A 141,636-nucleotide genomic window follows, 5' to 3' on the forward strand; every position below is an offset into this window, starting at 1 on the left:
TCCCTCGGCACACTTTTGTTTCTGCTGTGTTATTATCCCCGACAAGGAGGAAGTGTTTTCACCCGTGTCTGTTTGTTGGTTGGATGGTCTGTCAGCAGGATTACAAAAAAGAAAAAAATCCTGAACAGATTTCCACAAAACTTGGATGGTGGATTGGTCTCATCCAGGATTAGATCCTGTGAAACTTTAGGCGCTGATTTGAGATTCTGTGTAAGATGTGGCCATTTTGTTGACATTTACGATGATTTCTCAGGGAGTAATGCATGGATCCTATTTGTCTGCAGTGTTTCATGACTTTGTTTCTCTTTATGCTTCTGCAACACAATGGCGAGTGTGATTGCGTCTGCATTCTGTTGCCTTGTTGGGTTTAGAATTTGGGCGGCTGTGGCTCTCGGGTAGAGCCATCATCTTGTTATCAGAAGGTCTCTGGATCAATTCCCCTGATCTGCATGTCGAAGTGACCTTGGGCAAGATACTGAACCCCAAACTGCTCCTGATGAGCTGGTCAGCACCTTGCATGGCAGCCACCACCATCAGTGTATGAATGTACATATGATTTGCTGTAAGCTGCTTTGGATGAAAGCATCTGGTTAAATGACCTGAGTGTAAATGTAGAGTGATACGTGGCTATCAAGTTTGATACGAGACTAGTTTCAACTAAATGAGAGGGGACTGTCGGGACTTGTATGCGCTCTGGGTGCCATAGTTTGTTTTCTGTTAGAAATCTAAATTTCCCAACAAGATCCGATGTGCAATTTGATTCGAACTCCTAATTCTTTGGAATACACTGTTGAACATGAAGGACAGAGAAACACATCCTGAAACGACTCGCTCTCTCGTGATCCTAGTTTGAATCTGGAACTAGTGTCTGGAGGATGCAAAGGTCCACATAAATCACTGAACCTGAAGTGGCAAATAACGTTTTAAACATCTCTTTTGGAAGCACAGCAAATTCCAAGAGAATGGATCTGATCAGCTGGTTCGTGTAGGGGGTGTGCTCCTTTTGTCTTTGTCTGCTGAGATGAACGTGAAGTTTTGCTCTCATGGAGGAGAGCTCTTTAACTCTCTGACTGTGAGCCCCTCTGGGTCCGGTCCAGCCTGAGAGCCCACTCTGCTCTTTCACACAGTGACAGTTCACGCATTCACACCGGGGACCTAAAGACTGCATGAGCCGCCCACGCCTGCCCCCTCTGCCACACCCGCGACAACCCACTCCTCAGCCTACAATTAGCTCATTATATCGAGCATCAGCTGTTAGCCCTACAGCTCCACGTAGAGAAAAGCGCAGCCCTTATGCACGCTGGCATGTCCGAGAATACCACTGAACGATCGCAGAGAGGGTCCGGAGGAGCTGATCGGGCCGTGTCGCTCAGTAAAGCCGATGAGAAAGGTGCACCTGCTGACTCCCTCTGCCTGCAGGGCCTCGATATGCGTGAAATCAACGATGCCCTGATTCTGTGCGGCTCATTACAGCAGCCCCGCCGACCATATTGGTCGCATTAAAGATCTGTGGCAACACCCTCTCCCATCCGTCCATGACACTTGAAGCACAAAGCGCCGTCTTTTGCAGAGCATGCACAGAGAAAGCGGTGGGGTTTTGGTGTGTGTGTGTGTGTGTGTGTGTGTGTCGCCGGTGTGAAGATGCTCCCCGATCCCTTCCCACAATGTCATCCCACAACAACCGGCGAATGCAGCATGCACCTGTTCCGCTGTCACCGACGAACAAATACAACAAACAAACAAACAAACAAACAAAAAACACGCATACCTGTCCTGTCAGGTTCCGGGTGTCAAGCTCCGGTCCAGATCTTGACCATTGAGATCGCAGGGGGGAAGCTGGAAGACGGACACCGCCACCGCCCCAAAGAAGCGCCTCTTCGCCGCGGGGAGATGCAGCCCTGCAGGCTGGGAGGATAGGATAGGATACGGGGGGGGTGGGGGAGGCGCGGGGGGCGCACAGCAGACGGGCTACAAGCCGGCAGGGATGGCTCACGGTCGGGGAAGGGCTAGCAGGAGAGTAGAGGGGCGTTTTCACGGTGGAGGCGAGGGAACTCCTCGACGTCGCGCGTGATCTGCTGAGGACCGCTCCGCTCAGCGCGTGGCACGCAGCGTCTGTCTCCTCAGGGTCATCGTTTCCCACCGCCGAGCTCTCAGCCCAGCGCTGGAAAGTAACATGCCGCAGAGTCTGTGGGCTCAGCACATTCACTCATTAATTTAAGAGAATGTATTCAAATATTTTATATATATATATATATATATATATATATATATATATATATATATATATATATATATATATATATATATATATATATATATATATATATATAAAACACCATATTCTGCACACACGTTCCATAGTACTGGGAGAGATTTCACATCAAATCACACATCCCGCTCATTTGCATTGTTCATTTTAGTGACTCGTTCCTTTATTTGTTTGTTTAACTGAGGCAGAGCACATTGATCACCATCTGTGGCCGCTGAGGAGATGTAATCTGTGTTCAGATGAAGAGGGCAGCCTCCAGCAACCAGCCCGCTGCACCGCAGCCCTACCTGTGTCACAGCGCCCTCAGATGTCACTCACGCTCTTGTCAGCTGCTGAAAATGAGTGCATTTGGCATCATTCACTGGAGATCAATACTCTGGGCTTTGCATAAAACTAATGGAAAGTGTTATTGACGGTTGTTGACGTGGATTTATGCCCACAGAGGAGCCGGGTGGATCAGAGTGGATTCAAATACATGTTGTTTAAACTAAATAAACAAACTAAATAAACATTCCTTTTCATGACTGAATAAACAAACTTAAAGGGCAACACAATTGTTAACCTTTGGCGGACCCTGCCACTTTTCTAACTTCAAACAGTGTTTTGTTTTTTCCTTATTAAGAACAAATGAATATTTCTGAGTTTGTATTCCTACCTCACTGATATGGTAAATATTCAAATTCTGAGTTTGAATTTTTCTCTCCAAAACTACACAGTGCCCCTTTAAAGGGGCATGCCAGATCAGCTGTGGTGTTTTATAATGAATGTCCACTTTATGTTATATTGTGCTCGAAAAGAGTTCATTTGGCAGGCCTTTCCTTGGACTCCTGACATCATTTCTATTCAGACGCTTGCAGGAAAAAAAAAGGCTCATCTTTAACTTGCAGCATTAGTAGAAAAGAATTGTCATACACTTCCCCGCACAGCGAGCAGTGTGTTAAATGGATGAAGGCTAAGTGGGTGATGAATTGCATCGGTGACTCATAGGAACCTTCTGTGCTGAACGCCCTCTTTGGCTTTCATGCACAAGTGTTCTGTTCAGATGCAAATGTGCATGCAGGAAAATCGATTCCTGTCACGCTCCAGTGGGTCTCCTTCAGCTGCTTACAGGATATGCAAAGGAAAAAAAAAAGAGCAGCAGGATGACTTCATGGCCATATGGGGGAGATTTCTGGAGCATAGGCTAAAGCTATATCTCCTCATGTTCATCCATGTATTGAATGAGGTTAAAGGGGCACTACGTAGTTTTGGAGAGGACAACTCAGAATTTTAATATTTATGATTTTAATGAGGTAATACTACAAACTCAGATATATTATAATTTTCCACCACTGAATGAACAAGCTGTGCTCAGGAGAAAATAAGATCCCCAGAACATTTTGAGGCTAGAAAGGTGGCGGGGTCCGCCAAATATAAACACATGCAAAGTGTATGAAATTCTGTTGTGTTTAATGTCAGTTTGTTTATTCAGTCAATCCAGTCCTAACCCTTTGTTTACATTTCTTCCCCAAAACTACATATCCCCCAGTTAACCCTCGTTTTAACTGGATTACATTTGACCGTCGTTAAAAGTATTTAGGATATCAAATTTACATTTTACCTGAGGATGTCAGAAGCCTATTGTTTCAAAAAAAAAAGCTGTGAAGAGGTTTCTCCACATGGTGGCGCTCACATACCATCAGCACACATACCAAACCATGAGGACCAGGTGCTGTAATGTTTAATGTATGTGATGCCTGAACAGTTTTCAGATGGCTACCTTTGTTTTGCTCTTTAACTATGTAATTACACATGCCTGCAGGAAGTTAAAGTGCATGATTAAGAATCATGACCGGACTTCCCTACATGACTTACGATCCTCCGAGCTGTAAAGATGTATGATATTTGCAGTTATTACCCAACATACCCGACACTAAGCAGGGCCATAAATCTCCTTTACTTCTGTATGAAGTATGAAGCGACCATATGGTTGTATTTCTTTAGGGCAGATCTTAAATTAAATATTTCTCTGGGAGGGATGAGAATAGGACTAAGTGTGAGATTGTATCATCACCATGTCCTCTTAAACATTGTACATTGTAGTACATTGTAGTTATATTTGATGCACCTGCTTTGTTGCCACAAGGCACACATGGACTCTTATATATGCATTCATAGCTATTAATCTTCCTGACAAGATGACAGAAGATGTGTATCCAGCTATCAGTTGCAGCAAAATGTAAAATGAGCTGTAAAGCAGTCACAGGTGTTCTTCTGCATTGAAGTCTTTGGGCTTTAGATTACGATTTGAATCAGTGGAATTCTGAACCATTTTACTGAGCCTATTAAGTTCTTCTCCCAGAGACAGACTTGATGGAAAACATGTTGGTTGTTATCTCTGCCAGGCCTGGAGGGGATCATGTGTTTGGTCGTGTGTGTCCACGGCATGTGTGCGCGTCTGTCCACAGTTAATCTACTGGCCCCATCAGCCTCATATTTTATGTGCACATTTATGGGTGTGTGTTCTCAAGGACCTATAACCACAAGTTTTTTTGTTTGTTTGTTTTTTTTACAAAACTATTTTATTGACTGCTTTGTGTAGTGCCTCAGCTGATGGCTGACTCCTCTCTCCTCTGGTCGGCAGGAGCCGCAAGTGATGCAGCTGCTTCACTCTGGGAACTTGTTACTTTGTGCTGCTGACAACGCAGGTGCTGGAAACATTTTGTCGGTGGTTTCTTTTGTTGGTATTTTACAACGCTGATGTTTTGGAACCTGCATATGATCTCCCCTATTTATTTTGCTACTCTGATGTAGACATGCCCCACAGTCCCTGTTCTCCACCCACATGCTCCTAGACACACCTGGCGGAGATCTGCTCTCTTTAGTATTCGAGCCGAGTATTTTCAGGGAAAAGTCCTAATAACAAGAAAAGAAGAAGAAGATTTTAACAAAACGTTATGTATCAGATGACTGATCATAATTTGAAGTTATAGGTTCCTCTTTTTTCTTTCTTTTATCAGAGAAAAAAAGAAAGCAGGCACAAGATACGAGTCAATAACCAGATGTGTTTGAAGCAGCAGCTGGAGTCCAGCAGGGACCTGGTTTTCACCAATTCCCAGCTGAGACGAGAGTTCAGTCATCGTACCATGAGAATATGATGAAAGCTCAGTGAGCATTATTTCAATGATGTCAAAAGCAGCCGGAATCCACCTGTCCATTAGTCTGCTGTGCATTACCCACAAATCCAAACTATTTGGGATGGTCTCTGGATGACAGAAGGTGCAGAGAAAACTCAAAGTGATGTGGGAAAACAAAAACCTTTAAACTTCACTTAATGCTCAAACATGCATGAATAATCTGATCAGCTTTTAAAGCTTAATATTTCACATTTCACACTCAAAGTGACCTTTTCTTTTATGACTCATGATTATGATTGTGCCTTTTACTGTTAAAAGTGGGACCTTATTCTGATAATGTTCTGACTTAATTCTCAAAATCTCTAACTTGTTTTTCATTAACAGTGGCTCTAATACTATGTTGTAAAGATTCAGTCCCCCAAAGCAGCCCTCTCTTTATACATATTCAAATACAGTACTAGCTTAAAGCTGAGAAATTAAACTGGAAATCAGATCTGTCTGTAACATGTAGTTTATATTGTAAATCTAAGCTGTTGAGTTTATCAGGCTTTAGTCTTAAAATGAGTAAACTAAACTTAGATGGTACTCACAACTCATGACAGACATGAGCCCATGCTGAATTAATTAGTCAAGTTAAGTTGAATTAACTCCTAACTAACTGCCTCTAAAACTGCACCGTAACATGTTTTACAGAGAGAAATGCTTGGATAAGATAAAATAAGATACGCCTTCAGTGACCTCCACAGGGGAAGTTTGGTAGTTGGTACAAGAGCAGTTAAAGACAGAATTACAAGGAGAAAGTGACATAGTTGAGATGTGATAAGTAGCAGCAAAGTCTACTGTATGTATACAATGTACCTGATAGTATTATATAATAGGATATGAAATAATGACACTTAGTGTTTGTCTGTATTAATGCAGAAATACACTAGAAATATTGTAAAGTATTAATATGTAAAATAAAAAACAAACAAAACAGTACATTGATATATCATAGTGTGATACAGTGTTGATATAAGATATTGCATAAGGTGAAATGTAGTGCTATAACATCACAGAAGATATATTACAACAATATAAGAATATACATATATAGAATATCAAATCTAGCCGCTTTATTGAATGATTGATCAAATTACTTCTTCATTGTATGAAGTATCACAGAATCAAAATAAATGACATTACAGTGTAGGTTTTGTTCCCGTTCTTCTCACGCTACAGAGCTTACCAACTGTGAACTTGTTTAAAGTGAAGTTCAAATGAAGTCTCAAGCCTTCATCAGAAAATTGCAAGTCAAAACCAAAGTCTGTTTACCTATAACATGCCAGTAACTCTAGAACAGCGGTCCAAGGGGCGTGCAAGGGGTGAAGCGAAGTGTCACGGAGAATATAAGGAGTGAAAGTTAGAAATGCAATAAACTCCAGTCTGCTCGGATCACAACTGTGCTCCTGCCTCATGCCGTCTACTCTTCAACTATAAGATGATCAAGAAGATGCAGACAGAGTTCCCTGAAGGTTTTTGACATTGCTTTCATCAGCCTGTTTTTGTTTTTGTTTTTTTACCCAGTAAACCAGATTTACTGAACATTCAGACAAGACAGGGGACCTGAACTGCATGTCTGTCTTCATGATTAACAGCACGTGGACACGCAGATATCTAACCAGGCTTAACACGCGAAGGGTCAAGGATCAGAAACAAATGTGATGGTTCACAGTCTTTTTTCAAGGTCTTTTTGTGACTCGTTCACAATGTGATATCAGGACAGCATGTGAATTCTCGTTAAGTTCTAGGCTGGTAAAATATAGTTGTGTTGTGTATGTACAGTGCATGTATATTTATTGGTGAGTGTCATCATATGTCTTGTCCAGCTAAATAAACGTGCACACAACCTGTACAAACACACTTTGTCATGGCCCCCCTGACAGGCTATTTATCATGTGACACTCTGGTATGTCCTCATTTCAAGATCATCAGCCAGCCACCTTCATCTGACTGCTTCCAAGCCAGTTTCAGGTCAGGAAATTGCTGCCATCTCAACCCAACTGAGGCTTTGCATCCCGGCTGCTTCCCATGGCCATAGATTTCAAATGCATTCCAAATGCATTCAACATCTGGATCTCGATCTAGTGTTGTGCTGCTTATAGAGATATGTGTGCCAGAGTGCATTTTACTCACATTTTAAGGCCGCCGAGAACTTGTGGTTTGGAAAAAGACTTTAAGCCATGCACTACAAAACTGAGCTGGACTCACATCTGTATTTTTTTTTTTTTAAAGATTAAATCAAATTACAAATCTGGTGTAATGTTATTTAAGAGGGTTCTATAACAAGATTAAATTTGTGTCCATATCGATGGTAGAAAACAGAAATATAACCACTTTTCAAATCTTAATATAGAGGGTAAACTAAGGGGCCACACTGCCGGAGTGAGAAGCTGCTCTGTAGTCTGGTGTTACAGCTGTGGATGTCTCTGTACCTTTTGCCATGGCAGCAGGGTCAGCAGACTGCGGCTGGGATGGGTGCTTTTCCCTCTGGCTCTGTGATGGTACCTCACTGTAAGCCAGTATCATTGATGCTGAGTAGGTGGGTTCCAACGATGTTTCTGGACTTTTAATCTGACGAGCCCTTCCTGTCCAGGGCCATGCGCCGTCCATGCCGGTTGTGTTGCTTCCAGTCAAAGTGCTTTCCATCTCTGTCTCAAGCTGACAAGATTGTGGCAGGGGTTTTTAGCCTTCTGAAGTTTCCATAATAAATACAGCTGCTTCCATGCCTTATCTTATTGTTGATGAGATGTGTGACGTCCATGGTTCTCTGTGATGCCGCCCAAATCTGTTCGCCTGCTTCACCTCCGCTCTCCTGATGTGTAGAGAGAGGTGCGCGGTGTGTCTCTGCCTGCTGTTTGACTAACATCACCAGTCATCACCTTTGTCACTGAGCAGTAGGTTGTTCCCAGTGCACCTCTCTGCAAGATTGTTGACTTGCTGGTCCAATGATGTTGCTGTCATCCGCAAACTCTCTGGAGTTTGTATGTGTGAGCCCAGAGTGCTAAGTTTGCGGTCCCGTGAGAGTGGCTGTATTGAATGCTGAGCCGAAATTAACAAACTATTCTCACGTAACTCTGGTTATTTTCAAGGTGTGTGAAGACTGACTAGAGGGCAGTGGAGATGGTCTCCCCTGTGGATCTGTTGGTTGTCAGTGCATACTGTCGAGGCTCTGTTGTGTCTCTACTAAGAGCGAAAATGTTTTACATGTCCATGAAGCTGCTTGAATTCCAAAGAGCTGTTAATGGAATAGAGTGGCTGGCTGAACAGACTGTGAACTGAGGGAGCTGTGACACATGTCATTATCATGTTTGTTGGCATTTGGTACTTAAGAAACAGATTAGATCAGACCATATGGTCGATTCAAGCAGCTCCTCTTTTTCTTCACCTGTTTGAGATTGCTTTCCCAAGTCCCAAGTTTCCCCCCAAAACAAGGGTTCTGGTTCGGTTCAGTTTCCAAGCTATACATCCATGTGTACTCTCTGCTCTCATCTGTGACCAGGACATTGACAGGCTTTTTTTCATTTGCCCCTCAAAGGAGACAGGGGGTGAGAGTTGAGAGTTTTCCAGAGAAGCTAGTTTCACAGTAATAATAAAAAGTAATGGTGGCGTTCAGGAAGTTCAAAAGCCACAATAAAGGAGCTCAAAATTGGTTCTGATTTATGGAGTTTCCCACAGAGACGTTCTGCAAAGGCTGGAATTTAGTTAAAACCATAAGAAAGAGTACAACAATATACTTCACAGAAACACAGCATTCAAAACTGCAATAACTCAGACTGTCACAGTCTCTAACAGTCTAGTACAGGGGTACCCGATATGTCGATCACGTACAGGACAGCCAGTCTGAGATCTTTTCTTGTAGGGGTCACGTGTCACGCGTCGCCATGCGCAAACGCGCAAGCTACTGCAAAACACAAGCGAGCTAAGTGACCTGGCTGGCGGCTTCAATTGATATCAGCAAAAGACGGGAGACAAAAAAATGAGTGAGGCAGCTGGGCCAAGTAAAAAATCACAAAACATACCATTTCCATGCAGAATGCAGTCTTTTTCAAAGTGCATGTGTCTGATTTGTCAATCTACTATCACTACTCTGAGGAGGGGGAATGCTGAGAGGCACTTTCAAACTGCTCATAAAAAGTGCAACACTGACTTCCCTCCAAAAGCGCGCTGAGCAGGAGAAAGGTGAGGGAACTAAGATCACAGTTAATTGGTTGTTTTTCACACAGGAATTCACAAGCAAAGGCCGACACCAAAGCATGGTTACGGGTGAGTCACTCTATCTTAAGCATAAGAAGTGCTTCCAAGATGGAGAGATGATGAAAGCGGCCTTCGCTGAGGCAGCTGACTCCTTGTTTTGGGATTTTAAAATCAAACCAGAAATATTATCATCAATCAAAGCTCTTCAGCTGTCAAGAAGAACAGTTACACGGCGCTGTGAAGTAATGGCCGAGGATTTGACACAGCAGCTTCGGAGAGACTTTGCAGACTGCGAGTGTTAACCATAACCCTCTTACTGCAATTGGACGAGTCTACAGACACCAGCGATGGTGTTTACAGGTGTGACTAAAACAGAGGATCTATCAACATTACTGCCCACAAGCAACATCCTGGCATTGTCTTCCTGTTAAGTGGCACAGTCTGGAAGTCATAAGCAGACAGAAAATTATAAGAAAAAGTTAAGACAGGCAAACGTGTTTTTTTTTTTTCTTCCCTGAATTTAATTACCTTTTGAGCGGTAAGCATCTACAGTCCTCTTTGAGGTACGTCCTCATGCTCAAGCTGGGCCTCCAGATGAGTTCCTTGTGTGAAGTCATGCCAGATATCCCAACTAGTAACAGCCTTGAAGAAAAAAAGAACTTATACAGTGATATGTTTGTTCTTAACACAGGTGTCCAGACACTACCAGAGTATCTTCTTCTTTTGCAGTTGTCTTCCTGACTAGAATTAGTTTGTATCACAGGATAAACCAATTAGTAACAGTCCAGTGCAGGTGCAGAGGGGATTTACAGTAACGAGGTCGGCTTCTGTGACTGTGAGGATGCACGACGGGGAGTGCACTGTGTTCAGTTTTACAGTCTTGTTCATATTAGATTTCACATGTCCAGGAAAATAAAAGTTACACTCCCACAATTTTGTGAGCATTCCCCGCAAGTGGACCTCAGTCTTGCCCTCAGGAGTTGCACACTGGGAACACTTGACAGCTGATGCTGAGTGTATTTTCACCCGGTGCACGATGATCAAAGTGACCGTTTCTCAACATGAACGTAGCAGAGTGTTGTTACGCTCCGTAAGTGCATTGTGCTGAAAGACATAATGTATCCAAGGTGATTTTTGCACACCCAAGATGCAAACTGTGTAGTATTACTGCAATTATGTGAAAAGAACTGATTATGACAGGTTAGTGCAGAAAGTGAAAGCTGTCATGAATGTTTTATAGTTTAATATTTTCCTTTCCTTACACATGGGGATAGTTTGAAAGGTACATGTTCAAATCTGTCATTGATCCTGACGTCAAGACGTGTGAACTGATTTATCATCTTATGCCCGCCCGCACTTAATTAATTAATCAATCTGTCAGTTAAACGTATTCTTAAGGCTTGTTGAAGGGCGCCAATATAAATTCCTAGAAATGACACTTGTGCAAAACTGCTTTGCAACAGCAAAGACATTTCAAAGGAATGTCGATTGTAGTGGTAAGATAATGCTTGATTAAGGTTTAACAAAGTATTCAATGATAAGCAATCTTCCAATACACTAACCACTGGCAGTGACTACAGTTTTATTCATGATTACTAAAATGTATTGATTGTATGGTTATGTGGGCGCTAGCAGCAATTGGTTGAGACTAGGGAAAGGTCATGGTCTATTTTACTACAGAAAGAGTCAGCATTGACTGGAGACGTGAGATATTTTTTGTTAACATTTAAGCAAAACAACACAACCTTTCCCAAAATTAACCAAAGTGTTTTTGGTACATAAACCTAAAAAACAGATAGGCGTCATAACACAAGCGCTGGCTCTGTGACCAGACTCGCTTGATGAGTCTGACACTGTAGCCATGAGTGTGCAGTGTGAAGAGGATGGGGCTGAGCATGGGACCCTGGGTGGCTCACAGAGTGGAGGAGGTGTCACTCTGTGGGGTCTGCATGTGAGTCTGCCAGCCCAGAGTAAAGATACGTCTCACGCGGTTTGATCGTTTCAAATGCTGAGCTGAAATAAGCAAACACCATTCTGATGTGGCGTAATTCATCTAAAGGTGTGGGAAGCCTGGACATGGCATCCTCTCTGGAGCTGGCAGTTCTCGGTGCAAACTTGTGATATCTTATTGTTTCACGACGATGGGGGAAAATGTTTTGACAGAACTAAATGCAGTGTTTCATTCAGTAAAGCCAGACTGCGGTTACATTTCTTTCAGTCTATGCGTATTTGCTTTTGCAAATTAGCTAGATATAAACACAGTTTCTAGGAGATAGTCAGACAAATAACCCAGACACTGAGCGTATAAACACATCATACCAATATAACATGTATTACTCTGTTTTATAAAAACCATATGACTTCATATTACAGAATGACGCTCCAGCTATGCTCTTTATTAGAAACAGTTTAAATTAACACATCCCTAATCTGAGCCGTGCTGAAAAGTAACAAACCCATTGTATGCTGCTGCCACAGTGTATTTGCAGATAACCACACAGTCGGTATTTCACGTCACCGTTACTCTCAACACTAAAACCTCTGGCCTACAACCATCTCACCACTTTTGGCTTCTACTCCGGGGAATAATCGCTGTAAACGTTCTCCCACAAAACTCTGAAATCTTTTGAGAAACTTGACCACAGTGGAATGAAAATGGGGATCATGTACTGCAGCATACTCACATTCGTGAATAGTTGTCCTGAGGAGAGATGGAACGAAACACACATAGGTGCACAATGCGCTGTATTGCCGGGATAGAGCTGTCAGAGGGAGACATTAATTAAGCCCAAAGGCCAACAAATCCTTAATTCAGGCTATTAAATTCCTCACACATAATTACATGTATTTGCAAAAGACGTGGTGTTGCAACACGTACTGATACACTATACTTCTCAGTTCCCCTGCGGGCAAGACATCGAAATATGGCTCTGACAGACAAGCCTATTCAGGTAAATGAGAATGTAATCATCATCCAAAGTAATCTGACATGTTCACGAATTTAACCTTTTTACTGTGGCTAATAAAATCTTCAAACCTTGTGCCTTCATTTGGTGCCTCTAATGATGCTCTTACCTATATTACATGTTGAATTTGCTACATTTGATTTCCCGCTGTTGTGTAACTGGCTATTTTGTGAAGGATTTGCTGGACTATATAGACAGGATGATGTTTTGATGGATCCATGAGTTACTCTGCTATGCTCATAAGCCATACATCACATGGGAAAGTGGAAAAAAGCATGCACTGAAAGAGAACGAAGATGTTAAAAGGGATTGTGCTTCTGTCAAAGTCATTACTGATGGACCTCGGAGGAGACCCCACTGGGGGTTTTAGTTCATCTCCACTGTTTTTTGGCTGTGACATGGTAGTACTCTCTAAACTGGTGCAGTTTGTCCAAAGCCCAGTGAAATAACAGAAACATTTTACTTCTCTGTGTCAGGTTTTTAAAATCTGTTGAAAAGCGGCCTTGCCTTGGCATGGTTAAATAAACGAATAAACCTGGAATGAGACTGATTATGACCCCTGCCGCTTTCGTCAGGGCTCATTTCTTTCTTTCCCTCAGCAATAATTCTCCATCCAGCGTCCTCCACCTAACAGGCAAAAACAACATACACGTTTCTTTTAAAGCCCTTGGAAACTTGGCTTACAGAGAAGTGGTGTTTAAGGGTGTTTAACTATAAATCAAATATTCATGACTAAATAAGCCAACAATAAAAACAAAAAATGAAACGTCACATATCATTTAGAGGATTGCTAAATTGTGGCTTCCAGTACACAATATACATACAGCAATTTTGATATTTTATTAAATGTCCCCTTGGCCATTTTCACCTCAATTAGGGGCTTTTGATAGACATCCATCTGGCTGGCCCCTGGCTCAATTTGTAGCCACTCATCTTGACAGAATCTGTGAATTCAACTACATTTGTTTGGCTTCCTGGCGCTGACTTGGTTCCCCAGCACAGTCCACATGCTCTCGATGGGGTTCAAGTGAGGACTTTGGGGAAGGCCATTCCAAAATCTAGCCTGATTTATCCATTCCTTTACAATTTTTGACGTGTGCTTGCGTTCATTGTCCTGTTGGAACAGCCAACTGCACCTAAGACGCAATCTTCGAGCTGATGATTTTAGGTTTTCCTGAAGAATTTGGAGATAATCCTCCTTCTTCATTATTCCATTCACTTTCTTTGGAGCATCAGATCTACTGGCGGCAAAACAGCCCCACAGCATAACACTACCACCACCATGCTTAAGAGCAGGTGTGGTGTTCTTGGGGTTGAAGGCCTCACCTCCTCTCCTCAAAACATATCGCTGCGCATTGTGGTCAAGCAACTTATTGTTAAAGTTCGAGGTGTTCCAAACTTCGAGGTGCCGCAGCTGGAGCGAGGGCTTCTTTCTTGCAGGGCAGCCTCTCAGCTCATACTAATGCAAACCACTTCTTCCAGCAGCTTCTTATTCATGCAGAAAGGTTTTTGGTTGACTCTTGACCATCCTGACCAATTTTTCTCTCTGCAGCAGATGTTGACCTTGGGACCTTTAACTGCTTTCAAATGGCTCCAAGTGACTTTGCTGACTCATTTAAATCAATACTGGGCACTTCCAGATCAATGCTGAGCTCTTCAGACTGTCCCATTGTGGTCTTTTGTGTCAAAAGGGTGTGCTGTATTAAACATGCCCAATAAAAATGAGCCAAGAAAAATCAACAGCTGTCATCAAGCAGAATCACACAGAGGGTGTTAAGAGGCCATGCCACAAAGACAGATTGATTTACACAACTTTCTATAATCACTTGTATCGTTCATGTTACTGAATGTATGTTTTATAGCCAGCAGATTTGGTCACTTTTTCAGAAGACGCGTAATGAATTCAGATTTGAGGCAAACTTTTGCTTTTTGGGACAAAGTAGTTTACTCATTCCATCACAGAAAATCAGAGCTGTAGAAATCCTTGGAACTGTAACCTGCCATGATATACATTTTTTTTAGAAGTGTATTTCTATACATAATTCTTCACACCCCAGCAATAATCAATGAATCTAATGCTCTGACGGAAAATGAAGTCTGTCATTGGAGTTGGTGTCTGCTGCTGTAGCAGGCCTCTGATAAGACCATTCAATCATTTCATTCAGCCCAAGTAAGGTTGTAACACATTCATAATTTATTACCGCAATAATTCTAATTCTTTAATAAGTGTGATAATATTATAGTTGCTATATTAAGTATTGAGTGCTACTGCGTTCCTAGAACGCAATCTGTTTTTCGTCCTCTGACGTGTACGTGCGTCAGGTCAGGGCACGTTACATCGGCTACTAGCCAAAATGCCGAAGGATGGCAGATAAGGGTGTTAGGTATGTCTCTTGTGCGAGGAAAATACAACTTGTAATTTCCTGAGGTATCTGTCACCCAGCACAGCAAGAACACCCATGCTGGAAATAAGCCGCCTGCAGCCAGAGGAGCAGCCTGTGCTCCAGCTAAACAACAGCAACTAGATTTCAGAGCAGTGAGTAAATAACAATTTACAACATATCCAGAGTAACTTGCCCAGCACTTCTTATCGCGCACGACTGGAGACTTCAACAAGACTAGGCAGATATATCGCAAAAGCTATCAGCGAGGTAGTGGTACAAGAACACCTTCAAAAGTGCAGCAAACTACTTACTACTATGCTAGCTTGCGAGTGGTGAGTACTAAAAAAAGGTATGTATGTTTATTATGATGTAAACTGTTCTTTTACATGTGAGTAGGACATGAGATTGCTAGATCTGATTGGTGACAAGTCAACAATGATGTGCTGCGCTAGCTAGCTAGTATACAGTCCCTGAGTCACTGCCGCGGTTCAGCAGCTAAACCAGTAACCTTAGTACAAAGTACACATTCGCTGTGGTGAGCAGTGACTGCCAGCCCAGGTAATACATTGTTTACTGCATTTATTAAGTAAGTATTTATTGGACAACAAAAAGCTAAGAGAAGGTGTTGAACGTAGTGAACTAGCCACTCATGCATATCTGTACTAGCTAGGGAGAGCTACGTGGTGGGTTGGTGTAGTCAGGCAGGGCTCGTTTGTGTGTTTGGATGGAGGTCCGAAGGGAGGTTACTGGATTTTTATGGTTCATTAAATTCAAATTTCAAATTAAAAAGCATAGCTAATCTGTTTTGTAATGGTCATTTGTTTGTGTTGACAGCAGTCCTCCAACTGTCATCATATGTTTTATTCGAATTCTGCTAAATCCTGAATGGTGAATGACAGCAAGTGGCATCACCATTTAGTAACAGACTGCCGGACTTATTCCAATGATAAAAGCCCTAAAAAAGAAAACACAGAGATCTAAAACAAGCAAACTGTTCAAACCTCTCTAAAAGAATGTGTACTCAAATAGCTGATGAGGGACTTTAGAGGTGCTATTTGTAAGAAAAGTTTATTTTCCCAACTCATTCCCAACTCATCAAAAACTGGTGCCCCAAGCTTCAGTTTTTGGCGAGTTGGGACTGGGATTTTCTGATTCAGTTGGCTCCGAGAGCTGGAGAGGTGAATGCGCAGCACAACATTTTGAATCTCAAAACTATACAGTGCTTAATTAACTGTTTATCAAAGTTACGATGAAGCAACACTTACTCCTGGGGTCAGAGAGTGTTATCGACAGTTCAAATGGGAACAGCCCTCACATTCCACACCTGATTGAACCAGTGTTTGCATGTTACTTCCTTGAGGTGAGATTCATTCGGCTGCTTAGGTGCTCCAACGTTATGAAAGACGTGTTTGATTTACCTTTGTGTTGAAGAATCCTACAGATTTGTGCCTCAGGGCAGCAAGACATTTATCTTGAGTCCTCTGAAACAAACCAACGATCACTGAAGCAAGGTAATTTGTGCTTGAGCACGTGCCCTGTAGGTGCCATGATCTCTCTGAGTATATAGTGTATAGTCGCAAACGCCAGGTGCAGTAAATTTACTTACAACCACAGGCATTTAAAAACATTTCCTCAATCATGCCTAGCTCTGCACTAAACCCTGAGCCATTACGTCATGTTGCAAATTAGTAGGGGCAGTTGGTACTCCAGCGTCAGGAAGAGACACAGTAGCGCGAGGAGTAAAGACCATCTGTGCCGCAGAACTTGAGCCACAAAGGCCAGAACTGAAGTTTTCAAGACCTGTGTAGTTGTCAAGTCATGTCTGTGGGTAAAACTCTTAAGCAGCTCTGAGGGAGTATGGTGGGGTCAGGTTCTTCAAATGTCAGAGCAAAGGTGAAGACCATCTTTTACTCAGTGGTCATCATTAGTCAGGTTCAGGAAGACACAACATGGCACTTGTTCACTCAGAGACATCATGGAGATTTATTCCATGTCTTCCATGTTCTCACCCTCAGATATGTGGAACAGAAAAAAACAAGTTCATGTTGCATTCATTTACACAGCAGACTTACTAGTGGCAATAAGTGACAGACAGTAACTGAAATATAATCACCTCCTGCATTGATACTTTTCAACAAGTCAAGTTCCTGTAACTGCTCCTAGTTTATTTATCTTTTTAATTCCTCCCCTTTGATGTCTTTTTTTCTTACCGTCCTACACTGCTTTTGTTTTTTTATTTACTAACCCTTACCCCAGATTAACTTTTTGTGTCCTTACAATTTCTGGTATACCATCTTGTTAAGTTATTTGTTTTTAAGGGTGCTATATAAATGAAAAAAAATAATAATAATAATAATAATAATAATAATAATTATTATTATTATTATTATTATTATTATTATTATTATTATTATTATTATTATTATTATTATTATTAAAAAGATGCAGAGCAACATCAGCATTCATTTGGAGTTGTGTCTCCGGCCACTAAAGGAATAAAAATCTTGCTTTTAGCTTTGTATTTGGTCTCCACCAACTACTGAGGGAAGAATATTTAGTGACATGATCCACTGCGTTCACCAGCTAGTCCCTAAGTTTGTCTATCAGAAGTTAAGTCAGTGGCAAAACATTTGCTTTTAAAATGATTTGGGTATGGTGACTCTCGACATTTAACATTTTTTAAAAATCTAACATTCTCAACAGAATGTGAAGAAACACAGTAACATTATGTCAAAGATTACTGCCCTCTGCTTCATGCCTCTCCAGTGCCCGTCTGCTTTCTCTTCTCGTCACTGCAGAGCCGCTCAAAACCACCTTGGCACTGTACTTCCTGACGTCAAACTGGCCTCCATCAGTCTCAGAAGCTGTGTTCGGTCCTGATTGTTAAGCCCGGTTCTGTTGCTTGCTCCCTGTAGGATCAAACCAGTCAGCTGAAAGTGCTGCTGGCTGCAATTTTAAGCAAGCTAACTAACTAGCAGCAGCCAGCTACAACCATAGACAGCACAGTGAGCACAGGTTGGCTAATAATCAGGTGATATGCTGCCCACTACTTGTTTGGATTGAGCGACCTTCAACAGGAGGCCAGTTCTTAAGCTACACTGTCAAATGTTTAAGGTCACTGTGTGTACATTTTTAATGTGATAGGTATGTAGGTCTCCTTTATTTTTTTTTGCAGAGGAATGTGATAGCCCTGATAATTGTCTTCAGTGTGTTAAGTTTTAATTGTGAAGGCCATAAGACATCAACGTGTTTTAAAGATTTTACTGCCTTAAACTGGCCAAAAATAATAGAGCCTCAAGTACATTTAATTATACTGTCTGTCTGCAGCAGTGAAGTGTTAGAGACAGATCCCAACTAATTTGTTTATCTATGCATGATTTCAAGTTTAAACAAAAAACTTTGTTGAAGAGGCTGTCCATGTGACTGAAGTGTAACTATGGCTCCCACTGTTTTTTGTTGTTTTTGCAAGACTCAACCTAATCCACCTCTGGCTGATGCCTTAGTTACTAAGGTTTAGACATGACAGTGACTTACGGCTTGAATCAATGATTGAAAATGAATGTAAGTCCCTGTGACTTACATTCATTTTCAAGCGGATGGATAGGACCACCAAACTGTCGAGACTACAGATTTCATCTTGAAAAAACAATAAACACAAGTAAATCAGAGGCAGAATAGTGCAGGTTTTGAAAGAAAACTGACTATAAGCCTAGATCAAGGGCACTATGTTAACATGGCTGTTTGATGTTTCCCTATAGTGAACACTGCATATAATATACAGTGGAGAATGGCAGCTACACCTGCAGGTCATATGTCTGTTTCAATATACAATTATACAGTCAGAATAAATAGGCTCCAGAAAATGAATCAAAAACATTCTACATTGAACAACTTCACCTAAAGCAGCAATGTTGAGAAATGCCATCTGGGAAGACAGAGAAGTCTTCACTAAGTCTGGCTGATGGTGGAAAAAACAAGTGGGCCTTCATGTTAAATATGAACATATGCCAGACACATGTGAGCTTTGGACCCTTTCTAAACAGTAACAAGCCTGCAAATGTAGCACTGAAGTATGATGTTAGTGTCTCTGTTAGACTGTTATACTGTAAGTGAGACTTTGTTTCCCTTTGTCCATGTGTCAAAAAGTTGTGTCCCTCGTGTCCGTTCTACCTATACTTATACTACATTTCTTGATACGCCACACAGAGAAAGTCCAATTTGTTCAATTGCTCATGAACTTCTATTGGTATATATCATTCTTATTACTATATCTTTGAATGTCACCACCGGAAATTGTCCTTTCTCCATATAATAACTACATAGTTGGAATATCATGAATGAAAGGAAATGAAAAGCTAATCCACCTTTCGCATTTTATGCAAGTTTAATTCCTGAGAGATATAATCACTCTCACTGGCATCAGGAAGTAGAGGACTATGGTTCACAGGACTATGAAAATGAATGTACACACTTCATGAAATAAGATTTAAACACTGCAAACAGTAGCTACAGACAGGGAGGGGTCATATTACCTACAATGCTCATCAGCTTCTAGCTGTTCCTTTCTCTGTGCACATAGAGAGAGACGAACCACTGAAAAGCTACAACATGCAAACATTTCCTTTAGAATTTCGACTTCAGTTAAGAAGAATAGGATTGTGCATTCATTTTCAGCTATATTACTTTAATGTGAACTACTGTAAACTTACATCAATTATTAGTGAGTCATTTCTTGTAAAATGACAATATTTTTTATAGTGAGTTGTGTTCTGATTGTTGATATAGATAGATGTGTTGTATGTTAAATGCCTCTGCTTGACAGTAGTTTACAGCAGTGACAAATGAACAGTTTAAGTTGGTGTATTCGGTCTACTACCTGTTGAGATACATAAAGAGTTTTAAAATTCAAACCACATTTTTTAAATGTTTGACTCAAAAGAAAAACAAAACTGCAGCTGTTTCAAATCGTCCATATAAGCCATGATACAGTAGCGTCATAAATTACAGGGTTGCTATGATATATTACCAAAGCTTGGCTGTGGTCTGTTTCAGGTTGGCTTGAACAACTGGTTTTATATTTTAATGCAGTATGTATTGAGTGTACAACTCAGTAAGTAATCATAAAATGATATAAAGAAAAATATTAAAAGAAAACTGCACATAGGAAAAGGTGAGGTTCGACACTTCTGGAAAAGCAAATAAGCTGTATTCCAAGATGGGTCTGACACTACAGTGGGCTACAATATGGTTGCTTTTTATATGCACATAAAAGAAATTAAAATCTCAGATGCTAATTCTAACCAAAAGAAAAAAAAGACTTGAATGTATTTTTTTACAACACAAGAGTTTCACTTTTTTTTTCCTTTGTGTACATTGTTATGGAAAACATTACTGCAAAGTTATTACATATTTTATGATGGAAGATCAATCCTAGTCAGTCAGGTCAGATGTTCAAGCAACATAAACTTATATTTAATGCACACAAACAAAAGTATAAAACAGTGCTTTTGGAATGGATTACAGCAAATGCTCCATGATTTATACTCTTTAGACTCGGTTTCAGCTGTCAGTAAACGGTAGTATGGGACAGAAAGTCCATTCATTTAATGAACCACATCCCAAACAACAAACTGTAAGCCACAGTAGGGGCCCTGAACCTGCGGTAGCATGGTCAAGATGTCTGCACAGAAATATTTCTCAGGGTATACTGTGGGAAAAAGGTGATATTATTGGTGCTTACTGCAGGTTTACACTATGGCTCCAGGGTAGGCTTACTGAGGGTGGACTTAGCGCGACATTCCAGGATGATAGAGGTTATTATGGTTTCAAGGGTTCCAGTTGGTCTCATTCTCTGTGTTATGATGGGAAAGGTGTATTTGTTTTTTGTCACGGTTATTGTCTGATTTACAACAAAATAATTAATGTGTCATTTAGACAAGCGCAAAGACAAAAAATTAAAAAGTAAGGTACGGTTGAAATTCTTTTCATTAATCCTGTTACTTCTAGTTGAATTATCTTGCAATCGTGAGGTAACAAAGTCTTTTTCTTGTAATAACCGGATCATTTTTGCTTGTTTTGAGACTTCTCCAAGCAAATGACTGCATTATCAGCCGAAAATGATATTTTGTTTTCACCAGATAACAAGAAAATGAGGCTCTTAGCATTAAAAAAAACTGTGTTATCTCGAGACAACAAGATAAATCTAAATCATGTCAACCACGACTGCTCTTGGGCTCATAAATATCTGCTGCACATCTTTGTACAGAGTCAAGACAGTTTCCAGCAACTATTCAAGTGGAAAAAAGGTAAAAACCAAAATAAAGAAACATTTCATCATCATCATTATATAGCCACAGCACAGTATAAAGGATAAGTTGTCATTTTATTTCATCATACAGTTTAAAGAAGAACATTAAAAATTTATGAGCTGCTGTCCAGTGGACTGGCCCACTTGGAGAGATCAAAGACAGAAAAACACCAGAGGTAGCCTTGACAATATAAGGCAAGGTTATGATTGGATATGGCGCAAGTTCATTGCTCAGTAGGGGGACGTATGTCTGAAATGTGTTGATAGTCATAAATCCAACTCAGCACACATGAATGCCATGAGCCAACAATCAAGGCAAAATGAGGGTTTAAATACGGCAGTTGACCTTGTACACACCCGACAGACCAGGCTACCCAGCCTCCCAACATTAAACTGCTTTTCTTCCCACGAGACCAGAGACGCTCAGTTCCCATGAAAGAATTGCACTCCACTGGGTTTGGGTTTTGGCTGTCTATAGTGTGGCTTTTATCACACCAGAGGGCTGGAAACTGTAGAATATATGCTCAAACAAAAGCAAAGAATAAATAAAGATTGTCATGTTATATGTAAGGAGCATACTGCATATGACGTGTGACATTTCTCATACAATGTGTGATTTACTTTAAAAGCTGGTGGTGACATCAGTAAAGCAGCAACAATCAGGAATTACATTTGTAACTATTTTCATTTAAAACCACAGTGGCCTCGATGCACAGGACTGAAATGATCTGTATTTACATGTCGACAATGAAAACCGGTTGATGCTTTCTAGAGCAGGTAAATATAGCCACAACATTTTTGGACAAAAGAAGAAGAATGAAGGTAGTCACTGATAATAACATAAAAGGTTCTAGTAACACACATTGAATTAAATTGAACAAGGTAGCGGAAGAAAATCCATTGATTTCACAAATAAACCAATATCACGTACTATCGAGTAACTGGCAAAAAAGTAAGAAAATACATAAATACTAGTGGTTAATTCTGAGCAGTGTTTCTGCCAAGATGTTTTTCAATATAGTTTTAAAAAAATGATCCTCCAACTATATATCTATTCCCTTTATATCATCCCTTTTTATTTGTTGATTTATTAAGTTGAGATACATAAATGTACAAACAGTTAAACATACATACTGTACATAGTATACATTTTGTACAAAGTGAGGAGGCAAGTATTTATTGTAAGGGTAAATTGCAGCCATGATCATAAAACCAGCCTGTGACTAACCCTGACCCTGTGGAATGACACAGCATTAGCAATATGGCTGCCACTAGCAGCCCGGTTATAGTCCAAAGCAAAAAACAACCAGAAAAATCCCAATCCGTGTTCTATGAAAAGGTTGTATTAATATGCAGGTGGCTTTTTTAACTTACTGAATTAGATGAAGGAATGCCAGTTTTGAGCTGGCTTTAGTCCTGCTGGTAAGCGGGAACACTCATTGGTGAGGGAAGAGACTTTGACACAACACTGGAGCTCTCTCCATCGAGTGAATGTCCTCATGCTCACTCTGGTTTTACCTCAGTTTCTATCACTCTCCCTCTTCGCCTTCTTTGCATCCTCTATCAGCTGGTTTCTTTTTCCTTTGCAGTGTGGAGCTTCCCTGGTTATTCCAGTGGTTCCACTGTTACCTGGGGAGAGTGACCGGGTAGAACAATTCCTGTTTTGGTTGCCCAGTGGCTGGTAGGTTTGTGCGTTAATGCTGCCCCGATTTTTATGGGAAACATCCATCCCAGTGAAAGTGGAGTTATTAGGTAATCAATCAATCAAAGCAATGGTGTCCTTTTTCTACAGGCGACTGTGCAGTCAGAATGCTAATTTAAAGCAAAAACATCTACCTCCAGTTTACCTACATTTATCAAAGTATATCATTAATACTGATGACCAATGCACAAGCAGCATGTTGCTACATTAGTCACGGCCCCATTCCATGGAAAATCAGAACTTTCCCTTTAGTATTTCCTAGCACTCCTATTTGCTACTTCTACTTAAACTAGAACACAAGGACAACTTTTCATTTAACTTATCTTGACATAAATACTAATTGCATAGTATAATGACTGTATAGAAGTGACACCATCGAAGCATAAATCAATCACCTTTAAACCTTCCTTTCACTTTGCTAACAGACTGGAGTACTACGGATTACGGCTGCTCATCGGCCTTCGCACAACTAGTAGAAGAAGAGACATTGTTTATCCTGGTCAGTACCCCAGATATCCACAGAACAACTGGAATGGCTTTGAAATTCTACAATGTAAAAGAAAAAGAACCCCCACTGATGGCGAAGGCTGAGAAAGCTGAGAAGGCAGAGAGGGAGAGTGATAGAAATCGGATGTAAAAACAAAAGTGAAATGATGGACATACACTCAGTGGACAGCACCAGTGTTGTGTCACGTAAAATAAAAACATGTACAAGGCAAAATTAACCAAAAAACAGTTGAATTTCTACTTTTTACTTTTGTGTTTTTTTGCTTAAATTTCAGTACTTCTACCAACAGGTCATGGAGTGTGATGGGTCACCAAATGTGGTGTAACACTGGTTTGAGCGACATGGCAGATCATGGATATGATCATTGTCAAGTATGAACAGTGTTGATATTCAACAAATGGGAAACTCTGCTGTGTTTGTCATATAAAATATTCTGTATGACGTATAAAATATTATTGTGCAGTGTAATAATACATTCATGTTCAACTTACAATGTAATATTACACATTCTCTATCTTTCTCACTCTCTCTCTCTCTCACACACACACACACACACACACACACAAACACACACACACACACACACACACACACACACACACACACAGAGAACTACACCATTACTGTACTGGCATCCTTTTGTAATACATTTTTTATGTAATATAATCCTCTTCATGTTATGTAAAGTAATAGTAAATTAATAATTCCTATAAACAAAAATAATCACACTTATACATATATTGTGTTCAACATGACCCACCAAACAGTTCTTGAAAAGTCACTGTTGATTTTTAATTTGCATGGATCCCCATCCACTGACCAGCACAGGAAATTTTTTATTTGCTTGGACCAGAATGAGATGTAACCACTTCATGAACTTCTGAACTGTCGAACTGGAAACTTGTATTGGATGTCAACGTGCTGATTCAAGCATGCACCAGAAGGCAACCAAAGCCAGTGCGAATTCTCCTTACGGTACTTTTACGGTACTGCTCGGCATGATTCAATGGCTTTTTATGAATCAAGTAGTGATTCATTCTTGGAAAGACTCTGAGCAGATTATTGTAATTGTACAAAGAAAGAAACCTGTATTCCATTTTTCAGGACAGACTAGCGAAGTTGTGCCAAACTCAAGAGCGTATTGTCCTGTGATGCCTCCTCACATAAAACTCCATTTTCACGGAAATGCTCTCAGTGCACTTTTCAGCACGGACCGCAAACCAGCAGGCACAAACAAAAAGCATCCACCTACTTCTGGTTATTTTTGCTGTGTGGAGTATACCACATAATTTGGGTAAATTGGTCTGGTTTGTCGTGACACAATGCTGCCTGACAAACAGATAGAAAACACAAAATTTGTACAAGATGTTAACCTGGCTGAGCTCCTCACAGGAGAACTATTTCTGCTGTTGATGGAAAATTATAAAAGGTGGACACATTTTTGTAAGTATATATTGTCAGCTTAAGTATTTGGCAGACTGGACAGGAATACAAAGTATTAGAGCACGGGAGAATGAAAACCAGATAAACTAAATAGCTGGTGAGTGAGTGAGCACATGTGCCCCAAAAACAAAGAACACAATCACTCAACTATGGTGGGTTTTTAACTCTGTTTGTAGAAGCTGTTAGTGAAGCTTGATCGAATTTGACACGCTTGAACCACCGTCTGTTTAGGCTTTAGACATGGCGCTTTCAGCTTCTTTCATTACATCACAGATTCATGGAGTTATATATCAACACTAGTCCATATTGACCAGGAGCTTTGCTTCACTAATTTGGCTATAGCTACAGATCAGAGTCTTTTAACCCTTAAAGCATCATTCTCTATGTTTCTTACTGCAACTAAACCCCGTTACAAACCCTAAACCAAAACTGCATTCGTCTCATTACATTCTCTTTCTTTTTCTTGGCCCCACACCTATTTATTTCGTACATAAATCTAAAAAAAACGAGTCCCTGATACACAGTTTCATCTTTCACAAAAGCTGAGTGCTTTCTTGAAACAGCTGGGCACTGCAGTTTTCAGCAAATGCTATTCAATGTATGTAAAAAATATATGTAAATAGTGTGTATGTAAGGGACTATTTTCAGCTGCGGATATACATTTCGTGCACCAGGGACTGACTTAAAGGAACAATGTCCGTGTTCATTGTGATGAGGGAACATGGCACCAGTACAACGGTGATGTTGTTCATGTGTTTAAAAATATTTTAGGATGAGGTCTATGACACAAAGGAATAAGATATATCAGGCTTTGACTACACAGACAATATTAATATTTAATACTTAATAATACTTAAGATGATACTGCACACTTGAGCCCTATTCCCACAGGACTAGTATTACAGTGGACCTCATGTGATTTAGAAAGTGACCCCCCTATATCTTTCATACAGTGCATTTGCATGGGATAAGTAAAGCCTGTATTTTACTTAAATTTACTCACAATTAGCCCCCTGACATGATGTCAAAGCACCCTTGTAACATCACCGTTTCAGAAGTGGAGTCTGTTGTTTAGCAGACACATTAATAATATATTTTAGAGTTGTTTTGATCACTTTCTGCATGTGTTACAAGCATACATATTCATTTGCAGCTGATTTAGATCAAGCAACAGATGCTTTTTGTGGCTATTTGAATACGACAACCCACTTGCTGCTCCTAATCTTCCCTGTCGTCACTTTTAAACATCAGTAGAACTGATCTCAGAGCTGTTCAACATAGCTGTGATTATATTTCACAATCACTCAGAACAAGATGTTACAGAAAAAAACGCGACCCCTAATCACAGAGGTGCTCATTCACACAAGACTAATATCGTCAAACAACCACTGTGTTTGATACCATATACTGAGTATTATATGCAATATTTACCTATTTACTCTGCCATACTAATAATATATAATATGGCAGGTTTGCAAGGGATAAAGATCTTTACTTTACTACAGGTACCCAGGTAATACTCGGCCAATGAAAACAGGGCTTTGAACCTGTTTCTTTGAGCTTCAGTTGAAACAATATGACTGTACTCCAATGAAGCACGTGACTGCTTGAGTCTATATTGACAACTTCTAAACAAATTTGTAAAAACCTGCATTTTAGAGGTTGAAATAGCTTAACACACAGGTGCCGTGAACAGCAGGGCTACAGCACGGCTGCGTACTGACACGCCCACTGCCCCACAGACAGTCACACAATGGACAGCCTCCCAGTCGCTACGAGCCGCTAGCTAGGCGACATGCAAGTACCACATTTTAAAATCATATTGCCACAAATGTACTTTCACTGAATGAGTGGCGGTCAGTCTGTCACTCAGGTCACTCTGGTTTATGTCTCCCAACCCCCTTTAATAGACATAAATGTTGGTTTTGGTCTTTTCAAGGGATTTGTTGACAGTGAGAGAAATATAGAATATCGTCTTGCTTTTTAATGTATAACACAAATTACAGAATGTAAGTAATCCACAGCTCAGAGCAGCCAATGACAGCTAAATGAGCGGATGCGTCCCTGTGATGTCATTAGCTGCAATGAAACAGGAAAGTGTTGGACTTATTTGGGGCAAGACTTGACCATAGACGGTTCAATCAGTTCACTCAAGCTAAAGCTTGTCACGCAGTTTCTGCAAAGTCGTGTAAGCCAGAGATGGTAAGATCACGTATATGACGGTTTGGTGATGGATTGATACATTACAGCTGAGAGAAGTGATATGAACAAAATATGCAAACTATCAGGGTGTGAACGGTTTCCAGATTGACTGAAAAAAAAGTGTCTCATAAATCAAAGCTCAATAATAAGGCCCAAAAGCTTTCCCCCTTCTTTTTGACTCAGTGTTTTTCAACATTTTAGTCTGTGTGATTTCACAATGTCCCGCCTCGTACTTTCCTTGGCTCCTCGTGGCACTTTGTTGTCCCTGAAAGATTTATAATGGCGGATCTTGTGGTTTTGAAAGCGAGAGTCAAGCGATATCCACAGCGTTCCGTAACTAAGTGTAAACTACAAAGGGTCTGTCTGATCAAGCTTGACAGAGGTAAGGCCATTGTCTATTATATGGAAGTAATCCTCGTGCTGCTCTCAGGGGGGAACAGAAAGGGCATAGCCTCCGGGGATCTGTATTGAATTTGATGAAGAGTTCTTAAAACCACTTAGCCTGACGAAACTTGCTCCAAGAGTTATGATGCTGAGGAATTTCGGCAATGTCAGACTCCAGAGCTCTTCTCTTGAATGTGAGTGTACCTGCGGAGGCGAATAAAACAGAGAGCGGAGGGACTGAAGAGGAGGGAGGGGTCCATTACCCCGAGGCGAGGAGCAGAAGATGGAGAGGCGTCAAACTGTCACCCAGGACCGGGGACTCTGTGGAGGCTCCTGATTGGCACCGTCTGCAGGGGGCTTTAGAGAGAACATTCTACATTAAATCTGTAATATAATGAGAAGTTTTATACACATTTAGATAGAGCAAAGCAATGCAAAACAAACCGTCCATGTTTGGTGTTTACTTTTTTCAGCACTAGTCAAGACACATATCAGAGTTAATTCCGACCCAATTGCCAGAACAATTTTCAATTTTATGTTGTGACAATGCTGTGATTGTGGTCTGGTTAGATCTCAGCACAAAACCCTCTTGGTTAGAGTTTGGAAAAGATCATGTTTTTTGGCATAAAATACCTGCTTTAGTCACCACAAACACGACTGACCTTATTAAAAATGTTGGGTTTTGCTGCCAGAGGCACAGCTGGAGTTGTCTCGCCCTCTCGTTAAAAAAAAAAAAAAAAAAAAAAAGATCTGCTTTTTGTCGCCAGAAACATAGCTGGAAACTCTCTCGAGGTCTTTTTAAAAGTAGTGTTGAAACACTGTGGTCCCCAGGAAAAAAACATCCTGGAGTTTGAGATTTAGAACCGAGTATTGACCAACGGTCACTGACTTGGCGTCCTGAGCTTAACTCCTCCAAATCCTGGTATGAAAGTCAGGTCATAAACATGTAATGTAAATTCATTATGACAAGTATTGTAAAACTGTCAGTATGGTATGTGGCCTCTGACTTGTACAAATGTGAGCGAATCCGATTGCAGAAAACACACACTAGTGCCGACGTTTTATTCTGGCGACTGGGCTGGTTGGTTAAGACAGATCCAGTGGATGTTATTTTCACTGAAAAGTACCAGACTGACCTTGACAGACAGAAATCACGGCACTCTGGGTCTGTGTCGATCACAGTGCAGACGCAGCGCTGAGTCTTTGACTCCCCAGGGTCAGATGCTCGTCCACCGACAGCACGCCTGATTCGCTGAGGTCCTCTGTAGTTCGACATTCCATAGGGCACCGTGCGTCTGAGGGGTTAAACCAGACAGAGGCCATCTTTTACAGTGATAGTAAAAATGTGAGACACATCACATTCTTCTGGGAAAAGACACTAAAAACAAATATTGCTTGCCTAAAAGCACTAAAACCATGTCAGAAATACGTCAGTACTTTTTTGCTATTATGCGTTTCAAAAGATATAATATCCGCATTGTGCTGATGCTCTAAAAATCTGGAGTCTGATTCTCAACTCAAGGCAGCACAGATGACATTATCCCAAATGTGTGTGTCTGTGTGTGTGTGTGTGTGTGTGTGTGTGTGTGTGTGTGTGTGTGTGTGTGTGTGTGTGTGTGTGTGTGTGTGTTCAGTGACCTCTGTGCCAGCACTAAAAGAAGAAAGTATGTCATATCTTTTTACTTGATACTGATATGAGTACAAAGTCTAAGATGAGGGGATCTTTACACTCTTGTACTGTACTGTAAAAATTCTCTAGTGATTCTCTAGTGAAGTAAATGTCCTGCTTTAAATATGTTACCTACCTAAAACTTTGCCCAGTGTGATCAGAGCGATGTGCTGAATATTCAAAGTTAAAATACTCAGTGCATAAGAATGTTCCACCTGTTATATTATTTTGATATCATAAGGGGATTATGACCCATGCATTGAAGCAAAAGCAGGATTTTACCATCGCAGGTTGGGGTGAAGCTCATTTTGAATATTTTTTTTTTTTTTCCAGGAGGTTTATTTCTATTATGGATCCATGATCTGACTGTGCTGTCTATTCAGTGAACATTGTAAGACATGCTGCCACAATCACTCAGAGCACAATGTGACATCCTGACTGTGACTGTTGTGTTCAACCTCAAAGTGATTACGAATGAATAACACTGAAAGAATTCACGGAAAAAGGGACACATCTTCACACCTGAGAACAGACACACTTGTGCAGTAGTAGACAAAAGGTAACACTACTTTTCCACACAAAAGAGTGAGAGATCTGACTTAATAATATCATCGCTTCGATCTGGAATGAATGAATGAATATTATAGCATTCGATTCCAATGAAAATTATACTCATAAATGTGAATGCATGCTATCTGTGCAGAAAGCCTCTCTCTCCTGCTTTGCACCTTAAGTGTTTAATAAGGCTGCACATAGTCACACATGCTCAGCCATTAAAAATGATCAATGTGGGATTTATACTGAGTGGCCGCCCAGAGAATGATGACTTCTCATACCATCTGCATCAGATTTGACTCTCCTCTACAGAGTCCGTGTTTTGAGGACTAGTAATGGAAAAACAATAGATGGTAAGAAAAGCCAATAATAAATTCAACATATAATTTCCATTGATCAAGTTAACAGAGTGGCGGGAACACGCCGCCTCCAGCCCTAATCCTTCCATCTGGAGACCACTGTTTGAGCCCACGTTGTCAGTTGAGCCATTTTCCACTCATGTGCTTCTGATCATCTGTGATAGATCGATTTTGTAAAGGATCCAGGTAGACTACAGTTGTTTGCCTCGTGTCTTTGTACAGCCTGACTCTGATGAGGACAAAACGCTGGTTTGCACATTTAAAGGCTGTAAAGTTACCAGCGTGCTCTGGTCCTATTGTTTTTTTTGTTTGTTTGTTTGTTTGTTTGTTGCAGCATGTGTCTTTAAGGGCAAGAGAAAAGAAGTTGAAAGCAAATTTGAGTATCCCGCAGGTCTGAGTGGGGGCAAAACGACTACCTCAATCCATCAAGCCAGGTTTGTACACATCATTAGAAATATCTATCAATGGTATTAATAGCAGGAGTAGTTTTCTAAATGGCTTCTCCTGTCGATTGATCCAGCCTCCTGCTGCCTGTACCCGATTGAGTCCTACCTGTTGCTTCCACTGTCCTCCCCTGATCCTCCCTGTTTGTTTACGGCTGTAAAGCTGCATGAGCTCACAGCGAAAGGCCTTTCAGCACTGAACCTGTTTAATCTGAATTGGCTGCTGTGGGTCAGAGGTCGCCCTTAAAGTTTCACAAAAGGGAAAATGCTGACATCGTTATCTGACAGCAGAAGTGGGGCTCCTTGAGATATCTGCCTTTAAAGCGAAACGGTAAGCTGAGTCGGAGCACTTTCGATTAAATTGTAGCGTAGGGGGGAAAAGTCATGCAGAAACACACACACACATGTACACACACTGACACTTGGAGGCTATCTACAGTATAACCATCGTTCAGTTTTTTCCTCCCTGCGATTTTATGTAACCTGAGCTTCAAAGAGCCAACCTATTTCTTGGGAGAGTTTATCTCTGGGAGTTTACGCAGCACGCACACACACACACACACCTCTTGTATAAGAATGTTACATTACATCTGAATCTCTCGCCCAGTCTTTAAACTCAAATTTCTCAATTTGTCCCAACTTGCTAAGCGAGCTGTTTACCTGAAACAGCCCACAGCAGTCTTGGCACAACAAGACAGAGGAAGAAAGAATGCTTTCCCTACTGTCTTGCCAAGGACTTTAATATGTGGTTTGGAGGTGGCAAAACAAAGACAAAAGAAAACAGGGAAGTGTTTGAAAATATATTTCTGAGGTATCGCTGCTAATCTGCGGTATGCGTGGCGGCATGATGAACACACTTCGTGTACGCCCAAGCGGTGAAAAAGTGCCACTTCCTGTCAGCATGCCAGCTGGAAACGCTGACTGTTCAAAGCTCCTCGTCACCCGAAGAGCCCACTGAACACGGCAGGTCTCGGGGCCTTTGGTCCTAGGATCACGACTGCGTCGGTGGTCCCTGGACCATTGTCAGTAGTAAGACCTTCATTATGCTGCATTCTTGACTGTGTTTTTTGCACGAAAACCAAACGGCCACGAACGAGAACTGCGAGGTGCCACAGTCAAGTGCAGCCTCGAATCAAGTCAAAGTCAAATAAAACTAAACTGTCAACGGGCTTTAAGTAGCAGCTAATGAATTCACTGTGTTTAAAACGGGAACAGAACATACCAATGGTGACTCCTGTGGTACCATTTTGGTCACCAGTAAACTCCCTCTGAACAACAAACCCAGACTAGGGCATTTTAATTTGGCAGAATCCACCATGGAGAACATGAGCCTGTCCAGAATCAGCTCTGCAGGACATACTTCTCTCTGATCTCCCTCCATTCAGCCTCACAGCCTCCCCACTCCGGCTCGGGTTGTAGCTACAGTAGCTACATCTATTATCACATCTTCACACATCAAGGCCGCGATTAATGGGGCTTGACCAGGCATCTCTGTTCCTCTTTTGCCCCCGAGCTGAGAGCGCATGGAGAGAGGATCTGACAATTCTATGATCAAAGCCGCACATTAGTACATTTAGATGGTTGATTTTTTTATTTTTTTTTAATGATTCTGGTGCCTTTGATGTTTGCAAATCTATTTATGCAGCCTAATTTATAATCTTCTGGTGAAGGAAGTATTTTGATGGTGTCACTCATAAGATAACTAATAAAGATTTTATATGTAGTTTTGGGGTAAACTCTTTTTTTTTATCAAGAGAGAAAGATCCCCATTCACTGTTTGTTTGTTTTTTTCAATCCCTAAATAAATAACTCTTAAATAAATCTTTGTTTTCATGACTGAATAAAGAATCTGACCTCCATGACAACACAATTCAATACTTTGTTTATGTTTGGCGGACCCTCTTTAATATTGTAAATATTTAACCTCTCAGTTGGAATTTCGTCTCCGAACCTGCACAGTGGTCCCTTCAACAACATCTCTTCAACCTGACCTTGAAGCAAACTTGAGACCTGGGAGCATGGAAACGTGAAAAGGCACACGGAGTTCTGCACTGATCACCTGCAGCCCTCTGATGTCAGTGTTTGACCCTGCAGAGCGCCTTGGTGTTTGTTGGGCTTGCCACCACTTGAACCGTGACTTCGCCTGGCGCCCCGGGGAAAGCGGTAACCAGGCGTGACTTGCCACATCGCTTTTGAGCACGAATCCCTATTGAGTTGCACAAACCAACATGCCAACATTCAGACCGTTTTAATAACCCACTTTTTGTCCCCCTGCTGACAAATGATATGAGGAAATGTCCGGGAATTATTGCGCGTAATTGGTAAACAAATTGTTGAAAGATGTATTTTCTTATAGCACTAAATAAAGCGTGATCTTACTCGGGAGTGTTGATCCAGATTATATCCAAGTGGCAGTAGTAGACGCACTCTTTATCCTTGTAGGAATAACAAGTGCAGCGCTTGGCTCTGGACTTCGCCTCCGTCGCGTCGGGAAGCTGTAGGCGTCCGGAGCCAGACACCCTGCTGGAGTCTGGGAGACCTCCGGGTTGGACCTGGGATGCGGCCAGCACACCTTGTAGAGACATGTTATTGATAGACTGAGTGATGAAGGAGTAATCAAACAAGCAGGGGCGTGAAATAAACACTGAAATGTGCTGGCAAAATGGTCAAAATAAAAAAAAGTTTATTTTTACCTACCTTGAAAGACAATCAGTGCCATTATTTTGAAAAGCATAACTTTCGCGCGCGTGCACAGTATCCTTGCCATGTCAGATAATCCCAAAGTGAACCACAGCCCGATGAGGATGCAGCGCACTTGTCAAATCAGTCCCCCGCCAGCATCGAGTAGAAATCCATCAACGTCAGTGGAGATGTCCATGTGCGGCTCATTTCATGCGGACCAGACGTCAGGTTAACGACCCAGAAGATGTTTCTTCCCCTTTTTTTTCTTTTTCTTTCTTTCTTTCTTTCTTTCTTTCTTTCTTTCTTTCTTTCTTTCTTTCTTTCTTTCTTTCTTTTTTTTTTTTATATGTACGGCTTCATGTAATGAATCCCAGCAGTGACACGCGCACTGGAGTGAGCGGTGTCCCTTTAAAACAAATGTCTCTCCAGTGGTGGTGACGTTTGGAGCAGAGAGCGCAGCGATGCTCCTCAATCTCACTTCGCCGTCTGAGAGCTCCAAGTCAAAGATACAGGGCTTTGGCGAGGTTTGGGTACACGCCCACACCTCCCCGAACACGCACAGAGTGGGTGTTCGGGTGTATGTGTATGTGTGTGTGTGTGTGTGTGTGTGTGTGTGTGTGTGTGTGTTCACTGCAATCAACAATTCCAGTTGAGTTCCTGTTGATGCATGACATGTAAAATCTGTCGTGCTTAAACAAAGTGAGAGATCATTCAGCAATGCGTCACAGTGTGGGCCCCGGGGCACCCCACAGCACTCCAGCTGTACGCAGCTGTGATTTACCAAACACGAATAAAGGGCACCAGCTCGCAGAAATTCACGAGAGGCACTTTGCCATGTTTTCTCCACTTGAAGAGCATATTATATGAGGGCTCTTGTGCATATTTTCTCCACTGGAGGGGAGGTCAAGTCTTAGAGGTCAAGTCACCACGATTTTCTCCACAGGAAGGCCAGCTGCCAAACTGGAAATTGGGCCTATTGTTTTTACATGTTCAGCTTAACTGTCTTTGAGATGTCGTCTACATCGGGTGTTGGAGTTCACATGAATATATCCCAAGTCAGTGTTTTCATTTTTTCAAGCTCAGACAAATTGTAAGCAATTACAGTTAATGATTTTTTAGTTTGGCTGTAGTAATTGGGTTTATTGTTTACGTTACTAAGTGGTATGCATTATAACGTATGCCTTTACTATAAGCTGTTTTTGTTTCTGATGATCTGGCAGAATTATCTATGGTTTGTTATTGTTAAATTCATGGATGGTGGGCGTGTTGTGTTTTTGCAGTTGATGTTCTGTCTTAAGCTTTTCCCAGTGACTGATGACTGTAATTAGACTGTACTGAATTATGTCTATGTATGTATAGCTGGAGTCTCCACAAATCTCCATCTGCTTTTTGAGGCATTTAGGGTGCGGGGGCCACATAGGGGCACTGACTCAGGGGAGTACACTTCTCTCTTTCCCTTGGAGAAACACTATGCAACTGTATGATTGACTGCTTCACTGCCTCGCAACTCTGGTCTCAAACTGATTCTGGTTGGTTCATCATTGAAATGGGTTGTCTCTCTGCATGAGCACCGTGCACCAAGGCCAGTAAAGCTAACCACTGAGAGGCAAAAAATTCTAAATGAATGAATCAGCCAAAATATTACTGTTGGCGCTGCTGCTGCTGCTGCAGCAAAGACAGCGTGAGCAACATGGCCACCGCTGGCAGCCAGGCTACCATCCAAAGCAAAAAAACCAACCATCAAAATTTAAGATTTGACCCATGAACTCAGATCTAGGTGCCATGAACAGGCAGAGTAAAACATCCGGTTGTATAAATAAATAGGCGTGCTTTGTTACTGATCCAGTAGAGAGAACATTGGTTTGGAACAGTCTCTTATCCTGATTGTAAGGGGAAACACATAATGTTTGGGAAACAGACTTTGACAGAGCAGTGCTCTCCAATGAATCAATGCCTGTCCACTCAGTCTTTATCACTCTCACCTTTCCCCTGTTTGCCTCCTCTATCAGCCAGGGTCTTTTTCCTTAGCAGTGTAGACTTTCCATAGTTCCTCTGGTTTTTCCACCATTACCTGGGGATAGCAACCAAGGAAACAGTGCCTCTTCCTGTTCTGGCAGCACAATGACAGCCACACTTCTTGTGTTATAAACCAACCTTAATTTTTCTGAGAAAAATCCAGCCTGGCAGCAGATCAAATAGCATACCTGGGGATCGCAACCACTCTAGTACCTCTTCCTGTTTTGGTTGAGCAATGTCTGCTGTGTGTCCTTTATGCTGTAATTCTGCCTTCATTTTTCCAGGAAAGCAGGCCTACAGCCGTTCCCACATAGCAGTGTAAGGCACGTTCATCCACCGGACAGGCCATGTGTATGATCAGTGGTCCACTCTTGTTTTCCAGATCTGAGAGTGAACCGAATAAACCAGAACTGGCCCAAATCTGGGCCACAGTTAATTTCTATCCCGTTTGGCTGGATCTGGCTTAGACTTGGGCCAGTTCTGGTTTATTCACCTAAGCGGACCAACCAAGTGCCATAGTTCTACACGGTATGTGGGCTGGATGAATGTGTCTGGTGTGGCCCAGAACTTTGCTATCTGCAACACTGTGTGCAGTGTAGGAGGTAAGAAACGAGTAAGTTCAGGTTGCAACATGGCCTCTGCACCTCTGGAGTTTTGATCAATTTGCCACAGAGTGGCGGAAAATGGAGCGAATCACAACTGAAGGCATCGCTCTTTATCTGTCAGGCAAGGAAGAGGTGATGCAGCAGGGCGATAACTCAGACCACGCAGCCATAACAACCAAGGTGTTTTACTTGGACTCTAATACGTCCTAACAGGGGAATGTTGAAAACTGATTGAGTCAACCACCTGACTTCAGGAAAAACAAACAAAAAAAACCAAACAGTATTCTACTCTTTAACAAAGACCAGACTGAAGCTAATAATTGCAGCAGTTCAGATGTGGCACAGTATCACCAGAAGAAGTGCCTCCTGATGATTTAGAACCAAATGTAAAGTGCCAAACCAATTTCTGAGAGGTCCTCCCCGTACCCCGCTCCTGGCACTGAAGCCACTTTAATTACATTTTTCATTTTAGGGGCATAATGAAATTTAACTGAGTGGCGATAAAGTTGTGGTCAAACTAATTTAAAACCTTACTAACTAGACGATGCCGTTAAATTCAACCTCGTTTATATTTAATCAAACCACTGAATGTGTCTGTTTCTGAGGAGCTGAGCTTGCTGCATACAACATACAGGGGCTGCAGGGAGTAATCATGAAAGTTGCATGGGAACACCTTGAAGGCAATGCTGTGTGTGCATAGGGATCTGAGAAAAAAAAAAAAAAAGATCAGCAGGAGATTTTATGAGGGGTGTACTTACAGTTCTTCTTAGATCACTATTATGAAGGCAAACATACCTCCCTGAGACTCCAAGTCCAATTTCCTTTCAATTTGTGTTGCCTCCCGGGGCGATCATTACTATCAAACACCAGACTGCCAAAGCTTGAACAGAAGAAATCTGTTAATGTGTTGAGATTTTTCTGTGATGTTCTCGCCCTAACTGTGCTGTTTTCTCTTCCCTTCCAGAAAGAAAGAAATTCATTTAAATGCAAGTGCTGGATATATATTACAAGATGAGGTCATCCCTGCTGGGATGGATGTCTACACACTCAGAGATACGCAGTTGTGTTTCCATGAGACAACATAACACTAACTTTGATTAATTTCCTGTAGACTCACCTCAACCCTAACCATAACCATTAATTGCCTAACCCTAACCCTAAGGAGACCTATTATGCTCTTCGTTTTCTTCCTCTTCGTCAGTGTTTTATACAGGTTATTGTAACATATAATGAAATTATGAAAATGTAATTTAAAATTATGTCTTCTTTTAAGATAAGTCTTCACCCGTAAAATGTGGTGACTCATGACTGTGTAAACCAATACATGTCCCACTGATGTCCACAGAATTTAAACACGGAAGACACAAAGGCATGAAACAAATCCATACCTTCATGGAAAAGAATAGGAGCTTTTATCTACGCGCTCTGTGGCGCTACCTTCTCACTCTCCTGGTTAGGTGTCCTGGATTTGCACTTTGCTGTGGGGGCATCCAGCAAACCTAGATCTGTCTGACTCATGACTGCCCTCTGGTTCCTTCCCAAATTCCCCAAGGCTACGGTTTTGTGCCATACCCCAGTTCTCTGGCACATTCCCCAAGCTGGGAAACAGAGAGAAATTCCACATAAATGAAGACCATATTATGTTTTCTTTCTCCTGACCAGAGTTGTGGAAAACAGAATGCTATCAGAAAGTTGACTGCATGCGGTTTACCGGTCACGTGATGCATGCGTGCTTTTCAAGGTGTCATTTCAGGGTTTTCTTGTGAAAGGTCCTCTCACAACCTGGCCTGGTGAATGTGACGTTGATGAAGACAAATGGTTGTTTACAGCAACCAGCCAATCAAAAATTGACTGCATGCACGATACAAAATCTCTGTGAATACACTGGTTTGGCGTACGAAGGCAATAAAAGCTGAATGAAATGTGTGCAATCGAATAGTATGTGTCATTTGGATTTATTGTTATTGCGCTGCTCAAACCCTTTTTACTATTCAAATTGTTAACCTCATTCATTAGCGATGACATTGTAAAAAATAAAACCACCCTGGACCTAACAAGTCTTCTGGTATTTCCCACATCACTTTTTTCTGCTTTTTTCCCTTCTGTTTTTCTCCTTGCTGAGAGGTCACACATATGGTTTCAGACCATCACGGAGAGATTGTAAGTTCACCATCTGCCTGCCAACATCTGCTTGCGTAGTGTTGATTGTAGCTGCTCTTGATCTGGCCGCACTGGACTCTGGGCTTAACTGGGAGACAACTGGGAATGTAATACATTTCACCAGGATCCCCGGTGCCACTTTATCCTGTTTTTCTTGGCCTCCTCTTGTGTTTGAAACGAAAACATTTTGGGTGTGCAAATCCAGGGGATATGAAGACTCATTGCCCCTGGAGTGCCGAGGCGCTACCGAGGTAGGGAGTGGAGAAACAATAAACTGGTGGCATTAACATTTTGGAGGCTGCACATGTGTAAGCCTGTTGAAATGAACATGGGGAACTGTTATGTAAAATGGCTCTACATATCTAATAAGGGGTAAGAGGATTGCGTAGAAAGGAAGAAGATTTCAATATTGATGCATTAGCACATGGACACTTTTGATTTAACAAAGGTCACGCTGCTCTTTGTTCCTCTCCTACCTCTCATAAAGATCAGGTTAACCTTCCTACAGTCTGCATCAGTGGGGCAGATGTTTTTATTATGGTAACGAATAAGACGATGCCCTTGCCCACACACACACACACACACACACACACACACACACACACACACACACACACACACACACACACAAAGAAGCCTGTCATGAAAGCAATAATTTTCCAGTTTGTTATTCACATTAAAATATTTTGATATAACATTTGAGATTTTTGTATTTAAGTATACCATTGCAGTGCCCAGTAATACTGGCTGTTCAGCACAGGTTATCTGGTAATGTGAGGGGTTTACAGATCCAGTTTTAAGAGCTTCTTAAAGACTCAGCAGAGCTGCCCCATAATATTAAGAACATTTCATATGTATGATTTAAGATACGAATGCCAAAAGTGTCCTGAGCCGGACCACAACAATAAACAAGAGAGGCATCCTGGAGAGGCTGACCTTGACACCAGGCGGCAGTAAACATTCTAGCCCTCGAGGCTAACGTTAGCTAACAGACACAAACTTAAAATCTCACCTGGAGTTCTAGCTGAGGAATACAAGACATGTGGTGACATCTTGTTTACGTCTGCTTCCCCATGAGATCATGTGAGAAGGTTCACCTGTGAGCCCAGCTTCAGTTGCCAGACCAACAATGTCACAGCACTGAAGCCACACCCCCCACTGCTGGACAGAGCAGGGTTCAGTGTTTATTTAAAAAGAATAAGAATATTGAATGTGTTGCTTGTTCAAATCACATCAAATCTGACAATGCACCTCATCGGGTCCTCAGCAACAAACCTGCCAACTGTGAAGTATATTAGATGAAAGGTTCTCAAGACATGAGAATAACAGACAGGTTTATCGTTGATGATAATAGTGTAAATGTTGTCAGCTATTTTTAAACATGGTCTCGGTTTTTGTCAAATGTGCTTAGTGTTTTATTATATCAGGTGACCTAATACTGTTTTTTTTTTTCTTGACTAAAAGTCTGGCCATTTTAGTCTCATCTTTGGAAAAACAAACTCCAACTGTTGCTTCAAATGAAGTTTTAACTGTGATATGCAAACACAATCTGCCAGTGGCAGCTTGGATCTCAAATTATTTCACTTACTGGTTCATTACAGTGGACAGATGGCACATATCGAGTCACTCCCATTGCCCCTTTTACTTTGTCAATTATCTACCCTCACCTTTGCGTCCTTCCCCTGCACCAGGGACTGAGCAGAAATGTTTGGACAGAGTATCAAGGCTCTGCAGGGAGGTCTTTGTCTGAGCTGAACCCTCCACCGAACAGAACATGATTCCAAGGTGAGGATTATCATACTAAAGTCAGCGAGATGCCTCCCTTATGAGGAACAGCTGATGCTCCTGACTCCCACAGATTCCCTGCCTTGTGGTCGCTGTTGAGGAGCATACGATGTGCCAGAACTGATTACTATCAGCCACTAGAAATCGGATGACCTGCGGGATGTTTCACAGAGAGCGGTGGTTTTGAGATAAAACTGGCAATCTAAGCCAGTCAAGGAGGGGCAGTTGAAAGAGATATCTGAAAAACCTGAGATTTAAAATGACAATCCATGAAGATTAAATTTAATGTCAGAGCCATGCAAAAACACGGGCCTGCATGTTGGAATGGTCAGGTTGTCAAAAAAAAAAAAAACAATTCTCATTCCAAGAAACTGTCAATCACAGAGTTGGTTTTTCGTGTTGCATAAGAACAAAAATAAGGTTAGCTAAGTGGCTAGCCAGAATTATACGAATTATAGATAAAGCTACTACGAGAGACTGATAGAAATTCTCTGAAGGGATGACTGCCAAACCCAATGCAGGAAATTGGGATGAAAATAAATGCCTGCTGAAAGGTTGACCCTTTACTGGCTCCTATGGTTTAACCGATTATAGGGGTCAAGGAAAAGAGTTTTGTGGACGCTCGGTTTTGAAAGTGAAAAATATGCTCTAAACTGTTGTCTCCCATGAAACATGAATCACTCAAGCTGAAAATGTGAATTGTGATGCTGCGGCTGTGATGAAAATGGAAACTCAGTTTATGCAGGAATAATGTGGTAATTTGACTTCTTGACTTTTTTTCTGTGGCTGGCTAAAATGTTCTTACTGTAAAATTAGAATAAGTGTGAGCAGATGAGAAGTGAAAACGTTTGGCTGTTAAAAAAGACAGGCTTGAAGTCTCCTTGCATGATGCTCGGATTTCACCTGGGTGTCAAAACATGAGCACATTTCTGGTGAAGATATCACAGACTGATCACGGACGAGTCGGTGGAAATATTTTTTTGACACTTTTTGGAGGCAAAATTCAAATGCATCAAAATTAAAATGACACGCTTTTCCTTAGGAAAAAGGAGAGATATGCGTCTGTGTTTTTTCTTGTCTGAGGCTCCGTCAGGCCACCGATACTGATGAGGTGTGAAAACAAAAATGTGGGCATTTTAAAGACAGCTGGTTTGGATATGACAGTGCTGCTACATTTAGCTGGATTTTGTTCTGTTTTTCGTTAGAAATAAGCCCGAACATCCCTCATGACAGCACTCAGTAGTATCAGTTCTATATCATGCTTTGTAACAGTTGCAACATCCATTAAATTGCATAAAACATAAGCACTTGACTCTGCAATTTATCTGCATGCTAGGGAGGTTTTAAGACTGGATTTTGGCTCAGCAAGTAGAGTAATCCGATTACACAGTAGTGAGAGGCCTGGCCTACAGTATGCTCTTGTGGACACTTTGGTGGCAAGCCAAACCTTACGTCCAAATTCAATTTAAAGCCCTCTTAATTCTAGTTTGTTCTGATTATTCATGCCAGAGTCTAAATAATGACTGATTGTTTGATTCGTGGTGGGTGGCTGAGAAAGAAAAAAAAGGCACAGGAATCAGCATAGGAGATGGTAATCTATATCCATTTGTTTAGCTTTGCAATGGAATTTGAGGTTTGAGGTGTACAATATTGAGAACAGGTGTTTAAAACAATAAATATAAACACTTTATTGGCTGGGCATATCTTGATCTTTTATTAAATCACTCAGAAATGGGGACAAATTCCACCCTGTACTCCAAACCCACCATGATTTTATTTAATAAACAACAACCAAAGGATCATGCAGCAGCTAATTTCTGCGAGGAAAGACATGACAGGCTCCTGTGGCCAGAAACATAAACACATTAGATATGGTCTGTTAGGCATTAGCTGATGTATGAGGAGGTGAATGTGCACTTCAAGTGTGAAGCCTAAGCATGCCACAAAAGGTCTTTCTTTAACTTCCAGGCAAAAGGTCGAAGGTCAAGTGTGACGTAGCTCTCCCTGCTCCAGACTGTTTTTCTTTCACAATCCTGTCATCTTCTTTTGGTTAAGCAGAATACTGAAGCATGTACAGAATTTTAACAGACTGACATCTGGTTAGACCGATCTAGTTTTGACTTAAACAATCAGCTTTATCTAAACTAAACCATGTTATCCAAAATGCTAAAAGGTTTACATAAGTATCTGGTAAATGCGTCTTTAATCTGATGATCAGGAAATGTCTAAAAGGAAAAGTCTAAAGGAAACTGAATGAATCAACATATCGCCTTACATGCTACAAGTAGTGGAACCATTTTACTCAGTTAGCTGAGGTTTTGGCGCCACCAAGTGGTGACTTTACAGTAAAGCTTGGAATAGATGATAGGTGTGCACTTTTGCTTTACTTGAATATAAAATAAGGTTTCGATTAATGCCATTAGACACTGTAAACTCAAACCTTTGATAATGCAATGTAACACAAAGTAAGTGAGACTAAATGCTTTATCTCAAGGTAGGTTCAACTCTGTTTAAATAAAATAAACATGTGGAGGATGGAGGAAAATAAGGCCAATCATTGTCATGCAGGGTGCTGGCATGTTATCGTAAAACTGACATGCGACATTAACAGTACATGTGTGATACATCTTTCATCACTTTTTTAAAAATAATAATAATAATAATAATAATAATAATAATAAATAAGTATGATAAAAACGTGTATATTTCATCGGTCGGCCTGTTCTTGAATAATATGCTTTCTTGAATTCTTTTTTTGTAATATGAATATTAGACTAGCCTGCCAGTTTAGGTCACCTGTACCTTTGGTGATTTAATTAAGGCTCACTATTTAATGTTTTCAAGAGCTACGGAAGCCTCAGAGGGCGCACAGGGAAGTTTCCCCCTTGTCACTTGGTTACCATGGCAGCAGTGGTCACACAACGTTAGCTGACCGCTAACTGCGTGTTATTTTTTACTCACTTTACATAATCTTAATATAGTTAACTATTATAGTGTGCGCCACCATGTCGAAGTTTAAGGTAAATAGAAAGCACTGTTTGTGTAGAGAGCAATGTTGTCTTATGTATGCTTTAAACTGACAAGATAACAGATGTGAGATGTGCTAGTTAGCTGCTGCGTAGTTTACAATGAGGAGTAGCTACATAGGCTAGTTGTACTAAGGACTGTCTAAACATACCTGTTTGGGTGCTAGGTAGTGTGGTGGGGGGTCATTTAGCTGGTAGAGGAATTTCTAACTTAAATTTTAACTTGATAACTTTAACCATTTGCAGACGTCTGGACACAGAGGGTCATATGACTGTCCCAAAACTGAGGAGCGGTGAGTGTTGATGTAAATGAACAGTTCTGAACAAGTACTTGAGACAGTAACGATGTTACCATTTCTCCTCAGATGTGTGCGTTACAAATGTGGCCTTATCAACACCATACAGGACGTCCTGCGCCAAAGACCAGGATGGGTTGAAGTGAAGGAGTGAGTAGGGCTGTCTGGTCATCGTCACATCAGCTTCCCCGTCATCATATGTGTGGCTTAAATCTGGCATCTTCTCTTTTTTTCCTCCACAGTGATGGAGAATGGGACTTCAACTGGTGTGATGTGGGCTGGCTTAGGGAGAATTTCGATCACTCCTACATGGAGGAACATGTGAGGATAAACCACTTTCGCAACCATTATGAGGTGAGGCACCATCAGTCTAGCATGCCTTTAGAGTAGAGAATATAGATTTCAACTGCACAAATCACATGTAATTCAAGTCAGAAGTCAAGCAGTTTCTTTCCGTGATTCTGTTTTTTTTTTTACATTTCAGCTGACTCGCAAAAACCTCATGGTGAAAAACCTCAAGAGACACAGAAAAAACCTTGAAAGGGATGTAGGCCGCATGGAGGCATCCAAATGTGATTTCTTTCCCTGCACCTTCGCACTGCCCAGCGAGTATCATCTCTTTGTAGAGGAGTTCAAAAGAAGCCCTGGCAGCACCTGGATCATGAAGCCGGTTAGCTTAAGTACACTGCAGATGTCATCTAGTGCAGTGAAATGATCTTTAATCCAGTTTTTGGATAAATCCCGGAAATTGAAATTAGGGCAGAATTGCAAGTCATGAAAATTAACTGGTATGTTTATTTAGGTGGCAAAGTCTCAAGGGAAAGGCATTTTCCTGTTCAGGAAACTGAAAGACATCATGGATTGGAAGAAGGTAATATTCATTCCATCGAGTAATGTAATGATACACACATCCACATACTCAAATTGATCACGTTGTTCTTACTCAGGATGGCACCCGCTCAGAGGAACAGAAGGATGCAGCTCAAGTGGAGAGCTATGTGGCACAACGCTACGTAGAGAACCCCTACCTAATTAATGGTAATAAGCTGAGTGAAGAATGCACTTTTATCGTTAATCCAATTTGGAGAAAAATCATCAAATGTGCCGACTGATAAACTAGTAATGGACAGATTGTTAACAAGAGGATTGGAGAACAGATAAAAGCTTTCTTACTCATGTACTTTTTATGCTTTTTGTACCCGCAGGCAGGAAATTTGATCTGAGGGTCTATGTGCTGGTCACATCCGTATGTACTGCACCATGTAAATCACAATATTTTATATGCAATGTTAATTTTGCTGCACGTGTCAGTCAATGTGTGTACAGGTGTCTATGTGTGTGTGTTTCAGTATATCCCCTTGAAGGCCTGGCTGTACCGAGATGGCTTTGCCCGCTTCTCAAGCACCCGCTTCTCCCTCAGCACTATTGATGACAAGTGTATCCTTTCCTTGCCATCTCTATTCATTTGGATGATGACTCAATCAAGTGATAGTCTGATTTTTAATACTGATGTTGTGCCAGTTTCCTGTACCAAGTTAAGTCTTTGTCTCAAACATTCAGGCAAAGCTAGTTTTAAATAGACTGGTTTGACCCAATTTCTGGGGCGGTTGTTCCCAATTATGTCGCGTTCATGCACAACTCTGTGGAAGGCATGATTACATCACTAAAGATCCCAAATTCTACTTAGCGCCTCTTGTCAGACATGCACCTCACCAATGTGGCTGTTCAGAAAACAGCGCCAGACTATGATCCTGAAAAGGTGTGAAATTCAAGAACCTCAAACACTACTAATCAGTTGGCCAGTTTTTCTTAAATGTATTCCCTTTGACAAATTCAGTCTCCTCTTTACTCCTGCCTCGTTTTTTCATCTCCACATAGGGGTGTAAGTGGCAGATGCAGCAGCTTCGACGGTACCTGACGGCAAAACATGGCAGAGAGACGGTGGAAACCCTGTTCAAAGACATGGACAACATATTTGTCCGCAGTCTTCAGAGTGTACAAAAGTTCATTATAAATGACAAACACTGCTTTGAGCTCTATGGTTACGACATTCTACTGGATCAGAACCTCAAACCGTAAGTTATTGTACGGTCGACGCGCTCACTTTCACTTGAAATGTCCAGACAAGCACAATGGCATGGATGCTTATAAATAAAGAAGAGCTCATGCACAGACAAGCAAACATGGCACAAATTCAACTGCCCTTCCTGAATTCTTAAAAACAAAGCAGTAAATCTGCTAGTGTTCTGCTCCCTTAAATTGCCAAGTATGAACACCTCATAAATCTCCACAGGGTTCCTGAAAAAAAAGCAGGGATGCTGTAATCCCGCTGTAAATAACACAGACACACTCTAATCATGGTGCCTCAGTCAAATACGCACATTAATTCTCTTGCTCATGCCTACCAAACAGACGTTATTATTCTGTTTGCTCCCACTAGTGGTTTGGCCTAATGCCGGCTTAAAAGGTTGAATAAATGTTTGGTGAATGTCTTCATCCTCCATCTCTCTTCAGGTGGTTGATTGAGGTGAACGCCTCGCCGTCACACACACCCAGCAGTCAGGAGGATTACGAAATGAAGTGCCGGCTGCTGGAAGACACATTGAACGTGGTTGATATGGAGGGAAGGTGAAATCTTCGTTGTCATCACTTGGCTTCCCTTTTTGTCAACAGCTGTGAGGGCTCCCTGTACATCGAGTCATTACAGACAATGCATTCTTTTATATTCACACGTAATCCATCTTTTTTAGCCTGAGTTAAGGCACATTTGAAAGTTAAAAACATGGGGAGAGAAGCACCTTCGAAAAGACTAGCAACAATAAACAACTGGCTACCAATTCCTTTAGAACCCAAGGTGAATGCTGTACAACAGATGATGGGATGGGTTTCTCTTATCTCTTTCTGTCACACCAGTGCTGCATTCTAACACACTGTTTTTGTTCTCATTAGGCTGACTGGCAAGGAGAAAAGGGTGGGTGGCTATGATCTCATGTGGAACGATGGGCCTGTCAATAGAGAGGATGTAAACCTAGAAACATTTGGCAGTACATGCTTTACTGCCAATACACACTTAGGTAACCTTAACATCTTTTCCGATAAATCTGCCAAACTTATCGGGCGATTAAATCAGTGCTATTTGTTCATATGGAAAAGCCTTCATCTTTCACCTCTTAATAACTGCTGCAAATATGTACCTGTTCTTTGCTGCAGGGTGTGTGAATGACAGAGAAAACCAGCTTCGCAGGCTTCTCAAACCATTTCCAGGCCAGAGGAGGATGTAAGACACTCGTCATTTTTATGTTCCACTATGACAGTACCAGATACAAGTCTGGCACAGGATCCAAGGAACACAAATAACTGAAAGACATCAGTAATATATCATACAAATTGAGCTCTCCGTGTCGATATGATTAAATTCAAAACACCTAGTTTGAAATTTGAATATACAAATTCATGAAATCTACATCTCGTTCAAACTACAGCAGACCTTGTAATTTCAGATATCTGAGGCATATTTACTTGTCTACAAATGTTTTTCCATACAAGTGCAGTACTTTGCATAATTAATGACCACGCGTGTATGTGCTTAGGTTTGGGATTTCAGCAGTGTCTCGGTAATAAAGACAGTTATGAGCTGTGTATAATGTGATCGTGTGCTCCACAGAATGGCATCAAATGGACCAATGTCCTTTGAGTGCAAAACATTTATTTCTATGCCTTACAAATACTTGCATTCAACATTGAGAAAATACATACCACAATCTTTCTGCGTGCGTGTCAACATAATGTACACATCTGTAATAACGTCGCCCCTCCCGGCCCCTTATCTATGGCTTTGATACTTGACATGAAGATTGAGTAAAGAGGTGCAATCAGAATACATATCACATTATTTACATGAATGTAGTGCACATGGTAGATCACAACAAACAGATAAGACACTAATGTAAACACAGTGTTCTACACACTTCAAGTATGCAGTGGAAGGATGGTGATATGTATAACATTACCATGACAACTAGGATGTTGACCTTCCATTGAATCACAGGAATGACCAATAGTACAGCACAGCAGACATTAAGTTACATTCAGCTCGTTTACTAAACATTTTTTCTACTTGTGCATGATGATGTAAACATAATAATGAGATGGATGAGTACGGGTCGACCACAACACCTTTTTCATAAATATAACTATGGTATAGAAAATTTGGAAAAATATGCATTTACATTCGTAGCAAACATTACACTGTCTTCAGTGACGGAAACAGCTCAGCTCTAGGCAAAATACAATATATTATCATAGACTACAATTCAAGCTGTTCAAACATGAAAAGCCCTTGTAACCAAAAATGTAATACCATTGCACAAGTATATCCGAGACAAATTACATTACTTTGCAGCACACCACCACTTATTGCACCTCCTTCTGTCTTCAGCAAAAGATGCTTCAACTGAACATTATGTCTGATAATATGATGAGGCACCAAAGAAAAGACAGAAAGCAAACATTGGGGAAAGGAAGTGCCATGAAAACAAATACATTCCAACATCAAAAAGTCCAATAGTAATGGCTATGGTCGTGTCTGATGACTAAAATGGAATGATCTGTGTTTAACTTTACTATGGATTATTGATGGTAGAAGCTGTCCAGTAGTACAGTAGATGCTTATTTTATGCCTATTTCAACATTAGTAGAACACTGAGAGACAACTGTGCAGTGCAAGAGTTCAGTTTACATAGAAGCTGTGTTCATAATCCTACTAGGGTCATAACGAGCCTTCTGTCATTGTACATTTGGAATGAAATACACTACGTACTGTATATACTGTATAACTCTGCTCTATTAATGTGTCATACTACGTTTTGAAATCGTTGCTGTTTTGTCTCTACTCTAGCTGCTTGTTAGTTTTGACCTTTTGAAGGCTGTACACCACGGACTGATTTAGACTGCTGTACAACAGTTACAACATGTTAGTATTACACAGATTACACAGAAAGCAAGCATAGGTTCAAGCTCCTGTACCAAGTAAAGCACTATAAAGCACTGTAGGTCTATAGGGTTTACTTTGCAACAAAGTGCACATTTTTTGTTTTGCCATTCTGCTTACTGCTAAGCGGTGCTTTGGAGGGAGGCTGCGGCTCTTTTGCAGCTCTTTTCAGAGCGGTTTTAGAGGCCTGACCTGCTGCCTCTGTCCTCTGCCAGTCCTTCTCCACTCTCTTGGAGGTGACGGCCTCTCTCTTACTTGCAGCAAAGACACGCTTCTCTGCACCAGCTGCTTTGCTGCCACCAGGCTCCTTCTTCACATCTGTCTCAGAGTTAGCTCTGACGCGGCTTTTCCTCACCTGACCTCTGCCGTTCGGGTTAGTCCCAGACTCCTGGGGTTGCTTGCGGGCGTTGCCTGCAGCCTGCATGTGCCTGAGATGACTCCTTCCAGCTGAGGGGCTAACTGGGGTTTGGGCTCCTCCTCCACCGCCGCCGTTGCCGCCTTGTCCTCCCGGGCTCTGGCCTTCGGTGGAGGTTGCTCGGGTCTCGCTGCTGCTTCTCTTCGCTGGAGCCCCAGGTCTGGCTCTGCGCTCGAGCAAAGGGCTGAGGCGCGAGTGGCGCTGGTAAGCGTAGGCAGAGCAGCTTCCGTTGCACAACGGGTAGCGAATGTGACAGTGAGGGCAAACTGGGAAGCGGGAGTGCTGGTGCTGTGCTGAGGCAGGTGATGGAGGGTTGTTGACAGGTGCGAATGGGAAGGCTCGCTGGCTGTGCCGCAGCCCTTTCGGGGAGTTGAGTCGGGATGGTGGAGCTGTGTGAGGCCTCGGTGGGTGAGCAGTAGTGGCAGAAGGGAATCCCTGTGGCCTTGAGCGGCTCCCAGGCGGGCGGCTGCTCTCTGCTTGCACTGTTTGGATCTGGAGCCACTCAAGCTGCAGCAACCTCTCCAGGTACTTCTCTAGGGGCCCCACAGGCTTGGGTCGGGGAGCACCACGGCCCTCCGTATGAAGGAACACTGCCAGCTGTCTCAGGCTCCAGCTGTTGAAGGGAGGAGGCAGGAAGTCCTGGTAACTGTAGCTGGGTTTCTCAATTTCATCTTCGTCACCCACAATCCCACGGGGGCCCGGGAAGTCCGGGGGAAAATCATTACTGTTGATGACCTCGGCGCGGAGGTTGAGATGAGGAGGGGTGCAAGGGGTGCAGGGAGAGGGCAACACGGGCAGCCTCTCGGAGTCGGACAGATCGCTGGCGCTGTCGGTGTCGACATCCTTCTGGTTGTAGTGCTGCTGTAGTGCCTCCGGGGTGGGAACTGGGGAGTGTGTGAGGGGGTGTGCTGGCATGTGTCGTAGCCCTGATATTGGGGAGAGAGGCAGGGAGAGGGCTCGCCTGTTTTTCCCCATCCCGCCGCGATTCGCTTGGAGCTCATTGCCGCAAGGTGACAGCCGCTGATTGTCGCGCTTCTCCTCCTTCCTGTGCACAGACAAGTGTTTGCGAAGTTGAGGTCTCGAATCTCCTTCGTCTTCAGGGCTGTGAAGGGACAGATGAGTGTGATGAGGAGAAAAGCTGTTGGGGATTTGGGGGGGGATTTACTGTACCTGAGGCAAAACATTCAGTTAAGACTGTAAAGCCCTCTCCACACATACCTGGAAAGTTTGCTTGTGTTCCGCGCAGAGCAGGATTTGACCCTGGCTGCTTTAGACTGTGCACCCTGTGAAACACACATGGAGGAGACTGTTTTGAGTCTTGTTACGCACACAGCCCACATCACACGCAGCAACACCATCTCAAACACCAACTCTCTCTGATCTAGCAGAATGCCATTCACTCACCCTCTGCACTGCTGCCACTGTGTCCTTATCCTGACCTGGTCCCGGGAGGCCATTTTTCACCTGGCCCGGCGCTTTCTTCATCTTGTTACCTTTCTTTGAACTGTTGAAACATGATAGTGGCGCGTCAGGCTCGCCTCAAACCCACGTCTTAGACAGAACACGACAGGTCCAACTCAAACGTGTCGCTGTTTAAAACGAGGCCTACCTGGTCACCGGTCCGGTATTTTCAGTGTTCTTTACCCGAATCTTCTCTTTGGAGACGACGCGTTTCAGTGTCGTGGATGCTGTGCGTTCCTGCATGATGGGCCCCATGATGCAGGTCGCCAGGCGGGGATGTTGTTTCGAGTCCAGCACAACAACAAAACCAGAAAAATAAATAAAAATCAAGCGATGCGGTAGCTAAAGAACCCAGCCGACATCTCGGATCTGACGCTCTATTCTGAGAATGAAACTAAAAGCACCCATTTTCTCAAAAGTGCTGCAATGCATCATGCGCAGATGTCGACAGACGTCTCTCCGCTGCAGGTTGAAAAGCTCGTCCTTCCTCCGCGGCCGTCGACTCGCACTCGTCATATAACGGTGTAGCGAATATTTTTTACAGGTTTGGTGACAGAAGACGCATCTTTTTTCCGACTGTCATCTTCCTCGCCATTAAAAATGCAACACAGGGGCACACGGCGCATACGCTTTGTTTGGCTCGCCGTCCCAGGCAGATAGGTTTGTTTACCTGCCGCTGACTGGCTCCGCGCTTGTGTCGGAGAGTGAGCATGCGCGGTGCATCATGGGACTTGGAGTGAAAGCACACTAATGGCTCTTTCAAAACCACACAGTGAAACGCTCTCCGACGTGTCTACTCGCCACTCACAAATTACGCATAATTCAAGCGGGCGAGCGGTGGGCGCTGCTCGATGTAATGGTTTGGAAAGAATCGAAACGAGCACAATTGTCCATCTTAAATCACTCAGTGTCCCATGCAGCGTCAGTGACATTCTGGTTGCGTTTGCAGCTTCCTGTTAACTGCGCGCATGTTTCGCAGATCTCCACCGAGAGCCCGCCGCAGACATGCATGTTATTCGGGGAGATGGGACCGTGGATGGCGGTCGCAGATCAGGCTGTGTGATCGCGTCCGATGGCGGAGACTCCATGACGCACAGGAAAACGCGCAGCTCCGATGAGTACTGATTCACACTGAGGAGCGAGCTTAGGCTTCATCGTGCAGCTTTAGATGTAGCTCACGCGTCATATCTCTATTTGGTGAGCTGAAGTCAAAGTCTTGTCTTATTAATCCATTATATAAGCAGTATAATTCGTGCTGCAAATGTTGAGAGAGGGTGGCTTGGGCTGTATGCATTCAGGCACGTACTCCCAGAGCACACGCCCACTCGGTTCCTGCTTATGTGTTGTCAGATTTACGCCAGCAGAGCCTGATTCGCAGCAGGATATCACGCTTCAAATATAAAAGGGTGCACTAATGCTTCAGCTGTCAGTATGTCTTTAGTTGGAGCACAGTCTGTGCATGGATGTGATGTAACACCAATGCATTAAAACTCCTTTAAAATATTTACAGGTGAGGACAACAGATCTCACACAGTATGGACAGAGGGTGGTTTATAGGCCATGAGAAGATTCGGCCAACAAGATCTGAGGAGCAGATGCCCAGCAGCGTCTCAAGACCCTGCATGACTATCAACCTGACTGATATGCTTCGAGCAGACAAACCTAATGCACCAAAAAAGCCGGTTCCAATCCGTCCCCCGAGCCCTCGAGTCTCTCCGCCGAAGGCACACGAGTTCCACTGCAGTCACTCCTGTGAGCCCCCTCCCAAACCCATCATCCGGCAGCGGTCACACTCTCTGCCCTCCACCACGGAGAAGAAGGAGCGATGCAGGAATGTCGGCGTGCGGTTTGTCGACTCTTTGGGGGTGGACCTCGAAGACATTAGGCTTTTCCAATCTGGAGAGGATCCGTGTGTGCCACATCACGTCACCTTTAGATTGTTGATGGGGGCCGAGTTGGCAGATGGAAGACATCTGGAAATATCCTTGCCGTACCTGAAGCCAAGTTTTGCCCAACAACCGGGCGACCAGCCAGGATTCCTGCAGCGTGTCCAAGTGCAGAAAGTGTGTCTGGAGAGAGTCTTGTGCTTTGAGCTGGGTGTCATTGGAATCACCCAAGTCCTCAATTTGGACTTTGAGAAAGATGTCACAGCTCGGTATTCATTTACAGACTGGAAGAGCTGCACAGAAACTAAAGCCTCTTGGGTATCCACCGTCACCACGACCTTGGAAGGAGGAGGGGGCCAACTCAGCTGCGACACTTTCCGTTTTCACCTGCCCGTTCCTCCGTTCCTGCAGCCTGGAGCAGTTTTGCAGTTTGCCATCCGGTACAATGTCGGAGGGGCTGAATACTGGGACAACAATAATGGAGAGAATTATAAGTTAGTTTGCCATAACTACAAGCTCACTGTGCCAAAAGAATGTGAGGATAGCATGGTGCACTTCATTTAGGGTGCTGACTAAAGGTAGAAGAGTCCATTTAGAGCACTTTATGATGGTTATCAGCACGTATGACTAAAAATGTATAACTGCATCGTAACCTGTCATGTTCATTTTGTTCAAGATAAACTCTGGACAGCCCGAGCCAGAGCAAAGTTAACCAACACTGGTGCAATTACACCTGACGCCAACTTTAGTCCCACTGTTTCACTTTAGTATGTGATTTTTTATTATTTGATTTTCTTGCCGATTTGAAAATTGCACTTTAATACGGGAACATCTGATAGAAGTGAGAAGCATGGAGCACTATGTAAATATTCTGTGCAATTGAATTAATTGCACATTTTCTTCCAGCTGGGTATTTATATATTAAAACAATATACAATACAGGTATCTGGTCCTCTGAAACCATTTGCTTTGTATTCAGAGTTTATTTTTGCGTCAGATTTTGTCAGACAAAATGTCCAGACCATGCAATAGATACAATTGAATATCTTTGAAAGAAATCGTAAATGAATGCTTATTTTGTATTACAATAAAGTACAAATGCACACAATTGTTGCCTTGTATTATTTTAAAGTTTGTAGTTGTATAATTTATATTCTTTCTGAAAGCTGAAGCCCGACCTCCTTTCTGGGCTGTGACACCAGTCTTTGGATATTATATGTCAAATTCCAGAATAGTATTCATCTTGAAATTGTTAAAACGGCATTTTTGATTTTAATATTGTCCCTAAAAGAACGTGAGCATAACAGTGACCCACATTGTCTTGCATTTGTAAGTGTAAGTGCAAAAAACCGAGGGGGAGTATGTGTTTTGTTTAAATAAGTTGAATGTTGTCCACTGTAAATAAATGTCAGACTTCAATTTTAATGTTTAATATAGCAGCGGCTGAGGAAAGATCCCTCTCCCAGGATGGACAGACATGCAATAGATGTCGCATGTACAGAACATAACAACAAAATCACAGTTTACAGGTTGCACTGACTCAATATATGATACAAATTACAATATGTGTATGAGTGTGTGGATCCAGGAGGCGACTGAGCATCGCCAAGTGATGACCTGAGCCACCTGACCTCCTCTTCACCATGGTGACCTGGAAGAGGTCAGGCCACACAAGATGATTAGCAGTGACAAAGAAAAGACCATAGATGTAGAAGCATCGAATTCCACAGAAATACAGATATAGGGAGAGAGTTCAACAGAGGAGAGCAATGATCCAGCGCAGACCAAAAAAAAAGCAGAGTCAAAAAGAAATGTCTGAGTTTAGATTTAAGGGCATGATCAGTAGAGCCAGAGTGTCTGATGTCAGCTGGGAGGTTATTCCAGAGGAAGGGGGCACCATAGCAAAACGCCCAGCAGCTAGCGTCTTCTGAACCCTGGGAGCCACCAGGAACCTGAATTCTGATTATGTATGTATGTATGTATGTATGTATGTATGTATGTATTGAGGATGTTGCAATGTTATTATTAGTAATTATATCATTATACACTTGTGTTTTTAAGTCAGTTAACACATACACATGTGAAAAACTGTCATTCTATTCCTGAAACACATTTTCGTTTTCAGAGATATACAATAACTATAAGTAAAGGACTCTACTGTCCTGACCTAATAAAGACCATTATGGGCTTCCATATTATGTTCAGTTAAACGGGAGCAAACTACGTTGCAGATTAATGTCTCCACGCGCCTGCGCAATGAACGGAAATGCTTCGCGCGGTTTGCGCCTCACCGACTGTGAACCTGCCAAATAATAGGTATCATGTTCTGAGTTTGATATTCAGCTTCAAGGTAAGTAAACTAATGTTAAAGAAATAATAAAGTCCAATATCTCGTCCTCTACGGTTAATGTTTACGGTGCTCAGTGCCCCCTGAATGTTAACTTCGGAAATCATATCAGTTAACAATAGAGCTAGCTAGCTAACGTCACCTCTGCATTAGCAGCAGATGTATTTAAGCTAACATTACTCAGCAAAGCTATTGATTTGATTGGTCCTGAAGGTCCATAGCCTATAAACAGATGTACATTATGTTATAGCAAATCAAATGTACAGCGGCCGTTATTTAAAGTATTTAGCTAAAGGTCCTTACATTTGCCATTGACAGATCGCTATGTTAACTAAATACCTATAATGTTTAGCATCTCACCCACGGTTTTTAAAACGCTCCCACTGAACCAGACAGAGTTCACACATGGACTGCCTAACTAGCCCAACAAAGGACATCGTGTTGGCATTATGCTAGTTTCAGATTAGGTCAACTCATGTTCAAGTAATGTTGATGTTCACAATTACCTTCACAGTCACGCTGAAGACAGTAGAGTCCAGCAACCTTCAAGAATGGCACAGGTTCAGGCCTCACAGGTGGGATTACAAACCTTATCAAAACTACTATCAATTATAGTCATGTCACTTTAACAGTTGTCCTTTAAGTTATAGCCAAAAGTTAACTTTTATTTACCTTTCTCGTGTGTAGCTGGAGAAAGTGATTGAGGGGGTGTTGAAGAGCGGGGATGTCCAAGCACTGGATGTGTTCCTGCAAGGGTACATACATGAAGGATTGTCCGTAAAGTGTTCCCATCAGTTTCTCACCAAATTGGATAAGCTTGTCAGCAGGGTAAGATGAAGCCTAGCACTCCCACTAATAAACCATGGTGCTCTGTTGCATGTAGGTTCATTGATGCTGTGTTGGTATTGTTTATGCAGAGTTTAGATCAAAAGGATTCCAAATTAGCCAGTTTGGGTTTTGCTATCCTGTACAAGTTTGGGAAAAACCTGAAACTACCTGGTGATTGTGAAGGTCTGCCAGCATTAATAGCTCAAGGCCTGCTCAAAAAGATAAGTATACATGTAATGCATACAGGCACAAAGTGTATAAGTCTTCTATAAGTAGCCGTACTTGGTAATTAATTGAAACTGTTTTTTTGCACATGGTGCAGTGGTTTGAGAAATGCAGGCAGCTCTGGATCCAGCGTGGCCCGCAGTGGGATGAAAGCTTGTTCAACCTCTCTGAGGACTTCTTTGATGCCTTTATGGTGAGCTTATGTTGAACAGTAAAACAGACCCTGTTAGCTGTACAACCCATGTTATTGTAATAGTATCATCATGTAAAACAATTTTTGCTCCTCTCTTTTACAGGTGGTTCATGAGTCATGCAAAGAAGGTACATAATCCATCCTGAGTACTGTTCTGTTATCTTCAATCAGCCCTTTTTAGGGCCCAAATCAAAACTTGCATGCTATTATTCCATGTTTAAAAAATATTATTTATTTAGAAAAAGTTATAATCTTAAAATCACAGCATTTCTTGAATGTCTTCATTTCTCTTTACACAAATTTGTCATTTTGATCCAACTCTCCATCTTGCTATCCCTCTTGTACTTTTAACATAGCTTTGAGGTAACTCTGTCCCTCATAAAATAAAAGATTATATGAACAGTTTCAGGAGGAGAATACTGAGATTTATCAGACAAGGCCAGCTCCTTAGAACCAAGTCAAAATAAAAAAACATATCATGATGTATAAGAAACTGCTTTGTCTCTATAAACAGTATTGCCACATGCATATATTTTTGCAGGGACACACAAAATCACGGAGTCCTTCCTGTATCCTGTTGGTCAGTTGGCAGTAGACCCCAGAATCTACGTCCTGATCCAAAAAGAGGTTTGAAAGGCTTATTTTGAGTAGCATAAAAATCATGCGTTTGCTCACACAAAGTTACCTTTCTAATAATGTTCCAACAGGCTATTCGGAAATTTAATTTAATTCTGGACAAAATCCCTGTGGAGCTCAAGCAAAAGAGGAAGATCCTAACATCACAGGAGGCCTCAGACATTATGTAGGCCATAGTAGTTTCTTTATAAGAGTCACTGTTTTTAACAGTATACACATACTCTTGAACTTTGCTTGTCTTACACTTGTGCAGGTTCAAGCTGGCTGGTCACATAATGGAGGGTGGTGGTAAGTTTTTTTCTATGAATGTTACCTTTTCTATTCTCACAAAAATATTCAGACATAAAAAAAGGTATAACTGTCTGCTTGTGTCAGATTACGACTTGCAGACAGCCCTGATGGAGGCGTTGTGCAGAATGGCTACTCCTGAGCAGAGGAAGGAGCTGGCAGATCGATGGTTCAGCATGCAGCACGTGGCCAGTGCATTTGTCAAGATCCGTGATTCTGAGTTTGAGACGGTAAAACACTGTAATTTATCCAAGTACATCACCTTTGCCTCTCATTTGCATTAACATAACACTATAACAACTGCTCAGCTACAAAGAATTTAATGTAAATGCTTGTGGTTTCAGGATTGTCGCAAGTTTCTGAACTTGGTGAACGGCATGCAGGGTGACAGGAGAAGGTACACAGATACCATAGCACAGCTAAAATGCCTCCCCCAACAGCGTGTGGGGAACAAGATTTGTCATTAGAGTTGCCACTTGAGATAGTAATATATTAATTTTAACAATTTTCTCAGAACTTTGAGTCTAGCAAAATGAGAGTGAATAAGAGAGGCTGTTCCTACTTTATCCCCAGTGATATCACACACCTGTAGATATGTAATTATGTACTAGCTCATTTCTAACATTACCTTTTCATTAAATTCAATAAATATACAAAATATTTGTGGGGGTCCTTGATAAGTATGGAACACATGACTGCACATATGAATGCATATGTATAACAATTTCCCCTGTCTACTGTAGAGTGTATTCCTACCCTTGTTTGGAGGTGTATCTGGACAAGTATGAGGTTAGTGTCAACAGGATTGCTATGTTTTACAAATTAGTACAGTTTAGTCCATTTAAGCCTTAAGATAGCTTGTATGTATGGTGCAATGTTACATGATGTGTTCCTTAGTTTATTAGTAGATGTGTTGACAGGGTTGTTGTTGTGGTTCTAGCTGCTGATGCCCGCTGATGAGAAGCTGGAAGAATTTTGGATTGACTTCAACCTCGGGAGCCACAGCATCTCCTTTTACTTCTCTTTGGCTGGTGAAGAAGCACAGGTACCTCAAGATCATTAATGAAAGTGAAAATCTAAAAGTGCAACATTTGGATTATCAACAGGAGGTGTACAGTGTGTCTGTTCGAACCTGACTTAATGTGGTCTCCCCTTCATTAAGGAGGGCCAGTGGGAAACTATATGCATCAATGAGAATGAAGTCAAAAGCTACTCAGTCACAGGTAATCAAAACTTCATTCCATCCATCCATCCATGTACGGATAGAAACATAGCACTTGTCTGTCAAACCAGAGGCATTTTGATGCATGATTGAACTTGATAGATCTACTGTATGTGTCTGGCTTTAGTCAGGAAAGAAGCATAAGCGATTAACCAAGAGCGCTAAAGTTCATGAAGATAATATCCCCTTTTGATTTGTATGTGACTACATTTGTTCACATTTATGTGTGTGTTTGTGTGTGTAACCAAAATACAGCGTGTTCTTTATTTCCAGAGAAGGGCAAGAGGCACATCTTGCACTTAAAGCTGTCGGAGGTGGTGGTTATGGGTGCGGTGGAAGGATCAACTCTTACCATCCACTTCAGCTCCTCCCTGGACATCCTGCAGGCTGCTCGTAATGTCTATGGACACATTAAAAACAAAGTAGGCCGTGCCTTATTCACCCCATCTTGGCCATAATATCAGTAAGAATGTTTGTTAGTTTGCATTAACTAACAACTCTCCCCGTCAGGGCTTTGTGGGAAAGAAAGGCACATCTGTAGCGAAGACTACAATAAAAGTTCTAATGGAAGAGAACAGCTCCCAGGTAAACAATGGTCTGTTAACATATTGACACAGATTGTCAAATACAAGATGTAAGTTGTGTTTCAGAAATGGGATATGGCCGAAGACAAATCTCGCGGCTGGTGTTTTTGTCTATTTTAATGTGATATTATTGTATCAGAAGCGCATTTTCAAAATAGCTGCCTCTGTCCAAACCAGCATTGCAGCTGTGACGTGCGTGCGTGTGTGTTTACAGTATACTTCATGTCCCTCTCCATGCAGGTTGTTCCAGAGAGTCAGGTGTCTCATGGTGAAAGTGAGAAAAGCACTGCCCCTTACCCTTTGCCTGCCCCGTCTGCACCTATCCAGGTGACACAGCAATCAGTAGATTCTTTGAAAGACAGGATAAGGGATAGTGAAGAGGACTTTCTCAGGAATGTAATGGCTCTGGACTTCAGTTGAGATTGTGCACACATCTAATTTCTCTACTATCCTGTGTTATGACTGCATTGAAAAAAATAATAATATATAATTTAAAAAGTTTAATTGTTGGTTACACTTAGCTACAGATCACTCACTGAAACAATAGCATTTTGGCCAGGAGGGGGCGCAGATAGCAAGGGAACTAATCATATCAGGTTCAAGTGTTTCCTCAGCCAAGGAGTTATGGTCATGGTGGAAGAGATTCCTGTATATATTCACAAACACAGTCATTGTCATTCCCCCTCCAGACGGTGACCCCAGCTAAAATGAAGATGTCAGAGTCCACCACCTTCATCAGCAGCAGCGGAGGAGGAAGTGTGCACAGTGCCCATTCCCTCTCTGTTGTGATGCCATCAAGTAGGTGACTGTAGAAGCTGTTTAAATTTCTGTCACATCAGTGTCAGTGTTATTGTACTATGTTGAATGAATACAAGGTCAATAGTACAATACTCAATCATTTATTTGCATTAAATCAGTTTTACTTAACTCTTTGTTAACATGTTTGCTGTTACAGTGCCTCCTGGCCTTAGTCTCATAGTGTCTACTTAACATCTATAAAGATTATTGTCATATTCATATTCACATCCATAAGACTTGTGGTTCAAACTGTTCCAGGCAGATGTAACATCTGATGGGAAGCTCCTTTCCTTTTTTTCTTATTTTCTGAAAAGAAAGTCAAGATTAATTAAAGCAACGCATGCAGATTCAGCTCTCAACTATGACAAGGTACTTTTCTCCTGTTTAGATACATCAGCCAAGGTTAAAGCCAAGCTGTCTCTGGAGATGGTTCGTTCTTGTGATAAGAAGGGTGACTGTCACCTTGCAGAGCTAAGGACGACTGACACACCTAACACTACATTAATAGGTTGCATGATAGAGCAGGTATGAGACATACTTAATACGCTGCTTGAAAAATGTCATATTGACTTTGCTTTTGTAAATTTGCTTCAAATCATGGTGTCTGTCTTAGAGTGATACATCTCTCCAGAGCATGGTCTCCAAACAGGCCAGTAAGAATAAAGAGAGCAAATATAAAAAGGTATTATCACCAAATTATTATGTTTAGAAATAAGTTTAGCTAGTATCTGTTGTTTACTGTAATTGAACTGTTTTAAGTGTACTACTATGTGACACGATTGATATATAAGCTATATTTCTTTTCAGTCTTTTTCATGATTGCATGTATTTATTATAAAATTTAAATCTGTTACTCGAAGGCCCAGATAATGTTTGACACTAGTGGTCCTAACCTTCCCACCAAATAGCATTCCTACTTAGCTAGACAAGGAAATGTTGTTTAATTTGACCTGACAATCCTGTTTTGTATGTCAAGTGTGGAAGGAAAAGCTGTATTTACAGAAATTACATGACAGCATTTTGATAAATTTGTTGTCTCTGTCTGTCCTACAGAACATACCACTGGCTAAAGCAGCAGATATGGTTCTAGCCGGACAGGGAGAAGAGGAGCCAATAGGTATTCTATCGCTACAGCTACTTGACTTTGGCTTAGCCCAGAAATACAGTACTATATTGTTATTCTCCAGGGAGTCTTGAACTCATGACTTGTCTTTTTACTTACAGAAAATAGTTTTGTGCCTGATACCCAACCCAGAAGCAGCAGAAACACGTAAGCACTATGATCAGGAATCAGAGTTGCCAATGCTCTGATTGGTAATGTTGTGTGTATTTGTGTTACTGCATTATGACATGTATATCTAAACTTCTTTATTTGTTAAAAAATAGATCCTCTAACTGGAGCAAACTGTCAGTTTCTGAAATGCTAATGATGCCCACACAGAAAATCATTTCTCAGCCAAGACCTGGTACGTGAAGAAGTCATCAGATATCACATAAGACATCAGTAAATGTTATGCATATTAAATGTAGTACCACACACACAACCTAGCTAGATAAAAAATGTATGCCATCTAACTTCTATTTGGTTTTGAAATATTTTGTCCCTTTAGAGCCCTGTTCAAGTTTGTCACAACAGCAGGAGCACCCGTTTTCAGCAAAGAGATCATCAGTTCCACTTCATGGCCCAATCAGCCAAAAGCAATTCCACTCTGAACTCACAAAGCGTCTGAAGCCGTTCCTCAGTAAGGGGAAGCAGGATCTTGCACCTCAGGAGCCTGCTCTACCCCAAAGAAAAATGCCTGAGAACAGTGAGGGCTCTAAAGACAGAAGCTCTCTGGAGCGATGTGCTCCTAAAGAGAAGCAGGTTCAAAGAAATTGCCTGGCCAAAGGGAAGAGCAAAGGCCAGATGTCACTGGAGGCTGATGCTGCTCCAATCAAATCTCCAGCCAATGCCTCCTCGACCAAAGCTGTGCAGGAGAGAAGACCAGCCAATGTAAAGGCTGATACAAGCAAGACCTTCTCAAACAAAGAGAATGTATGAGCTCTATGGGCTTTAAGTAGCGTAATATCCATTCAAAGGTTATTAATGATATATATCAGGACTCTCACACCTTCTACTGTCTCTACTTAGAGAGATGCAGAGCTTGCAAGCAGCATGGTTAAGCTCATCTCCAGGCGGTATGATTCCACAGCGAAACATACAGCAGAAAATATCCCTCAGATCTGGAATCTTCCTTTGATCAACAGGTATACACAATGATGATTGTTGGGTCACAAGTTGTTGTAAATATACACACTGCTTGTACACATGGCACTTATTGACTGTTTATGTTTTAGTAATAGGCCGATCTTCAACATGAGCTGGTCATCTACTGTTAAAGTAAGTGATCACTACTTGATTTATGGTGAGCTTTAACTTGAAGATACTTTACTCCTGCTTGATTTACTAAAGGTGATCTTTATGTGCTAAAGAAAGAAGTATCTGGAGCTGTCAGCCTAAATAAATCAAACAACAAAACTGCAACAAGCCATACAAAGCAGAGGTAATTTAATTCAGTTGGATTATATGGATGTTTCTGTGGATTTTGGTGCATTGCGGATGTATATAATACCTTTTTTATCATACACAGAAAAGATATTTTTGCATTCGCCGTTGATTCACCATTGAGTATTCGGGTAAATATTACTTATGTCAGTATTTTGTATCAGTAATAGATTATACCTAGGTCATGGGTGTAGTAGTAGTTATTAAAGTCTTTTTTTTATTGCTTTCTAGGGAAAGGACAAAACCTTCAACAGCACTTCTGCCATATCGAGCAGGCACGTCTGACAATTGAGATTGGGTTTTATTTGTCATGAAATATAACCTGTGAAACAGGATTTTGTCTAATTTCATACGTTCCATATTATTTTACAGTAGCTTCCATGACTCCTCAGCACTCCCCACTACAACCAAGAAAGGGCAACCTGTGGCAAAAGTATACTCTCATCATAATTCATTGTTTTATTATCATCGTGTGTGAGTGTGTGTGTGTGTGGGTGGGTGGGTGTGTGTGAGGAGGAAGGACACAAACCTTTCAAAACAAGTGTTTAATTTTTCATGTTATGGACACACGTAGAGTTATGCAGTAGTCACACTAAACCGTTGAAGTGCACTAAATGCTAGCCAGATAGACATCTGACTCTCTCTTTCCATGCATCAGTCTACCTGTCTTCCACTACTTTGTGTGTTGCAGGAAAAGCGACATGTGAAGAAACATTTGTTCAGTGACACAGACACAGACTATGCCACAGAAGTCAGCTGGCTGAGGGAGTCGGGCAGGAAGCCTAAACCCAAAGTTACCAAATATTCCAGACAGGCACCTGTCAAGCCAAAAGCTGTGACACCTCATACTTCATGTAGGCCATTAAAGTCACATTTTCATGCTGTTCACTGTCTGACATCCATCACATAGACATAAACAGTCATAATAAGTCTTTATTTTCTTGCAGATGAATCTCCAGATTTACCACCATCCCCTCAGAAACCTCTAAATGGCAATACCAAACCCAATAAGGTAAGGCAGTATTGCTGTTATCCATACAAAATATGCTTTGAGCCTTTGATGCACTATCCCATTTAGCCACAGTGTGTCATTGTTGTTTAATCAGAAGAAGCCTGACATGGAGAGAATGGAGCACCTGAAGACACTGAAGCCAGCAGCAGCACCTAAGAGACCGAATGCAGCAAACAGGAGGCCTCAGAGAGCTGCAGCCACCGCTATCAAGTGCTACAAGGACCCAGACACTGATGAGAGCCATTCAGAGTCAGAGAAGCCTCCTGTTTCAAAGGCAAAAAACCTCCCTCTATTTTATGTAATTTTCTCTTTTTTCTCTTCTGAGTTACTATGTACTGTGGATCCACTCATACCAGGTACCATGTTGGTATTTTGTCAAAAAAAGAAATGATAAGACCAGTGAGATCAAAGTCAGCATTGCAATGGAGCAGTCTAACAAATAACGATACCAAATTCCACGCAGTCAGAAGTTGCAGTACAGTTAGTACTGTGCAGGGTAGTACACATGGACAAGTGAATTATATTATTTGAAAGCCAAGTAGCTGGTGTTTGGCACAGTTCAAACAAATGTCTTGAGAGATGGCAGTTAATTACAGTGCTGTTGCAAGTAGAGTCAACTCATACTGTCTTTGTTCACTAATGATAGTCCTCCTCCATCGATCATCTGGAGCATGCTGAGAAAACTCATGAGGCTGGTCAAGTGATGAAGAAAAAGACTGCCATCCATCAACCAACCAAAAGCTACGTGAAGCTGGAGAGAAAACATGGCAGCAACCAGTCAGAGTTGGTGTCAGAGCCGCCACCCACTTCCAAGGTAGAGGTGTCTGAGTTTATATCCCCTGTTATCCTTACTCTTACTTTCTGTTCTGCATGCCATGAAGCTTCTGTACACCTGAATATATCAGTATATTTCAGGAAACATACCCACATCAACACATTCTTATGCTCATCTTCATTGGTAGCTTGCTCTGTTCCGACTACTCTGGGAGTCTGTTTGCATGCATGTTTTTATGCTGCACAGGTGCAATGTTCAGAACAGGCACACCATTTATTCTATGTGACTTTGGTTTAGACATTCATAATGATAAATAGCTAGGGAGGATGTATTAGATGGCAACCAAGAACATTTTAACAAGTGTGAATAGACCAAGTCACAATGTTTGTTGACAGTAACTTGCAGGTAGAAAATCCCTGTCGCCAGTTAGCATACACAGTATTTTTTCATGATGATATTTCAAATTGTATAAATAATCTAAAATGCATGTTTAATGTTAATAACAACATTCTCTCTTTATTGAGGTTGGCTGGTAAATAAAATTACAGCTTGAAATGATCCAAAATTAATGATTAGTCTGAGATGTCGTTGTTGTGGTTCTATATCAGCAGCGCTAGCAAAGCAACAAAGAGCATGAAATAAGCATAGCAGAAACATCAGATAAGTTGGACCACCATATTAAACTATACAACTTCACAGGTTACAGATGTAATGCCTGAAATGACAACAAAAATTAAACAGGTTTGCTTATTTCACGTCTCAACGATACATATGTACCGCCCCCATTTCTACCTAGAAGTGATGTTGTTGTTAGGGTGACGTTTTGGTGATTTGGTCTATATAATTAATCAGAGCTCACAGTACTCACAACTCTACAGATGCAGTTCTTCTCCACACATCATAAATTGTTTTCAGAGGAACAAGGGTAGAAATCAGATAGTCTTGAGGCTGGCAAGTTCAGCTGCAGGAAACTTTGCTCAGCTGTAAAGTTTGTCAACAAGGCCACACATTATCTACTTTACTGAGCTCTGTGGAAATACCATTTTTGAACGTGGCCAAACTGATAATCATTTTGGAATCATAGTTTGTATTAATAGTTGAAGAAGAATTAAATTTCCTTTTTGGTCTGTCTGCCAACAGAAATGTTTTGTTGGCCAACAGGGGAGAATTGAGAAGACCTATCCTCAGGTAAAGAAGAGAAACAGCACCTCATCAAGGAGACAGGACAGTAACATGCAGTCAGATCTGAAAAAGCCATCTGATCTCAAGGTGGGAGACCATAATTGATTACATCTGGTTGTACTAGATTTATTGTATTAATTGATTGTTAATGGTCCCATTTGGAAAATTCAAGTTCTGCAGAGATTATGCAAAATTCTGCTTAAAGAAAAACCCAGTTGGTGCAAAATGTTAGAGCATTTATGAATAGCTGGTTAGATTACAGTCATTTTTTCCAAACACCTTTCTAGATGCAGCATACACTTAACAACATTTAACAAGTGTATGTTATTTTGTCTTAAGTGTAGCAAGCTGGCAATGAGCAATGGTTTTTGAAAGTGAATGGGTTGATCATATATAACAGAAACACTGTGTTTTTCAGCAGCAGAGGCCTGAGAACGTTGTTCCAGAAAGTTCAAAGTTCTATAAGAGAAATGCCTCCCCTGCCCAAGAACAGATGAACGCATTGAAGGATCCCTGGGCTGCTCGCCAGACTTCTTTTCATTCGTGCCCTCGTTCCATCGAGAGGATAAGATGTAAGACTGTGGAAAGCCACTTGCTGACATCAGAGTTAGATAACAGTCATTTGACTCCTTTGACATCAGCTAATTTCCATTAGATATTTTATGCTGTATCAAATGGTTTGTTAATTCCATCACAGTGGCCACATGCAGTAATTACTGAATAATCTCTCGACTCATTTTATAGGCTCGACTTATAGAATATTGTTCACCAAAACCCAAACTGTACTTTCTTGACTTGGCCTGCTCAGTTTCAGTAACGAGATACTTTATATTAACCGCCATAAAGTGTTTGACATGTTTTTATGTACGTCTGCACAAGATGTGTTTTCACTCTCACTTTATGAAGAACGTTTTAAGACCGTTACATAAATGGCCCTGTTGCTCTCCAACCTCTTCACTGTAAAATGATATTTAGAAAAGCATGTATATATTGACCTTCTATTCTCTGTCCGACTTCTGAGGCCAGCTGTTTGTACATCTGTGCTTATTTTGGACCCTCACAGCTGCTGAGAGGTCAGCCCCAACCTTGGGTTTGACCTGCTCCTCTCTCCTCACCCCACGGGGATCCCCACTCCCTGCCTCCCCCGAGCCTCCCTGCGAGGACACCCCTTCGCCAATCCTGCTGCTACCAAAACCTCGCTCTACAGTCAGCAGCAAAGGACACTTCAAGCCCTCCTCCTTCTACAGTGCAGAAAAGAAGCCCAGCACAACCAAGACTCAGTCCCTACAGCCTGGCCCCACTCTCCCCTCACTGACCCCCGTAGGTCAAACTCTAGCTGGACCTAGTGCAGAAGAGGTAAAACAGCACCTCTCTGACACTTTACGTAGGTCATATCATCATGTACGGATGTGTGCTAAAGGTCACAACAACATTCAGAAATTTCAAGTGTATCATAATACCACATGGATCCCTTTCACCCCAATCCATCTGGGCTGTGTACCGGAGTCTTACAGACTTGGGACTTCTTCAGTTCTAGCGACTGGTGGGGAGTTCCCTGGTATTTAACATGTTTTGGTGATTCACACACCTTTACACTTCTTGAAAGTCATTGACGTCACTCAGCAGTCATGTGAGAATGACTGGAGTGATGTGAATGGAGGTGTGAGTTATTAGGTTACTGAAGGCCTTTACAAAGAGTAACATAGAATGTAAAGACATAGGTTTGTGAGCTAAACATTGCCGGCTGAGAAAACATGGTGTAGAAGAACTGTTTTAGAGTTTTGAGTATTTTCTTGACGCTGTTATATGTCATATTGAGTCTCAAACTGCTCCACCCTCAACTTCCAACAGGCCATTCACAGGCGGGTTAATGTGTGTAACCATGAGTCTAAATTCAACTTTCCCTGATATATACATTATGTAATTATGTAGATAATGACTGAGTAAGTAGCATGACTGAAATGACCTAAATAACTCCAGACAGAGCAGATAATAGCACTCCAACACTTCATCTGTGCCTCTTCAATACATTGTAGAAAATGTCTTTATCATTTTACTGTCACTAATCCATGACAAACACGGTGATTAGATACCCACTAAATCACTTGCCATATTTCCTCTTGTCCATCATTTTCTCATCACTTTCTGTCCCTCTTCTCTCACTTATTTGTTTCCAGATGAGTCCAATCCAGCAGCCCTCACCACTTCCATCTCCACTGTCTCTGCCCACTGTGCCCCTGTTGACATCTACACTGCTTGAGCTGGACAAGGTGTCCCTGCCCTCTCCTTCTCAGTCACCATTCCCTGGGGACACTGACAACCATGGCTGCCGTTACGGTTTTAGCAAAATTTCCTCAGTATCACAGGTTTCGCTGAGCATGTCATCCACCAAGTCATCAGTAGTCAGTGTAGGAGTTAAGGATAGCCCCACTGCTGTCTCATCTATCAAAGCAGAGGTAGGTTTTAAGCACACTTGTGATGTCTTATGATCAATTGATTGTAATGGATGGATGGATACAAGCACTGAAAGAGCATTAATGAGTAACTGCGTGATCTTTAAATAGCTGTAGCCACCAAACAAACAATTAATGCATTACTGTCCATCCTGACAGAAATCACCACCTTCAGACCCACAGCATGCACAGCCTATTCATATCTCAGGTAAAAGACCTTTTGTGTTCATATAGATTTCTTACTTGCTACTTTCTAAACCCAAAGCTACCTCACCTCTTCCCATAAATAAGGTTACAATATTGTGATGAGTCCAAATTTCCCCAAATGGGTTCCAGAGTCAAATCACAGATCTGTTGTAGAGGAAATCCTTGAGTTAAGAAACAGCTTTTTACAAGAAAATCCAAACGGCTGGTTCTTGTTTCAGGACCCAGTCGCAAGCGCTGCATCTCCTCATCCAGCAATTTCGAGGAAGATGAAAACGGAGAAAGGAAGAAGAGCAAGATAAGGGGGCAGCGTTCGCCTCGGATGAAACCCAGGAAGTTGTTCAAGTCCTGTAAGACATGTTAGTGGTACTACAAACATCATTCTGAAACCAAAAGCTGGGACATTTATACTTGATTTAAAACAGTACAAGTTTTGCTCAGCATCGCATTCAGTGTCAGGTGGTCTGTCAAGGAACAGATCTTGTGATCCAAATCCTAGTCTGAACCGATGTCTTTTCAACATTAGAAATTCCAAAAGCACAAAGGTTTATTTGAATAAAAGGCATGTGAGGTACATCTTTTACATATTAGATTGTATTCTTGAAATGGAGTAAGAATGTGTGTTTTTTTTTTTATGGTTGACCCTTTTGAGATGCGCATGCAGTGAAGATATTTGTTTTCAATGCCATCTTTATAATTTTGGATGAAAATCACATTTGCAACCTATGTAATTCAAATGATATATTTGTTTTGGTAATCAAACAAATTTGATGCTCTGACATTTTTTCCCATAACGGAGCATTGGATGTGTCTGTCTTACAGTCGTTGAGGTGTCTGCTGACAGCCAGGTGAGCCAGGTGTTGTCTTCTTCCCACACCGTGAGCTCCAGTCACTGGGAGGTTGGTGTCGGGGATGAAGACATGGACATGGATGAGGATTCAGAGTTGCCAAAACCTACTGTGAACCCGAGTAACTTGTGCCAGCAGTTCAGCTCTGATCTAAAGAAGAAGTTTGAGGTTGGACGTACACATAGAACACACATTTAGATAGTCACCAAGGCAAGAGAGTGCTGACACACAACAGTATTAAAAGGGTACTCAGCAGTAATAAAACATTGTGTTTTGTATGGGGTATGTGTATTTTTAAACTTCTTGTATTCTCACAACTCCTCTTGAGCACATCACATCCCATGTGAGCTTTTTTCTCATAATCTTGCAGACCCACTGTAATGTTGAATATGATGGCCTTACTGAACCACTGTCTATTAAATGTGTTTTAGAACCGTTATAGGATGATGGAGGTTTATAACAAGCAGTCTTTGAAGGCCGTGCAGCAACATGTCTCCTTGCTCAACATGCAAGTTACCAAATACAGGTCAGTAAGTATGTAATTCATGTACACATTTGACTTTTGTTTTCCATTAATATAGCTTAATTTGATGGCTACTTACCTACAATGCCTGTGGTGAGAGAACGATTGCACAATCCACAGTCAGGAGTCAGTGTTCTAAGTTAACTCAGATTGGTGTTCTTCTGTGTCCTGTCTCTCTGCAATCTGAAAACACTCAACTTTTTGTTCATTTGAGATTTCCACTTTGCTGGTTCATTCTCTTCCCTCTTCTCTACAGAACTGAGAGACTTGAACGTGTTCGGGAGGTTCTCTCAGAAGAGATCTGTAAATTGGAGCAGGATGATACTGTGCTGAAAAACATGGAGAAAGACCTGGCTGTATGTAACTCTGTCTTAGTCTCACTCTCCCTCTATATAAATGTCTTTCTAATTCACACACCCTCTTACAGTGAAGCCTGTCGGTGGAGAATGTGAAAAGTAATATCATCAAAATCAGAATATGCAATCATAGAATATTCTGGTGAATGAGACTTATGTAAACTAAATATGATCTATTCTTCACGTTGATTTGACCTTATAAAAGTCTTGTTTCTGTCCCCCACAGATGCACTGGAAAAAGCAGAGCGTGGCGTTCCATGCCTACAAAGAGCAGAAAATCAGGAGGTGAAATTTAGGCCTGTGTGTGTGTGTGTGTGTGTGTGTGCACTGAAAGAGCCATGTTGTTAGTTTTATGCTGTTTTCCCACCACACTCTCATCAATGCTGTTGCCACAGGCTTAAACCCATATGCTTCAGAAAAGGTTGAATATAACACTTGTTTATTCATTGAAGCATGGATTAAAAGGATTAAGCAGAAAATACGTTTTTCCTCAGGCTTATCATCATAAGCTAGATATGCTATTTTTTGGAGGGATGTGGCCAGAGCTTCTTCATATGACTAAGCTGAATTCATTGATGTTGATTCAGCAGGCTTTTCCTACCAGGGCTGGCAAGGGCCATCCTATCATGACAAATATAATAAGGTTATTGTTGCTTTAAAAAAGGAATGAATGGCCATGATTTTCCAGTTTAATTTAGAGCAACCAAATTTAGAAATTAATTGATCCACCTTTTTCCAGTTCCAAACCGATATCTGATTTTGGATATCTGCTGATACCAATACAAGTTGCTGTCTGGCTTTGCTGTGTTTCAATACTAAAATTTCATGATTACAGGACGTGACGAGGCGAGGCCTTCCAAAACACAGAATTTTGTCAACATCTTTATTTCTTTGTCATCCTACTGGGTAGCTCCATCTGGACCAAAATGCACAAATCTGTAGAATTGTTATTTCAGATCCATGCTTCAATACGCAGACTTCCTTGTAGGCTTTCTTCTTTACAAGACTTTGTTAAAAATGTGTTGATTTCTGGATCACTGGCATCTTCTGAAGCAGGTTAGTGTGGACTTTCAAGTTGCTGAGACATGATGAAGTGCACTTTTTAACTTAACAATGTGCATTCATGTTTTCAGTGGTTTCCCTTGAACCCACCCTATCTTTACATTTCCATTACCTTTGTCTTGTGTGTCCTCCCACATTCTTCGGCTGCGTGACTTTCTGTCTCCTTCCCTCCAGAAACGAGACCCTGTCCACAGCCCTCCAGAGTAACGTGTGTCACAGCGTGGAGTATGAGGAGAGACTATTCACGTCCCAGGTCTGATCCTCAAGCCTAAACTTCACAGCTGACATCTAATGTGTTGTCATATTGTGTTAGACAAGTGTTAGACTTCTAATTAGCTGCGTGAATCCAGAGTTCAGGGAGATCTGAATGAAGAATATTCATTCACCGATCATCTGTTTTTAAAAACTAGAACATGTCACCTCGGCCTGTCAACCTGTCTGTCCACTCGGTTTTTCGCTGAGTGTCCTTTGCAAAATTTTGCTTATCTCATTGTCTCATATGTCAGCTCGTCCCCTTTTACCGCTTGTCCTGACTGTGTCATCTACAGTGTTTCCACCCCTCAAACCCTGCTGCTCTGCCTGTTGTTCACAGATGTGCCTGATCAGAAAAGACATGAAGTCAGTCCAGGACAGACTCCTCAGTCAGATGGTGAGTAGACATGACACACAGGTCAGCGTGGATTAGAGCAGAAAAATTAGGCTGCTTTTCATTTCTGTCTTTCATTTAGTGTCCTTCACTCTGTCAACAGAACAAAAAGCCTGTACTTTCCTTTGAAAGCTTGGACAGAACATACAGTTCAGTGTCGAGAGAAAGTGTTCGCTCTGAAAATAGTTTCTCTTCCTGAATGTTTCTTTTTGTGCTTGTGTACTTTTGTAGCAAGAGGGGGAGATTCAGAGTGTGAAAAGCAATCTGCATGCTTTGTTTTTCCCCTGATGGAGCCAGGTTTTCAGCTGAGCAAAGTCCTGCCCAAGGTCTCTGCACTATAAACAAGGTTGTGTATTTCACCATACTGTGCACACTGCACTGTGTACTTCAGCTCTGCTGATTTCATTTCAAATGTTTGCCTCAAGTGTTGGTTTTTCAGGTTCTGCTTTTATTTCGTGTTTATTCTGACCTGGATGTGTTGTTGCTATTTGTTTTTAATAGAAAGTTATTCTATTTATAATCTGATGAAATCTATAAATTCAAATATTTTTAGTGTTCTTTCAAAGTAAGTATAGATGATATTTGTTTTCCATGCCTTACATTGTCTTGACTCTGATGTTTTTATTATAAGTTTCCGATTTATTCATGTAGGTTAGTTGAGTTGAAAAACTAAATATTTGAAATGTTAAAAACATCACATGTTTTTAAATAACCTCTTTTACCTGATTGAATAAACAGTTTGAAAAATGAGAAAAAGACATTCTTAAAAAAGACCTTGTATTTTGAAGACAAGTAGTGCTTACAAAGGTTAATTCTCTTTTCAGTGAAGACATCGACGGTCTCATTCAGATTGACATACTGTATGTACAGTTAATATCAAATTCATCCCCGAACACCACCTTCCCCAGACTGCACAGTCTTTACACAGTCCAAGTGACACATTATTCATCAGTTAAGAAAAGGTGAAGCTGGTCACATGCACAACTTCCTCCCACTACACGGATTCACACCGCCTTGTCAAAGGAGTCCATGAAATAGTACAAAAAAACAACACTGACTGAATGACAAGATTGTTTTTTTTCTCCCTCCACTCTCATCCTGAGAGTCAGAGAGGCTCCACCAAAGTCCTCTCCCACCAGCCAGCTTCCGTGTGGCGACGTTCAGTAGTCTCCAGGACACACTGCCGCAAACATTACCGTCATCTTGTCTCCCACACCTGCGCCCTCACACCGCTGATGTGATAGTCGAGGGTGCTGGAAGAATGCTAAAGACTCGCTGAAGACGAAGAGGCTCCAGGCTCTTTGAAGTGTCACCGCTGAGCAGCTTGTAGCAGCGTCGGAAAAATTCTCAGCTCAGCATTTCTTCACAGAAGAAACTCCCTGCTTTCATGGTCGGTGGAACCTGCAGAGAAGGAACATGAGGATGAGACCGTGTGTGAAGGGGGAGAAGTACAAACCGTGAGAGCAGAGGGTGTCTTTGTCATCAGCTACGAATGTGGCCATTAATCAGTTCTGTGGAGCTATTTTTAGCACAGCCATTAAACGTGTCGAGGGGGCCGGAGACATACTCGCATCCAATCCCCCCTCTGGGTCACTATTACAACTCACAACAAGGACCCCCGCTTTTCCAAACAAGCTTAGCCAAGGACGCCGTTCCATTTTATCATTTCTCCAAGCATGGCAGTACGAGCTCTCCAGAGGACAGCCTCCCCCGCCTACCCCCATTTAGAAACACTCCCATCTATCTTTAGCTCCCCGGTGCTGTATGGATGAGCGAGGAGAGCTATATTTAGACCACTGCTGCCAAGAATACAGCACGAGTGCATTTTCCCAAACACACAGTACACACGCATGCCCTCAGAATACTGACCTCGTTAGGTGTTTGCTTGAGGCGTGCACTTCCATCTCGGTGCTTTTAAACTCATTCAGCTCTTTTCGGATTGCAGCCTGTTGAGAAGAGGAAAAAAAAACAGCATTAGTGTTTCCCTAAGTACATCCTAAGCCATCGTGGTGCTGTATCCTTTGAACAGCAAAGTGACAGCAGGAGAAAGAGATAATACAATCAGGCTAAAAAAAAAAAAAAAAAAAAAGAGAACCAGGGATTTGGGAGATAAGCTGATAACAGCTACATGCAATGGGAATAGTCTTGATGAGCAATAGATCACAGAATTTGGGGGAATTTTGTTACTAGACTGACCCAAATAGTGAGGTGTTAGTGATTAGTCGGGTCGTGACTGATTCGCCGGGTCACAAACAGAAAAGATTATTTTAATTTATTAATTTAGCAATTATTTTCCCATTTAATTGATTTGTTGTTTGGTCTGTGAAATGATGATGATGATGTCGATCAGATCATCAAGATATTTAGCCCACTGTCCTAGAGGAGTAAAGAAACCAGGAAATATTCACATTCAAACATCTGGAATCAGATAACGTTGTCCCGTCTTCTAAAAACGCTCAAACAGATTAATCGATTATCAAAATAGCTGACGATTAATTTAATGGTTGACGACCGACCGATTAATCATTGCAGCTCAAGTAAAAGTTCCTTCACAAACACCCACCTTGTCTGCTGCCGAGAGCCGAGTCCAGGGCTTGTCTGCTCTCCTGTCATAGTCCTGAGCTTTGGCCACCTCCACATAGTCACTGAAGCGGATCAGAATCTTCCTGTCTCGTAGCTCATCTACTGTGGGCCGCTGGTTGAGCTGGAAACACACGAGAAATGAAACATTCAGAGCTATTCAGTGGGAATGAGGCTGATATTGTCCTGGGTGTTAGTTATCATCAGACAGGAGTGCTTTTAAAATCAATAGAAAATGTGTACCTTTCTGTTTAATCGCTGCTTGATCTCCCTCCTCTCCTCCTGCTCCGTCTGGTCGTTCCTCTCTGGGAAAAGAAAACAAGACAGCATTTAGACTACAAGTCAGAAAGTCCATTTTAGAAAAAATAAATAAATGAAGATTATGAGTGTCACCATTCAGGTTATTAAACTGATGTAAAGTGTAAAGGCATGTAATCCTTGGGTCCCTGTACAGACTGAGCTCCTGCAGCTCCAGCAGGTTGTACAGTTGAACAGGAGGAATGTGCACTCATGCGCTCTCCTCTCCTGAATAATGTACCACTCTGGGCGATCTGCGCTATTATTCATGCACTATCCTGCCCTGTTTTCAGTGTTTTCCATCAGAGATGAACCCAGATATATATTTTTTAATTGAATACAGTAGTTTGGAAAATATACATCGGGAGTGGCTGAACTTACGTTTCAGGATGTTCCGACTCTCCAGCTCCTCCACGTTCGGTCTCTGGCTCAGCCTCCTGCGGAGAAACACCAGAACCACGTTTTGAACCATTTTCGTCTCCTCTCTGCGTCCCTGTCCCTGTCTCTGTTCTCTTTAAACCGGCTGTAGTTTCTTCACTGTGCGCGTTCTCGAGAGGAATCCCCTATGTCTCCATCTCGCATCCAAACCGCGGCTGTGTTGCTTCGGCAGAGGCGCTCCCCACATCTGGAATAATAGTCGGAAGAAGCGCGGATTCTCCGGTGCTGGATGAATTCTCCACCAATTTATTAGTCGATGTCAAGATGCTGCATCTCAGGTGCAGCTGCCCCCGGTGCGTTTTACTGTCCACTGGCCGATCCTCTCCGCAAACACTCTCCGTCTCAGACTACGGGCGCTTTTGAACTGGGTCGTGATCGGCTGGCGGGGCGCGACTCCCCTAGTTTCCCTGGTTACTGCATGCATAATTTGTAGTAGGCGGAGCTTCGACGGGCTCCCACTCACGGCATCCCCAACCTCCTCCTGATGTACACTGGGCTACTGGCACACTCACTTCAGTCAGGTTGCATTTTATTTTTAGTCACGTAACACACATTTTTTTTTTCAGACTAGGTGAAATGATTTATTTCGAGCAGGGAGTGAAATAATAGATTGGTAGATTCATTTTCCTTTTTAATGATCTGATGCAATTCCAACGTCTATTCTTGCTACAATCAAGTTTAAACTTTCAGATCGCATATAAAATAATTTCATCCGCCATTCAGATCACAGTATTCCAAAGGTGTCCCCTCGCCATCAAAGCATCCGAAAGGTCTCTGAAATCAAATGTTGTTGTTTTTTTTTTCCCGGAGTCCCCTGCACGTGTGAACTATTCATACTTTTTTTTTTGTATAAATAATAAATGTAAGCTGCACAACAGGGCTCGGCTCCAGACGGCACGCGGCCAACACCCAACAGCTCACCCGCCAGAGGTGGAAAGGACAGAGAGGGGCAGAATGCCACCACGCTGCGGGACTCTCTTTATCCCCTCACCCAAGATGACGCTGGACACTTTAATGTTCAAAGTTAGGTCACATGTACTGAGACCTGGACACCTACAAAGCAAGTGGCCCACTGTGTGCCACATGGGGGAAGATGGGCACCGAGTAAGCTCTTTAAATAATTTCAGTCTTCTAAACTCTGTACTATAGTATGTGTCACAAAAGATGCCGGCATTTAAACACAGAAGGCATCAGGAGCCTTACTCTGCTGCGTTATGTAATAAGTGTTTGTCTCAGGGTTGTTCTCTGCTTCAGAGGAGTGACACTGGCAGAGTAGAGACACTGAATCAGACTTGTAGATATCTTTACACAGTGAATACAGGTCAGCAGTCAGCCTGTGTTAATTACCACATGCGTGACTAGACATCCAGCAGAAAATTGAGTCCAATCGACTTCCCCGACTCCACAAGCAAAGATTTAAATCAGAAAAGGAACAGAAAAGAAAGTTATCTCAAGCACTCTCAGAGTTTTTCCACATAATCAGAATGTGATTTGATCTTTTTCTCTTTTCATTTGTGTCCTCTTCCCCTGTCTTTGATGAAAAGGGGGGAAGCCTTTATAGTTTTTGATCGAATCAGGTCCTACTCATCAGGAGAGGAGCGGAGCCATCACGAGCACTCTTCTCTGGCCACACGACTCCTCGCTAAACAAACACAGAGACAAAGTGTTCCCAGAGCTCTCAGGGCGCTATTACATTTTAAACAGATGAAACAGAAAATCACTTCCAAAGCCCCAGTGAATACGACCATCCAGCGTGTTATTGACCCAGTCGCTGAGTTGCTTAGCAACAACACTCGGTATCTTTGAGACAATGGAGTCCTCGCACAGAAATTCTCACTTCTCCCTAGCAACACACTAATGTGGATTTCACTATCACACACAGAGCAGAATGTGCTTTACACAGATTCTGTGGCTATTTTTAGAAACACGCCACCTTCGTTTTTTTTCCAATCTTTGCCAGTGAGCTGAATAAACCAGAGATCAGGGTAAATATTAGACATTATTCTAGTAAAACAGTCAGGGTTTTTCTACTTTGTGAGATAAAAATCACAAGACCTCACCTTTGCCTGCTGCTTCTCAGGTGACTCGCAAGGGTTTATTTGGGACAGCGGTGGAATGTAGCCAAGATCATTTACTCAAGTCCAAATCCAATATTAGGGTGTTTTTATGTAGCTCTGTACTTCTTCTCTACTACTCAGAGGGAAGTATAGTAGTTTCTACTCTGATACATTTGTCTGACAGCTTTACTGACTTGTTGCTTGTCATGTTATGTTTTTCCATACACTTCCTATCCAGTGAAAATGATGTACGTTCGAATGTGGGGTTTTCACCTGCAGCCATTTGTTGGGTTGTTTGTCAGCCAGATTAGACAAAAACTACTGAACGGATCTACAATCTATCAACGTGACTCAGGCAGAACTGTTCATAGATGAGGTGACGTCTTAAAAGTTTTGTCGCATTCTCATCATAAAATGCGCTTTGGGTTAACAGTTCAGGTCCAACATGGAAGACCCAACTTGGTATTTGACGAGCGTAGCCCACCACTTGATCCAATGTTAGCCTGGATTGACTCCATCCCACCGCACACCCTGCAGAGGGTGAGCGTTACAGGCGATGGATGGGATGGAAAGAGACTCAAAAATCAACTGTCTCTCTGCAGAAAGTTACATAGTGTTGCTTTAAATAAAGTTACTGTGTCTGACCCGGTGGACTCATTTCACAGTGCGGTATGTAAGTGCTTACATTATTCTTCTCAAAAATGATCTTGAGGGCTTTTCACACCGCTGACTTGGGACTACCGAGAATATCACTGACTCAGGGCGCCTCCTTCTCACCATCGCTCACTACATCCGCGTTTTAATTGCTGAAATAAGAGTTTCAAAGGTTTCCCAGGGTACACCACGATGACGCAGAAACGCCTGCTGTCATATGGGGTTTTCCATTTGCTGCTCAGGATGTTCCGTAATAAAATGAGTTAGAATAGAAAGCCTAACTCTGCCAGCCAAGGGAGGAGTGAAAAATCCAAACAAAGGAGTAAAAACCAAAAAACAAAAAAAACAAAACAACAGCGAGTGGGTGGCAGAGGCTTTCAGTCAGGCTTTATATCAGCTGCCAACTGTGCAGGGAGACAAAAATGGCCATTCCCAGCATTCTTCCTTTTTCAAGTACAGTAGCAGCCCCCACCTGCTCGTCCTCCCCCCACATTATTTCTGCCGCTATAACTCCCCGACAACACGGTTGTGGAGAGGTGAGAGCGTGAGGGGAGATGCATTATTGAACAGTGCCAGCGGCTAAGATTAGAAACAGTGGAGTGCGGCTGCAGCACCGGTGCCAGGAGGGGAGTCTCTAAAGATAGAAAAGGTCATCAGTCACTGACACACCGGACAGACAAGGTGTCATTATCTACCATAAGCCACCCGATGCCGTTTTCTGCTTGATCGGCAGCAAATGCAGCAGTGGGTTTTCATGGGAGCTGCGGGTGGGATGGTGAAATAAAAAAATAAATAAAAGGGAGCTGATTGAATCTGTGGTGGGAGTCACCCGGAGAAAATCCAGAGGAGGAGTGTGTGATGGATTGTTTTGTCATTCAGCATGAATTCCCGGTGGAAATTAGCTTTTTTCTTTCTTTTTTTTCCTTTCTCCTCCTCTTCTTCACCCACTGAGCTATATTTAGCCAGGATTTCCTTCCAAAATGGTGCAGTATGCCTTCAGTGTTTTCATATACCGAACCCCAGGATGAAAAAGCATTTTCTTACATACACTGTAGGTGGAAGAATCATATTTAAATAACTTATTTTAATGCAGGCAGCAAACTTGAGCTGCTGGCTTTGCGTGAAGCTTATAAAATCCCGGCACAGAGCAATCATTTTAGGTTTCTTCTCCAGCACGAAGCGGCCAAATAAAGCCGCCCTACGAATCCTTGTTGATCCTCCTGAAACCATTAATTTCTTCCTTCCTTGTGGAGACATTTAAACAACTATAAATCACGGGGTAAATCTGTTGAACCTCTCAGTTTGTCTTTACATAACAAGCTCACTGCTGTGCCACAGGTGGGACCCTGTCTGTCTCTGAAGACACACACCCTGCTCGCTCCGCATCATGCAAGCCAACAGCCGTGCTCCATCCTCACCTCACCTTTTACATAAGCCGGTGAACATTGTGAACACTGCTTTTCTCTAGAACAACAATAAGATGTGTCCCCCCCCCAGTTAATACCAGGAATAGATCGGGGAGGCAGTATTCTTAGACGTCTCGCAGGCAGACGATAGATCTCGTTCTCCAGAAGGTGTGGGCGGCTCTCTACGCTCCGCCGTGTGTTATTGCACAGCGGGGTTATGTAACTATGTGGCGTGCCCCCTGGTTTGATACGCTGGTGTTAAAAAGAGCCGGGGTCTTGTGACACATTCACACACGAGATTTCTGCCGCCGGAATCTTCGGACGCTACGTTTTTTCTCAGCTGTGTTAGAAAAGCAAGGCGTTCTATTCGTGTTCCTGGCAGGAGAGGCAGCGTCTGTCTGAACACGCTGCCCTCCAGAGACTGTGAGAATGCTTTTGTTCTTTATGTGGGCATCCAGGAATTTACTCAACACCGGGGTGATTCTTGTGCCCAAGGATTTCCGGGACTTCATTCCATCTGGTTTTGAATAGATATACCACCTCCCCACTTCCCCTCTTCTCAGTTTTAGTTTTTTAGCACGGTTGAAATATAATAGAGAGACTTCCCAGTGTGAGGATTGGCTGCAAGTAAAAAAAAAAAAAAAAAAAAGCGCTACACCCAAACACTCTCCTCCCAGCGGTGGCGGGTTACACAACATAAATCAAGTCTGTGCGAAACAATTAGATGATCTGATTTTCTTTCACCTCCTACTGTGGGCTGTTATGTAACCGAGGCAATAAGCATATACTGGAGGCTTACCATGCACCAGAGCCCCGCCCAGACCTGCCAGCGGTTTGCATCGTTGCACCACGGTAATATTAACGGATTAAAGCGAGAAGGGTACTTCACTGACAACAGAACACATTTTGCAAACAAGTAAAAAGTTGTGTTCGTCTCTCAAAACTCCAAACACAAAGATGGAAATGTAAAGACTACTTAATTTCTTACTTGGCAAGTTTCATCTCGATCTGCTGGCGGATTTCCTGGCGCTCCTGGTCGCTCCTTGCTGGGAAGATATTCCTGTCCTCCAGCTCCTGCTTGCTGGGCCTGTTTCGTAGTTTGACAGCCAGCAACTCCTTCCTTAGCCTGCGAGGAAGTGTGCCTGCAACCACGCATCAACACACATCAACACAATGGGGACTCTCAACATGCTATCATGCAAAACCCTACTGTAAATGAAGTGAGCCTTCTCATCCCTCACCCCAAATGCCAATGACCACTCGATCTCAGCAAACATCTACACCAACTCATTGTTACTCACACTGCAGTTTGGGAGTGTTTGGACAGACATTCTGTTGTTTTTTGCTCTGAAATTCAACAATGATTATAAGGTTAAAGTCTAAACTCTCCACTTTAAGGGTGTCTGAGATTGTTATGTTTGCACAACCGTGCAAACGAGTGTACTGCCCCAAAGACCCAGAGCAACAGGTTCAATGTGTCAACCGTGTCACACTCAATATTTACTGATTTAATGAAGAAAGTTGAGGCAAAGTTTAGACTCTTGCTACATGCAGACTGTGCCGTTTGCATCAGGCTCCTGAAGCCACCAGAGGGCCCCCAAACAGCATATCTGAGTGATGATCTGGACCAATTTATTTTATTTACTGGCTTTCTGGAGGGTAGAGGGATATTTACATGTCAGTTTTTTTTCTTTTATTCCTTGAACAATGTTCCTACTATTGATCTAAGGAATGTTTCATGCATATTTTGCAGATGTTATGATGCAGATTCTGTAAAGCCTGTGAGTGTTCAGGAGTTGCTTGATCTAAGGAGCCCCAAGGTTTCCCGTATATTATAGTTTTCTCTAGGTTCAAGTTGCTGGGGTCAGTTTAAGATGTCACCCTACTGAAGTACACAACATGCACAGACAAATTTGCATTTTTCTCAGAGAGCAGACGTTAACACATGCAAACCTTAACCTCGTAGTCATTGTTTTTTTTAAATCCAGCGTGTAATGTACAGAGCCAAACAAAAGAACTAAAAAGTGTGTGAATGTCACAGTGTTCACAGACCGTGCTGTGAGCCACACTTCAACCCACCAGAGATGACGGAGTCGTTCCAGCCTTCCAAGTCAGTGGGGAGGCCTGAGGTGTTGGAGAAGCACTGGTCCAGCCGCACGTTCTCCTTGTTCTCCTCCGCCTCCTTCTTGGGCCAGTCGGAGCCTCCGCCTCCCACACAGCCGCCGCCCAACGACGATGTGTGTTGGTTCTCGGAGCTGCAGGAACGGGAGAGCCGTCCGTCCGAACACCAGAGCCTCGGGGGTGAGCCCTGCTCACACCCCTCGTGGACGCTGAGAAGACAAATTAAAGTTTGTAGCAGTAACATCTGGAATTTAAATACAGATTTTCAACATATTTATCACAAACATATTCTATTAAAAGGGCTAATCCATCCATTAAAGCCAGCACTAGCATTGAGGTCAACCTGAGGACTTACCTCTCCTGTCTGTTCTTGGAAGCGAAGGCTCTCTGCAGTTCCTCCATGATGCAGCTAGGGGGCATGGGAGGGTGCATCATATTGCCTAGATGTGGGGACCCTGAGGAGTTGCCCAGGGGCCCTCGCAGCGGCAGGGTCATTGAAGACAGGCTTTCTGTGGCCCTGGGTGGAGGCTCCTTGGGGAGGTAGGAGTTGGGCAGGTGAGTGGGGAGCGACACAGGACCTGAATCTGGGAGGGAGGGATGAACAGGAGGTGAATTAACAGAACCTCTCTATTTTTCAATTTCTGAACCTCATCGTGTCGTGCAGGCTGGAGTTAATCTCAGGATAGTTTGGGAAACACATTTACATTTGTGCTTACTGGAATTTTGACTCTATTCCACGGGAGGTGGATCCGATATACATGCATATACATGCATGTAAATATATGTATAACTTAATTTTACTTGCACCTTTGACACTTTAGCCAGTATGTATTGTTCTTTAGTACTGTTTGAATTGTTGACTTTTACCACAGTGATATTTTAACATGGTATCTTTGCTTTAACTCAAGTACACCTTTTGTGTGCTTTTACACTGATTTTTGTGTACACTGACTGTGAGATTACATATCACATCTTTAAAGATTAAATCAACCAAGCCGTTTCAACTCAAAACAGGGTCTAGTTGTGGCGACCTGTCGTGTTTCAGAGGTCTATGAGCTGTCAGCAGTTCCACCAAAGAGACATTTCTCCTTCAACGTTCTCTGAGGGTTTCAACACAGTGTACCACTGTGGCTAAGGCTGGAAAAGATATTTTAATATTTCAAAATTGTGTACATGGACTCAATTGGTCCTTTTTTGGCCCCAAGTTTTGCCAGTGTACACAAATTCTTTAGATTGATTTTTGTCACTATTTCGGGAGCTGCTGTGATACTGGATTGCTGTCCGAGGCCCAGTGAGGTACAATTCAAATATAAGAGACAAACAAAATTTGTATATTCAATATATACGTCTTGGAATCTCTTCTACTCTGTATGGAAACATCTGTGTTTCTTATATTTTTCTGTTCACATTTTCTTCATCTGTAGGTCAAACTGAACAGAATCAGGCTTCATACAGCTGCTCGGTGAAGCACTTCCACTGTGTGTGACACACAAGACACTCACCATCTCCGCCACTCAGCTGGGGCAAAAGTTTCGGAGGTACTTGTGGTGGAGAAGTTCCCGGAGGAATCTCCTCTTCTGGTCTGTCTTCCATCTGCTCGCCCAGGTCCTGCAGCCCCTCAGGTAGATCCCCGGCAGGGTGCAGCTCCTCGCCACCGTCCTCATCCTGTAGTTGCAGGTTCTCCTCCACCCGTTCACAGTCCTGGAGAGGGGCAGCTACTGCAGCAAAACAGAGTTCAGTTTGTTTTAAAAAAAAGTCACATTTGCAGGCAGCTGGTGGAAACAGCTTATGAGGCAGCTCAGGCATTTATGCAGCAATTACTGTGCATCACAGCCTGGTTATAACTGGCACGACTGGTGTAAACATGACCTGCTTGTGGCCCTCTTACAGAGTGGCAGCAAACAATGTCATTGAAATGTCTTTGCTGCCCTCCAGTGGTTCATTTGTGGAGGTTCGATTCAAACACAAATGTGTCAGCAACATCTGATTCACAACTTTGTGAATATGATGAAATCACAATTAATTCATCAAATAATTACTCAGCAGCAGGTTTTCTTGGTCAAAGAAAGCAGCATAAAAAATAACCCCTCCCTCTTTATTCAGGTTGTTTCAAGTATTTCGTCAAATTGATCACAGCAATCTCACACGCTCTTGTATTGATCTACCATGATCCTACAGAAAAAAAAGACACCCACCCAGTTTACAAATCCATTTTTCCTGTTGCCTGTTGCTTCTGTGGCTCAATCATGTCCATTGACTAGTTGATGGGAGAGTACAGCGAAAAGGATTGACCCACCTGGAGGGGGATGCTCCTCCTCAGGACCAAGGTATTCCACGCTGCTGACTGTGAGGTGCGTGTTCAGGGGTCCCCCGAATCCTCCGAGCAGGACCCCGCCGTCTGAGCAGCAGCCCTGGGTGGGGGAGTGTGGGTCGTGGCATAGAAGACTGCTGGATAATGCTACATCTAGGGACGGATCAGAGGTGGAGAATGATGTGCAGCTGTGGTGATTCCTGTGTTGTTTGAGATCATTTGACTTTCTTGGTTTCTGATGTTTCAGGTACATACTGTACAGCCTCACTTCACTGCAGGCTGGAACTTTTGGAGAAAATCAGTCCATTTCAGGGACCAGGGTCTAAATTAAGTTCAGCTGATATTATTTACCCCCCAAAAAGTCCCTGGCTTTCCAAAAGTTCATGAACACTGGAGCACATTTGTGATTGGTCGGGTACTCGCAGCATTTTGTTACAGCCGGCACTTTTAAAAGTCTGCCTCCGCAAGCTTTGCAAAGTTTGTTTTTGTGTACAACAGGTTATTATAATATAGTTATTATATTATTGTAATTTTATTTGTTTCACTGTTGTTTTCTTGGTTGAAAATGGTTCTTAAGCAGTGGCCTTCAAGTGCAAATCACAAATAGAAAAACACTGCCAGAAAACACAAAATAGCAAAACGCAACCATGTTTTTCTCGTTGTTTTTTGCACTTCAGGGCCGTCGTAGTCTTTCAACTGTGGAGGAAACACAGACAACAAAAAGCCTGAAAGAACCTTTTAGATTGTTGAAAAGTACTTCCTGGGACTACATTTCCCAGAGTAAATGTTTCTGTTTGGGAGCAGAGTAAGAGCACCATGTGGAGGGACACGCTGAAACACTGTCAACAGACACTGTCAACATTTCCCTAAGTGTCATTCTTTGTGACTCTTTGTGTCACCTTGATTCAATAGCGCTCTCCATGACAGCCAGAGCATCACAATTAGCCTGGTGTTCAGCAAATACAACACTCGACATAGTACAGATGCCTGCTATGGCTGCTTTTTAAAAGCAGGCCCACAAGGGCGCTGTGTACTGTATCAGTGGAATTGATTGTATTTTTGCATTATCATTTTACGCAATTCAGACATCCGAATGAATGGCTGGGAGCAAACTGGGATTATTTGACTTCTGGTCACTCCAACAGGGAAGTGATGTCTAATGTTTGTGACTGAGCTCCACTGGCTGGTTCTCTGTCTGATGGTCTAAAGAGATGAACACAGGGTCCTGGCTACTTCCATATCTTTTTGCTTTACTCTGCTGTATGTGCTTTGTGCTTTTTACAAAATGTATATCTTTTAATGCTCTTTTGAAGCAATATTTTGTTTCCTTTTAATCCTTTTTTTTATTTAACAAAAGCTCACTGAATTATATAAATAAGCGTTCCATTGTTGCTGCTATCTGTCTCTCGTGTGTTACCGTCACGTTACGGAGTAAACACCAGGAAGCGTTTGAAAATCCCCAGCAGGTCGATGTAACTGAGCTTACCACTGTTCTGACAGGGGGGTTTCCAGAACACAGTGAAATGTGTTTTCATAGGGTTGGGTTTAGGGTTTTATCTCTGCTTTTATCTCATTTCGAGCAGAGTAACATGTTTGAATTCTCACTGTTTGTGGACGTGAACCTGGAAATCTACATGCACGTCGTACCTGTGGAACTCTGCTTGAGCTTCTCGTTTTTCTTTTTCCTCCACTTCCAGGGCTTGAAGATGCGCCCCAGGGTGGCCAGCTTGCTGTTGCGTCGGATGGGTGGAGTGTGGACCCCGCTCACCAGGCAGCCGGTTCGCAGCACCCTCTGCTGGTCCACCAACTCTACTGCAGTGGACAGTGGAGATGGGAGATGGGGAAGAAGCCCAGGGGAGGGTTGGGAGTTGTTTCAAGAGGAGTGAAATTGGGTGAGGGAGGAGTGGGCGAGGGTGTGAAGTGGGGAAAACGAGGGCAACGAGTGTGAAGGGTTTAGGGTGGAGGGAGGATCACAGAGAAGTAGGTGAGAGGAGACAGGGGGAGGGGGGGGAGAGACAAAGCAGAGCACAATTAGTATGCCCACCTTACTGAATAAACCATGATGGACTCCAAGTGCTGTGAACAGATTGAATTAGAAGGACTAATCCGATGAAGGCACACTCCACTCCCTCACGCCTGTTATTTCCCCGCGAATCCCCTCCCACCAAGGAACACATCACGCATCAAAATAAATAACTCCTGCTCTCCAAATTTGGAGGGAACGCGAGAGCACACAGACACAGAGAGACTCACAAGACTACAAAAGAAGCCTCCCCCCCCCCGAGACCATCAGGTGTGCCAGCCTCGCCGCTTTTTCCCAGAAACAGCATCAGACTCGGCTGCCCGGAAAAAACAGGCCTGATTGTTTTATTTTGTCGGCCGTCAAAATAAAACTTTTTTTTTTTCCAGATGTATGACTCCTCTGCTGGGTGTTTTTGCCCTCCCTCCTCGTCCTCCAAGTGATCAGTGTTTTTCCCACAGGCGCACATATCTCTGCAAGGTGTTCCACAGCGGCAGACAACAGGCACTGAACATGGACGGCATGCAGTGTGTTTTACTTATTGCATCCCAAAAATGTGTTCATGTCTTTCATGTTTCCTAACTTCATGCTATTGTTCTGCATTTTTTGGTTTCCCGCACAGCGCTCCCTTGACCTTCCCTGGGTTCACATAAAATAGGCTAATGAAAATACACATCAACTCAAAGGCACACGGAAGACATGCTGTAAGCATCACAAAGTGAGTTAGCGAGCTGATCATGTCTGCCGAGGAAGTTATGTTTTCACCTGGACTGTACAACAACTAATTTCCTCAGCCAGGAAGAGACCCCGTTAAACTTTTGGTGCGGGTCCGTTTTAACAAGACAGATCCAGGGACATTTCTCACTTCCTTTTAAATCATGAGATCGGGCGTATTTTTGCGACACTTTCATCAACTTCTCAGGGAATAAAGCATGAATCTTGATGGGGAAAATAAATCAGGCCTAGTTCGGTGGCTGGTATCTGCGAGTGACGCTTCTGGTGGAGGTATGCTCTCTATTTCAGTGCCATTTGCAAAGGAAAATTCAGAAAATATTCAACAGATTTTGTTTCAGTTTATGGAGAAACTTCTCTCTCGCATCATGTTATTATAATCACCAACTGATACATGCTAGCATGCTAACCAAGTAGCAGCAGATCCCAAAACCTCTTCCTCCCAGCAGTCCAAAGCTCCTGTGCTAGTGCTGTAAACACCAAACACACCGTCCAGTGCAACCAGTTAGCCAAAACTGGCTGGATGTTTCCAGGAAATGTATCATTAACAACTGCTCATTGATTGCTTGTTAGAAAATAGAAGAATGTTATTCATAAATAATATGACATTCTAAATATAATCATTGTGGTAATGCGGGGCTAGTTTCGAAGAGATTTCAAATGCTGGGTAATTACCACCTACTGGCCATGAAATATCCCGACCTGTGAAATGAAGTGTTACCAATTCATCTGTATTAATGAATGAGCTGTCCCCGTCCACTGTGCAGCTCTCCCTGCACAGAGAAGCTTTTTCCTCTCCCTCCAAATGTAAACTTGTATTCCAATGAATGATGGCTGTGATTCATAGCAGCCAAAAGTGTGGGTCTGCAGATCCATGTGCGCACATCACTGCCGGGCTGCCCGCATGCGGTCACAAAGGAAGCCAAGAAAGAGGAAATGTACAGCACTTGTCATGTATTCAACAGCTACATACGTCAATGTGACAAAAAAAAAAACAAAAAACACAGCGATATCTGCCTTCGGGAGGCTGATATCTTTGTTCAAATATTCAGCTGAGGAGGAGCCGAGGATTTGTGATGGGGGAGGTTGGGGAGAGGAGGAGGAGGAGGAGGAGGAGGAGGAGGAGGAGGGTGGGGGGGTACAGAGTGGCTCAGGGTGTGATATGGAGTACAGTGATGGAGGAGGGAATATACAGCTGACGCCTTTTCATTTTCTCTTTTTTTTCTTGCCGCTCCTTGCTTCTTCCCTGAGGCACATGGGAAAGCGAGTAGGTAGTGATGGGAGTGATGAGGAGAGGACACTAGGAAAGAACAGGAGGAACAAGAAGAGGAAAGAAAAGAAGAAAGGTGGAAAGGAAGAGGGAGTGTGAAACAAAGAAAAAAGAACCAAGAAAGAAAAGGAGAAAGAGGAAGAGAGGAGGAAGGAAAATAGAATAAATGGTGGCGGTGAGAGGCAGGGGAGCATCAGGCAGACAAGTGGAAAAGGTAAACTACTTGCAAGACAGAAAAAAAGAGGCAGAAGTAAAGGAGGATAGATGAAAGGAGGAAATTTCCAGTTTAGCGTTTGACCGTAAAAGTTCCGGGGAAACAGGTCAGTTGACCATGCACACCCGTCTCACCGTGTCATCGTCACTTCTGTCACACATGCAGCGTGGCAGACATGGCGCCGCACGCAGAATCCAGGTCAAGCTCGAAGGAAGCGCACCCAGTCGCGCAGAGAGAGAGAGAGAGAGAAAAAAAAGCTTAAGAGAAGGAGGGGGGGGGGTATGAGGGGGAGAGGCGTTGTGTTTGTGTGTGTGGAGAGAGAAGAGAGAAGGGGGGAGAAGAGGAGGAGGAGGAGGTGGGGTCAGGCCCGCTGCTGTTGCCATGGCGACCACATCCAGATGCTGCCGCAGCAGAGGGAGCCAGCGGGAGGAGCGAGCCAGCCTGTAGCTCAGAGGAGAGGAGGAGAGCAGAGGAGCCCCCCTATACACAGACACTGCCTGCCACATCTAAAGCCAGTGGCAGCACCCGGTGCATTGTGGGTAAGGGGGTGAAGCCACATGGAGGAACGAGATCTGTCTGCATTTTTTGAAAGCGGGAAGGAGAAGGTGGGGTGGGGGGAGGAGGAGGAGGAGGAGGAGAGAAGGGGGATTCCAGGGAGAGGAGGCGAGAAGGAGAGATGGGAGGGGGCTGTTGCTATACGGAAGAGCTTGCAGGAGAATGTGGGCTCATCCAATCACGGAGCGGCTATTTATAATGCATATCAAGTAACTCTTCATTTTTCATAGAAGGGGTGGTTGTTGAGAGGAAAATGACAGGAGTCTGGGCAAAGCATGGGAATTAGGTGAAAAAAAACATGCGCAGGCACATGGAGATTTCCTTTATCCTCGCCCGGATGAGGATGTATGGAAGTGTGTACCAGATAAGCATGAATGGACTACATGCACCATGTGGGGTTGATGCGCGGTTCTAATTAATATGCCAGTGCTAAATAGGATTTATTAAATCCATGTGTCATGCCGATGCAGTGGACCAATAGCCTGTTTGCCGTCCGCCCGTAGTCCTCTCCGACACAAGTCTGCACGCTGCCATCCCAATCGGGCGGCGGTGTCACGGCTTTACGCGAGATAAAAGATTAAACCCCAAACAGAAAACGTCACATAATTCATGAAAAATTACCTCAGGAATGCTGGCAAACATGAAATCCCAATGCTGAATTAGTGCGGCGCGAACTCAGGGACAATTTGGGAGCAGAGTAAAGTGGGCAATATGATAATGTGACTTGGCAAGAAAGCTCCAACAGAGAGTGTTAGTGTGCCACCGGGGACCACACCCCACTTAACCAGCTTGTCAGCACATTCAGGAGCACAAGATCTCTCCCCCACATGCACACACACACACACACACACACACAGCACATCCCCCCTCCCAAGTGCCTAAGGTGAGCTAGCAAACAGATACGTGTTTGTACTGTGGTCCAGCATTGAAGTGCAACTTTATCAATGACGAAGCGCCGCACACCCGGTCTCCCTGCTGCGACGCCGACAAAGACTGTGAGCGAGCAGCAAATGCAGCTGAATCGGTTCCTGACCTTTTCAGATTTTTACAATGAAAGGGATTCACAGTGGGATGTAGTGTAATATCAACGGCATAGTTTCAGCAGTGAGCCTGCACAAGGGGAAAGCCTTGCCTTGCTGAATCACCTGACATGCCCATCTGATGAGTGGGCTTGTGTTTTTAAAGCTGTCTCTTATTCTCCAGCATTAAAAGACAGAACAAAACGGCGACTGAGGATTAATCTAGTGGGACACAAATGTGTCAATAACAGCGACTCTTTTTATGAGCACAAGCACAATCAGCCCTCAGATGTCTGGAACAGCGCTGCTGAAAAGGTTGTGGAGGGCTGTCAAGTGGAGCAGGAAATACTATTTGTCCTTTGAGTTACAGTACGACATTTAATAACTTAAAATGAGTACAGTTCTATTTTCATTTGGTTAGCCGAGGCATTTGAAGAAATTTGCCTGACACTTAAAAAGGAGCTCTGTGGAGCTTCGGTGTTGTGCTGGATGCCGGTGGATTGTGTATGTTAGCTGACTCCTTTTCTAAACTCACGTTAGCCTCGGTTGCTCTTAATGTGTGTAAGGTGCTACAACTTGTTACACAGAGCTCCTTTAAATGTTTTATTTTGCAGCCATTCAGGTGGCTCTAAGAACGTCCAGTCTTCCCGGTTTGTCCAGACTGAAATATCTCAACATCTACCTGATGGATTACCAGACATTCATGGTTCCCAGATGATGAATCCTCATGATTTTCAGTGCTGTAAAAAAGTACCAAAAAGTTTTACTTGAGTAAAAGTAGAGATATCCTGCATTAAATACATTTATGTGTATGTATGTACATATTGTATACTATCAGTTGACCAATTACCTGCCTGGCTGATTATTGGAGCTGTATTTAACATTTGTTTTGATTATCTAAATTAGAGTTTTATTTAATCTGATTGCGGCAAATTGAATTAAAAAAAAAAAATTGTAGCAATCCACATGAGCAAACTGATACGATAGGCAAAAATCTTCAACCCGGTAAACATTAGCATGCTAGCATGGTTGTTGTGAGCCATGGATCCAATAAGGGAAATCTGGATACAGCGTCAGACGAGGAGGCCATATTATTCTGAATTAAATAAAAAATTCAAGGCAAAAAAGTTCAACATCCTGGGTATAAAATGACCTAGATCCTCGGCATAGCTTCCAAGTTGCGCAGCCCACAGTCGCCACTTGCAGTGGAAAAATTCTCCTTCAAGTCAAGATGCATAACGCTTGTAAAAGACTTCTATAGAACCGTTGGACACCTCAAACTGCAAACACGGTCCGTTAACAAGTCTTTCTATGATGAAGATTCATTCACAGCGTACACTAATGGAGCCAGTATGTGTCACGCGTTGTCATAATTACGCCATTTGGCCACTGTGTCAAAATGGCCGCAAAACTTGGCCCTGTTCCTGGACGTTGTTGTGAGCATGCTAGTGTTAGCGTTCGGTGAGCACGGCTAGACTCTCCCTTACTAAGCTGTATCGGCTGCCGGCGCCTCTAAACAAACCCGTGGCTAACAGCAAAAAATATTCATACATCACTGTCTAACGTTTCCGACAATAAAACAAATTACACCGGACTGACCCTTGACCGCCCCATCGCCTCACAGGGCCTCGGCTCCTCGCTCCAGCCGCGCTTCTCCATCCACCGAGGCAACCGACAATGTGCCCTTGAATGGACCACCTCCTTTACCCGCTGCCACGCCAGCTAACCTCCTCACTTTACCCCCCTGGCTTTACAACTGCGCTGCCATCTGTCTGTAGCCCCGCCGCCTCGGGGGCCCGGCCACAGTCAGGGCACACGGCTAATGACTCGCAGGGAGAGAGAGTGAGGAGCAGAAGGAGCCGGAGAAAAAAAAAATGCAAAAATGAGAAGAGAATGAATGAGAAAAGGGGGATCAAGAATGGCGGCGGTCAAGTATGGGGTGATTTGTTGAAGGAGCAGCAGAAACAATAGTGAACACCTTCGCAAAATGACTATTCAGGCGCCAGAAAAGGGAAAAGTCCATCCGACGCTCACATCAAAACTATCTGCGAGCTTTGAATCACAAAGGCTTCTTCCTCCGCGAGATTTATGTTCATCGTTCCTTTCAACCTTGTCCGAGAAAATTACCCTAAGTACAGATTTGCATTTCCAATCACCGAAATTCGTCCTGTTGAACTGTGTTTCGACAAAGCATAAATAATAAAATCGCTAATGAGAGAAAGATCTTTCTTCTCCCCGGGACAGCTTTATTATAAAAAGCTTTCTGAACAATTCCACAGCCGTAAATTCATCACGCGGAGGGCCGTAAACTGCCAGTGAGGACACCGAGGTCATGTCCTTGTTTATCTATTTGTTCATTTCCATTTCTCATAACACAATGTTCTTCATTAGGAGGGCGAAGAATGGCCGGCTCTCTCAATTCTCACGGGAACTAAATCACCAACATTAAAGGCAAATAACTGCCCGTCCACGTGCGACGATGACTCACCCCCACGTGCGTGTTGTGTACTGTGGCTTGTTTTTGCGAACGAAACTAATTCCTGCGTGCGCGGCGAAAGAAAGGCGACGTGAGTGTGCAAAGGTCAGGGCCTCCAGATCATCGAAGTGATTACAGCGTAAGTGTGAGGCTCCAGTGTGTGGGTTACTGGCATCAACAGAAGTGAAATGATGTCAGCGAGGCCAGCGACCAATAGGAAATGCCCGAGGCCCTTGTTAGTTGCCATATGTTGGTGTTGAGAATGAGGACTAGTGGGTGGCGTTCATGTGTAAGCCTTCGCCGTGGCATCAACAAAGAGAGAGCAAGGATCTGGTTCACTCTCGGTGCTGTGATGAGAGGCTGCCGCTCTGTTTTCTCCCGGCAGGTTTGACTTTCATGAGAGCCGGTGGACGGATTGATGTTGGGGATGAATGCAAACTGATTCGACTCTGGTGACTTAAAAAGTAGTATGACAGCGTCACACAATGTTATATCCTCATGCCAAACAGTCTTTAATAATAAAGGGCGCTGGTTTAGTTTAGCGTGATGGAAGCACAGTAGTTTTCCTCAGACTTTGTACTGTGGAGTGTTTTCCGTGACTGTGGAGAAGCTTTTTCAAGTCAAGAAAGGCCCTCGTGATGTCATCAGGGTTAAGGGGTTCAACTTCGAGTCTTCAGACTTTTCTTGAAATGTTTTCTTCCAGCTGGGGGGCATGGCGCCTGACCTAACCACCAAGTTACATGTCGGCAATGTACATTTTTGCAAACCACGGGTATAATGAAACTTGAGAAGTAACATTTTCTATTTCCTGCTGTGACAACACTCTGCTCATGGCCGGGTTAGGTTTAGGCACAAAAAGCACTTGTCGGGTTCGAGAAAAGATTATGTTTGTGCGTAAAACGGCTTTTACAGTCTCTACAGACATGGCTGGAAAGTCCCAAGGTCTACTGCAGTGTCGTGCTTACTGTCCTGGCCATCTTCTTGCTTGTAACTCCACCACCATTTCCCTCCACCTGCCCACACGGCAGCCAGGTCAAAACTTGTAATGTGAACGTGACATGGGACTCACAACTCTGACGTCTGTGAGATTTAAACATTTTCACCACACAAAAATACAGAAATAACCTCAGGGTTTGCACAGGCCCTTGAAGACTTAAAGGTTTGTGAATTTGAGGGGAAACACGTTCCGCTGTCTGTGTGTCTCTCTGTTACACAGCAGCACAACTGAGCAGAGTTCACGCGGTCAAGCCTCTCTCTCTTTTTAATTGTTGCCTGCGAGCTCCTCTAAAGCCCGCTACATTCTCATTATAAAGTTCTCAGCGCTGTAACAGTGATTAACCTTGATGCGCCGTGTTGGGTGCTCGAATTTCTGTGTCTGAAAAGTCCTTGAATTGGATTTTTTAAGGTGTGGGAACGCTGTCATCTTATCTTAACCTACAGGATGCTAAAATCTCTGCTGTTGGAAGACTCTTATGATAAAGTTAAAGTTTTCTGTTTGTTTAAAGCCCCTTACAACATTGGTTTACATTTTAAATACTCTCTAACTTAATGATCCGTTACTATAACCATGACCTAACGCGCATCAATCGCAGATCCAGTTTGGAAAAAATGTTTGAAATATCTGCTTCATCGGGACTGTTTGAGAGGGGTGATCAACTTTGACTTGAAATGCTGGAAACACAAGCAAACAACCTGCAGACTTTCACTCTGATTTGACTGTTGCTAAACTGTGAGTGGAGCATGAAAGTGTGCAACATATTAGTTTTTCAATACACTTCATACCAGTGAGAAGATCTCAGACAAAAGCAAAAATCCAGAAATCCAATATGAGTGAACTAAACATGGCCTTTTTTCCATTTGTAAGAAATAACTTATTTCTATAAAAATAAACTGTAGGACAGCTGAATACAAATAAGTTCAAGAATTGTTGAGGACTGCTGAAGGTTTGCACTCTTTGCATGTTTTTAAACAGTTGTTAGCCTGGACAGTTGTTGATGGTTATGGATAAAAAAAAATTGGCACAGAGGCTTAAACAATACACAACGGATCAAAATACAGAGCCTGTGCATACACAAGCGCATACACGTATGACACATTTACACACAGACACGCCTCTGCATTTTCAACCAAAAAAAGAAAGGGCTATCTTCGACCGACTGTGAAAGCCTCGCAGCAGCCATCACATCCACCCAGCGTGCCGAAAATGTTCCTGCTAAAAGTGCTTTTCCTGTCACCCACACAATGGGGCGAGCCTCGAAAAAAAACCTCCTCTCAACCTGCTCTCCCCCGACAACAGCCACCAGAAGAGGAGGAGGAAGAAGAAGAAGGCCCCGAGGGTGTCCACGAAGACTTCCGATCCATAGTTCAGTTTTTGGGCTACGTTCCCGTTGCAAGAAATCTCATCCTATTCCATCCAAAAGCGCCCTCCAATCAGGTAATGGAAGTCTTGGTTCACCCTTCGTACCTTGGGCTGTTCCTGCAGTCTATCACATTAGTCTAACAAACTGCAAGATTCATATATTGACTCATTCAGCTCCTTTTACATCTTCAAAAGTGCTGCTTGCAAAAGATTCACCTCTCTACGGAGACACTTTAATTATAAAATTACACTTTCAGACCCCGCTGTCGAAAAAGTGACAGGCCTGCCTGTGTTGACTAAGACTTTCCCGCCAATGTAAAGGTCGCGGCTTCGATCCTGCAGCAGCCAATGTGTCTGTCAAAAGCGTTTCAGAGGTGTCCTTGGAACAATATCCTCAGACTTTTACAGTTCCTCAACGTGATTCCAGTGGATGTGGCTCTCAAGGTTTATGCACGGGTGAGCCGGCTGCAGGTCTTCGCTGGGGGCATGGGTGCTCCCGGTGAAGGAGGCTAGTTATGTTCTCCAGCATGAGGAGTCAGGTGGGCGAGCAACGGTGTGTAATTTGTTCCTGTTATTCCGACTGATTCAGGTCAGTGCCTGAAACTTACGTAAGGCAAACCAAGGGAGAGGATGTGAGAGCAAGCATGCGCTGAACCCACAGCGCGTGCCACTGCGCGAGCGTTTGTGGACGTGTTTTTTGTGTCTACACTTGACTCGAAAGGCTGATAGCTCAGCTCCACCGGGCTCTCCCAACGCTCTGCGGGGAGGAGAACACATCACGGTCTCCAGGCAGGAAAGACAATGGGAGGTGCATGGAGGCAAAAAAAAAAAAAGACAGTACAAATCATCACTGTTAGCTCTGTAATCTTCAAACAAGATCCCACAGCAAGGACGCCGCTCACATTCAGGGTTCCCTCAAGTGTGCAGCAGCGCGAGCGTGGGACGGCCTGTTAAAAACCAACTCGACGCAGCCGCTGGAGAGGCAGCTGGGGCCGGAACAGGGAGGCATAAGTGTACGGCGGTGTGTGCAGAGCCGCTGCTCCTCAAGGGAAACACAAGCGGGTAAAAATAGCATGACATTTTGCACCACGCTACTGTCCGAAAAGCTGTGTTCATCCCGCGCGCTTGGATCACGCCGGGGCGAACAGCGGCCAACAGCTCACTTTGTGACGCCAGACAGTATGGACACGTGTCAGCGCGCTTAACTCCCCTGTAACCTCATTTGTCACGGATATATGGATATACTTAAACAGGCCAGACGTTGCATGCCTGATTGTATTTGACGTTAGACCATGTAATAACCATGTCAATGGCCATTTCATGCATGTCATGAAAGACGCACCGAGGGCACGGGGTCAAACAAAGACACCGCCTGCTGGTTTAAACTGAGAGACGGGAGCGAGGACATGTGAAGTGTTGTCCCGCCTCGATTTTAAGATAGATTTTTATAAAGTGATAGTGTGGTTTTATACATCCAACTCTAAAAACCTCTGTATTACGATATTTTAATATATGGCTATTGTCTGGACAGGGCTCCAGACTAACTATTCACATCGGGTGCACCAGCACATAGGTGCACCTGACAATGCATTTTGATTGCTCAACTTCAAACTGCAAAATTCTAGAGGCACCAGTGCAACCATTAAATATATTCAGTCACAGCTGACAGATTTTGTTTGGGGCACATGTGCGATCAAAACAATTTGGAGCCCTCATCTAAAAATATATCACTATTGTTCTAATCACCTGACCTCCGTACAAGCATATCCAGGTCAATATGACAAGCGAGATGCTACATATATTTACTGAGATGATGCCAACAGAAGAACAAGGTTGCTGTTTTGACGACTGTTTCGCTCTGACTGGAGCAAAGCTGATTCAGTCCTGCAGCAGAATGTGTAGTGAGAGCTGTCTGGGGCCGCTGGCAGGCAGGAAAACTGTCTACAAAAGATTTTGTCCAGTTACACAAACACATTCACTTGTGTGACCACACGAGCTCGCCTGCAGTCGCTCGGTGCCAGAGAGGCTGAGGCCGCCACGGTGAAAAGGATATTATCTGGTAGTCGAACTGTTCCGGGCCCTATGATGGATCAGTGTTGATGAAGAAGTTGCTAGAAGCGACTCGCTCATCAATAACGACCACGGTCCTCTGCTCTACGGGCTTGGCCCCGCTTCTAACAGCAGTTTTAATGGGATTGGATTGGAGCTTTTGGCTTACATGGATGTATGGGATGATTGAATTAAATGGAATTTGTGCCTGGATCTGCACAGTGAGCTTTCCTCATTAATGTGTCATCGGTGAAAAAAAAAAAAAAGAAAAAAATGCTGGGTTTTCTTTCCCGGCAGATCAAGAGGACCGGTTGAGCGGTGGCATCTGTGATCCAGGACAGACTCATCAGCACACAGAACACGGCTCTGCTCGGTCCAGCAGCCTGCTGCGATGCAAAGGCCGGTGCTGTCCATGGTGCTGAAACTCACTCTGCTACTATACAGCGAGTCCAAAATCACTCCCCAACCCCACCCCAGTGAAATGTAGTTCATTTCTCCCATTATTTTAATTTGATTATTCAAAATCGCGTTGTTAAATTGACCTACTAGAGTCCCCTCAGAACCTCTCTGTGTCTGCAACCGCCACTTCTCCATCCTCAATAGATGTGAGTTCACCGTACTATCGCTGCATTTAATGACTATTTTTTCGCATCAGTTATTCTGCTGATCATTTTCTTGATTAATCCATTAATCTTTCAGTGTATCTGACTTAATTGCTGTCTCTAAATTACCCATTTTGTCTGACCAGCCGTCCAAAAACCAAACTCACTTGCTTACAAAAATAAGAACGGAGAAATGCGGCAAATCCTCACATTGGAGAAACCGGTCCATGTCTCTCCTCCGCCTGTTTTTTGGTATCCCCAATTTATCCAATCAGGACAGAGAGCTCCAAAAACAGGCAATCCTGTCTGCTCATGAATGCACAGAGAGCGGGATCCTTCTGTTCACCTGCAATGGCGGAACAGGGAAAGCTACCAGTGACGCTTTACCCTTCGAAACAGGCCAAGCCATGTAAAAAGCTTGCAGAAAAGAAGAGGGGAAGGGATCTAGAACCACAGTTTTGATCAAAATACAAGGAAAAGAAAGTGTCCATTCATCACTGTATTAAAAAACACACGTTACTAAACTCTCTTGTGGTCCGTCTTTCACCAGGTGTCAAAAACATGGATGCTGTGGCATTTGGCTTTGGGCGATGCATTAAAATACATCTTAAAATGCAGATTAAACTAGTGAGTGTTTGATATTGGGAATATTGAATGAAGTCATTTCAAACACTCTCTATTTCTCACCCTTCATTCACAATCCTCCTCTTTCCCACACACACACACACACACACACACACACACACACACACACACACACACACACACAGTCAGTCCAACAACACAACCAAATGCTTCGACTCATTTCCTTTTTGCGGCGATACATCTTCTGCTACAGTCATCTGATCTGGTTATGTATTTAATTTACCATCTCCTGAGAGGCCCTGGCCGAGATGTTCAATAATCCTGCAGCGTGAGTGCCCGTCTAACAGTCGCTCTGTGGCGTTCGCACCGCGTTCTCTCATCTCTGTGGCGGTTTAGAGTCTTTCTCATCACACGTCCCCCCTGCCTCCGGCACATGAGCCTCCTTCTTGCTTTTTCTCCCTCCAGCCTTGATCTGGGCCTCCCGTCCCCCACGTTTCCCCGTCCCAGACAGGAGCGTTTATCTGAGATGGGGCCCGAGTCTCCGCTCTGCCCCTGTACATCCATCTCTGACTGAATCTGGCAGGTTCGTTAGGAGAGAGAGGGACACTGCGGCTACAAACAGATGTGTGGATATGATACACCAATTTATGAGTGTCTCCATGTGAGAGAGGGGTGGGGGAGACACTGGGAGTGCTGCTGTGGTTTTACTTTCAGTTCAGCTAACTTTTGGCTATAATGAATATTTCACAACGGATAGAGGTTGGCTGCATGCACTGCTGAACCCAGAGAGGTATAACCTATTCCTGCAGCTTGAACGAGCTCTGCTCTGTAGCGTGTTTTTTTTTTTTTCTTTGGCCCTTGTTTTGGTTTTATGGCTCTCAATCCACATCACAGGGGCTGCAATTGTTGTCAAAACATCACACACCTTCACAAATGAGCGCTGCAGTGCCGCAGAGATGCCTGGTTGATGCAGACCCCATCGAAAATCTCATCATCGTCATCAAAGTGAAAGTGAAATGCATAGATCACCATTCCTACCAAAACATGTGTCATATCACAATCTCGAAATAATTGCAATACTTTGGTTTGGGTTTTGTTTGCATATTTCATCTCAAAGTGAATCATTTATCGAGCAGAAAATGAAATGCTTCCAGTCTCATGAGCGGCTGCCCAGACCGAAGAAATCCATCAAAAAGGCGATATCAAATGATAGAGATATAGATTAAAAAGAAGGAGGTGTTTAGTATTCTTAGTTTCAGGGCTCCATAGGATCCACGGAGAAACTGGCCTGCTATAGGAGCTCATGCAGTGGCTTCCCAAATCAAACCTACACCGCCACTGCATCTTTGTTAATGGTCTCCTATAGACCATCCATCATCTCACCGTGGCCAGTTCGCAATAAGGACAACTTCTTGGCTTTCTTTCAATGGAAGCCACCGCCTCCTCATCTCTCTCTCTCTCTCTCTCTCTCTCTCTCTCTCTCTCTCTCTCTCTCTCTCCTTGCTCTGCTTCCCGTCTTCAATCTCCTCTCTGCATCACTAATTCAGTCTCCATCTCCTTTTTCTTCTCCCGTCCTCCCAAAAAATGTCTCCACTGTTCTACAACCGCGACGCCCAGAGGAGTTCCCTCCTCTCTGCTCCTCACCCTGCTCAGCGTTGAGCGTACAACTTCCTGAACTCCACTTAACCTCAGCCTTCAAAGGCTAAGCAGCTCCATTACTTTCTGCCTGTACGCGGGGGTCTCCGACAGGTGCTCAGCACTGCCCGGGTCTTCATTCTCTGCTCTCCAAGGGCTGTCTGTTCAACTACCTGACTGTCTCGTTCGAGCATAAACCGCCTGTGATTTTTTTTTTTTTTTTTTGTCATGTTGCACGAGTCTGCACAGACCTGCCAGTTCCCCTGCAGATCAGTCCGCACATGGGTGCACATGGCAAAAAAAATCGCGCACACATGCAGGTGTAGGCAAACAACAGCCGCAGCAACACATGGCTCAAACGCTGTCAAATGCCTAATCTGCTCCCCGCTCCCCACCCCAGGGAGCAGGCATGATGTAGGGGTTTTTTGTTGTTGTCGTCGTTTTTGTGCTCCATTTTCACGGGCAACTGAAAGACAGTGAAGGCGTCCACAGAGAGCAGAGCTCAACAATGCGTCCAGATGCAGCTTATCCGCCATTCACCACTTGCTGGTCGCTAGTTTCACAATGTAACAGTTACAGACAGAGAAAGGAGCAATATCATTATAAACTGAACATCCTTTGTATTTAGACTATATCGGACAAATTGAGACACTCGATGACTCCTCTGAGATGAGATTGTGATGGTGACTAATTTACTTCTGACATTTACTGACATTTTACAGACTGCATAATGAACATAAAAATACTGGATGTAGATGAATAATAAAAAAATCACTTTGATGTAGCCCTCTGCGTGAGACAGAGAAGAAGAGATTTTTCATCCAGTACAGCTATTGCTTCACAAGCTGTAAAATCTGACAAAGAGGTTTTACTTTTAGAAAGAAATCGTGACAAATAGACTAAAAATGTTAAGTTGTTAAAACCTTTTAGCTCGTGCAACTTTAATCAGAAAGATCTTCTTTCCCCTGTAATTCTGAGTTAATTTGTCTCCCGGCTTCTATAAAATCAGCTCTTAAAGTTTACAGTGCAATTTCTACAAAGATATAAAAAAGTATCATGCACTCAGATGGTTAAAGAACGCATCCCCAAGATGCGATTCCGATGTGAGATCCGTCGACCATGACGTCCAAAGAATATATAATTCTGTGGGCCCCGTACAGAAGTTTCCGCATCATGTGTTTAGTTGTTTTACACAGATTTTGCCTTCAATTCGTCGCCCGTCTCGAAGATAAGATAAGATAACTCACTCATATCGCCCACCCGCTCAGAGTACAGTAAACTTTAAAATGCCTGAGTGAGTCAGTGCGTGTAGTCACGGACTGACTAAACCGTATCATCGCTTTCTTAAAGTCCCAGTTTTAAAATATGAAGCAGGTCCCTCTGGAAGATTTGCTTCTCGTAGTCTCAACTACATGAATGAATAATAAACAACAGTGAGCATTTCGAGACGGGCGAGAGCAGATACTTGTCAGGCGACCGGGAAGCTGCTCTCAGCCTCTGGATGGCTGAGTGCCTCTCCTTGCCCTCTGCGGGGACCTCTGTGCATCACGGAGGAGGGAAATGAATAGCTCTCCAGTGGCTACTACTAACAGGTGGCCTTGACTGACTCACAGTCCCTACAGGCTGACCATGACGAATGAGTCGTGACTCCGGCATGAATTACCACTCCGCGACTGAAAATAGGAAGTACAGACTTAATTAGGACGAGGCTTGATGGAGGTGCAGGTGGTTCATCTGAGGACCACGTCTAGTTACAGCACGCCTTTGTTTGTGCAGAGGGCCCGATCCAGTGTGCGCCTTTGACGGCAGCAAGAGAACAACTGACCAAGTAATCTGCTAATTTATTTCTCAAAAGACCAGATCTCTTGTTTCATCTTGAAAATGTCATGAGGTAGAAGTAAAGGCCCTTCACGATTTCCCCCCCCAAGTCAAGTGACCATCTAATTATGGAAGCCAAGAGCGACCGTGCACACAATTATTTATCTAAAGGCCATTATCTCAAGATCAAGAGATAGCATATTTCATTACCTCGAGATAACGAGGCTCCTTTTCTCATGATAACTGGCAGATTTGTCACGTTGTGTCGAGAAAACAGAAAGGCCGCTCATTTATCACGAGAAAACAACTCTCAGCTGGATCACTAAAATGAACTCGTCTGTGACGCTGCAGCTGTAGTTTCGTCTTCTCCTTGAACGACTTGGACAGTTCTGTTTGTCATCTCTAACTGGAAGATATGATGCAGCTTTTGACCGTGGCTTTGATTCTAATGCAGTTTGATGTGTCGATCAATATTGTGTATTGATTATTAAACAAGCGCAGGACTTTCACACACTTCGGCTGGTTTCCGGTGTGAAACCAAAAGCAAGTGGTGAGTTGTCTTAACTTTCTCATGTAGCTAAGTGATGTCACGTTACTGCGGTTACGTATGGAAAACAGCTCTATTTGTAACTGAGCAAACCAGAATCTTTTCCAAAACGGAACCAGGCAGTTTTCTTGTCTAAACCTAACCAAACAGTGCCTGTCGCTGTTACGCGACCCAGTCATGATGTTTTGAGAATGGTTATATTCATCGTTTCTGAATGACTGGCAATCTATGTATCCAGTCGTTTACGTATGAAGAGGATGTGTTGTTATCTTGTTTTCTTGAGATAACGGGGCTCATTTTCTCAAGATTACAACATAATTAAGTTGTGATCTCGAGATAATGGTATCTAAAATGTCATTACAAACAATGCGGTTCTTGTCTTACACATAAAACAGTCCAGAAACTAAAGATATTCAGTTTTTGTGAAAAAAAAAGAAAATCTGATGTTTAGGAAGCAGTGACTCTTTCAAATTTCAGCTTTAAAAATAACTCAATTCATCAGTGTCAATAGTTGCCAATTTATTTTGATAGATGAATTGACAATTGTCTCAGCTCTAGTAAGAAAGCATCTTCCTCCTGTGCAATTCAAAATGTGCTCTCTAAGCTTTGCAATGTGGAGCCACTGCTCAACAGTATTTGTCTGACAAACCAGCCAGAAACACAGGAAGAAGGAACATTATCTTTGCCTCAAACACACATTTTTAGTTATTTATCAGTTATTGGCAATCACTGTGCATTCCCTCAATTACTTGACTGTGATGAGGTGTGTTCCTGCTCAGTAACGCTTTGTAAAAGTCAGCGCGATGTCAAACTGAGATGTGTCACTGAGATATTTGCAGAGTTGAACGGTAATAGCTATTCCAGTGTCTAATTCTCACTTGTTCAGACTCATTTAGACTGAAAAAGTTCTCACATCTCAGTCACTGTCGCACGCGAGTAGTTTGATCAGACGCACACACGCATTGTCGCGGCTCAGTTCACGCCCTGTCTCAAGACTGTGATGCTGAAAATCATACAGAAAAATTGGATAGACATTATTTTTGTGGCTTTTGACATCAGCGCAAGTTGAGTTGTCCAGGACTAAAGTCATGGCGTCCTCAGGAGTGCCGCTCACGGCAAACATGAGTTTGACATTTTGAGAAATGGGAAGACTGATTACCATGTGTTTGTACAGCTAGCATGAAGCTACAGCCAGCAATCAACTGACTTAGCTTAGCACAAAGACCGGAAGCTGTGGGGAAACAGCTAACAGGGAACGCTAGCTGGTTCGCCAAGTTTCCAGTCTTTGTGCTGTACAAAGCTTCTGGCTCTTTCTTCATGGTTTTTTGTTTTTTGTATTCACAAACTAAATACAGGATGTTAATAAATGAGATTTAGAGGTGCAAGCAGACAGATTATTAGATAGATACCTTTGGACATAGCCAGGTTATCTGTTTCCTCCTGTTTATAGTCTCTAAACTGAAATAAGCTAAGCTAAGCTAACCTTAGCTGAGATAATTGTCTCCTAGCTTCATATTTAGTGCACGGATGGGCCTGTGAGTGTCTTTGAGCATGTCATCGAATCACCGCCAGATCCATGTCTGCATAAAGTGCGGCTCTGTCATAACTCATGCCCACTTGAACGTCTACATCCTTTTTATAAGTTCGTGCAACAGCAAACTCAGTCAAATCCTATATCCAGCTTGCGTTTCCGTTCATTACGTAAGGAATTCTCGTTGCACTAATGCCATTTTGTGTACATTATTACGTCTTCATTTTCAACAAACCCTTGTTAAACAGGGAGCACGTTATATAAGGCCCGCTGACTCAGAATTTCCCATATTTACTCATCAGGGCCAGAGCATAAGGGAGGCATTACGTAGAAGACATCGCTCTGCTTTGGGGGTGAGTCACTGTCACGGCTCAATATCAGCTTTCACAGGGTTTGATATTTCGTCTTGTTCATTAGGGGGGCTCCACTTATACCTGCAATCCTCAGAGATTCTTCTGATGTCAGATCTGAGAGGATTATCCAGGTATCAGTAGGACCAGCAGAGGAGGATGAGACCTCACAAAAATACTGATCAGTGGACATCCGGCGGTGAGACAAGCGGTCTTATAACAGAACAAATCGGGTCTGACAGTTCTCGGGTTTAAGCTGCCATGTAAGCGAAGATCCACCATCCACCTCAAGTAAGATGAGGAATCCCCGTGAGCTCAACAGACACTTTGCTCTCATTTACTCTGGTGTAACAAAGAGAAGGCGAGTGGAAAGAAAGTTTCTCCATGAGTTATTACAGGAGGACGGAGCAGTTGATCATTTGGACCAGGTTAACTGATGATTGAAATAATAGTTAGTTTCAGCTGTGGTCTGCACCCTATTTGTTAGACTGACGAAGTAACCCACGGCACACATTTCACGCTACGTCATCGATTCTTCGGTAATCAAAACATTGCAAGTCAGTCATCTGTTGATACATCGAGATATCTGTCTAAGAAGACAAAATGCCCCTGAAAAAGGCAAAGTGCAGGAATGATGTATTTATTCACTGCACTGCGGTTTGAGTTTCTCAGAACTGAGGTGAGGAAATGTACAAAAAGGTGCACAGAGTCTTCGCTCAGTGCCTCTTTATCACACACACATACACACACACACACCGACTGCAACTTGTCCATGTGTACCATCAATCTGTTGCAAAATAGCCATAAATCTGCAAAAGCTTGAACTGCCAGAAAGCAGAGAGGAGTTAAAAAAAATGTTTAAAGGACGGATACAACTCACTAAATTCTTTTCAATCTGTGGAAATTCAGTTTACAGAAGTTAACACCACAAGGAGTTACGAAGTAGTGACTCCTGTCCTGTTATAGTAAATGTATTGATATTTGGTGGCAGTTTATTGATAATCGTATCAGCAGAGAAAGCGATACATTACCTAAGTGTTACTATATTTGGTACCACATCTTTATTTGTGTATTTATACTGAATGAACGCAGATACTCTCATTCCACTCCTTCTTGTCTGACTCTTTCCAAGCTTCCCTCCTTAATCGTCCTCGCCGCTGCTCCTCCGACTGTGTACATCTTCACACAGGACAGAGGCGTCACTTCATGGAGTAAAGCCACAGGGACTGCCCCGCTTGGACACACTCCCTGTCCGCAAAGCTTCAAGGTGTCCTCTCCACACCATTACCTCGGTCGACACTCTGCAATGACTAAGTGGAAGTTTGAGTGAAAGTGACATTTTATTAGCAGGAGAATCTAAAGGGTCCTTGTCTGAGCAAACTCACAATCTCTAAACAAGTCTTTCCACGGCTGCTCCCGTTACCGGACTTAAACAACTTTGAAATATGGTTGTAAATCAGCAGCTCTGAGAGGATGTCTCCATTCGGGCCAAGCTCTCAGAGTGAAAACAAGCAAAAACATTATCAGGGTCAGAAGTAATACACTTTGACATGTTACTCCTCTCATGTATCGATAAATGGCAGAACTGGGTTGCTGGACGGTTGCACTGAGTCCTGCACTGACTTGTCCTTACTGAACGTCCATTCAGGAGAAAACATTGCTCTGATTCTCTGCGATGGTCGACTGTAGCTGACGTCTCTATTGACTCGTCTCCCCAGTGTTTAGTTGAGTGGATGAATACAGTGTCAGCTTCTGCAGCTGCAAGGTCCAATGTGTTGAGGGCAGGCAGTCTCCGCCAAAGTAATCCTTTGGCAAAGACTGGTGTCCCAGACGCTAGTGCAGTGATGATCCACACAGAGAGGGGGGCGGGGGGTGGGCGACGTTGTGTACTTAAGGTCACCAGACACTGACACTGCCCTTGCGGCGACAACTCTTATTTGCTGTGTCTCCAGTTTTGCATGGTGTATTCACGTGCGAGACAGCGATGCAATTGTGCATATTCCATCGTCAATAGCTGAACTCTCATCACAAGCCGGGGGTTGATCTGCCGAAGCTGCCCGTGTTGTTTATTCTGGTGTGTCAAAGGCCCAGTGTGACATTATCACATCCTCCAATGTGTGAATGAAATCACCCATAGGAGGGCTGAATTCAGGGAGGGGTCCATTAAAAATGTGCTGTTGGGCAGCGGATAAGGGAGGACAGGTGTGATTTCCGAGATGTGAGAAAAAAAAAAAACTCTGAGCTTCATTAGTGAACAGTTGAAAGGTGAATGACACTGGGCCTTTTTTTTTTCTCAATCATTCAGCCAAGCATCCCCCTGTGTGTGTGTGTGTGTGTGTGTGTGTGTGTGTGTGTGTGTGTGTGTGTGTGTGAGCGTAAAACTCACAGTGTGTGGGAGTAGGCAATGACTCTTTCCGAGCCCACACAATATGCCCATAAATAGCCCCACTTACATAAAAAAAAACAAAAAAAAAAACAAGCCATGCTTTTTGCGCGGAACCAGAGAGCCAGATGTTTGAGCAGAGCCACATGAAGTCTGTTTGCAAGTTGAGTTCATGGGAGGAGTGCTGAACAGGACTGCTCCCTGGTGCTCTCCTCTTAATAATGAAAGATCAATTCATTATTCCATATGCAAGAGGGGAATGACTAGCAGACCACAGGGATAAACAAGCGGGCTCCGCGTTGGAGAGAGCGCACCTGCAAGCATCCATGAGCCGCTGGATCGATCCCCTCCCCCGTGAGTGCACGCTCTCTGCTGAATTGGGGATATGTCCACCTATAGGCTGCATCACGTGGACGGCCCCGGTCATTGATCAACAACAGTGATCGGCTCAAAAGGGGAGGAGGGGTGGCAGAGCTGTCAATACGCACGACCAGAGCTATGATACCAAAATTGATATTTAAGCAAAAACATGTATGTGCAACACCAAAGGCCATGTGGCTCCCGAACAACGAGGTTATAATGGTGGCAGAGAGAAGACAACACATAGGCTCCTGCTCGCGTCACGGAGCGCACATGCATGCGGGATCATTTCGTGTTTGTGTGTGTTGGATGAACACACTCACTGGCATCCCGTTGAAAAGCACCGGATCGCGTAATTGTTGCACGCGTTAACATGATATTAAACGGCCCTGCACGCTGATTGCTAAACACCACTTGCAGCCACAGCAGCTCCCGTCGGGCTACAGGCGTCTTCGTAGCGCACAGGTCTGGAATGGGGCGCGCAAGCCGCTCACAGACGCTGATTTGGCACATTCAGTTTCAATTTGCAGCCCCACGATTCGGCGTTTTTTTGTTGTTTTTTTCCAATACGTCCGAGCTTGGAAGCATATGGGCTAATTACCCTCTTGGTGTTGTGATATCCCAGCGGGCGAGCGAAGGATGCCGTTTGGAGGAAAGAAAAAAAAATTGAAAAACGCTGCATCCCTCCCTCTAAAACAAGAGGCAACATTACATAAAAAATAAATAAATGCAAACATTTGCCTCTATAAGCGCGTAAATATCCAGACAATGACGCGTGCGTCTTACCTGTGCCGTGAGCCAAATCGATGCCCGGTTCGGTGAGTATGTTCGGGTCACTTTGAGATCTGCCTCGTTGCAGACAGCCGTCTAGTCCATCCGATGTAGCCATGGGGAAACGGCGCAGGAATCCTGAATAAAATATTGAAAACCCAACCGGAGGCAGGCAAGGTCAGGAGGAAAAGCAAGCGAGCGAGTGCAGATTTAATTCGCTCTGACAACAGCCGCTTTGAGCATCTACCAGGGAGCCATGGCTGAGCAGAAATTCTGTGTGTGTGTGTGTGTGTGTGTCTGGGCAGTGTGTGTGTGTGTGTGTGTGTGTGTGTGTGTGTGTATGTGTGTGTGTGTGTGTGTGTGTGTGTGTGTGTGTGTGTGTGTGTGTGTGTGTGATGATGATGTGTGGATGTGGGAGGGGTGATATGCCCCCGATGATGCCCGTCCCTGTCCAGCAACACGACCAAATGTGCAACACAAACCACGAGCATGCTGCACACACTGATGCATCCTTTAGAGCTCATACGGAAGATGTATTTGTTTTTATGTTTTATTTTATTTTATTTCATTTGCAACACACATTCATCGTTTTTTTTTTATTTTTATTACGCTTTCCCCCCCCCTTTACATCGTATATCTCTGGGGTCTATAAGAAGCCAGGGTACCGCTATAAAATGCCAGATTAACTCGGGCAAACATTGCAATAGGCTGAATTAATCAAGACTTGAAATTACATTGCCTGTGACTGGTTAACGAGTCGGAGAGGACGATAAGGGCTGAAGTACATCTGCTGCGTTTTTAGACACAGACATAAATAAAAATGCACGTGTTAATATCTGGGATATTTTTCTTTTTTTTTTTTTCTTTCTAGAGAAGAATCTGAATGGAAGCTGCCTTTGCTGTGTTGTTTCGGTTTTTTTTCTCCCAGCTTTCTACACAGCACACATTTTTAGAAGAATGCACATTACTTCTTTGATCTATGATACGGAAAGCTCGACCTGCATATTGTTAGAAATAAAATTAATGAAGCTCAACGAAATGTGAAAACACCACATCTTCTAAAGTACATTTTTATATAACATTACTTTTGTTTATTATACCATAAACTGTGCTCTTTTATTTGCATTTACTCGGGAAATATTATAAAAATGACAATATGTTGTGTAAAACGGCAGGGTCACGTCACAGGTTCAGGAATGCATATGGAAGACGCTCATTGGCCGGTTCCGTGCATGACGCGCAAATGCGGAAGTGAACAACCGCCGGAAGAGGAAAATGGCAGCTCACAGGTGCAGCCGCTCGGCTCTGCTGCTTATTCTGTGCGGTTTGACGCTGTTTACAGCCGCAGACAGTCAAGAAACGACAGTGAATGGTGGCCACCATGCCTCTGCGGTGGAAAATCAACAAACAGCCACCGAAACAGCGGAACAGACGACCGAGCAGCCCGCGGTGGAGGAGAGGCGCTGGGAAGCAACTGAGGTTGAAGAGGCGACTCCGGATGATGCTGCAGCCGACAAGCAGGACTCTCCTGTCCCTGAAACCGTGGTGCCCTCATCGGTGCCACAGCCCAAAGACGATTTCCAGGAGGAACTGGTCATCAGGCCGCTGCACTCAGGAGATATTTATGCCAGCTTCCAGTTCCGCACCGTGTGGGAAACTGATTTCTCGAGAGGAAACAAAGGTAAGCTAACTGTTAGCAGTTATTCATAAACATGCCACTCATTGTGAGTTGGAAATGAATATGTTTGTTGTTGTTATGGTTCAGAATGCATGTGGATATACTTACCTTTCATTTAAATGATGGGGATGATGTCACTGTATATGGAAGTTCTGAAAAAATCATCAAATGATCAAATGTATCTTCTTTAATGGCCATAAAGTAAAGCATTCAGTATCCGCGTTCCCAGTGGTTTCTTTTTTAAACTGAAAAGATCTGATGTGGTGAGTCTGTAGTTTTTAAATTTGTCCTCTTTGAAGACATCAAGTTAACTTTTATGAACAAAGCATATTTAAAGAAAACAGCTGCAGCTGACAAATGTACTGTACTAAGCCAAGTTGTCTATAGATGAGAACAACAATCACAAAGAACTAAACCTCACAGACAAAATAGACAGAACACACTATGCAGGTCGCCTCTGTCACATGGCCTCAGGCGCTAATCTGTAAAAGTATGTTTTAAAAGTTTAAGAGGTCTTAAAATCAAAAAATCCTTTACAGGCATCTTATTCTGTACAACATGCCATATATGTTCTTGTATAAATCAGTCCCACTGTCTTTGATAATCATATTCAATGAATATTTACATTTTAATGAAGGAAAATTGACAAGACAGAAGTATTGTTCATTTGTTTGGGCTTTCTTAGTCACAGTACTCTTCGAAAGAACATGTGACTGGCTTTATACACATCCAATAGATTCTTACGTAGACTTCTTGATTAGCTGATTTTACTTGCTCATCCAAACTGTCTAATATGTTGATATCATGTGTTCCAGTGTCCCACTACCGGCTGTTTCCCAAGTCTCTGGGCCAGGTCATCTCTAAGTTCTCAGTGCGAGAGCTGCACATCTCTTTCACGCAGGGCTACTGGAGGACAATGCAGTGGGGGCAGCCCTTCCAGCCGGCTCCTCCTGGGGCTGAAATCTGGGTGTGGTTCCAGGACTCCGTGACAGAGTGAGTACAGCCCTCTGGTGGCTGCAAAGCATCAGGGGTAAAATACATATATATCCATTTTCTCTTTGGAAATATAGGTGAGGGTATTAAACAGGTGGCCTGTTGATCTTTACAAATCAAGCATTGATTGTCAAGCAACCATGCAGCCATCAGTGTTGGAAAAAAAAGTTTGAATCGAAAATTGAATCAAATCACGATCTTGAAATTGAAAGACAAATTGAATCAGGAATTTCTAGAATCAAGACAACCCTAGTTTATTTATAATTTGCTGTATAACTGTTTCTTTCTGCCCCTTTTAGTGTGGACAGCACATGGAAGGAGCTGACCAATGTGTTGTCGGGGATCTTTTGCGCTTCGCTGAACTTCATTGACTCCACCAACACAGTTCAGCCCAGTGCGTCCTTCAAGCCGCTGGGTATAGGCAACGGTACAGAGAGGCTTCTTTAATCTCCCTTTTGTAAAAATGTCTTGCGATGAGCCGGCTGCATTACGTAAAGTCTGATTTTGTTTTTTGTGTTGGACTTGAAGTGACGGACCACCGCTTCCTTCGCTATGCCACCCTGCCACGAGAGATTGTTTGCACTGAAAATTTGACACCTTGGAAGAAACTCCTGCCATGTGGTTCCAAGGTGTGTGTGTGTGTGTGTGTCTTTATTATGTGTTTCTAAAAGGTCAGCAGAACTTAATGGCTGTGTGTTCTCCTGTGTCTGATTTACATTCTAATGTCAGTGTCAGTGACTGCAGCTTACTCTTTATCTTCTTCTGTTGCGCTTGCAGGCTGGTCTCGCTGTCCTGCTGAAGTCAGAGAAACTCTTCCACAGCAGTTTTCATTCCCAGGCAGTTCACATCAGGCCCGTGTGTCAGGACTGGGAGTGCAAAACCACATCCTGGGAGCTGAGACAGACGCTGAATGTGGTGTTTGACCTGCACACCTCTGCACAGGGTAAACGAGGTGAGCAAAAAGCACGTTCCTCCGTCATGTACCCCTCGCTTAAGTCAAGAATTTCTTATTCTTTTTGTGTTTTGTAGGAGGGAAAATGCTTCCAGCCTCAGTTAAATGAATCTGTTTGTTTCCTCAGAATGGTCTCTTTTTAAGATGTTCTCTCGGACCCTGACGGAAGCTTGTCCACTGGCCTCATCCAGTAAAATCTATATCGACATCACAGACAACCCCGAGGTTTGATTCCCTCATTTTGAAGTGTTATTGGCTCTAAATGCCTCAATGTAAACTTTGCAGAAAGCAAAAGAGCATAAGCTTTAATTGTGTTATTTGCAATATCAAGTTGGAGATATTTTAATGTTCCCTGCAGAGTTTTTGACTTCTAGTAGCTCTATGGATCTGTTTATTTATGAGCAGGTCTCTGTTTTGTTTATTTTTGCTGCAATGCGCCAGTAAAAGCAGTGAAGAAGAAGACTGCCAGCCAGAAAAGATGAATGCAAACAATGCAGGATTTTAAAATGCTTAAAACACTGAATGTAAAAATATGTTTTGTTTGTTTATAACAACGCTCAAGAAAGCTTAGATGAACAGATTTGATGGTATTGAGATGTGCAATGTTTTAGGGTAAGAGAAACTGGATATCATTTTGCAGGGGGAGCAGTTTGAGGTGAGCCCGGCCACTCCTCTGCTGAGCCAGGCATCCGTGCTGGGGGACAGACGAACCTTCTCCGTCTACGATCTGACCCAACAAATCACCTTTGGCACCGTGCGCTCCCTCAACCTGCTGATCCGCTGGAAATCCAGTGAGGGTGAGTGAGAACAGCCGAGCAGGACACGCAGCGTGCTGTCAGAGGCTGAATAATACCATGACGGCTTTAACAAGAATGTATTAGCTGCTGTTGTTTTCAGTGTGTTTGCCTTTTAATCATCATTTTAAATGCCTCTTGACATTATTCAGAACTGTTTTTAGTTTTTTTGGCCAATGAATCCACAATCTGTTCCTCTGCAACCTGCTCTCTGCTTTGAGACTGAAAGTCCTCTAGAGGCAGCATCTGAAGTCACTCTCAGATTGCAACATGTGGGAGTTTTCAAGCCAGAAAAGCAAATAAGGAAACACTTTGTGTTCAAAACCGTTGTGTTCCAGAGCAACACTGTTTCATTTGTTCCTGTTACATAATCTCCTGGTAATTTGTCAAACATTAGGGTGACACTTGGTTTGTAACAGATGTTTCTAACAAAGTTGAGAGGAGAAACAGACTGGAGGCCTGATTTGCAAACAAAGTACAGTCATGCATCATTCTCCAACAATTGAATTTGAACATAAGCAGCACTTTATTGTCGTACTTCTCTGCTGCGATGTTTCCCTACGTTGTCCATCATTAATCCTCTCGCAATCAACTGCCTGCAGGTGACATGCTGCGTCCCCTGCTTCACGGTGAGCGTTACGTGGCAGGTTACGGGCTGCAGACGGGAGAGATTCACACCCTGATGTACAACTACCACCCATACAGGTCTTTCCCTGTGCTGCTGCTGGACTCTGTGCCTTGGTATCTTCGTCTCTACATCCACACCCTTACTGTCACCAGCAAGGGAAAGGACAACAAGCCCAGTGAGTCGCTTGAGGGAGTAGAGAAGGACATATGTGCAAGCTGTTTTCACTCAAGAGTCTAAATCACATTTTCTGAAATACTCCAAACACAAGTCACATAATTTAGAGCACTTTGTTCGTCTGGAAAAATCACTCAATTGGTCTCACTCACTTCACATCTCTTTTAACTCAATTGGCAAAACCCTTAATCACCATTTAGAGTATAAAAGATGCCTCAGGTGAAGAAATGTAGCATCATGAAGAACAGAGAGGAAGACTTAGTGCAGGGAAGGCAATCTAATATTTCTAATGGAATCAGCGCAATTTTGGGTTGAACTTGAACAATGTTGCAGCATTAAGTGCAGTTTACAGTCTGACTGTGGGAAGCTGGTTGGAAACAATTTCCAGACAATTTTATGCTGTTGAATGTGTGGCATGGCCTCATGAGGCCAAAAGTATATTCATGGTAATGTTTTAAATCTATCACACTGTTTAAATTATGCTCTGTCGGAGACATTTACATGATAGGTTTGTGTATTGTTTTGGTAGAAAGAGTTGGTTTTTACATAAAAGGCTCAGTGTTGCGTATCTCAGTTCTGAGTTTATGGTTTTGAGAAATTGAGCTGTAGTGTAAGCACGTGTGACCACTGAGAAACACTGAAATTACTCCTTAGGTTAATAGCTTTAAGTTCAGTTGGCCAGTGCCTGGTTATGTTATCCAAAAAGTCAATTTTAGATAAAAAAAAAAAACATTTCACTTTCAGACAGTTGTTTTTCACACAATCATCAGGAAAAATGTCTTTTCAAATATGGCCTGCACTGTAACCCACAGATAACAGATAATAACAACTGTTTCTGCTCAGGATCAGAACATTTTTTACTGCAACCGAAGGTTCAACAAATAAACGATAATAATTGTCTCCCAATGCTTTTTATTAGTGGCAAGTTCTGCTTAAAGATCAGAGTCTGATTCTGAGTGTCTGCATTTTGAGTCCTTTTTGTAAATAACATTATAAAAAAAAGAATAATGATACACTAATTTTACTTCTAACTTCTTGAATAAACTGTTGGAGGGTTTCTTTTGCTTAAAAAATGCTGTACAAGCTTAATGAGTACACACACTGAACATTCCCACTGTTTCCCTACAGGGATCATAGTTTCATGTAATTACATGCAGATGCTTCTTTTCACCAGGAGGAGGAGAACATGAGTCATGTTTCTGTCATGAAGGCTGAACTCGAAGATGCTTTTTTTTTTTTTTTTAATCTACTCTATCTGCTTACATACCTACTAAATGCTCTGTTTTGCTCAGACATTATATATACATTTTATAAAACAAGTATTAAAGCAATACATTGTATCATGTCTAAATACAACTTAATAAAGCTGCAAAGGGCTATAGTAAACATTAAGATACTGTATCAGTCAGTCATTAATGGTATTAATGTTTTTCATCCTCTGCCAGGTTACATCCACTACCAGCCGTCTAAGGACCGCGTGAGGCCCCACCTGCTGGAGATGCTCGTCCAGCTTCCTCCCAACTCTGTCACCGAGGTCACAGTGCAGTTTGAGAGGGCTCTGCTGAAGTGGACTGAGTACACCCCCGATCCCAATCACGGCTTCTATGTGGGGTATGCATGTAGAGTTGTATTCAAAACTGAACAAAGAAGGTGCGCACGTGTTGCTTCTCATGCCCCTTCAGAGGTTGTAGGTGTTGTTGTCTGATCTTTTAGCGGCATAACATCAAGTAAAAGGTTAAATTTGTGAGTCTTTATTTATTGTTAATACGTTTTAAATGTCATCATGACTTTTTTGAAATGACTCACATGTGTTTCTTCAACATTTAGGTCTTCAGTAATCAGCTCTCTTGTGCCAAGCGTTGTCGCCATGGATACTAACAGCACTCGGGAGCGCCCACTGTTCAGCAGCTTGTAAGTACAGAGTTGTTTCTTTTCTGGGGAAAGTGCCTGCTGTTGCCTCTCATTCATGTCGCTGGATCTCCTGTAGAGAAACACATTTGTCTTGAAAGTCGAATGATTAAATCTCACATCCCCCTCCAGTTTTCCCTGTAAAGAGGAGTCCAGCTACTTCGTGCGTGTCTACACGGAGCCTCTGCTGGTCAACCTGCCGACTCCAGACTTCAGCATGCCTTACAATGTCATCTGCTTGACCTGCACAGTGGTGGCCGTGGGCTACGGCTCTCTTTACAACCTACTGACCCGGAGCTTCCAGATAGAGGAGCCCAACCCAGGACTGGCCAAGCGAATAGCCAACGTCATCCGCAAGATGAGGGGCGTGCCACCGCTCTGAGGCTGGACGCCGTGCCGACTGCCTCTACTTTTAGAAAGGATGTTTTCCTTTTGGTGAAACCACTTTTAAACATGTGACATTCAGGGAAGAAACTGAGTCAAGCACTGGTATGAATGTTTTTAAAGCAGTTAACTTGAAGGTTTTGGGTTGTATCCAGGGTGATTTCCTGCCGGCTAAGGACAATGTGATGCTTGGATGAAAAGTCAGAGCTTTGTTATTGTTGAAACAGAAGAAGGAACCAAAGCTGTGCAGTGTGCAGCAGTGGTAACTGCAGCAGGGTTTTTTTTGGTTTGATTGTTTTTGTTTTGTGGATGTTTGAAGCCATAACTCTAACACATTGTAATACAGCCACTGTGTCTCTGAGGTAAAGGTTGCTGCTGTGAGGACACTGTGACCAAAGACTGATGGCTTTAAACAACATTGGATGGAAAAAAGCCTGACCACCTTTGTTCACATATTGTGTTCCTGACCTGCAGATTGCTTCCTCCCTGCTGGGAAAGATAGGCTAACTCATTCAGAATGTCACATTTCTCAAACCTCAGTTATATCCAAAACACTGAGTTCTCCACCTCCAACCTCAAATTCACGCAAAATCAAAGTCTAACTATGGAAGATCCTCCTTATTTAATGGTTCCTGATGCATTTTATATAATTTTAATATATGAATATGGAGAAAGAAGAATTATTGCTATCAAGAATTGAATGGTTGGTCAGACATCCCTGTAAGCATGAGCAATAAGGTTTTGTGTCTGGAACTGCTTGTTCTATAAAAGGAACACCCCGCTTACCAAACATTTATTTTTGCACTCATTGGTTGTTTTGATGCATGCTTTGAATGTGAATTGCAGATGTGTGCAGGTCTCTTCATGATTAATTGCCTTCAGTTTGTCAGGTTGTTGACTCATTCACTCATCAGTCCTATGCAGTTTAACCACAGCGAGTAGAAGTCTGTTTTTTTTTGTTTTTTTTTATTGGAATTGCCTTCCACTGATGTGAAATACTACCATGTAAAAGCAACACTATCCTCTGCTGAGGTTGTCTGCCTAAAAAAGTCCATTCTGTTTTACTTGCAGGGCAAAAAGAGTGTGTGCACTGAGAATGTCTGAAGCAGTACTGTGTGTGCGCTTGTGTCAAAAAACTCCAAATGTTCCATATTGCATTTTTTAATAAACTGATAAACATGTTAATGCAATTTGATTTAATTAACTAGCCGTGAATGAAGGTGCAGCACTCTAAGCTGCAGCGGGGCTGGAGCTGTATTACTTCCCACAGAGTGCCCACATTTTTGTGTAAACAAACTTGGCCCCACTTTGGGCAGACTCTAGGAGAACAAACACAGACTGCTCTGTGTTTGGCCGGTCAGCGAGTCTTACCCTTGCACGTTTGGCAGGAGCGTGGAACAAAAACAAAAGGGGGGGGGAGCAGCAGCATTCCACATAAATGATGTTCATATCTGGTCAGCTGCAAACTATGTTATCTCTCTAAGCAAGTAGACCGACAGCTGGAGGAACGGACCTCAGATTTCTGTATTTTAATGATAAGCTACGTAGCCTTCGCCTTCTTTAGCACACATGTTTGTGTTTAGCTGGGCAATTAGACCTTTTAGTCAGATTTTCAAGTGAAATGTGGCTGTTTGCATAAAAAAAAAAAAAAAAAAAGGCATCCAAAGATATGCGAGGCTGCGGTGCAGAGTTCTCGGGGTAGCTGACGTTCTTGGCCACCTCTTGGCCGTCTCGTTTTCTGCCAGTAAGCACTTTTCATTCTTGGCATATTTCATCATTTGTTTGTTCAGCCAAGCTCTCGCCTTAAAGAGCCCATGAAGGAGACGAGTGAAACCAGAGACCTATAAAAATGGCAAAGGTGATGAACGCGGAGCACATTTCTAGGTTCTTGAAACGTCTTTGAAGTTCAGAGAAATGTAGATCGCTGCGTAGCCTCGAACTCCACAGGAGACCGATTTTTCATTCATTGAGAATAAACTATTATGTTCCCACACATACAGAAGTAGTTTGAATGCAGAGACACTGCAGGAAGATGTTGAATTCTACCCTATCAAAAGCAGATGATTCTACAGTTCTTGCTTTTCCCAATGCGGATTAGAAAACTTATCGGAAACAATGCTGATTATTGTAAATGGCTCCTTAAGAATATTCAAAAGGACAATTCACTTAAAGAATGAGACTCATATGCTGGACCATGTGTGCTACTGTGGAGCTGAAAGAGTAGAAAAGTTAACATGATACGTTTTAACGTTGCTAAATACACTTTTCTTTTATGTGAAAGAAAAAAACGACCTCTCAACAGCTGAGTGATGAACACATAACACATTTCTGTGTTCTTGAAACATGTTTATTGGCTGAAATACAAAGAGAACGTAACTCACTCTGTACCCTCAAACTCTACAAGTAAAAGAGAGCTTTAAGTACAGTACATTTTCAGTCCATTTAGAATATACTAGAATATCATATAGAAATACTTGGTTACTTTAAATTCAACAAGTTTGAATTCAAAAAACACTGCAGGTCTTCTGAAGACTCCTGACACAACAGCAGAGTATTCTACAGTTCTTACTTATTTCCAAAAGTAGATGAGGAAACTTAATTAAAAAAAAAGCATAAACCAACAATTTGCAGATTCTTGTGTGTACTTAAAGTATAGGCACATGAAAAAATGGCTCCTTAACTATATTAAAGAGAACAATTTACTCTCTCCCTCCAAAGAATGAGACTTTGTGCAAACGTATGCTCAAATGTTGGACCCAAGTGCGAAAATGACATGTTCTCACATCGCCTAATACGCCTCTGTGTGAAAGAAACCGGACAGGTGCACACGTGTGGCCGAGCCGCCGAGCGTCCAATCAGCAGGGCTCGCTGCAGGCGTGGCCGCAGGTTGTCTTGCAGCACTTCTGCTCCCCGGGACACTGACCGTCGTGGTAGCAGTACTCGGCGCACATGGGGGTCCCCTGGGGCAGAGCGCAGCGGCCCCGCTTCACTGACACACCAAAGACAGGACAGTTGCTAAATACTCTTTACAATTTCATGTGACAACACACACACACACACACACACACACACACACACACACACACACACACACACACACACACACACACACACACACACTATTTGAGGGACTATCTAACCTGTGTATGGGGCAATGCACTCATGTCCACATCCATTGTGGCAGCACTTCTCCTGGTTGGGGCAGTCGCTGTCATTGGAGCAGAACTCAGCACACAGCCCGGAGCCCCAGCGCCTGCGAGGACACACTCCTGGCTTGGCTGAGGGGGACAAGATAAATGAATATGCACAAAGAGGGCCAAAGGTGACATTTGAAAAAAAAAACAAAAAAACAAAAAAACAAAAACATGGCTTTTGATTGGATGGGACTTGTCTCTCTTGCCCTATGGACTTGTCCATCCACGCCAGTTCAGTCTCAGGATTTAACCAATGAGAGCTGGCCATTAAAGAGAAAGTTAAACATTGTGGCTCGTACTGAAAGCAGGGGGGACACAGACAGCTCCACAGTCAAAGACACAGCATTTGTGGTCTGCAGGACAGTCTTCATCACACACACAGCCCTTATGTGATGGGACAACATTAAGGAGACGCGGGCAGTGGCCTGGTTTTGGGAGAATCACTGAGAGAAGGAGGCAGTGAAGCAGAAAAGGAGACAGATCAGCTGGGGGTGACATTGATGAAAGTGTCTGGTTAACGTGGAACCAAAAACAGACAAACATGCACTTTTGTCCCAGAAGAAGAATCAGATTATACATTACACATTTGAGTCGAGTCGTACCTGTTAAATTGCCATCAGCTTCGGCAGCCAGAACAAACACACCGAGGGTAATGATCAGTGCACAGGCTGCAGACCAGTGTTTCTCCATGTTAACTTCTTGCACACAAGAATGTACCTCTGTTTGGACAAATATCCCAGTACACAACCTGCAGGCTGAGCAGCCCCGGCCGGAGGCTGCTGGGTCCTTGTGCCTGTGGAGTTACATTTCCAGCTCTGCACTTCATTCTGGATCTTTGCGATGATATGTGATATATGTTAAAGTTTCTATTCATTCTAAAGTTGTTTTTGTGGTTCATCCTGAATTAGAATGTAGCTAGAAAGCTATAAAAAAGGCACTTCATGAGTAAAACATCTCAACCTAGAGTGAGGCTACTGATGCATTTTTACAAGGTTTAACACAGCATTACAATATTTATATTCTTGAGCAATTAAAGGGTAACAAATTAAAGGGTTGGATCTTAAAGTAAAAAAAAAAATACCCTCAAGTCTTGGGGAACACCACTACATAATGTAAAAGAGTCCTTTTAGGAAATAATCTGATGAATTGTCTTCTTGGCTTGGCGCCTACATTACCCACAATGCAACTTAGCCATATAATGACATCACTGGATGCAATTATTCAGATCACATGCAGCTTCCTCTGGAGCCACAAAAGGTTTCATACCACTTTGTTATGCAGCAGGACCCAAGACCTCTAAACACACTTTAATGTGTAAAACTGCTGGAGTTATCCTCTAAGTTGTGGTATGTGGACGAATAACTGTCATCAAGGATGTTTCTGCACTTCACCTTTGTGCTGCTATTAAAGTGTCACTTGATTAAACACTTAAATGAGGCTTAAGGTTTACATTATGTCTCAATCGACTGTCCCCTATGAATATCGTGTGTTTGACAAAGGAGATTCATATCCTCCATGGATTTGGGAGACACCAGTGTGACCCTGCATTGCCACCTATTGGCACAATCTAGAGTTACATGTAAATCACCCCCCCTTTTTTTCTTCTCCTTCTCTGTCCATGTACGTTTTATCTCAGTTTTATTCACATTATATTTGCAACATCACATTTATTTTTGTCTTTTGCACCAGTAAGATAGTAAATGTATGAGAAATGTTATATTGTCCAAAAGTCAAGCTTTTTTATGTTGTCAGACTGATGTTTAGGCTGTTCACATCACAGAATTACATTTCTTTGTGTTAATTGAAGGTACATATATAAGATCAGGCAAACTGAAAGAATCTCTGTGCAGGCTGATACAGGCTTTATTATAATATATGATGCAAAACCTTTTTAAGTTATTTGTATATTTGATTTGTTTTCTTGTTGTTCAATGGTTTGTTTTCTCTGTAGAAACCAGTCTTAGCTAATAATAATGAAAAGAGAGGAGGACTGTACTTCTGCCTTGGTTCTACAAACAACTCCTTACAGTGGGCTCTGTCTTGTTGTGCCCAAATCGGACAGACTGTGGTGATTTCCAGTCAGCACTCTGGGACAATTCATATTCTGAAGGGTAAAAAATTGATAATACAAACTGAGAAAGAGAAGAAATTAGGTCTGGCTGTGGTGTTTATTTTCACACTGCAGGTCCAGATCTCTTCTTTTTGCTCTCTGCCTCAGATGGCTCCTTTTAAAGTTTGGGTTATATTTGCTAAGACAGGATTTTGGGGTCCATTTTGGACTGAAGTCAATATATGCCAACCATTCAGCGGAGACACACAGAGTTGATCATGAACTAATACAGAGTTGTTCCCTTAAAATTTTAATTAAAGGGAGGAAAAGGTTTAACCAGCTGTTTATATCTTCATTGTAACTCAGCAGAGTGTTTTGACATTTTATACATTGATTTTTCTTTTTCTTCTTCTCACCTTTTCATTTCTGTCTACATCTTCTTCTGTCAAGTTTTCTTTTTCACTCTATGTCAGACTCTAAAATCAGATTTCCTTTTAATCCGCCTCTGTATTGAACAGTTAAACAGGCAGTGGCTTATGTGTGTCTCTGCATGTTGGTCTTCCTCTGCAGATAATATCTGACTTTTGTCCCTCAGAGCATGAACAACAACACTGCATCCATTAGCCGTGATTGTGGCACATTAATGAGATGAGGCTGCGCAATTACATCTTGTTTTCTCCGTGAGACAGCAGCACGTATTAGATTTCAGATGAGTCTGGCCGGGCTCTCTCCGCAGTGAGGCCCGGCTGCCTATCTGATCCAGTCCACCTGATCCTGATAAGGTGTTGCCAACCAGCGAGGCCTACTGTGTCATGGTGTACCAGTCAGTACAGGATAGGGCAACAGATTCATTAAGGGTCGCCAGAACAGTTTTCACAACAACTGTGTGTTCAGTAAAAAAAAAAAAAGTATTGACATCAGTATATATAAAGTACAAAAAGTAAAAAAATTGGTTATGCAGAATGGCCCGTTTAAGAATTATATATTGTATTATTGAATTATGTTTATTGACAAGTTGCAGCTGTTCATGGTGGGTTTTATTTATTTACTTATTGTTTTACCTACATATACTGCCAGGTAGCTTTATTGGTCATCTCCAAATTCATAAGTAATAATTTGTTTGTTGTTTGTTATCAATCTGAATCTGGAGAGTAACTATCTGCTAAAATTATCAAATCAGTGTGGGTTAAAGAGTGCAACACCTTCCACTGAAATATAATAAAGTAAAGGTGTAAAGTCGGAGAAAATGGAGTAAAGTTAAAGCTAGGGTCTGTAATGTTGTTCAGAAACACATGTTGTTATACTGGGTGAAATGGTCCTGCTATCCTGAGAGTACTCAATACACTATGTATTCAGAAAAAGGAACGAACATAATCAGACCTCTGTGGCAGCTGCAGGACTGATAAAAAGCTGACCAATCCGTGATTTTGGGCCTGAATAGCACGGATTGGTCAGATGCCTTCATGTCTCGTTCTGCCTGGGCCTCCTCTGTCCCTCCCTCCTCCGCGCGTGCACACGTTACCTTTCACTGATGCCGGAAATATTCAGCACACTCCTCTGCAGAAATATGGAGTTGCAGGAGAAGACGTTAATTTGGTTCAAATTAGAGCAGTATGGTAGACAGCTGCCTCACGATGTGTGCTGGTGTCACCACGGAGTGTTTTATTTTGAAAAGTAACCGGATGTTGTCTGTTATTTCGGCGCTTGACTTCCTGTCTGCCCCGTGCTAAATTCAGCTGAATTGCTGCGTCGTGACTTATTATAAGATATTAGATTGTTTACTGGTGCATCAGAACGTAGGCAGCAATTCAGTGTTATAGCCCGCAGAAAGGAGCTCATTCAAACTATTCAGTGATGGAAAGAACATTCACTCAACTACACTTTAGTGCAATTTTAGGTATTTGTACTTTACTTTATTCATTCTTTGTTCATTTTACGAGCAATCAAAAAAAAAAAAAAATACGAATGCTGAATCGGATAATCGGCCTGGCTAACAATCGGTCGACCCATCAAATACAGTACAAACAACATGCAAATACATTAATAATTTACTTTTACTTGTACTTTTGATGCTTAGGTATGTTTAATATCAGATACTTTAAGTCTTACTGAAGTACAGTACTTGAATAAGTGTATTTAGATACATTCAAAACCTGCAGATGTCTCAATAAACAACAAGACAGTAATCATATGGTGAAACTATAACAGACCATGCACTTCTTCCGATCCCGTCTTCATACAGTGGGTTGATATGGGCTCCTCTGATGGTGTAGTATCATTCCTAACCTCTGGGTGGGGCTCTCCACCTGAATATCTCAGCAGCCTGCTCCTGCTTTTTAATCATCCACCAGCCAATGTGAACACTGACACACTGATGTCCAATAAGTTCTGTAATGAAACCTGATAACAGCCGAGCAGAAATCACCTTCTCACAATACAAATGGCTCATAATTGCTGTCATTATGTGTGTTTAGGTCAAAATGATCAAATCTGGTGGTATCATACATTTCCCTCTGTCCGAATCTGATCTTTTTTGGGGGTGAAATCTGTCTTCTCAGTATCTCTCAGATGTTGCAACGTAGTGTAACTATGTAAATGTATTCTGTCTGGCTTTGATTTGATTGACAGCTATCCCCCCAACCCCTCAGACAGGGAGAATCCAGAGGGTTATTATACAGGGTGCAGTGAGCAGCGAGGAGTAATTTTACCCCCAGGAGTGGGAAAGGCCATGCAATTTACATGTCCAACTGCATTGCTTATAGCAAGCTCGGCAGCCCGATGGGGATCTTATAGCTGTGAGCTTTCTAAGATCTAATATCTGTTACTTTCACACACTTTCTGACATGTCTGACACTTGCAAGGCTGCTCAGGTGTTTGCATATACATGTATGCTTGCAGTGAATGTACACAAGGTTACTGTATTTCCATATTTGGGTGATTCATATCTGTATTATGTTGCATTTTCACCGCACCAAACCATAGAAAACACCTTGCTCCTGCTTCCCTCCCCTCCCTTTCCATTTCCCCCTTTTTTTTTTTTCTTTTTTCCTCTTGTCCTTGGGAATTCAATCATGGAATAATGTTGCTGGGAACCTTTCCTCTATGTATTCATGTAACAAGGCTGGGCTACTGGGTGTTATTGTATGTCCTTGAAATGATGTAGATGCTATCAGTTTCACTGCTGGCTCTGAATGTCGAACATGTGAATGGGCCCAGGAAAAAAAAGACAGTTCAGTGTGACTATAAGTGAAAGTTAGAGCCTGTATGGGGGGAGTTGTGCGAAGCTTAAAATACAGCAATCCGACCGTTTTTACGGCCTCCTTGTGCCTTTTTCTTTTGTCGCCACCGACAGGACTTGTAGATGGAAGACGGAGATGAACAAAAGCAAACTGATACGCTTGCATAATGGAAGCAAGGAGAGGGAAAATATGGCTGACATGAAGTAAAATGAAGATGTGTCAGCAACTATTAATAGTTGACGGCAGTTTTTTAAGCACAACTGCCTCTGTAAAATTCAATGTCTACCTCTGGTGTGACACCTTAAGGATAGCAGAAAATATTAAAGCTAATTCTTTTGAGGATGTGACAACACGTCTGCACATATATAATTTACAGATATTAAATGAACGGAAAACACCCAGGAAACAAACAATATCGCAGTACAGAAATCATATGACAAACGTGATAAATGGCCATAATTTCCCACCTCGTGCTCTTATTGTTTCCAGACTGACCCAAAACAAGTCTCAGCGCCACCCTTGACCTCGCTGCCCCTCCCCCGCTGGCTCCCATAGTCAATCATGTATTACATTGTGCATTAACCTGCCGGCGACCTCTGTATGCTAAACCCAATTGCCATATTATCTCCACCGTAATGTTCTACTCTTAGTTATCTTCCTGAGACCGAATCAGATTTTGTGCCCCACTTCACCCTGAGGCATAAAAAAAAAAAAAAAAATGTCTCAAATGACTGTAAGGCCCTGTGGAGGGATGTGAGGTTATGGTTGTGTGCGTGGCGGCGGTGGTGGTGGTGTCTCATCTAAATCACCAAAAATGAGATCTGAGGGAGGAACTGCATCACTAAAGAGGACAGGATGATTTTTTTTTTTTCTGCCACAGGAAAGGAAAGTTTCAGACTGGAGTGAAAAGACAGCATCGTTATTGTTATTCTTATGTGTACATCCACAGCCCAAAACGTATCACAATAATGTCTCTAATATTGTGAAACACCCCCCCCCCCATTCTTTTTGTTATCCTGTGTGCATGTCATATGCCTGTCAAGACAAAAATTACCTTCCACTTTATTCTCAGTGGAAAATCAACATTTTTTTTTCCTGCAAGGAACCTGTTTTGATAATATTTTTAGCAGTGAATCCTAAGTTTTTCCAAATATTTTGTCAGGTTGTGCCAGATTATTTTTAAAATGGAGAAAAAAAAATGTTCCTATGATGGTTGCTACGGCTACAACCCATTCTCATATCAAAATGTGTAATAGCTACATTGGTCCAGGTCCAAATATGTTTAAGTCTCACACTAATGATATTGTAAATATTGTAAGTATAAATATTGTATTTTTGCAGCGTATCCTTTACCTGAGTCCACGTCATGTGACCGTCAAGCTTGTGTCAGTGAAACAAACAAATTATTTTAAGCCGAGTGCGAAATGCAGTAGATTAAAATGCGCTATGATAAAATATATAATATTTCTGGCAAGAAAAGTATGATTAATTTACAGAATCTTCATTAAGTGAATGTGCCTGCTCCTTAGTTTGCCAGTTAGTACAAGTATTTTTGACAGGTCTTGCAACATTTTTGTTGTTATCCTGGTTGCAGTGGACTCTATTGCATTTTAACTTCTGGCAAGGCCTGAAAACATATTTGTAAGAGCTTTGAAAAAAGGATGAAGATGAACATCGCACACATTCACAGAGCCAAGATGTGAAAATTAAACATGGATTTCTTGCTAGAAATATCATAAAAATGCATTTCAAAGGAGAAACACTCTTAAAATATAGCATTTTCCACTGAGAATGAAAGAATTGTTGGACAACAGAAAAGAATAGGCAGTAAAAAAGATCCATCATCGTGAAATGAGTACATTCTCTGATGCAGACCAATGTCACTATTATACATTTTGATAGATTTGATAGATTTTTTTTTTTCTCAGACATGCATTTTTCCGCATTTTGCTCTTTAGGGGTGTCAATTCTGACACCTGACACTTTTAATGTGTCTAATTATCTCTTATTGGCTCGAGCAATTATTACTTTTGTTACAACGACCAAACGCGCTTGACCGACTCCTCCGCAAATGTGTCTACTTACCCCGCTAATACTGAAAATAATGATAATCCTGTGATTATGTTTTGAAGTCAAAATAATGCTAATGCCTCTAATGATGAAGCATGCTGAGAAATCCCTCCCCGTCATCCCATTGTCTCCCGTGGTGGAGGAGCTGGCCCCCGCGGCCCCATGGGAAATGTGTAATGTATTCAGCCAGGCCTTGGGAGTAAAATGAAAACAAATGTGGTGTAATAAAGGAGAGAAGATGAAGCGATTCTGTGATGATGCTCTCCACCAGCCTTATAAATCAAAATAAAAGTGGAGCAGGTCATGTGTGCCTCCACCCTCACTGGGTACACACATACATATATGTATATATACACTGTATACACTCACACCCACATGCATGCATAATAATACAGGGGAGAGGAGAGAAGAAGGAAACCTGTGCAACGGTATCAGTTTAAAGCAAACATGTTTTGTCGTCATGTTGCAGTTGCTCGCTGTAAATTTTACATTTCTTAACATTATAAAATTGCAAAACAAGGTGAATCCTTCACACTTTTCTTTCTTTTTTTATCAAGCCTTAAAACAAAGCGATGTCTGCTTGTGACCTTTCGCCATGGTTGGATATGATGTAATGTTTTTCTGTTTCATTTGAGTATTTCAGGGGCACGAAAAGGTTTTTCTTCTTTTGGTACCACTCCTTAGGAACACTGAAACCCCTGGGTGTTAATGGTGATTTTTCCACATGTTTTGTTATGAGTAAACTGCAATAGATTGTGTATACTCTGTATTCTATGATGGCTGTAGCCTGAGTTTCTACAGATCATTTATCTACGGTATATTGTATGTACATGTTGTGAAGTTTGTTTATTTGATGTTTTAGTGTTTCTTCACTGTCTCTGTAGACAAGTTTGATACCAGGCGAGCTGTGTTTTTCCACCCTATTTTTTTTTTAGAAGCCTGAAAAAGGGTAAAATAATCTAATAATTCACAGGAAAAAGCAATTCAGTTCAATACATCTTTATTGTCCCCAGAGGGCAATTCTGGTGCAGCATAAAGAACACATAAAAAAAACATGGGAGAGTCATACTGTACGCACAGCAACAACAAAGACGCTATAAACAGCAAGAACATTAATTAAAAAAAAAAAGTACTGATAAAAGTTGCCATTTACTTCATGGTTAATTGCATCCTCGAGCTCTGGACCCCTACACCTCCAACCAGGAGGCAGAAGATGGAGCCCCTGGTGCTGGGAGCGGGATGGGATGGCCAAGATGGAGGTGGCCTTTCTGACCAGGCGTCTGTAGTGTGGAGAGGAGAGACTGAGCTGTGACACCACCCTTAACATCTTAGACTTGTCTCACTCTTCACCTCCGGCTCCCTGAGCCGACAGGTAAGGACAAAAGTTAACAATTGATTTAACAAAAGATCCATATAACCAAAAAGATTAGATGAAAATCAGAAAGAAATGAAGCTACTTTTGTACCCCCCCGCCCCCCCTTCCTCAGACTGTTAATCATCTCATGATCCCTCAGATTCATCTCACGGGACCCTTTGGCTGCCTCGACCACTATTACTGTAATTAAACAACGCTGGGAGCTGGAGGCAGCGGTGGTGGTGCCGCCCTCCGCCTGTAGGGGCTGCTGTGGTGTCAGTGTACTTACTGTACGGAGCTAGTGGTCTGTAACAGAGAGACAGGAGGCTTGCTGATGGTACAGTAGTGTGGCAGCACTCATTATACAGAAAATTACAGAAAAGAATTAAGATGGAGGGGGGAAAAAGAAGCTCACAAACAGCTGGTTATCTCTGCCCAACTAAAGACTCAAAGATTCATTGACATGGGGGGGAAGTGAGGTTGATTTGAAAATTGTCCCCCTCATATACGCATGAGAGGGAGGAGGGGGGTGTCAGGTTTTAAGGTCAATAAGAAGAGGTGTACGAGAGGGGATTTTTTTTTCTCTCCTCCTCTGCATTAGCATTGTGAAAGACACTCTTCCTTCCTCTTCACACCTGCAAACTTTGAAGACGGATTTGAGACTTTTTCTCTGACAAGACTGGTTACTTATTACACAGATAAAGAATAGTAAACAGAGAGTACAATAAATAATTGATGCCTAATAAGTTGACGGAGAGCGTGCCAGGGCTCCCTTTTCTTTTTCATTTTCGGGGGCCAAGAATAGAGAAAGCCTCCTGAGTTGTTTATTTCCTCCATCCTTTCTTTCTTTTCATGTCCTTCTCATTTTACGAGCCATGAGTCAACACAGCACACGTAAATGATATTTTGACACAGAGAGCCATGAATAATGCATTTGAATTTACTTTTATGCCAGAGTTAGACCCCTCTCAGCACCCTTTCTCTCCCTACCCATCTCTCCTTTCTCCCCCCCTTCAGTCCCCACCCCCCATTTCGTCTTTACCCCACCCTCCTCCTCCTCCTTTCCCCCCCCCTCTTCCTCTCTTCACTATTCATCCTCATCAGAGCTCAACCTCATTTCTCCTCTCCTCTCCTCGCCCCTCCCTCCTTCTCTCCTCCTACACCTCCGTCAGACAGCAGAGAGGAAGCAGTGCAGGATCAGACTCAAGCTCTCAGAACTAAATATCTACTGTACTGCTGTTTATTATCCAGGTCTTGCTCAGGTGTCTGCTCACCGATGCATTTGCATAATCATGAGATAGGAATTGGGACACAGGCGAGATATTTGTTTTTAGTTTTTTATTTGTTGCAAAAGTTGAGTTTAAAGATCGAGTTCGTCATTGTTTCTCACTGAACAAATATAAAAACACGACACTTTTGTTATTTTGCTCCTGTTTTTTTTGTAAGTTCAGCACAAAAGATTTTATTCTCCTTCCAGATCTTGGGCAGAAAACCTTGTGAGCGCTTCTCCGAATCCATTCCATTCACGGCACGCTGACTGCAGGTCCACCAGAGGTTTGACATGTTACTCATATATTTTAAGTCTGGCGCATCCTTAAAGGCCAATGATGAAAGCAGCTTATTACAAATGTTATCCATGTGTATTGTTAAGCAGCGACCTCTAGTGGCTGGAGCAGTTATGACGGCGCAAAAAAGGATGTCAGGTGTCTTAATATGTAGAGCAGCAATCTGCATAAAGAGGTCAAACAACCACAGTGCTTTCAGCCAGGAGGCTGCTAGTTAACAGTGAGTTATTTTATTTAACTTAACTTTTAATTTAAATTAACTTCAAGCAACAAAATGGAATTTCCTGAACAATGATAGCTGGTTGTTGAATCTTTTAATCCAAACCACCAATTTTTTCTTAAAGCAAACTGTTTTGCTGCCTAATCTCAACCAAACTGCAACCTTACGATGCAAGTTTGGTACGATTATTGGTGGTGCGCTGCAACTGTAACATCTTGATTCGAGTCATTTTTAGTCAGACCTCTGTAGCGCTGTGTCAGCACTGGAGAAAAAGGTCTGAATGCAGCCATTTTCATTCTGTTAGAGGATAGAATTAAGAAAAAGCTCTGGCTCGTTTGTATGACATTAACCAATCAGAATTGTCTTGGGCGGCGGTCAGCTCAGGATTGAGCAACTTGTTTTGCCCTGGAAAAAGAACACTGCTGGCTTGTTTATGTCTGTGCCATCAGGGAACAGTTTAGTGTTGGTGTACCTTTGCGTTTTGGGCATGTAGGTGGATAACTTGGAGGTTGATTCATGTAGCATTGGGTTTTTTTGAAACAGTACACAAAGATAGTGGAAGGAACGGGGAAATAGGTGCCTACTTTATACCAATACCAATGTTATTTTGAGAGTTAGGCAATCGGCCTATTCAGTCGTTTAGGTGTGAGGATGTGTTATCTCACTTGTGTAGTGCACTATGGGTGGATGGTCTCAAAAGCTACATAAAGTAAAGGAGAAATTAAAAGGGATGACTAGTTTAACCTCGATTTAAAGGACAAGATGTTGAGAGTGACATTTTCCAATCAGCTTTTTTCCAAAAGCAGGTACTCCCTTTACAAATGTCCCTCCCCACCTAATAAAGGCCTCTGAGGTCAGCGAGGCTCTGATGAAGCCAACGGCACGCATTGATTCAGTGTCTAAATTAATCATCCATAACTTGATCTGCTCCGATAAAGTCATCAGCGACCGGCATACTGCGCGATCAGCAGCAATCATTCTTCCACTGCCACGTCGCTGATGTTTCGCCCCGGGGGCCTCTCAACTAAGCAAACACAGCCGGGTTTTTTTAAAAGCAAAACAAAAACTTTTGTTCCGCTGCTCAAGAGCTTGTAGTCATGACAAGAGAAGTGAGGATGGGAGACATCATCATCGCCATCATCATCATCAGGTGTTTTCCAAGCTAGGATCCGTGCTACTTTCTGAACTCGTATTATTTTCCAGAAGGTCCTCAGACAAATTGAGACAAATTTTTCTCACTTTGTGGGGGTTTCCACAGCTGAACATGTTGTTGACACACTGCTGAGAGTACTGATCTGTCATTATATCCGCTCCTTTTCTGTGTTAATGCACATTTTGTGTATACTGTCAAGATAAATATAAATATATATATATATATATATATATATTATTTTTTTTATTTATTTATTTATTTTTTTGAAATGACAATGAAAGTAAGCAGGATCTCAAAAATCTGAATACAAAGATGATCTAAATCTCAGCTAGGTCTCCAAAAATGAGGAATGGCTTAATTGTTTGAACTCTTTAACTCTCTGGGAGAGCGAACAACTACACAATGTGGAAATCACCAAATCACCCCACTGACAGTATTTCTCATCATCTCTTATTGTTTTTTGTCCCTTTTTTTCACCATTTGTTTTGTTAACCCACACAGTCTTGTTGCATGAGGCTGTGACTTTGCTGTTTTTAAATATACACGGCATTACTTCTTTTGAGCAGGAACCTCTCTCAGAAACATCCTGATTGCAGAGACTATCCAGGTGAAATCAAAGGTTACATTTGTGAGTGTCAGAGTGACACATACTGCAAAACAAACCCCCGCAGAAGCCACTCCAGATAAAACCTTTATCGTACAGTATGTATCGACCTGCAAGTCTTTTGACATTAAAAAAAAGTTTGGGAACCCCTTATCCAGGCTGTAATCCAGATGAAGATACCAGTCGCCGGCTGCAGCCTTCTGTAATCTACTTACTTTACACTTCTGAGTAATACAGTCCTCATCCCTCTGGTGTGAAATCCCTCTGCTGAGAAGTGGCTTCGAAGGAAAAGCAGGGATGAATAATCTGCATCGCCCTCATCGGCCACAGAGTGGTTCTTCATTCATAATTTAAGCGCACCCCTCCCCAGCGCCACCTCCCCACCCCCCACCCCATTACATCTGATGAAAGCCACTGACCTGAAAATACAGAGGGAATGAGCTCCTTCAAGTATGGCGTTAACATTGTCTGCGCCCGTCCTGTACATGTTGCCAGCAAACATCAATAAATGAGTCCAGCAACAGCACTGGGATCTGATGTCGGTCCTGTTCGTCCACATGGGAATACGACACCGAGCAGGTTTCCACACAGATACCTCATATTTGAAAAAGAGGTGCCTCGAGTATAATGCGTGTTTTATATAATTCGATTTAAAAGCACAGCTGGATGTTTCACCGCGAGATGCACAATTAAACGTACAACGTGTAAGAGTTGTAGTTAAAAAAATCAACACATTCATTACTATTATCAACAGAACTTGAAGAAATAACAGTTCTGACATCTGGCTCGAAGAATTCAACAGTTGGCCAATTCTTACATATTGCATCTTTAACTACACAATGTTAAACTCCAGGATGATCAAACGTTTTGATAATCCAGTCATCTTAAACTGAAGACCACTTAAGGAGCTTTTTTTAAAAGTAAGGGCGGCATCAAAGAGTATTTTTTATATCATCCCACATCGTACACAGTGCAGGGTGCATGTGTGCGAGCAGTACTGGAAGGTCTAATGTATTAAATGCATTTCTCTGCAGCTTTTCCTTCCCATGCTTTGACCCAGAAACTGCATTTTCCCCAGTGGTGTTTGAAAAGTGCAAAGATACACAGTATGCAGTTACATTTATTTAGATTGTGCGTGTGCGTGTGTGTGTGTGTTTGTTCATGTGTGTGAGAACATATTAATGGTCTGCTTCCTTTCTGGCCACACATTTTCCAGAACTCAAACCTCTTTTAGCAGCCATCCCTTTTGTTGGATTGCATTGTGTCAAACAATGGAAAAAGCTTAGCCCGCAATAACAAGTAAACAATAAATTAGGTGCATCCTCCTTTTTTCCCACAATACACTCCGCCTTGTACTCACAACACAAGAACAGCTTCCATTTAAATAGTTATTAGATGAACTTTAAAGATTTTATTCTAACTGGAGTCTGGATTTTTCGATGTTCTCTCTTCTCTTTTCTTGTAAAACATGACCAGTGTTCACATTAAATATATAGGCTGTTTAATCGCAGCTAAATGCATTAGTCATCGTGTTGGCCCGAGGCAAGGACTGTGTTCACAGCGCATCATTTGCTGTGATATCTAAAGCTACCATATCCCTTTAAGCTAGTTTCACTGAGTGTATTTCTTGTTGCAGTTAAGTGCATATTTAACAGACTCCCTAGTCTCTCCTGCACAGTTATTCATATCAAGCTTTTCAGAGATAAGCCCGTCTCAGCGCGCGGTTTAAGAACTTCCAACCCCCCCCCCCCAAAAAAAGAAGTGGAACAAAAAGAGGAAGCTCCAGCGTCGTCAACACTGTACCCCTCCTGTATCAGCATGAAAATCAGGGTGTATTGAGAACCTCAGTGTGACTTCAATGCACCACATGAGTCATCTGGGATTATGAGTCATATTCAGTACAACAAGAGCCCCAGCTTCACCACACACACCTACAGACAAGGAAACTTTTTCACAGACTGAAGTTACCACCTCAGCATGCCTGCGACTGTCGACTGAGCTAAAACTGGGACAATCGTTTTTTTTTTTTCTTTTTTCTAATTTTTTTTTCTTTTTCTGCAGCCCAAATGTTCAACAGATGTGATTGGATCAAGTTTGAACTGACTTTAGATGAGTAAACAATCTCCACAGCGGTGAGGAAATGGTGGCTGACGTGCAGCCTTTGACCTTTCAGACATTGCAGTGCTTTTAAAAAATTCATACAGTGGTTCTACTTTACTGAGTTTAAAACTGCTCGATAGATAGATGGATAGATGGATGGATGGATGGATGGATGCACAGACACGCTACTGTAAACATGCAGGAACAAAGGCCCTCAACTCTCGACTTAATTAAGTAAACTCCATCTGAAGTTGCAAACTCTCTTTGAAATGGATGCATCTGTGCCATTATAGGGAAATAATTGTGGCCACTTTCATCCCCCGCGCAATTAGTCTCTCTTCTGTGAAGTCGTCAGTCACATAAAGGACAAGAGCAGACAGAACCTTTGTCACTTTAATCATTCCTCTGTTTTTTTTTTTCCTTTTTTCTCTTTCCCTCCACACTGGAATGGAACGAGCTCTCTGCAGTTGAATGTCAACAACTCTACGTGTCCTTCAGGCCTATTTCACATCATTAGTGCTCCTCTTTGAGTTGATACTGTGACACCACCAACCTGTGCAGTGTGTTGAGGGGGCATTAGTAGCACTTTGTACTGTGTTTGTTATTTACAACACAGATCTTGAGGCAGCAGTTCCATTGCTGCACAAGCTGCTTCGAGACCAAATGCGTAGCGTCAGATGATGCTACAGCTGACAGACAGACACCTCGCATGAAGTCAGATATCTCAGTACAGTGCGCAGCACGACAGCGTGTGACACGATCGTAGTGGTACGCAGAATGTGATTACAGTTAAAGATATGAGTCATCACAGGACTTTAAGTAATGTATGTATTTATTCATGAAAGTAGCACAAGCATACATCCTAACACAGAGAGAGAGAGAGACCTGTGGAGAAGAGTAACACCTCAGTTTTTTGTAGCATGTAGAAAATTCCAAACATACTCAGATAAACAATGCGTTATAATGTACTTTGATGTAACATGTTTATTTACATGGTTGATAGTAATGGATTAAACTCTGACTTTTTTATATGAATATAATTATTGTCTAGATTGTATTTTTAAAAATAATGTTTTTATTAGAATTAAGTTACATTTTCAAAGATTTGTATTTGATTAAATGTAATTTTAGAATAGAATACAATATGTCTTTGTCACTATACACATGTACAAGGCAGTTGTGAGTGGCTTTCTCTTCAGGTCAGTAGAAACAAATAGTGCAAAGTAATAAAAGGAAAGTATACCAAATAAAATATCTAGTAAAAAAATATATGCATGTTTCACATTTAATGTTTAAAGGTAGTATCAGTTTTTATTTTGATATTAGAATATGGCAATTTTCAAACTGTTTTCATGATGGGTAAATGCTCTTTAATGTGAGTGTAATTTGAGTTGACTCACCATAAATACTGAATGTGCCAAATGTTTTTTCAAAGTAATCCAAAACTAGTACAAACATATCTAGATTACTTTGATTGTTGAATCTGTTTGTAATCCAATGGATAATGATACAAATAATAACAACTGCCATGTCATTTGTATTCATAAACTCACTACAGTTCAAAGTAATCTGACCCAAAGCTGTTTATTCAGTGATACTGTGGCTGTGTTCAACTGCACGTTTTGTTGTTCCACACACACAAACACACACACTTTTTTTGTTTTCATAAGTTTATTTTTCTTTTTTTTTAATCATGAGTGTGGCTGATGCTGACTCATGCATCTAGAGGTTTATAGAATCAAATCTAAATATGCACTATGGTAATAACAGTAATACAATAATCACATGAATTCAAATTTAAATGCATCTTGTATCTATTTTTAATTTGTATCACATGAAGGAAGTGTAACCTTTCTTTCATTGTGCAACCCAGTGTTGTATAGTGACAAATAAATGACCCTGACCTCGACATCTTGGATTAATCTCTTTGCATAATATCGACTTTTGCTTTTAATGCGTGGAAACATTTTCCTTATAAAACCTTGCAGAGCTTTCACTTGTAAAGCAGTATTTATACATTGTCATATCACTGACTCACTGTGAGAAAATCATCTGAATTCTGACTTTTCACTCTTTGTTCCGCCACTAATCACAGATAAAAGTGAATTATTGTCTTATTGTCGTGGAGCAGTTAATCTCTGGTGCACACAGTCAATCTCCGTGGCACCGCGGTGAAGCCAAGTGAACCAAAGCTACAGTTTGAACACCCCCACCCCTCCACCCCCGTCCGCAGCACCTCCCAATAAAACTGATCTGCTCTGGCATGTATTGTTTTGGAAAATAAATCAGTCGACTCTTTCCACTTCATGCACTCATGACATCATTTGTTTCCCCTCTTAACTCAATTATTGTCACTTAGTTCATCTGTACGGCAACAATGACCTGTAGCTAAAGTATACAGGGCCCTTCCCACTCTCTGAAGCATGACAGAAAGGACTAGGAAATGGTTACGCCTTGAGTCTGTAAGTTTGTCAAAGTTAAATACAAGAGAGCATATTATCCGCCTTATTTTCCTGTCACCCAATCCTCTTTTTCCCGCCTCAAAAATAAGCTTCAAGGTAATTGTGTCATTGTGTCATAAGGCACAAGAAAAAATGGTAATCCATTAAATTGTATCCCGTGTTCTCTGTTGCTTTTGTTGTACAGAGCGACACCACAGGATTTTGGAAAGGTGAATTATGAATAATTGCCTTTGATCCAAAAAGCCTGACGAGTAATAACATTTAATGCTATAGCTGATCAATGAAGCCTAGGCTCCATGTTTTTCATGTTCGATGAGACAGTTTGTCAGAAGGAGCCGGCTCGTTTATTATTATCATATTCACAAAGAGATATTGTGAGCTGCGCCGGTGACAGTTGTCACAAAGTTGTTCAGTTGACTTTCGCTCACTTTACTTTAGTCTAACCTTCAACCTTTGCCGCCTGATGGGGCTCATCAGCGACTGTATGTTGGCTGCAAAAGAAAAGTCGTCCTGGTGAATAATTTAGCATTAAACATGAGAGGGGACAGATGTTATTGAACACACGGTTGAAAAGGTCTTTGTTGTGTCAATTAGTTGATTAAGTATCATCTACTCCCCCTGTTGCCGCCGGAAACCTGATCTGTTTTTAAACGGATTCATATTACAGGGGCAGTGGAGAGCAGGAGAAAGAGGACATTTTCAATTACACGTCAGCATATTTGACTGACCGTCAGCCACCATTTGATCAGGCTTTTACTTTAATTGCTTGCATTTCATTAAGTGTAATCATTTATGGTGGAATTTAATCAGCGGGGATGCAGAGACACACACTGTGCGGAGGCAAACAGCAGAATACGTTCAATGAAAAGCCGGAGTGGATCGAGACAGTCTCATCATCAGGGTTAATTTAAATCTAAAATTAAAAATATGTCTGTGTTTAATTAGGATCATACCACTTAACTCCTGATTTGTTACATGCAGGTCAAAGCCATAAGCTCAGTAAGTGGACAAACAACTGTGTAATAAACACTTGTCAGCGCCAAATTAGTGAATGGAAAAAAAAAACTTTTGCTATTAGCGATGAAAACTTAACCGCTGGAAATGAGCAACGTGCTGCTCACCTCTAACATTTCAGAGGCTTTAAAAGGCACATGAAATACTTTCAGAGAACTGGAAGCCTTTGTTTTAAATACTATTTCTGCCCACACAAAATACTTTTCCCTTCCTACACAGAATCTCTAGGATGCCTACCGCTGATGTGATCATTTGCAGAAAAAGAGGGAAAACAGCAGCGGAACACAAAGACACAAAGAAGACAGAGAACAGGAAAGAGAGAAGGAGTCACACACAGACGGATAAATGGACTGAGGCACCCAAAGTCTTTCACTTGACGGTCGAGTTAGTGGGATTATTAAGATCTGTTGGCAGAAATGAAACATGATATTCATAATGATGTTGTCATTGTATAATTACCTGAAACTTTAAGACACGCTGTGTTTTCGTTACCTTAGAATGAGTCCTTTACATCTACAGAGGGAGCGGCGCCTCATCCACCAAGTCTGCCAGGCTGCTATGGTTGCCCAGAATGGACAAACCAAACACTGGCCCCAGAGTTTTGCTTCCACCCGTTGTTGGCAGCCGCCATAGAGGAGGGTGAGGCGAGGGGCTCTCACTGCAACCTCACTGCTTAATCCACTAAATCAGACACGCAGGACCAAAATTTTAATTAATGATCCCACATTACTCTCAGTTTCAGTTTTCATTTGATTTAATTGCGTCTACTAGATTTCTAGACATTCTATCGATCTATTCACCCTCTGTTGTTTAAAGCCGAGTCTGCTCTGATTGGTCAGCTCTAACAGGCCTGAGTTGGTACCACCTATCAGCACTACCACTAATCTGGGGGTTGTCTGTATAGTTGTGACCTCACAAAATTACAGGCGTCCTGACAGCTCGTCAAATGGCACAGCTTCTGAATATTTTCTTCAATATGGGACCTCTAAGTGCAAGCACAGAAGTGTTACAGCACACTGCACAAGTTGTGTAAAATGGTTCTTTTCAGATGTATTTGTTTTATATAGTGTATATCTTTTGACTATTTGTAATGATGCATTTACATGTATAGTAAGCAACATGTAATGCTGTCAAAGGGGAGCTAAAATCAGCATCTTAAAGGGTAACTCCACCAATTTCATGCATTAAGGTGTGTTTACAGGTTTTTTGGCGACTGTTGCATATGTAAAAGAGTAGCATAAAGCCTTTTGCAGCTCCAGAGGAAGCTGCAAGTCATCTGATAAAAATTGCCCCCAAAGATTTTTACTAAGTGGCTAAGTTGCATTGTGGGTAATGTAGGCACCATGTTGTGAAAAGGAAGAAGAATGTGTGCAATAAAAACAGCTTTATCTCTGGTTATGCTGTATTGATTTTGACCATATGAGTCCAACAGTGTTATTTGAGCGCATGCTAGATTACTGGACTGCTCCTTGTAACCTGGTACCTATATTACCCACAATGCACTGTTGCATTGTTTTGTCCAAATCTTGTTTTCATGGACTTGGATTTGCCCCCTCGTGGCAAAATTACATCCTATACATTTAACAATAAATCATATCTTTTTAGATGTAAAGTCTATCTGAAATTGAACAGGTAACTAAATCTCCTAAAGAAATGTAGAGGGGGAAATAGTACAGTATTTTCTTCCTGAGATGTAGAGGTGTAGAAGTATGAATTGCATTAAATGGAAATACTGAAGTACATCAAACCGAGGACAGTACTTGTACTCAGTTACACTGCACCACTGTGAGACACAGACAAGAAGCGCTGAGCCGAGCCTTATGATGAGTGCCTCAGCCCAGCAGGAAGTCTTCATCCTCCTAAATATTTAGCAAGCACCTGATTCTCAGCTGATAGTCCAGACCTGGCCTTATTAGGTCAGGAACATCACAAGACCTGCTCCTCCACCACCACCACCTGCCAAAAGGACACACATCAACAGCTTGTCTCCTCTTTCTCCGTCAGATTCTCTGCTTCACCTGCGAGGAGGAAATCATTTTGCAGAGAGCCAGATTATCCCTGCAGCTGATGTAAGATATGTCACCTGTGGATTTGTAAAAATCTTTGGTTTGCTGATCAAACAGGTTTTTTTCCTTTTTTTATAGATATATCCAGAATTTGAGTACAGATAATAACTGTTGTGGAGAATTTCTGTCCATCAGCGAAGCAGGGGAAAGCACTCAGACTTAATTACTCTCACGCTACAATTAATGATACTGGTTTTGTTTTGAAAATAGCAGATGGAAACGGTAGTGATGTCAAACAATAAATGGATTTTAATAAGTTGGGTCATCCAAATTACATTAAAACTTTCTTTGCCTTGGTTTTGAGATAGTCCTTATAAACCCTGTCGAGTGTGTTTTTCTGTGGATCATCTAAAGTAACTGGGACACTGTGTCTGGAAAGGCACATCGCTGTTGAATTTTTAAAATTAAAAGTTTTCAGTGCTTTAAAAAACATTCACCTTCATTGTACTGGAGGGAAGGCAAACATCTCAGACACTGAACTTTTAACACTGAGTGGTCTGCTTGCCTCCATCCATGGGAAAAACAACCCTGATTTTCCCTCTAGTGCCACTGTGAGGATGACATTTGTAAGTTTGAGTGAAATGTTTTTTTTCAGATCTGGTGTCCAGATCAATTAAATGTAATAACTTTGGAGTATGCTCAACATTTCAATTAGTGCCATCATCAGGTCAAATTTCTCTTGGTGATGAAATAACTGCAAAACATGCAAAACTGCTTTTTGTTTTGTATTAAATAACTAATGTTAGTACACTGACAAGTAAAACTAAGATGGTGAAAATGCCAGAGATATTTATAAACTGAAATGTTTTGAAAACTACAGGATGCATTTCAGTGAATTGTGTTAAAAATATTGGTGTTCGTGGTCTTCAGAGGTTGAATCCTTAAGACATTGGTTGACACTTGGTGACTGTTCCTCCAGCACAACCATGAGGTTGACAGGTGATTTAGCTACAGCAGTTAGCTATTGAGCTACTTTCATGTCCACTTCAGGATGCACTGTGAAAGACATATAGACAGTGCATGGTAAATATTCAAGAACACATATTATGCTCATTTTTAGGTTCATCATTTTATTTAGGGTTACTACTAGAATAGATTCACATGCTTTAATGCTTGAAAAACACATCAGTTGTATCATACTGTCCAGTGCTGCAGCTCTGTATTCCCCCTCCCTCTGAAACACTGTGTTTTAGCGCCGGTCGCTTTAAGGCCCGCCTCCCAAATACCCAGTCCACTCTGATTGGTCAGCTCACACACAGCTGAGCCAGCACCAAGAACAACAACAGAGCAGCTGAGCTAAATCAATTCTTATGTGCCAAACTAGCCACTTGCCATATGCAAATGTATGACGTGGTGACGTAGAGTGATGTCACAAAGTCACAGAATTTAAGATGGGACTACTGACAAGACGTTTCAGGAGCAGTGTTTTCTGTGGGAGAGAGGAGATTCTGTTGGTGCAGACTTTGACCTTATTAACTTTCAAGAACACATGCACAAGAACTTATATAAACACTGAAGGAAAGGAGAAAAAAAAGAAAGCCCATAATAGGTCTGTGTTAGCTCATTAGCATGCTGATTAGCGGCGAGCTCAAAGGAAATTACTTTTGATTGAATGTTGTGTGTTCATCTCCACAATATCCACAGCCAGTTGTTGGTTTCATCAACCATGCTGGATTTGGCTTGTTAAGGTTTCTCTCACTCTGTGACTGTGCTGTGCTATTCTCACCCCGTGTCATCTCAGCTCTAATCCATTCAGTTTGGGCCGAAACGCCACAAACAAACAGAAATAGAAGACAAAACTGCAGGAGACAGGCATAAACAAAAACAATTCTCTTTGACTGCCTTCTCTGACATTGTTTCTCAGTAAGAAATGGGGAAAACCATGAGGTGGTTTCATTCATCCTATATGCACACCGGAGCGCGTGGGTGTTCACCTAACAGATGGACATCCTGATCTAAATTATAATCAGGTTATTCAGTGAGAAGAGGGACAGCTCATCAGTGATGGGCATGTAATTTGCATAAAAGTACACACTGCCGTGAAAACCCCCATTGCCTGTGACATATGCCTTCAGCTCACTTTATCTAGGAATGCACAGTGCCCGAATCACAGGGTGACAAGACAACAGGCGCTAAGAAAAAAAATAGAGAGAGAGAAACTGATTCACGGGCATTATAGAGAAACAGTTCACTCCTCTTGTGCCATTTGTTTTTTCATAAGCTCCGAGCGCTGTTAATACTTTGTGTATCAGTTTGTTCTTGTTTGCCAGACTGTGTTCAGGAGCAGCCTCTGGGGCTTGTCTACTGTCAAACAGGCTCTTCTCCTCTGAATTCCTCTGTTTTCTGTCAGTTTTAAGCGATAGAAGACAAGGGTGAGGGATGTCGGCAACAAGCAGCTGTACAGGAGTGTGTCGTCTGTTGACGCTGGTCTCTCCTGGCGCATGTAAGAGCTGTCACTTTTCCTCTCAATCACAAAATCTGTGTCTCAGTAAAAAAAAAAAAAACATGGAAGGCAGCGGCGATATTAAAAATCTCAGAACACGATGATACATTTCAATTTGTGAATATTATTTTGAATCTGAAGGAAACTGATGCCAGAACTTAATAGTAACATGCATAATTAAAGGCACGGATCAGAATTAAACAGTTAAAATAGACAAGAGAAAAGGAAAAAAAAAAATCTTGCTGTGTTTATTCTCTCAGTTTCCTGTACTTACTCTTTTGTATCGTAATGGCAATATTTCCACAATGTTCCCCCACCATCTGTGGGAATGTGATACCTTTCTATAGCTGAGTGAAAGAGGGGTGGGGGGAGGAAGTGGTGTTCTCTAATCCCAGAATCCCTCACATCGAATCATGCAAATTTGGTGCACTTTGAAGCGAATCCAGCTCCTACCATATGCAGAGTGAAAACAACAATCTATTATGCATGCATTGCACCAAGCTTATGGTAATGTTATTTCACTGCTTTTCCTATAAAGTCAAATTTGCAGATGCACAACATTGCTAAAGTTTTTCTTTTAAAATAATATTTGTCTCATTGTGAACACCAGGCAAAGTGTTTGGAGGTAGCTGCCGAGATGTGTTTTGTCTCTCACTATGGGAGTGATGCTCGAAAATTGGATGGGTGATATTTTTCTTCCTCCAATCTGTGTTCGAGAGGTTGCATTTTTCCTGTATTCACTCTGAGTATGTTCTCATGATTCAAGTTGTGCTCTTCAAAGACAACAACACAATTGGAAACTTCCTGCCATACAATGCTGTTTGTTTTTATCATGGTGTGCGTCACTCCCAGGCACCACAAAGCTCGGTGTTTGCGGTGTCTTTGTCGTGTGGCTCATCAGCGACAGGCCATGTTATCCAGTCAGAAACAACATGATGAAGTTGGTTGGTTAGATCCGCATCCGCTACAGATCAACTTTTTAATGACCAGGTATTTGTTTGTGCTCTCGGGCTGCTCATCACAACAAACTGTTGGGCACTCACATTATATCTCCGCGGCCAAAAAGCTGTCAGCATGCTTTGTTGCTCCCCGTCTACGGCTGGATTAAGAACACAACATCAATGATATTTCCATTTGTTCAATGGATAATTAGGGCCCACGACATGCCAAGAATCATTTTCCATCTTGGCTCATCCTAATTTGGGGGAGGAATCATGCAAAGTGTAATTGGCAAGACAAGATGTGACTGGTGTCTCCCGAGCGGATCCATGCTTTGTTACAACATGCAGCTCTTAATGAAGAGGCTGGTGGTTCGCTTGATTATGTTGTGTTGTAGTATAAAATCATATGCATAATGTTTCCAGCGCTGTGGAATCTATCTATCTATCTATCTATCTATCTATCTATCTATCTATCTATCTATCTATCTATCTATCTATCTATCTATCTATCTATCTATCTATCTATCTATCTGTCTATCTATCTATCTATCTATCTATCTATCTATCTATCTATCTATCTATCTATCTATCTATCTATCTATCTATCTATCTATTTATTTGCTTGCTTTGCAAATTCTTGCATCTTCAGGACTGAAGTTGTTTCATCTCGCTTTTCTCCCTCTGAGCTGATCTGAAAGAAGCAACTTTAGCGAAAGCATCATCAGCAGGTTTGAGAGTGTCTGGGTCAGTGTGGGTGGTGTTGAAGGAGGAATGGCATCCCATTGAAAGGACACACACACACACACACACACACACATATGCAGACAGGCACACTTTGCGGTGTACCTGTGACAGTACCATTATGAGAGATGACAGTGTGTCAGGCAGTTTCTTGTTGATTATGAAACCTATTTCACACACTGAGGCACTGTTTTCCTGCAGTGTTGCATGGGCCCAAATCTTGTACATAAACAAGCCTTCTTGCTAATCTGTAGAGTCACAGTGTCGAGGTGTCACTCCTCACTCTTGATGGTAGATTATGAGGTGGTTATGACTGTATTTCTTCCATTTGAATACATTAGCAATCCTTTAAATAAAACTTTTATCACGTTTTAACACCCAGATTTTTTTCGTTTAAATTTCCCCTTACATTGATTTAAGGGGATTGATGGGGACCTATTATGATTTTTTGTTTTTGTCCTTTCCCTCTGTGTGTTTTATAGGTTCTTCTGCATGTGAAAGGTCTTGAAAGTCAAATAGGTCACACACTCCCACAGAAGCTCCTCTCTCCCACAGCAAACACTGCTCCTGAAAGTAGTCTCAGTAGTGCCGCCTTTAAGTCTGTGACTTCGTGACATCACCATGTCACCATGTCACACATTTGTATAATTCATCCTCAGCGGCTAGTTCAGCACATACAAATTATTTAGCACAGCTGTTCTTGTTAGTTGTGCTGGCTCAGGCGTATGTGCACTGACCAATAAGAGTAGACTGGGCATTTTGGAGGAGAGGGCCTTAAAGAGATAGCAGCTAAAACAGACAGATGGGGAAAGAAGTGATGCAGCACTGATGCGTTTTTGAGCAAGTCCTTTAAATCTAAATTCTAGTCGTAACCCAAAATACAATTATGAATGTGAAAATGAGCGTGTGTCTCCTTTAATATTTACCATGTTCCGCATCTTAACATCTTAGCATGGCAACATTGGTTAATAAGCACTTTAAGATTCAAAAAATATCTTATTTTCGAAGACCATCTGACAGTACTGACAACTCTTCATACAAGCTTTATGATGTTTATGCTGTGAGAAATATTTAAATCCCAAAACAAAAGTTTTATGGCTGCACCTATCTATCAAATGGAAATAGTCTAAAGAAGTAAAAATATATTTTGTGTATTGTTTGTACACACATTTCCTCA

General features: G+C 42.3%; 9 protein-coding genes across 27 annotated transcripts in view; 4 read left to right on the forward strand and 5 right to left on the reverse strand.

Moving 5' to 3' along the window:
- The window catches only part of si:dkey-178k16.1 (band 4.1-like protein 1), a 47,156-nt gene extending 45,023 nt beyond the window's left edge, over positions 1-2,133 (reverse strand). For 3 of the 4 annotated variants that reach the window (XM_037104001.1, XM_037104000.1, XM_037103999.1), the window contains exon 1: positions 1,769-2,133. The gene's annotated coding sequence lies outside the window, so the exon portion shown is untranslated. The remainder of the gene's footprint in view (positions 1-1,768) is intronic. The other variant, XM_037104003.1, reaches the window with a different exon arrangement.
- Positions 2,134-24,128: 21,995 nt separating this feature from the next.
- edn3b (endothelin 3b) lies at positions 24,129-33,697 on the reverse strand. Its single transcript, XM_037102787.1, has 4 exons — positions 33,241-33,697; positions 32,923-33,115; positions 28,654-28,812; positions 24,129-27,874 (listed from the first exon to the last, which is right to left on the reverse strand). The coding sequence occupies exons 1-4, from the start codon at positions 33,308-33,310 to the stop codon at positions 27,820-27,822; spliced, it is 477 nt and encodes a 158-aa protein (XP_036958682.1). The 5' UTR covers positions 33,311-33,697; the 3' UTR covers positions 24,129-27,819.
- An 8,967-nt stretch (positions 33,698-42,664) lies between these two features.
- ttll9 (tubulin tyrosine ligase-like family, member 9) lies at positions 42,665-51,629 on the forward strand. Of its 4 annotated transcripts, XM_037102663.1 has the most exons (15): positions 42,665-42,811; positions 43,064-43,110; positions 43,183-43,263; positions 43,356-43,467; positions 43,598-43,783; positions 43,916-43,984; positions 44,061-44,151; positions 44,319-44,375; positions 44,440-44,550; positions 44,814-44,872; positions 44,992-45,188; positions 45,628-45,741; positions 46,063-46,187; positions 46,324-46,390; positions 51,490-51,629. In XM_037102663.1, the coding sequence occupies exons 1-15, from the start codon at positions 42,797-42,799 to the stop codon at positions 51,491-51,493; spliced, it is 1,335 nt and encodes a 444-aa protein (XP_036958558.1). In that variant the 5' UTR covers positions 42,665-42,796; the 3' UTR covers positions 51,494-51,629. The 4 variants fall into 4 exon arrangements, with proteins under 4 accessions (XP_036958558.1, XP_036958557.1, XP_036958559.1 ...); XM_037102662.1 differs by lacking the exon at positions 51,490-51,629 and having other exon boundaries at positions 46,324-46,505; XM_037102664.1 differs by lacking the exon at positions 51,490-51,629 and having other exon boundaries at positions 44,319-44,359; positions 44,463-44,550; positions 46,324-46,505.
- Positions 46,803-50,269, reverse strand: fam217b (family with sequence similarity 217 member B). Its single transcript, XM_037102659.1, has 4 exons — positions 50,128-50,269; positions 49,923-50,022; positions 49,737-49,801; positions 46,803-49,620 (listed from the first exon to the last, which is right to left on the reverse strand). The coding sequence occupies exons 1-4, from the start codon at positions 50,232-50,234 to the stop codon at positions 48,177-48,179; spliced, it is 1,716 nt and encodes a 571-aa protein (XP_036958554.1). The 5' UTR covers positions 50,235-50,269; the 3' UTR covers positions 46,803-48,176.
- ppp1r3da (protein phosphatase 1, regulatory subunit 3Da) lies at positions 51,037-52,991 on the forward strand. The gene is made up of 2 exons (XM_037102666.1): positions 51,037-51,176; positions 51,490-52,991. Exon 2 carries the CDS (start codon positions 51,515-51,517, stop codon positions 52,427-52,429), a length of 915 nt encoding a protein of 304 aa, XP_036958561.1. The 5' UTR covers positions 51,037-51,176; positions 51,490-51,514; the 3' UTR covers positions 52,430-52,991.
- A 1,096-nt stretch (positions 52,992-54,087) lies between these two features.
- Positions 54,088-71,350, forward strand: sycp2 (synaptonemal complex protein 2). Of its 11 annotated transcripts, none has more exons than XM_037102654.1 (47): positions 54,088-54,215; positions 54,727-54,787; positions 54,900-55,040; positions 55,130-55,261; positions 55,354-55,458; positions 55,562-55,586; positions 56,000-56,085; positions 56,166-56,260; positions 56,348-56,382; positions 56,470-56,612; positions 56,727-56,779; positions 57,126-57,171; positions 57,323-57,427; positions 57,545-57,605; positions 57,860-58,026; positions 58,115-58,189; positions 58,429-58,515; positions 58,878-58,986; positions 59,375-59,511; positions 59,600-59,668; positions 60,040-60,103; positions 60,211-60,256; positions 60,373-60,452; positions 60,597-61,021; positions 61,118-61,233; positions 61,324-61,366; positions 61,459-61,529; positions 61,617-61,662; positions 61,763-61,806; positions 61,904-61,964; positions 62,223-62,385; positions 62,479-62,543; positions 62,638-62,841; positions 63,190-63,357; positions 64,459-64,587; positions 64,919-65,072; positions 65,564-65,820; positions 66,678-66,956; positions 67,113-67,161; positions 67,379-67,516; positions 67,980-68,173; positions 68,437-68,531; positions 68,785-68,884; positions 69,111-69,169; positions 70,121-70,199; positions 70,539-70,595; positions 70,824-71,350. In XM_037102654.1, exons 2-47 carry the CDS (start codon positions 54,764-54,766, stop codon positions 70,878-70,880), a joined length of 4,938 nt encoding a protein of 1,645 aa, XP_036958549.1. In that variant the 5' UTR covers positions 54,088-54,215; positions 54,727-54,763; the 3' UTR covers positions 70,881-71,350. The 11 variants fall into 11 exon arrangements, with proteins under 11 accessions (XP_036958549.1, XP_036958546.1, XP_036958543.1 ...); XM_037102651.1 differs by having other exon boundaries at positions 54,089-54,215; positions 64,480-64,587; positions 65,564-65,856; XM_037102648.1 differs by having other exon boundaries at positions 54,089-54,215; positions 62,641-62,841; positions 65,564-65,856.
- Positions 71,351-71,352: 2 nt separating this feature from the next.
- On the reverse strand, positions 71,353-106,014 carry phactr3a (phosphatase and actin regulator 3a). 2 transcript variants are annotated; one of them, XM_037102661.1, is made up of 12 exons: positions 105,748-106,014; positions 84,104-84,268; positions 82,442-82,609; positions 81,648-81,860; positions 80,501-80,729; positions 80,104-80,354; positions 79,013-79,166; positions 73,851-73,906; positions 73,416-73,477; positions 73,156-73,296; positions 72,462-72,538; positions 71,353-71,993 (listed from the first exon to the last, which is right to left on the reverse strand). In XM_037102661.1, exons 1-12 carry the CDS (start codon positions 105,848-105,850, stop codon positions 71,978-71,980), a joined length of 1,635 nt encoding a protein of 544 aa, XP_036958556.1. In that variant the 5' UTR covers positions 105,851-106,014; the 3' UTR covers positions 71,353-71,977. The 2 variants fall into 2 exon arrangements, with proteins under 2 accessions (XP_036958556.1, XP_036958555.1); XM_037102660.1 differs by having other exon boundaries at positions 81,648-81,863.
- A 927-nt stretch (positions 106,015-106,941) lies between these two features.
- Positions 106,942-114,428, forward strand: pigt (phosphatidylinositol glycan anchor biosynthesis, class T). Its single transcript, XM_037102658.1, has 11 exons — positions 106,942-107,413; positions 108,226-108,403; positions 108,703-108,830; positions 108,932-109,032; positions 109,181-109,355; positions 109,483-109,580; positions 109,996-110,152; positions 110,752-110,952; positions 112,397-112,562; positions 112,779-112,862; positions 112,992-114,428. Exons 1-11 carry the CDS (start codon positions 107,008-107,010, stop codon positions 113,239-113,241), a joined length of 1,944 nt encoding a protein of 647 aa, XP_036958553.1. The 5' UTR covers positions 106,942-107,007; the 3' UTR covers positions 113,242-114,428.
- Positions 114,429-115,550: 1,122 nt separating this feature from the next.
- Positions 115,551-117,199, reverse strand: wfdc2 (WAP four-disulfide core domain 2). 2 transcript variants are annotated; one of them, XM_037104552.1, is made up of 4 exons: positions 117,040-117,199; positions 116,737-116,880; positions 116,384-116,521; positions 115,551-116,232 (listed from the first exon to the last, which is right to left on the reverse strand). In XM_037104552.1, the coding sequence occupies exons 1-4, from the start codon at positions 117,125-117,127 to the stop codon at positions 116,099-116,101; spliced, it is 504 nt and encodes a 167-aa protein (XP_036960447.1). In that variant the 5' UTR covers positions 117,128-117,199; the 3' UTR covers positions 115,551-116,098. The 2 variants fall into 2 exon arrangements, with proteins under 2 accessions (XP_036960447.1, XP_036960448.1); XM_037104553.1 differs by lacking the exon at positions 116,737-116,880 and having other exon boundaries at positions 117,040-117,194.
- Between the last annotated feature and the right edge of the window lie 24,437 nt (positions 117,200-141,636).

This window comes from Acanthopagrus latus, chromosome 7 (genome assembly GCF_904848185.1).
Source record: "Acanthopagrus latus isolate v.2019 chromosome 7, fAcaLat1.1, whole genome shotgun sequence".
NCBI lineage: Eukaryota > Metazoa > Chordata > Actinopteri > Spariformes > Sparidae > Acanthopagrus > Acanthopagrus latus.

Bases quoted from the DNA above. Each gene is read 5' to 3' on its own strand.
- ppp1r3da (XM_037102666.1), top strand. From the start codon at position 51,515: ATGGACAGAGGGTGGTTTATAGGCCATGAGAAGATTCGGCCAACAAGA.
- pigt (XM_037102658.1), top strand. From the start codon at position 107,008: ATGGCAGCTCACAGGTGCAGCCGCTCGGCTCTGCTGCTTATTCTGTGC. The intron at 108,404-108,702 runs GTGAGTACAGCC...TGCCCCTTTTAG, and splicing joins TTCCAGGACTCCGTGACAGA to TGTGGACAGCACATGGAAGG. The intron at 112,863-112,991 runs GTAAGTACAGAG...ATCCCCCTCCAG, and splicing joins CGCCCACTGTTCAGCAGCTT to TTTTCCCTGTAAAGAGGAGT.
- edn3b (XM_037102787.1), bottom strand. From the start codon at position 33,310: ATGGCAAGGATACTGTGCACGCGCGCGAAAGTTATGCTTTTCAAAATA. The intron at 28,813-32,922 runs GTAAGATCACGC...TTAACCCCTCAG, and splicing joins ATCTGGATCAACACTCCCGA to ACGCACGGTGCCCTATGGAA. The intron at 27,875-28,653 runs GTCAGTCTGGTA...TTCTCTCTAAAG, and splicing joins CGTGATTTCTGTCTGTCAAG to CCCCCTGCAGACGGTGCCAA.
- wfdc2 (XM_037104552.1), bottom strand. From the start codon at position 117,127: ATGGAGAAACACTGGTCTGCAGCCTGTGCACTGATCATTACCCTCGGT. The intron at 116,881-117,039 runs GTACGACTCGAC...TCCTTCTCTCAG, and splicing joins AGCTGATGGCAATTTAACAG to TGATTCTCCCAAAACCAGGC. The intron at 116,233-116,383 runs GTTAGATAGTCC...TTGGTGTGTCAG, and splicing joins GTGCATTGCCCCATACACAG to TGAAGCGGGGCCGCTGCGCT.
- phactr3a (XM_037102660.1), bottom strand. From the start codon at position 105,850: ATGGCTACATCGGATGGACTAGACGGCTGTCTGCAACGAGGCAGATCT. The intron at 82,610-84,103 runs GTACGACGTGCA...ATCCGTCCCTAG, and splicing joins GCTCAAGCAGAGTTCCACAG to ATGTAGCATTATCCAGCAGT. The intron at 79,167-80,103 runs GTGGGTTGAAGT...GCGTGGTTGCAG, and splicing joins GAACGACTCCGTCATCTCTG to GCACACTTCCTCGCAGGCTA.
- fam217b (XM_037102659.1), bottom strand. From the start codon at position 50,234: ATGGGGCCCATCATGCAGGAACGCACAGCATCCACGACACTGAAACGC. The intron at 50,023-50,127 runs GTAGGCCTCGTT...ATGTTTCAACAG, and splicing joins AATACCGGACCGGTGACCAG to TTCAAAGAAAGGTAACAAGA. The intron at 49,621-49,736 runs GTATGTGTGGAG...GTCCCTTCACAG, and splicing joins AACACAAGCAAACTTTCCAG to CCCTGAAGACGAAGGAGATT.
- ttll9 (XM_037102663.1), top strand. The intron at 44,551-44,813 runs GTATCCTTTCCT...GCCTCTTGTCAG, and splicing joins CAGCACTATTGATGACAAGT to ACATGCACCTCACCAATGTG. The intron at 45,742-46,062 runs GTGAAATCTTCG...TGTTCTCATTAG, and splicing joins GTGGTTGATATGGAGGGAAG to GCTGACTGGCAAGGAGAAAA.
- sycp2 (XM_037102646.1), top strand. From the start codon at position 54,764: ATGGCACAGGTTCAGGCCTCACAG. The intron at 64,588-64,918 runs GTGGGAGACCAT...TGTGTTTTTCAG, and splicing joins AAAAGCCATCTGATCTCAAG to CAGCAGAGGCCTGAGAACGT. The intron at 70,200-70,538 runs GTCTGATCCTCA...TGTTGTTCACAG, and splicing joins AGAGACTATTCACGTCCCAG to ATGTGCCTGATCAGAAAAGA.